This window comes from Cryptomeria japonica, chromosome 9, assembly GCF_030272615.1.
Source record: "Cryptomeria japonica chromosome 9, Sugi_1.0, whole genome shotgun sequence".
Lineage (NCBI taxonomy): Eukaryota > Viridiplantae > Streptophyta > Pinopsida > Cupressales > Cupressaceae > Cryptomeria > Cryptomeria japonica.
The window spans coordinates 521934052-522078230 of NC_081413.1; the positions used below are offsets into that span (position 1 = coordinate 521934052).

Below are 144179 nucleotides of genomic sequence, written 5' to 3' on the forward strand. Positions count from 1 at the left end.
GGGTTAGTTGTTTTGATTGTGATGGTTATGTATCTATCTTTTCTCACAGATGCCTTTGGTTTGAGGTCTATTATGTTTTGTTGGCTCACAATGCATCTGAAATGTTTAGTGGGGCCATGGAAGGCTTAGATATGTAATGTGCAGCGTCCTAATGGCTCTGTGTGCTCCTAGGGTTTGGGAGTTCAGAGCTATTTTTATTCTTTGTTGATTGTTATATTTCCTTGATAAACTTGCGTGGACATAGAAACATCATAGTGAGAAACGTATCCGCAGCGATCCGAAAGCCGCATGGGACTTTGCATGAACCTAGACACGCATCTGGACTTTTGGTGCCAAACCCGGTAACTTAGATTAGGATTGATGTAAGGAGCTTCTTAGGGGTCAAGCAGTTTGCATTAACCAAAAATATTTTTTATAGTGAACAAGGTTCCACCTGCAACAAGATATTTTGTTCTTGTGTTTTTGTTTCAAGTAGTGTGCTTTCATTTTTAGAGATTGATGCAAAAGTATCTCAAGGGTCTAGCCATCATCATCAATCACTCTTTTTTTTGGTTGTAGGTTGTGTTTTTCACGAACTAACCTTGTGTTTCTAGGTGTAGGAGGCAATCACTATTATTTAAAAATTCAAATTCAAATGTTTTCCCTCTCTTTTGTATGTTCACCTTTGGTTGGAATCTTGGAAGGCCCCATTTTATACTACTACACTTGTTTATAACACCCTGTGGAAGTTGAAGAGTCACATTTCTTATGAGGATGCTCAGGATGGTGAGAGCCTCTTGCATGTTTGGCAATCATTTGCATGGTATTTTTCTTGAATGAGGTGCTCACATGTGGAGAAGTTATAAATCATCCTTGAGAATGGTGCCTCACCACGGAGTTACATTGGCTTGGATTCACATTTTCTTTCATGAAGTTTCTCATTTTAGCACTACATTTGGAGAGGTGTATAAAACCCCTCATTCAGATTTGAAAATGTAAGGTTCTAGGAGAGAGCAATATTCTTTGTTTGCAGGTTATTGGGAGCTGATATGAGAGAATTGGGGTGTACCCAGAAGAGGGGAGACTAAAGAGGAATCATATTTGAAGTTGTTTTTGCAGGGTGTTGCTGCATTTGAAGATTTGAGACTCTTGTGTGGTTTTGACATTTTCAAGGGTTGGAAATTGTGTTTTGTGAGGAGAAAATTTGTTCACATTATTTTATAGTGTTGTGAATCTTATTGTAGGATTGGGTTGATTATTGGGCTGTATTTTACATGTAAGGTCCGCAAATAAAGCATTCAAGGATTGCGTATGGGTTGAGAGATTGCCAATTTATGTGTTGTTTGGGCATGTTAAAGCGTGGAACCATTATGGACTGCTTTCAAACTTTGAGTAATAAAGTCCAATGATTTGTATATGTTGTCCTCAAAATCATCAAATATTTGGATGTATTCTGACTTTTATATCAGATTCTGATCTGCAAATTGTTGTGTTTTTGATGTATTCATAAGTGTGTTTATAAATAAACAAATGGGTGTGATTTTTCTGATTGAAATTTTGGTTGTCAGGATGGATGTCGTGATCCATTTAAGGGTTTCATTGATAGGCTGAGTTGGGTCTTGTTTCAGTTATGAGGGTGTGATTTGGAATGGGATTTGTGTGGGCAGCTCATTTCATTCTTTGAGTCTAAGTTTGCGGGGTTGTATGGTCTAGTTGCAAGGAAAAGTCTGCCCTTATTTGGATCCCCCATCCATGGCTACATCAAGGATGATTAAAAGATAGCATGAGATGGTAAACAGTAGGTTCTGGTACAGAATACAGGGTGCACAAAGCTTTGAATATCCTTGGAACGACTTGAGTCTGCTTTGTTCTCTGTGAATTTAATTTAAATTTTCTTTTGAGCTGTTGCATTTCGTTTTATGAAGCAGACTTGTGTTTCTGCATTGCATATGGTTCAGTGCCTAGGGTGTGCCTTAAACAAATTTCTAAAAAATTTGATGTTGCAACTTTTTTTTTGACTTAGTTATTTTTATTTATCTTGGGAAGAAAAGAAAATTTGCTTCACTTGTACACATCGAGGGTACATGGGAAGTAATGAATCTCATCACGGGCTTTGCTCCTAGTGATAGTTCATGTAGAGAATAAATGAAAATGAAGAGACATGATAACTAATCTTATCATTCACTAATAATTAAACACATAAAAAAATTAGTGCTAGGCATTTAAATCATTAATTGTGAAGAAAATAATTAAGTGATGGTAATTGACTCTCTGTCTCTTGTTGTAATCAGATTTCAGTGTCTTATCATTCGTCTGGGACATGAAGTGGTCCGAAATGTTTTATTTCAATTTTCATATGCGATAATTTGCAAAAACATTTCCTCAAGTTTATTAATTATTTATCCATGATGGTCTTTCATAGATTGAAGGCATATTGGAATATGCTCTAAATTTTCTGAAGAATCTAATCCACAGGTTCAGGAGAGTTGTGATTTACGAGGAAAGCAAGAAGATGGCATAAGCAATTTTGTGGAAAAAAACATTTACTGTTTTTTCATGCATGTGTAAAGAACCTTTGCTGTACCTGCCTTGCCTTTCTGATAATTAGGGCCTGATCTATCCACCGAAGGTTGGATTTAGGGCCACAAAAGGAAATTACGGTTTCCTGCAACATTTAGATATTTTATTTTATGTCAGCAGTAATATTAGATCGGTGGCATAATTATTGCAGCACAAAATACTTACACGACCCATTCTAGATTTTGAGGATTTTCCAGGTTGGCTGGGTTACCCATCCAAACCCATCCCGTCTCTTAGCCCGTCTCTTAGGGCTAATAGGGCCACCTGAGGATGGGCCCAGCATACCCCTGGCTTGCACTCATTATCTTGAATGTACCAACAAACAGAGAATATTAGGAAGATAACAAATGCATACATAAAACATAGATTCATGACTATATTACTTGGTTAACATTTATCCATTATATATAAATTTGTAGGGACTAATTCATTATATTTGTGCCTAGTTGCAAAAACATGACTATCATTAATTTGTATTCCTTTTCTCTACATATTAGTTGTGTCTGAGAATGAATGAATTATTTTTATTCTTTTGTCTATCACTAAAGTGTATTTTAATGCAGCATTCTAAACCTGATATTGCAGGTTACCTATCTAGCGTGAAGATTAAGTTCATTTTACCCTTTTGTATATTATAGATGTGCTTAGTTCATTTGGTAAGGCATTTTTAGGCATGGAACCGATTTAGCAATTAATCTGGGTCACTAGTTAAATTATATTAATTACTGTTATATGAGGAATGAAAATAGATTTAATACAACTGGCACAAAACATACTTCAACATTTCGACATTTAAGCAGATTGGCCTAGGGACGTACCAGCCTACTGGTGATGGGAAGGAATGCTTACTAGGCGCTGGTTCTTCATCGCTGGGAAGAACCAGCACCTAGCCCTTGCACATCGTCTGCTGACTGATGCATTCCCAGGGCAGTCCTCATGGTTGTCTAGGCATCATAAATTATGAAAACTGAAATAAATATTATTACTGAGTAATGAAGTTACCTGTTGGATGCTTCTCCTTGTCCTTCTCTCCTTGTCACTCCCTCTCTTGTGTTTCTTTGGGGTGCGGTTTTATACCTCTTTGAAACCACGCGATTCCCTTTGAAACGTGGTGTCTATTCCGGAGGTGGCTTGGGAATGGACGCATCCTTTCATTACTAGTTAAGATAAAATGTATTTTAAGTGGTAAAAATAATTTATGTATTGAATATATATATATTTTTGTACATGCATTGTTTAATGTTTCTAATCATTGCCTGCTGTCTACATGGGAATATGACAGCATGATAGAGAAAGCTTAATGAAATTTCCCAGCAATCTAATTTGTATTTGCACATATCTTGGACATTTTACAGAGAATTACCACAAAGTTGATCACGATAGAAATGCTTTAGATTAATATAAGTTTCATTTCACTGAGCTCTTTTTAGGGCTGAAAGCCTGATAGATTGTATCATCAAGAATTAAATTAACTATTTTAATTTGTATGGCTACCTTTGATTTATTCCTTGTTACCTAAAAGTTTTGTTCAGTTATGAGTTAGTTTTTATGTTTTTCAAGAATTGTCCTGTTATGGTAATCAGTCATGAGTAAATGTTAGCCTTTATGCGAATGATCACTTGTGTTGTTTTATATTTCAGAAAAAAAATATAGCTGGTCTTGTTTACTGAATTGAAAATTATGTTCTTGCTTTCTATTTACAGCCCGGACCAAGAGACTCTCTGATCCAGTGTTATATAAAGCGAAATAGGGCTACATCTACTTATCACTTATATTTGTGCTTGACTCCAAGTAAGCTTTCAATGCTCTGTTTCTAATTAATTTGTTCTAGTGGGTAGTTTCAATCTCTTTATTTTTGGTCAGGCGTGCAACATTATACATACTATTCTGATGTTTGTATTTTCATCTATGGCAGAGAGCTATACATAAAATGGTTAAGCCTAGGTTTGTTGAAGTCACTAGAGTTGATTCTAGTCATCCAAACTTAGGTTGTTTTGAGATCTTAGAGTTGGCTTGGAAGTCATGTGCAATATTTTGTTTTTCCATATGAGCAAAAGTGTAAATGGGTTCGCATTTGATGATGAATTAAGGAAGCAAACATAAGGGAATAAAGTTGGTTTATTAGTTTTATAGGATGATGGGGTCATATCAATCTGAATTGAATTACATAATGACCAATTTATAATTGTTACTTTAAATTGGGTGCAAATACCAGTATTTTCTACTTATTCAAGGAAACAAAACTCTCTATGTCCCAAGTCTCTAAGCATATTTACTTCTCCCAGCAACAAGAAATTCTTTTATTTCTGCAAGGTAATGTGTTCCTTTCTGGCGAAGCCCAAACTTTTGATAATGGTGGCAGCTTTTGAAAGTTTTGCGATGTTGACCAATACCCATTCTCTAACAGAAATCACCTTCTTGCGGCAAAAGTGAATCTGATAATTGCTACATTCTCAAAATTAAACCTATAAAAGCATGCCAAAATTTAATATTTTTATACATTTTAAGTCTAATAAAATAATGATGTGTGCTGACTGTTTCTTGGTCTGTTGTTTCTTTATGTATTTTAGTTCAGGTGCATTTGAACATTAGTATATAGTGGATAATATTGTTCACATTAGTATTTGTGACATGGAGTAAACTGAGTTTAGTTTTCATTCTTCAAATCAATGTTAATGAAACTAATTTACAGTAGTTTGTAGCTTGCTAGGTTTATCTACAGTTGTTACCGTCCTGCTTGGTTTCTTTGTCTCCCTCTAGGCCATGGATAGCTTTTCCAAGAAACTCTATTCTAGTTGAAAATCCATCATTAAATTTGTCACTTTCTGTTATATTGTCGTTTCTATTGCTTATTTCCCTTGGGGATGAATTCACAGAGGACTTGCACCTGGCCTTTTCTATTGGGGCAAATCACACCAGAACTGGCTCTTGTAGTTTACCCAATAAAACATTCAACATTTGTGCATGTAAACTTACGATTTCTCCTGGGATTTGAACATAGGTTTCTGCTATTTAAGAGCCTGGATGATTTACCATTTGAACTTATCTTACTTGACCCTTTCTGCTGTATTATCAAAGAACAAAATCTCTTGAATATTAAGTTGTGATTCAAACTGTACTGTTAAGCCCATTTATTCCATTGGCTTCAGTTGCTTGAAATTTGAATAATTTTCCGTGCTCTTAATTTTCATTATGGGACCTTTAAACATGGAAGAGGGACTTAAAAACCAACAATTTTCATAGATGGTATACATAACATAGAGTTAAAGGTGTACTTTTAAAATGAATGAACCATGAATCTTATTTGCCTGATCTACGATGCTGATGGAGAGTTTAACAGATTAAAATTGATGTAGATTTGATCTCTAACCTTCATGGTCTGTTTTTGCAGCACTTGCTGAGACTGGAAAATTTCTTCTTGCCGCTCGTAAATTCAGGCGTGCTGCCAGTGCAGATTATGTTATCTCCCTTGATGCAGAAGACATGTCAAGGGGAAGCAATACATACATAGGAAAGCTCAGGTGACTGAATATGTTTTTATTCTCTGATTTTAAGGTAGTGGTAAACCTGCATCTTTCTATCTCTAGTTTTGCTTTAATATGTCTTCTTAATTACAGACATCTCAGATGTATAAATAGAAATAGGACTAGTGATATCTCAATCCCAGTCATTGTAGTGAACTAAAATAATTCCTGTTTTCACGAATCATATTTTAGAAGAGAAGATTAGAAGAATAAAGGTTATTATAATCTGTCTGTTTCACCTTTGTGTTGTTATATTGGTAGTAATTACCATTCGGAGGAATGTAAATGGACATTTTGGTATTATAAATTAACTGCACAATCCTGAAAAGCTTTGGTAAATTTGAGAAAGTCCCTTCTATATATCATTTTTTGTTGTCATTTCTTGCAGGTCCAATTTTCTAGGAACAAAGTTCACAATATATGATAGCCAACCTCCTCATAGTGGCGCAGTAGCATCTACAAGTCGTGCAGGGCGACGGGTTGGCTCAAGACAAGTGTCACCTAAGGTTCCAGCTGGGAGCTATGTTGTGGCCCATATTGCATATGAATTGAATGTCTTGGGAACAAGGGGCCCAAGGCGCATGCAGTGTACAATGGATTCCATCCCAAGTTCAGCCATGGAAATAGGAGGCAGTGCTCCCACTCCTAGCGAATGTCCATTATTAAGTTTAGATTCCTTGGCATCCTTTCCTCACTTTGGTTCTAAGTCTGGTGTGATTGACAGTAGTACTTTCTCTGGACCTATAATGAATAGTAGCTTGAAAGAGGGTCCATTGGTCTTGAAAAATAAATCTCCAAGGTGGCATGAACAGCTGCAGTGCTGGTGCTTGAATTTCCGAGGCCGTGTTACAGTTGCTTCTGTTAAGAATTTTCAGCTTGTTTCAGCTACTGAGCCCACTCAGCCTGTGTCTCAAAGTGACCACGACAAGGTTATTCTTCAATTTGGTAAGGTTGGAAGGGACATGTTCACAATGGATTATCGCTACCCATTATCAGCTTTTCAAGCATTTGCTATCTGTCTCAGTAGTTTTGATACAAAGCTGGCTTGTGAATAGTGAGGTAGGCTCCTACTCCAATATTTGTTTCAACTGTAGTGAGGGACAAATCTGGATTGGCTTACCAATGTTGCTTGGCTTGATATGGCTTTGAACATGTATTTTTTGTAAGCAATTACTTTGTTTCGTTCTTGTCCTTGTTCTCACAATATTCTAGTGTTTGCAAGGTTTGTCACCATCAAATAAGGCAGTTAACAGATGGAACTGTAACAAATAGTTGCAGGTAAGTTTTAGACTAATATAAGGTGCTCCTAGGCAAATTGATTTCAAGCTATGGTGTAAATTATTGGGCTGTACATACAATTTCCATTCAGAAAAAGGGGGGTTTATTTCAATAGATATGAATTCTTTTATGTGAACATTACGTTTGTGGAGGCCTGGAATTGTTACCTTGAGGCCTTTGGAACTGCATTGTCAAGTTAGAGGACTTTAATACCATGAATAGCTTTTAGACACATTTTATTCATTTATTCTAATTTGCATGGTATTCAGTTGTCAATTTTTTAGAAAATTTTCTACGTAGGCAAATGTGTGATTATTTCAATATTGTGGATGGTTCAATAGGAAAAGTCATTGCAAACATAATGCTCTAGAGTTTTTTCACTACTTTTGATATCATTTTATTATGCTGTGTTTTTAATGTTAGTACTTGATGTCATTGTGGCATCAACACTTGTATCAGAATGATAAATGGGGCAAGAAACTGTTCAATGGTTTTTGTAATCAGGCCAATGGGTTTCATGTTCTTTGAGTCTCCAAAATATTATTTGATGATATAAGCATATTTTAAGAATGTCTCTTTGTGTGACGGTTTTCTTTTCACAGTTTTTGGAATGGGATGGTTACACTCTGCAGGATATTTTATTTCATCTTTTTTTCATTGCTGGTGCATTTCTTTAGAGATATTATGTTTGAGAATTTTCTAGCATGGACTTTGTAGAGTATTGGAAGAGGTTGGTACTCAAATTTTTGGTAAATTTACTTGGGAAATATATGCAAGATTTTGAAATTAGGTCTCATTTGGGAATGGTTTACCTTTCTTGCATGGGGAAGGAGCAAAAACATCTTCATTTACAATGCCATGGACATCATGGTTTACCTTTCTGTATGTTTTCTAATATTTTGAAATTAGCAATAAGCATTTTTTTGGCACGTTAGATCATCAAATAAGAATGTGAAATGGCATAAAAGAAAATATGCCCCCAAAGTAGTAATAGAGGGAAAAGCAAGTTGAGCGGAACTACTTCACTCTTCGATGCATTGAAAGAGACCGATCGCATGATAAGAATCCGAGGATATCCTATTTGTTTGTAATATAACTGGTTATAAGGCAAACTTGTTTGAACTTGTGTACCTCAATGAAGAAGAAATGAAGCCAAAATGATGTGAGAAGCTCTATTTCACTCCTGATGCTTTCATATTAAGAGAGATACCTCCAAATAATGTCACATTATAATAAAGATGCTCAAATTAATGTCACATTATAATAAAGATACCTCAAATTAATGTCACATTATAATAATCCGAGGATATCTTATTTGTAATTTAACAAATTATAATACAAAGCTGTTTTAAACTTGTGTTACCTTTAATTAAAGAATCAATTAAAAATGATTTGACATACGTGAAAATGAGTCATCTTGAATAGGCTATAATTGGAAATGGTTAGCCGGTAGGCTTTAACTGTGACTTCCAAACCTAATAATTTTCTGGCGCTGTTTTTTTTCAGTGAGTGGAATTGTGGTATGGTAATAATTGTATGCTTGCATTACTTTAATTTACAGATCTTTCACTGTTTTATTGCTTCAAGTCTATAAAGGTCTGCCTGTGTGAATCCATTTGTTTTTGGTCCAACTCATTCATATTCTTTTTAAAAGAACTGTCGAGCCTCCAACATTATTATTATTCAAAAGGGTAACTTGCAATTGCAATTAAAAGAACAAACCGTTTGCATTGTATTGCCGTGAAACTTGAGTTTAAAACAGTCGTAGAACTTGATTTGATGCATTAACTATGCCAAGAGGCATCTACAATGACATCAAATTGTGTGCAAACAAAAATCTATTTTGGAAATAATTTGACATGCAAATGATGGGTAATTGCATGAAATATGTAATGTTTCAGCTTTTGATATACTAGTGGCTGATGTGGTCGCTTTCAATTATCACATTGCCCTTTAAAAATTTGAACAAATTTGCAAACCAAGAAGTGCCTGAAGCTCAACTTCGTTATTAGTGCCCTACTTGAGACATTTGGATGCATTGCAGATAAGATTCCCTTTTCATTCACAAATTATATATCATCCACCCGAAGGCTTAAGGATACCTTATTGATGATTTTTGTCTGAGGCATATAAGATGCAACTTTGACCATATTTTTGCAAATTATGCATCGCACATCCAAAGGGCTAGGATACATTTTTTATGATTTTTGTCTATGCAATATATGTACTTTTTACCATATTTATTAATTAAAAATTAAAATACAATGATTTGTTTTATTATTAATTAATTAATAAATTTTATCAAAGGTGCATCTTGTATGTTGGATGGATGTTACATATTGTTATAAAACCCTTTTTTGGCTTATATGTTTTACAAATCTTTTTGGCAAACCATGATTGTTGTTTTGTTATTGCTCCTCTTGACATCTTGTCTACTTATTTAGAGGTATTGCCAAGATGTCTTTACTATTACAAAAAAATGTTTTTATTCAAGATTAACACTTTTGATCAAAGATATGAATTGGAAATTCGTTTTAAAAGGACTTCAAAACCTTGTCCAACAAGAACATCTACGTGGATCAACGACCAACAAATGAATAACCTTAAAAGACCTTGAAAAACAAATATCAAACCATGGATGGATGCCAAACAAACAATTGAGACAATTTGAATCCAAACTTCTTTGAAGGGCTTTGAAGATGATCATGCTTGAAATGGTTTGACCTACTTTTTTTTTAGTCAATCTTAGTTGAAGAACTCTCGATTATAACTTTAGATTTTATTTTTTCCTTACATGAGGATCCTTTGAGATCACCCATGTGGTCTGCCTTTGTTGTATTTAGCATGTTCTCTTTATACAAAGATTGTAGACACACTACAATGTCCTTAATGGAAGTTTGAGTTTTTAAATCTTTTTCTTATTGTCTCACATTGAAGTGCTCCAATAAGGTAGAATTATATTTTATATATATCATAAAATTAATTTATACAATGTAAATTCTTATTTTAATTCTAATTCTATTTTTTTAATAGATAATGGGCCGAAATCGATGAGGTGTACATACCCTACCCTCTTGTGGGATTTGAACTTGTGACTTCTCTTTTAAGAGCACAAATTCTCCACTACCAAGCCAACTCAGGCTGTACAAAATTTAAATCTTATTTAATTAAATTAAATATATTTTAATTATTTACTATTACCTAGTCTACCTTTAAATTGTTAAAATTTGATATCTTATGTTAAAAGGTGCAATAGAAATAAATTACAAAACAATAATATTTTGGTATATGCAAATAAATTTAATGAAAACATTAATGATTAGAATTTGAGTTAAGGTGTGAGTAAGAATCCATAACAAGTTCACTTAAAATTTGCATAAGTTTATATATATATATATATATATAAACTAATACCCCCACCAAAAAATGGAGATAGATATAAGTAAAATAGGTTTTAATATGTTTTAAAAAGGGGCACAACACTTAATGGGTTGTGGTCCATATAAAGGCCACAACCTAGTCACAAAAATCATTATATTTTTTAAATTTTTTTTTTTTTTTTTTAATTTGTAAAATTATGTTTTTGTGTTTTTGAAACATGTATATTTAATTAATTTTTTATTACTTCAAATTTAATTTTTTTGAGATTATATTTTTAAATTATTTTCTAGTGTATCTATTATTAAAAAATTGAGAGAATCACAAAAAAAAAAGAAAACATTCACAAATTTTATACAAATTCGTATATACATATAAGTGAATAAAATTTTACAATTTGCTCGAGAATGTTGGATTTTCATCATGAATAAATTGGATTTGTCCATGCCACTACCAAAGTCCATATGGGATATGTTTTAGTCTTGGTCTATTCTTTTCAACTCATCACTTTTTTTTCCTGCATTTGGAAGATTATTCCACCCACAGTTTTATGGTCTATCTGGTGGGAAAGTGTTGATGTTTGTAGCTAGGTTGGATTCCTTCTAGGGCTGACCTAGCCTATGGGTGACTAATTGGCCTATCGGCCTTAGTCACATTAATGTGCAAATTGAAGTGTTAATTGTAATTGCCTTATAGGGCCGACCTTATATAGGATTATATTATTGCAAATTATTTTTTTATTCTAAGAGGCCGACCCAACTTGAATGGGTGCCTCTCACATATATAAAGGAGATGTAATTGGGATTTAATACATATTCATTCACTCAAGCATCCAACATTCAATCACCTTCAACAGAGTAGTGAATTCCATCTCCTGATCAGTGAATACATTCTTAAGGCAGCGGACCTATTATTTGATCAGTGAATCCATTTCCAAGGGCAATGCACCATCTCTAAGACAACGAATCACTTTCATGATCAACGACTTGTCTCCATGATCAACGAATGGTCTTTATGTTCAGTGAATTGTCTTCCCTGATTAGCGAATCATCTGCCCTCAAGCATATTTCGGATAAGTTGGTTACACTGTTGTGTACATCAATTTGATGCCCTAGTTTGGATTCATGAATTGCTGGTCATACTGCTTCAAGTGTTGAAGCAAATCTATAAAGATATACACTAATTATTATCTAATATCATCTGAGATTAGTTGCTGGGTTTTTCACCTTCAAGAGGAAGGTTTTCCTCGGGTACTCTTGTGTTCATTGTGTTAGTTGCTATCAGTTTGATCTAAAATTAACAGGAAGAAATAAGCGTATTTTCAAGAAAGTGGTATCTCCTATTCAGAAAGTGTTAGAAGGTATAGAAAAGTCTGCCTCTGAATTGGTTAATGTTTATGTTCAAAACCATCACAATTGCAGTTCTCTTTTCACCTCATGGGATGCTAGTATCTTGAACAAATGGAAGCAGATTTTAGTTCCAGTAGCTAATGGATTCCCAAAGGTAAACAAACAAAAAGTTGATAGAAATTGTATTAAATGGCAACCTTCAAATTCGAATTTTGTGAAGATTAACTTTGACGGATGTTCTCATGGTAATCCAGGTGATTCAGGAATAGGTATTTGCATTAGAGATCATTTGGGAAAGTTGAAAGCTTTTAAATATGCTTTTCTTCCTCCGAGTACAAACAATGTTGCAGAAGCACAAGCTCTTTTGTCTGGTTTAACCATGGCTAAAAGATTAGGTTTTTCAAATATTCATGTTGAGGGAGATTCAACTTTAATAATAAATGCTTGCAAAAACAGGCAATCATTCAACTGGCAGATTAACTACATATTAATTCAAATATGGACTTTTCTTGATTCTTTTGAAAACTACCAAACTTCACATATAAACTACCAAATTTCACATACAAGGAAGGTAATAAATCAGCAGACTACTTAGCTAATATGGGATTTGATAAATTTGAAGTGGACTCGCTAATATCTAGTCCTGATCTAGTCGAGTTGCCAAATTTAGCGTCTCTGGTAAAGGATGATATGATTTCACATTCGCCAAGGGGTACAACTAAATGGATTAAGGCAAGGCCAACACATGCTTTAAAGGAATTTAATCTTATCATTAATTCGAGTGTGGATTTATTTCTAATTGTCAGGTTTTATTTGATGTGAATTGCCTTTGTAATCCTACGATTGCATGTGCGAAATTTCAATTGGCTTTATGCGACGACTTTCATTATGAATATTACATACGGACAAACTCTTCATCATGTGAAAAGTTTTATCAAGCTATCCGCATATCAAGTAATTAAGAAGGTGACACGAGTGACTATTATTATCGCCCAGGCTTTGAAGTTTTTAGGACTTGAAAGGGTTTGTAAGCTTCCACAACAAGATACAATGATCATCATGCAAAACACCTCATCATCTTCTGAAATAGGGGAGCTCCAAATTGCCAACTCTTGTACAACGATGGAGTACTTACCCAGAAATTACAGGGTTTGTATTGCAGTGGAAGAGTGGGAGCAACCATTCGAGGATCACATCATTGATGACCGACTAGGGCAAGTCTTCAATATTCATTGGCTGCAGTTCAAGAGGAGCGTCAAATGAATTACTGGGGAAGAAATACTCTTCCCGTAGGCAAGGAGAATTCTTTATCCTTCCCAACTAATTTCCATTCTCCTTTCTAATGCCTTGGATCTTATGCAATCCCCTTCTTAGTTGGACATTGTTGCAAATAGGGTTATTAGACAAGAATTTATTCCAAGAAACAAATTAAGACTGGTTGTTCAAAAATATGATTTGTTGAAGGGGCATGCTCATATTGGGGGTCTTTCCCCCCGACATTTCCTGTTAAATGGGCATGCTTTTGTTTATGTTTATGATGTTATAAAGCATACGCTTGAAATGCAGAATTGCAGGTATATGCAACAGGTGCTGGGGAGACATGAACGAATTTTAGGACAGGGCTTGAGAGAAAGGATACAAAAAAGAGTGCATGTGTTGTTGGTGATTTTGGGTCATAAGCATATCCTCTTGGTTCACATTCACACTCCCTTATGCGTTGTTGGTGATTTTGGGTCATGAGCATATCATCTTGGTTGACATTCACACTCCCTTAGCACAAGGACAAGCACATCACAATGGTCAGGCTTCTCAGTCTCCCAACGGTTAATCCACAACGATACTGTAATGCAAGCACCACCCCTCCTGCTCAGCTTGTGGATGCTAATGTCGACCTGCAAGAGAATCAAGATGAAAATGAAGTGGACATCCAAGCCATGGAGGAGTAATCTATTACATTTAGCTTTCAATTTTGTCATGTACGAAATTTCCAATCATGCGTCTGGATCTTGCATACATTGTCTCTTCATGTATACAATTGTCTCTTGGATTGGCCAGAATTGTTTTGTATTGGTCATTTAATATATATTGTATACAATTTGTCTCTCCATGTATGCAATTTTATATGCAATTGTCTCATGGGCTGGCTAAAATAATCTTCAATTGGTCATATGACATGTAAATTTGACAAATGTAAATAGGTTAGGTTTAATATTAGGTTAGACATATATGTCAATCTTGGTCTTGTTCAAGATACTGTTCATGTACTTGATGTAATTGAGCTATAACCAAAGGTTTTCTTGCTGGTTCTTTCCTGCCGGTATGCTCTCTGAACTAGTTTTTGTAATATCTTATATTAATATTAATATATAGTGGCTTGCCACCTTTGATTAAAATAAAAATAAAAATTTACAATTGGATAAATTTTTGTTCGAATTCAAGTGCTTATAGAAATTATAAAAAATGTCCATGTATATCAAATTTTATTAGAAAGCTATTTATATATAATTCATTTGATATTTTTCTTATAATAATTTATTTTTAATTACAAAATATGCAATTTACATTAAAAGTTTTTTCATTAAAGAAATGAAATATATAAATAGAAATTTAGTTCTAATAAAATTTAATTTTAAAATTTCATTTGTTATTCATTTAATATAGAATAAAGGAGAAGATTAAAACAAATAAGTAAACCAACTATTTGGTAATAAGGTTGCTCTTGTTAAAGCCTCATTCTTTGATCTCAACACCTTTAAATACATGCTAACCTCCTCCTTCCTCCTCTCAATCGAAAATTACTATCCAACCATCAAGAATGCTTTGAGTTCTCATTGGTCAGAACTATTGTTAAAGTTATTTGATACAATGGTATAGTGAACAGGTTGTAATACACCCTCATCAACCAGAAACCGAGTTATCTCCCTAATTAAACCCTTTAAGTAGTGGAGAACAAATAATTTATAAATAATTAAAAGGAACTCACATAACAACTTAATCAAAGAATATAACACAGTAATTAAATAAAAAATATTGATTTCAATTAAAATTACGAAAATTAGCTTTTATTTAACAATTATTTTTTTAATCCAACGTGAGAGTAAATTTTAGTTAATTATCATTTATTTATTAAGAATAAAAAATGACCACTTAACCATTCATTCTATCTATTGTCCCAATATTATATTGTATAGATAAAATTTATCCAATTTTAATAGTATATCATTATTAATTAATTAATTTATTCTCATTATTATCATTACCTCTATCTAGTTATTGAATAAAGAAATGTTTTCTTAATAATTTTTTATCATCAATTAATTATTTTCCTAGCTTATTAAAAAAATTAATTATTAAGGAAAGGGTCGTGAAAATATTTCATGGATCGTTGTACAAAGAAAAAATAAAATTATTCTCAAATTTGTCTCCCAATCTCATCCTATAGTAAAGGGTGCAAGATTGAATAGGGTTGTGTCTAACATTGTCTAAGTTGAATCTTTACATCAAAGATGTACCCTTTATAAAGTATTTCAATTCATTTTACAAATCAATGGTTCAAATTGTACGAGAGATTGTGCAAGATGATTGAACAAATCATCACCATACTCGTTCATCTGCACTGCTAGTGGACTCCATGTTTTCAACTTGAATTTTTATTAAATACTAATAAATTTATAAAATACCTATGGATTTTCAAAATGTAAGCTTTCAAAGTAAATTCCATTGAAAGCTTCCAAAATAAATTCCAATAATAAAGATAGTAAAGATGGTGCTTAATAGGAATAATTGAAATTTTAAACTTCCAGTTAAAGAATTGTCCTTGTCATCACACTAGGCCGATGCTATTGTTATTTATTTATTTTAAATTATTATTTTAATTAACATTTAGATATTATATATTTTAACTTTGTATTTTTTTTTATTTAGTTCTAAATTTAGATTTTAATCTAAAATTATTTTTATTATTAATGTCTATTTTGTGAAATTAAAATTAAAAAATAAAGTTTACAAATAATTAAATTTATAGTTTTTAATGTTTTATTAAAATTTGAATTATTGAATAACAAGTGCTATTTTTAGATATAATTTATTTAATATTATAAAAAATATTTTTTAAAATTTTATCATTTTTAGTTATATTAAATATTTAGTTCTTATTTTTTACAAGAATTTAATTATGTTTTTATTAATTATTTATAATTATAGAAATACTTGTTCTTTTAGTTAGTAATTAAAATTATAAATAATATTGAGAGAGAATCAAATCTAATGCTAAATCTATCTGCATTTTCATATCGTTCTCGCTGACACAGACAGTCTATTTCTCTATTATTTCTCTAGCACCTTCTCTCTCTTTATATCTATATCGCTCTCTAACTCTCTCTCTCTCTCTCTCTCCCCCAAATTTTATCTATCTCCTTTCTACAACTATTTCTCCTTCTCTCTCTCTCTCTCTCTCTCTCTCTCTCTATACTTCCATCTCATTATATTAATTCCTTCTGACTCTATCTATCCCTCTCTCCTCTCTTTGTTGCTCTCTCCCTCTCTAGCTCCAGATCCATTTCTCTACATATCCCTCTCTCTACCTTTCCCTATATATCACTTCCTATATCTTTATCTTTCGATCTCTCCATCTCCTCTCTTATTTTATCGCTCTTTTATCTCTATTTCTCCCTCTCCTTCGTCCTCTCTCCTTCCATATCTTCCTCTCTCTCTATATGTATCTTTCTCACACCCTCTACCTTTCCCAAGTTATATGTATCTCTCTATCTTTCCTTATCTTGCCCTCTTCTACCCCCATCTCTCTCCCCCCTCTCTCACCTACCAATCATTCTACCTCTCTCCCCTCTTTCTATCTCTCAAAATCATTCCTTGGTTCACTCCCTCCCTATCCACACAACTATCTCCCGATCTCTTCGTCTACCTCCCCCAATATGTCTCTATCTCCGCCTCTCTCCATATCTATTTTTCTATCTATATTCCTCTTTATTCATCTATTTCTCTTACTTTGTCTAATTCCCCCCCTTTCTCTATATCAAATTAAGCTATTGCTTCTTCAATGATACCTTTGTCTCACAAACAACACCATTTTTTAAATGGCCTACCAATTGATCTCATGTGTTAAACAAATGTGCGCAAAAATTAGACCAATTTTTTCCCTAATTGACTTTCGACGTCTATTCAGCATACCCATTGCACACCAAGGTGCGATTACTAGTTAGGTATTGCTATTGTGTTTGGTAGATTAGTTGCAATTGTCTCATCATGTTTTATTTTGATGGATTGATAAGTTTGTCAATATCTCATAGTATTTGTTCTATTTACGTACAAAATGATTTATTATATAAGAGTTTAGGCCTTTTCAAACTTTGTTTTGTCAAATACATATAAAAAAAAAAAATTTATATGTTAAAGGTTAAGGTTGATCAATGTAAACCACCATGCTACCTTTTTCACTAAGAGATCTCATGCTATATTTTTAATAGATGATAGACAAGCCAAGATGGCACATTTTCTAACTACACAAATTAATGTTATGTTTCAAATATGACATATTTGATTATTCCAAGAACTTGGTATTTGATGAAGATCCCAGATTTCCCTTTTCATTTTAGAAGTCTCTTTTCATTGAGCTTGGTAGTGGGCTTGAGTTTTAGTGTTATATATTATGTTGTTTTGGATTGGCAAATCTAGTGAATTGGTACAATCATGAAGACATGTTGCAAATGTATATCATAGTCTCAAGTCCTAGGAGGATTATTTACACAAATTTTTTTGCATATGATCACCTTTTGAAGTAATTTTTATTACGATACCCCAATATCTTGGTCAAATTCCATCCATTGTACTTAGTATAAAAATGAAAAATTACAAATAATGCAAGAAGAAAAAAACATAACATAAAAGCTACCCAAAATATATATAAAAGTTGGATTAATGTGAAATGGCCAGTTCACACATTTGAATTAGGTGAGAGAGTGTTTCTTATATGCATACCTAAGAGGAGTATAATAAAAGTCAGTAAATATGTGAAGTTAGCTCTTTATTTTTGTGAACCCTTTGAAATTTAAATAGACAACATAGTTCATAAATTTGCCCTACTCACAATTACAAATTCATAATATTTTTCATGTTATTTTATTTAATAAATATATATTATTTATATTGAAGGTCAAATTATGAATTAAAAATTGAGAAAAGATCTGAAATTTTGAGAAATATAATTATAAATAAAGTGAAAGTTAAATGGATTTGTCATAATGTTAATAGTACTACATGAAAAAATAATTAATAATTCGTACAAACTTGCTAGAGTTTAATCCTCACAAGGGGATGATTGCCCTTGGAAAGATGATGTAGCATGATCTAAGAAAGTAGAGAAAGACTACAATACTATTTATGACACAAAGTTCCAAGATAGTAAGCACTCAAATTTGGTAGATCTTATGAAGGTTAGTAGGAAGGGGAAAGATGTTAGAGGTGGATCAAAGGGACTTTCCCTCAGATGAAGGGGGGTCATTCTTATTAAGAAGGATATGCACTCACTAATCTCTTTATCAAGATGCGAGTGAAAAAAAGGACAATCAAGCCTTGTAGGTATGCAAAGAAGGGAAACTATTAAGTACAAAAATATGGGCAAAGATGAATTTATCCATTTTTCTTTATTCTAAGAAAGGAGTGCCAGTTGTCACCTTCTCTCTAGTAAGAAACAAATAAGAGGTCAAGTGTATTCTAAGAAAGGAGTGCCAGTTGTCACCTTCTCTCTAGTAAGAAACAAAGAAGAGGTCAAGTGTGTTTGAGGTCCATTATAAACTCCAAGAAATCAACTAATACAAGGGTAAAAATCACAAGGCAGAAAACAAATAAGAAGGAAATAAGCAGGTTGTCTATTTTGTGCATACAATTAGTCATAGTGATGTTCTTTATTGATATCCATTTTTTTTTCAGTTTATTATTGATGGTTTCAACTTTGATACAAGCAGACTCTTAGTTTGGTTATTGACTAGTAGGCTAAAATGTTGAATCATGCTAATCATTATACATGGGTTTGACCCCTTTGAAAAAACCCTTTTATACTACAATAAAAAAATAAAAACTAAATAAAAAAAACATTTACTAATTAGGTTTTTTTGAGCTATGATGCAAATGTATTATGTTACTAAGGGCAACAACTAATTGGGGATAAGTGTTACATGAAATTTCTTAAGTAATTTTTTAAAATTTTATAATGTAAATCCTTTGAAATTAAAAGGGGATCAACATTACTGTTAAATTTGATCCTTTAGTTAAAAGAGATAAAAATAAAAAGGATCCATATTACAAGAAATTTTCTTGCAAATAACCCTTTGGAATTAAAGGGGATCGACATTATTGTTATTTGATCTTTCTGTTAAAAGAGAAATAAAAAAGATGTAATAACCTTAGGTTGAATGTTGGGTAAAAAGAAAATAGACGATTCCAGTATAATTATATTTATATTTAAAACATATTTGTAAAAATAATTGAATTATTATGAAAAAAGAAGATGAATAAATCTGAGTGAAAACAAGACAAAAGACATAAAACATATTTGTAAAAATAATTGAATTATTATGTATAAAGAAGATGAATAAATCTGAGTGAAAACAAGACAAAAGACAAATTAAATTGTAATGATGTTTTGGAAACCACTCTGAAAAATTAGATAAATCAAATGAGAGTTGGAAATGAGGAGAACTTAGGTAGTGATAGATAGATGGGGACATTTGAGAATGCCAACACAAACTTAGTTGAATTCAAAGTACAAAATATTACAATACATGAGTTGTTTATCAAAATGATTGCAATTTGAACATATTGAAAATAAATACGCATCCATGATTTTGGGGTGCCCTAATTTTATCAAAATGATTGCAATTTGAACACATTGAAAATAAATACGCATCCATGATTTTGGGGTGCCCTAATTAAATCTTTTGAAACTATTTTGTGATTCACTAACTATAAATAATTTAATATTAATTAAATATTTTGAAATTATTTTTAATTCACTAATTATAAATAATTTAATATTTATTATATATTAGATTTTATTATATAATTGAAATTGTATGATATAAAAATGAATCCCTAAATCTTTTGAAATATTTATAAAACTACATCGAATAAATAAGAAAAAATGACCTATCACATGATTGAGAGGATTCATAAGCTTCAAAAAAAGCAAAGCAAGAGAGGACAAATATGAAGAATAACCAAGACTTTATTGGACCTATACAACCTAATGTGTTATGGTCCAATCCTGCAAGTTGAAAGGAACCTCAAGGTGCATGCATTATCTAGCATTTGAGCATAAATGTCTTGATACATGCATTCCTTCAATTATGGTAGATAAATCCATTTTTCATAACAAGGGTACTAATACATGCATTCCTTCAACTATGGTGTGATAAATCCATTTTTCATGACACGGGTACTATTTCTTTATAAGATGTTATAGTTAAGCGAATTCAAAAAATTTCTGTGGAGCTACTTCAAAAAAATCAAAAAAATCAACAAGAGTACATATTGCTAATGTTATTTTGCAAGAGCACCACCTTTTATGTTTCAGTCCCAACTCTTACTGTGATATAATAAATTTGACTAAGACATAACGAATAAACAAACTTAATTGGCAAAAAACACTCTTGGTGTTGCACAATAAGTTCAAATAGTGTAGAAGCTAAATTGAATTGCTTCTTGTGAAGACAAGAGACAGTCGAAATAGCCATATAATATGCCCTGCACATTATTCCTACTCTTTCTTAATATAAGAAGTATTCATTTTATTTCTCTGTTTCTCACCATACAATATTTGTACACTTATTTACTACTTAAAACTGATCTTGTAAGAGCCTTGATGTAGAAAATTTATTTCCAATGGTGCCAATCCCTACTCTTTCTAAATATAAGAACTAGAACTATTCATTTTATTTCTCTGTTTCCTCAACATATAATATTAGTAGCTTACAACTTATTTACTACCTAAAACTGCAAGAGCTTTGATGTAAAACTTTTATTTCCGTGGTGCCAATCCCTACTATAGTAATGGGATTTTATTCCATGTCAGTACTCTCCTTCCTTCTGCTAAACACATGGGAAACAAGGTATATACATTCAATAGTAATTGATACTGTAGATGGATTCTCATCTCTCTTTACATTCTGGACAACAGAGGTAATATCTTGGTTAAGGGACTCGTACTCTCTGAGAGTGAAGAATAATGAAATAGTGAAATAGTTGCTGAAGTCACAGATGCCGAAACACCCCTAGTCTCCACATAATTGCCGTGCTTATTAGAATGCTCTGATGAACTTTTTTCTTCTGTTGTTAAAGAATCTCCACTAGGAGCTTCAGACATGTCCAAAACTTCCCTTTCAACATCATCTACAATCTGCACAAAACAATTGCTTTCAGCTCTACGTTGATGACCACATGAAATACAGTCAAAATTATAGCTACCATTTTCATTTGTACATTCTAGTGACCAAAATATGTGCCTCAAAAGTCTGATCCAGCAATCTTCAGATTCTAAAAGAGTTCTTAGAAGCCATTTAAGTAAATTTACAGATTATAAATGTTAGAAAATCTATGAATGCCTAGCTAAAGTAAACATGAACTTCCCCCCAAGTCAAGCCATGACATTGATTGCAGAGGTGTAGTTATGTCCTGTAGTCTGCTGCACTTTCTTTATGAAAAGGGTTTGTGAGTTAGTCCCTTATGAGTACTACCAAATTATTTTAGTTGTTCTCTTGCATGGGAAAAATGTATCTAGAGCCGGCCAGATGGATTTCTTTAACAATTTGAATACAGTTTCCTTAGGGAAAAATATTTCCATCATGGTTATTTTCATATTCTAAGATGAGGCTCAGAATAAAATACCAAAGTACTTTACCCTCTCTTGAACAAAGTCACCTCAGAAGCTAAGGGTAAGATCAACTAAAATGATTCCAAGGTTTCTACAGTCAGGTCTTGACAAGTGGGTACCTCAATGGTCGATGTGAATTGCTGTTTTCACTTGGGGACTTACACAGAATAAAATACCAAAGTACTTTACCCTCTCTTGAACAAAATCACCTCAAATGCTAAGGGTAAGATCAACTAAAATGATTCCAAGGTTTCTACAGTCAGGTCTTGACAAGTCGGTAACTTAGTGGTCGATGTGAATTGTTGTTTTCACTTGGGGACTTACACAACTGTTCAAATCAACTTTGCTTATCATGAATATGGAATGTGTGTGCTGATAACGTAGGATTTGGCAATGTAGTTCTGGACTTAATCTTAACAAGACTTTTTAAAAAAGGACAGAAGAGAGTAGGGATAGGAAATCTATTCTAAACCTAGAATGCAAGACGTGAGGAACAAATTCAATGGAATCAAACTAGGCAAGGTCTCACCATCAAGTCGAACAGATTTTGACACAAGCTTAGTGCAATCATTTAAGGTGTATTTCATAGATTTTCAAATTACTACCATCAAACATTGATACCATCCAAGTTGATGCATAACATTAGATGTATAATAATCGAAGTTAAGTTTGCATAAATTTTCAGTTGACCACGCACGACACACTTACAATCAGCAAGAGGCTAGTGGTATGGATTAATGGATTCCACACAAATACATTCAACAAATCCTTTCATTCAATCTAACAAACATTGAAAGCGAATTCCAATCTAAAATTCTAATCTAACTTGGAGGAATTGAGAACCTTGAATGCAAAACAACACTTAAACAAAAATCACCATCAAGTCGAACAAAGATTTATATTCAAATTTGCAAACAATGATTTATTCAAATTTGCAGCATCTACCAACAATTCTCAAAAATCTCACCCTTACAAATGAGAGGCAATGAGGTATATATAGAGTCTCATACAAAATGGATGGCCAAGATTAAATCAAAATCGATGGCCAAGATCATGCCAACAAACCCTAGAGTTACCCTAATTAGGGTTTACATAAAAAATGGAGCCACCAACATATGGCCCAATAGAAAGACACCTAGTCATCAAATAAAGAATCTTCTAGAAGATTCCATCCTGCATCTCTTTCTCTCACAGCATAATCCAAGAATCTAGCTAATACAGAATCTAATTCCTCCATGGAAATGTTGGGTAAGGTATCCTGTTGTAAATCAATCACGTCCAACGCATCTGAGCAAGCATCCAAGGTGTTCTCCCAATCTGCCATGAGCTTCTGTGGATTGTGAACATGAATCAACAAAGAGACCAAGTCATCTATCTAACTCTTTTTCAAAGAGTCCAACTGATTGAAGTACATGAACTTCATTTTCTCTCAACTCGGCTATGTGTAAACCACTGGCTTTACTGACATCAACTCCCAATAACTCCTCAATCGAGACAAGGATTTTCGACCGAATATCATGAATTAATCCTTCCATCTCTGCACAATTCTTTTGTGTGCTCTCATAAGTTGATTTCTTCATGGCTAATGAACAATACCAGCCATGGAAATCGTATCTATCTCCACTGTGCACAATATTCTCCCTGATCAATGTGGACATAGGAATCCCCTTCAAAGCTCTGAAGCGTGGAATAGTCTTCTCCTGAATAGATCAGAATTCCTCCCAAAGTTCCTCTAGATACTGTATCCTGATTATGAGCCTTGTTGTCCTGTCAAAAGCCTGGACAAAATGAGTAAGGAAATCATCCGCTTGTCTCTTTGTATCCTCAATCCATTTTGTTGATGTGTTTTTTACGCACATGCAAACACATAATAAAATACCATAAATATCTTATCCTCTCTTGAACAAAATCTCTCGAATGCTGAAGATTTGCTTAAGGATCATTCGAGAAGACTCCAAGGTTCTTGAATGTAGGGTCTCTACGTGTGGATGAACTTATTGGTGTGATGTGATTATGCTCGAATCACAAGGGGACTTACATTTGAATGCTTGAATGCTTGATTTGCTGGAACTTAGATCATTTGATGTTACAATATGGTGATGCTTTTGATCCTAAACTAACTTGAGTTTGAAAAAATGGCAAAAGATGAGGGGTTGAGAGAGTCTATTCACTATTCACTATTCACTATTCGCTATTCACTATTCATTATTCACTATTCACTATTAGCCTTTACAAATGAAGAGCTTGAGCTTTTATAGAGAGCTCATTTACAACGAATGGCCAGGATTGATTTTCCATCAATGGCCAAGATTTTACAATGAAAACCCTAATTAGGGTTTGTTACAACAAACTTTTCCTTAGCCAATGAGAAAATTACATTTAGAAAGTGTGGACCAATAGATATCAGGGGTAGGTGCCTCGGAGTTTGTGCCATCACTGGTGAGCTTGATTCATTGAACTTGGATGCATTGATGTGGAACCCCTCTAATTGGTAGAGATAGTGACTGGGACGCGACCTCCAACTTGCCCTTTGTAGGTTTGATCTTCTAACTTTGATTAACTCTTCTGAAACTATCTGCTTCTTCAATCGTGCTCGATGTAGGCTTCAATCATAGATGTGCGGGGTGTAGATCTTAGTTTTGAAGTATTGATGCACTTCTGATGTCACCGTTGTCTTTCTCCTTTGAAACTCCAAACCTTTTCTCTTGTGACTCTCTTCATGTCCTGCAAAACAAACAAGCAAGGATTACACATACTTAATATAGGTTGATTAAAGCATATAAAGAGGATTCGCCATCATGAAGCAACACTTGAAGTTGCTTTTTGCTCGTGAAGAGGAGTTATTGAAGTGTATTCCATCCTTGATGTTCATTAAGTTTCTCCTCGCCTTAATCCTCTTCATTTCCTTGAACTTCGCTCATACCCTTCAAATTGTGATGTTTGCTCATGTCTTAATTCTTGAAGTTCATTTGTATCCCTTGGTTTGTAAAGTTGGAATTTTCCATTGAAGCCCCCCTATATAAAGCTCGCTCATCTCAAACATGAAGTTAAAATTCGCTCATGAAGCTTGATTCATGAAGTTGACATTCGCTCTTATTTCTCAATGTATGAAGTATAACTTCACTTCACTTCTTCAATTCATGAAGTAACATTTCGCTCAAAAACCTTCTAGTATGAAGTTCGCTCCTTCACTTTAATTCATGAAGTTGTATGATTGCTCCAAATTGGTAGTTCGTGAAGTGAAAAATTTCGCTCTAAATTAGTGAAACATGAAATTGCTTCTCTTAATTATTTCTCTTATTTATATCCAACTTCATTCTTAAAAATCACTCCACTTAGCAAGATCATGAACTTCGCTCCTTATCCTAAACACATGAAGTAGCAATTTCGCTCCAAACTCTCAACTCATGAAGTTATCATTTCGCTCCTAGTTGTTTAAACCCGAAGTTCGCTCCTATCTCCTTGAAGTTGAAGTTGTAAAATCACTCTACTTCGCTCCTCTTGGTGAGATCATGAAGTTCATTTGGCATTGAGTCCTCTTTAGGTGATTATCCTTCTCTTATTCAATTTCGCTCATGCTTATGAAATTCACTATCCTTGGTGAAAACATGAAATTCAGTCTCTTTCCCCTATGCATGAAGTTATCTACTTCGCTCACCTCCTTCAATTCATGAAGTTGGGAACTCCACTCACTTTCTTCAATGCACGAAGTAAAAAACAAAAAAACTTCGCTCATCTCCTTTAACTACTGAAGTTGATTTATTTCACCTATTTATATCCAACTTCACTCTCAAGATTCCTTCATTTTGCTAGATCATGAATTCCACTCCAAAGTGATGAAACTCATGAAGAAGAAACTTCGCTCTAAAGTGGTGAAACATGAAGTTCGCTCCTATCATCTCCAACATGAAGTTCGCTTATCTCCCCTCCAACATGAAGTTTGCTCACCTCTCCTTCAACATGAAGTTCGCTCACCTCTCCTCCAACATGAAGTTCACTCCTATCATCTCCAACATGAAGTTAGCTCAACTCTCCTCCAACATGAAGTTCGCTCACCTCTCTTTCAACATGAAGTTTGCTCACCTCTCCTCCAACATGAAGTTCTCTCACCTCTCCTCCAACATGAAGTTCATTTGAAAAGTTAGTCTCCGTCAAGATTCATATATGGAATATAACATTGAAGTATAAGTGTCAATTATACTTTAAGTTATATTCCATATATATTGTCAGGATGTTTGAGAGTGGTTTCGGACCTCCAGGAGTTATAATGCAAAATCTAGTTTTTGGAAAATTCTTCAAATTTCCAGACTTAGTCAAATTTCAGGACACTTCAGGATCAGGATGACATTCCAAACTTTAGTCAAATTTCAGGACACTTCAAGATCAGGATGACATTCCAAACTTTTAAAGCGAGTTCGCTCTGACCTTGATGTAAGGGACGGGACCTAGGAGGACACTATGCATTCAACCAAGGTTTGATTTAGCAACTTGAAGGGTGACCGGGTAGTACACAAAACCCTAGGAATGATCTAAATAACCCCTAATCACTCAACTAACCTGACCTCCTTCACTCCACCTTGAGGAGATCCACCTGGCTTGATGACCTTTGAGAAACTCAATCCCTTCAATGCAAAGGCTAAGACACTAAAACGACCAACAACAAAACTAAAAGAGCTAACCCTAGAAAGCAAAAAGTAGGGGTCCCCATTTGCAATGGGGCGATGTGTGAATACCTCACAACATCTAGCACCACCTCAAATAAATGTTCTTGAAAATTTCAAAGATAAAAACTCAATTGGTACTTAGAACCTCCAGAAATTTCAACCCAAACTTATCAAAAGACTAGAAAGTGTACTCAAAAGTGGAAGAAGAATCGCAAACCGGATCAAGGCACCTCGTCTTCGATTACCTATGTGTGTGCCAACATTCATTCCCCTCAACAAGAACATTATGACTTCCAAGTTCCCTCGTGAATAGCTATGTAGTTTGTTTAAACTTCATAAGCATCCTAGATAGAGCCTCGCTGCCAGTCGGACGTCTATAGCTCCGACAAGGTTATTGTTGTAATCTCACGAATATTGCTCCATTGCCAGTCGGGCGTCTATAGACCCGATGGAGGTACTTGCATGTTCCCATTAGCCAATTTTGATATTTCATTTCATTTTTTCTTCTCTTGATTTCTTCTTTTCTTTTCTCATTTTCTCTCTTTTGACAATTTCTTTCTTTTCTTTTCATCTGTCAATTCCTTTGGTTCGTAAGCAGTGAAGCTCACTTGGGTTTGACATTTACAGTGGCGCTGAAGCTAGACTTTGGATTTTTCACTAATCATGGCTTCGCCTGAAAACCATAATGACTCGGAGTTTTATTAGTGTGTAAAGATATAGTAACCAAAAGATGTCTGTATCAAGACATAGAAAGTGGTTCTCTTCTAGGCAAGTACAAGTCCTAACCAAATGATAAAGCCGGAGAGGAATAACCTTGGATTCAAAGCACTTCATGAATAGATATCTAAGAAATGGACCAAACACGAGATCCAAAATGTTGCCAGTGGGTGAGAAAACAACACAATCGCCTTTCTCACAAATGAAGGTTCCCACTTAGGACACCTAAACTAAGCAAACCAACCGGCTCAAAAGCACAAAAACCCAAAGCAAACTAAGCTAAAGCACACACAAATAAACCAAACTAAGGCAAACCAAAAGCAAACGACCTAAAGAAAGCAAACAACTAACTATTTGAGCCACTTAAGAATCATGAGTCAAATTACTCAAGGCAAATTAAGAATAAGGCTCAAAAGACATCTAATCTAAACACACGAAAAGAAAACCTACTCTAAAGCTATATACAAGACTCCTAGAGTTGACACGACTCATAGAAGCAAAATATGTACATGATTTTACATGATTTCTCAATATGTGTAACATGAGCATGGCAAAAGTGGTAGTTGGTAGGTGAGCAAATTCATCCTTTAATATAGAAAAGCAAGCTCTCACCATGCATCTCTCATATTCAAGTAATTCCTCACGTAAGATAAGCAATTGAGGCAATTCATTAGGATCGTGATCTATCCAAATGCAAGTTGTTTTCCCAAAATCCCCGTAATCAAAATCATAATAACTTTCAAGGCTAGGATTAAGGAAAGGGGCAACTTGGCATATTTCGGGCTCGGATGGAAGTGCTTGATCGAATGAAAGTTTTTGCTCGTCATTCAGTGCATTGTCAAAAGCGAAATCATCAACTGCGTCAAGAGGTCTCCATTGATGATGTACTATTCCACGAGCATTTACAACATGTTGATCCTCACTTGCAAGCTCTTCTTGGAATAAACTTAGCGCTCCTTCAAATAGCTCAACCTTCTTTGCTTTCACAATTACATCTTGTTCATCTCTATGCATAAACCACGCTTCTTCATGAAATTCTGTAAGCATATCTTTGAAAATGAGAGTCTCCTTGAGTGATTGATCCTCAAAGATTTCCTCTAGTTCATCAAATACAATCTCTAGTGGCATTTCATCCTCAAGCATTGTTTCGGGAGGTCGAAGTTGATGATGAATCACATCACTCTCAATAACCTGTTTGTCTTGAAATTTTTTTGATAGTGATTCCATTTGTACTTCTTCCAAGATATCTTTTAGCGCCCCCTCAAATAGTATGATGGTAATGACGTCTTTGAGCGCCCCCTCAAATTGTTCTTCATATTTGGGCTCACTTATGATAATTTGCAATTCTTCATTCAAGATGTCTATATGATTGTCTCCTCCTTCAAGAGTGCTAGTTGAAACTTCTTGTCTCTCTTTCTCAAGGATTTCCTTTTGTAGCAGTAATGGAAATTCTTCAAAGAATGAATCGTCAAGTTTCATTCCATTGTCTTGAGCATTCTCAATTGTTCCTTCAAGTTTCATTCCATTGTCTTCTTCTTCAGGTGCATGGCATGGTGAGCTATCCATTGTAGTACATTGATCATCAGGTGAACTTGTGGCATCGACGTGCAACTGCCTTCCTTCACTTTCATATGGTGTAGCAATGTCTTGTTCATATGTTCTTCTAAATTCAGCTACGAGATGTGCAATCCAGGATTTATTCGCAATACACTCTTCCTCGGATAAGGCCGACATTCCAAACTGATATCTGACTTGGTTGATAGCCATTTCACACAATAAGCAAGTAAATTCGGAGTGGGGTGCATTATGAATTCTACACCACAATGGTAGCAATATGTTTTCTAAACGCATTTCACCATTCGAGACAAGTTGACTTTCAATCATCCACAAGAAGCTTGTAAGAGGATCCTTGCTCTCTGCGACACTGAAATTGCCTTTTTCGGCTTCTGGCCTTGGGACATCCCAAAAGAAGATCTTTCCTTGTATTGCTGATTCCATTCTTGATAAGTATTTCAGGCAATGCATTTCATCATGTTCATTTGTCTCATGGATTCTACACTATCCTGGTCTTGCAAACTCGGACAAGTGGCGTGGATAAAGTTGTGCATTCAATCTCCACCAAAGTTGAGGAATATCAACTTGTTGCTCATCGTAAGACTATTGTTGCTCCATCGAGAAATCTTTCTTTTTTTATTTTTTTATTTTCTGTTTTTTCACTTTTTTGGATTTTTTGGAATAAAAAGAGATCTTACAAATCTCAAATTCAGCTTGAAGACTCAACTGATTCCAGTTGCGTGAACTACTTTTCTTCGCAGGACTACCAAAGGGTGACTTCCAGCATCAACTGCTTCATTCATGTATCCACAATCATGCCTTCCTTGTACTTCAATTTTGTTGAGCGTGAAGATGACTCTCCACTGATCTTCCTTGGATTCACCTATTCAAGAGTTCACATTCTCTATCATGCCCTCTTAATTCTACTGAGCATGGGAGAAGGATGAAAAATTCTTTAAGATTACTTCCGCAAACATGAATTGATAGAATTTGGATATCAGTTGTTCAGGTGTTCATCGCAACCATGCCCTCCTTCTAGCGCCAATTCTGTTGAGCGCGAGAGGAGGGTAAAAAGCTCTAGATAACTCCTCTAAATAAGACTTGACAAGTTCCACTGATCGCGGTTTGACAATGATCAACCCTCCATCTAGCACCAATTTTGTTGATGTGTTTTTTACGCACATGTGAACACAGAATAAAATACCCAAGAGTATCTTATCCTCTCTTGAACAAAATCTCTCGGATGCTAAAGATTAGCTTAAGGATCATTTGAGAAGACTCCAAGATTTAGGCATTCGAATGTAAGTCCCCTTGTGATTCTAGCATAATCACATCAACCAATGAGCTTATCCACACGTAGTGACCCCACATTCATGAACCTTGGAGTCTTCTGGAATGATCCTTAAGCTAATCTTTAGCATCCGAGAGATTTTGTTCAAGAGAGGATAAGATACTCTTGGGTATTTTATTTTGTGTTCGTATGTGCATAAAAAACACATCAACACATTTCTCCATCTCCGAGAGTGTATCTCTTGCTGCTTCATAATGTGTATGTAGTCCACAATCAACTGCAATAGGGGAAATAAGAGTGGGATTCTCATGCCTTATCCCTGCAATGTACTCTCTAAGTCTGATATTCTCTTCTTCGCACTTCTCTCTCTTCTCTATCTCCCGGTCCAATCTCGCATTGATTGCCTTGAGGGTATCACCAACCTCTTGGAATTCCTGCTCTTTTGTAGTAGGGCAATTGAGGTAATTTGGAAATCCATGGGAGTAGCAATGTCCGTCATCGCATCTCCAATAGGAACAACCACCTGCGCAATCCGCATTCTCGTCTCATCTCTAGTTGTGTGTGACAAAATCTCATCTTTCTTAGGTTCTTTCTCCTTGTTGCTCCTAGCTAAGTAGTCATCAATGTCATCGATAGGTTGTGCCTCTACCATCTTCTTACTTTTCTCCATACTCTTTATCAGCCATTCAGGAATAGCAGCCATCTCCTTACCATCATCGAGACATATCTCTCGATCAAGCTCTCTCAATGCCGAGATAAAATCATCATCATCATCATCAGGATTATCCTTGGTCAAATCATATACATTCTTCCCCAAACTAACCTCCAAAAGGACAGTAGGAGATCTCGACTGATCATCATCCTCATTAGGTGGAGCAAATGTAGCTGTGGCATGTAAATCCTGAACATTCTCTAGTAATATCACTGTGTTGGAACAATGCTCAAACTCTTTGTTCTATTCTGGCACTTCAACTTCCTTGATTGATGAGACATAGAGGGGAGGTGAAGGAATGATAGGTGAAGGGATGGTAGTCTTTTGTCTCTTCTTCTTAACCTCCTCAATCTTCTTCCCTCTAGCCTTGACTTCTCCTGGTGTGTTCTTCCTTCGTTTAGGAGCTTGACTCTCCTTATCTGCATAAATCCTTATGTCGCTGATAGTCCTTTGATTATCTTCAGAAGCGGATTCCTCATGTTTCATCCTTTCATAAGCGAAGGCAACACCCATGTCAACTAACTTGTTTATTTGATGGTCTCCCCATCCTCGGAAGAAATTCAAGACCTCTCTCGTTAATACATTCAAATCTGTCACTTCTTGTTTTAACCAACAAGGCCATAGAATCGCCTTCTTCATTTCATTCTCATATAGTGGATGCGTATGATCCTTGTCATCTAATACTTGATCAGGAACGAGGAAAAGTCCACACTTCCTCATAAAATCCACTGACATTCTGGACCACATTCTTCTTTTCACTGCCCACTCATCCATCAGGTTGCCCAATAATCCTTTATGTCTACCTTGTGGATGAACTTATCTCCCCTGATCCTTCCAACTTTCTTATCCGGATCAAATCTTTCTCTTTTCTTATATGTTGCAAATTGATAGAATGCAAGTTCTTCAACTATTGTGCTAGCTGCTACGGCGGATTGACGAACCTCCAATGTCTTCCCTACAAAAATAGGAAATGACATGCCCGTTCTATGTTTGTCCTTCTAGATAGAATCAAACTCCGGAAGCTGTCTCACCACTTCAAGTAATATCATTCTGTCTGTAGGATACCTAGGAAGCCTGTAAGGTTCAAATTGAAATCCATGAGTCCTTAGGTATGTGAAAGTGGGAAACTGTATGTACCATGATCCATATTTCTCTATCAGTTCTGTCGCCTCCTTGGACAACCTCTTGTGGATTCAACCTTGCAACATTCGCGTTATGGACATAGTGAATGCATCATTCACTTTCTTATAATCTTCAATTTGATACATGTTCAGTTGTGGATAACACTCATAACTCCTTAACTCCATTTCTGACTTCACCTCTGCATATCAATCCTTTGTAGCTAACAAATCGTGCAAGCAGGTACACCAAATAGGAAGTTATGACGAATGCCCTGAATCTCTCCATATTCCTTAGCTGAAAATCCAGATTGTCGCTTATGATTTTTTACCAATTGATCAACGTTCCTTCCAGACAATCTTAGATGAAATAGAACATACATCCATCATATATTGCACCCTACGGCATCCCCATCACTCGATTAAGCAGGAATACTAAATCACTATATTCATCTTTGAAATCTGTGCACATGAGTGTCTTGGGAGCCTTGGAATGATGAGTACTAGAATCGATCATCCATTCTTTGTTCACTACGGTTTTGCGTGCATCCATCTTCTTATATCTTTATTCATATTCATCCTTGGTTCTATCTTTCATGTCTGCTCCATGTGGAATTCCAAACACCTCAGCAACCGCATCCTCAGCAAGGTAGGCAATGATGGCACCCTTAGGAGTCTTGATCATTCGGGAGCGAGGATCATAACATCGTGCACACTCCAGGATTAGCTCGCTACATTGTATGGACTACGGAAATCCAGCGGCCTGATAAATGCCACTCTTCATAATGTTCACATAAGTTGGGGAAGGAATTTGGCTTCCAATTCCGAACATCCGCTGCCGCATCTGATGAGTTGAGACATTGGCATATTTTTATCCTTAGAACTCTTGAGCTTTTGTCATATTTTGATTTACATAATAGTAACGATGTATCAGAAGTTTACTATATGTATTTCAAATGTTAGCCTGAATCTATTAAAACATGTTTTGTCTTTGCCAGTTTAATCCTGCAGCCATGTGATTCATTCCTGTTGCCATGTGGATTGTTTAGGGCAATATCATGTGTGAAATTAATAGCTGTCCTGATTAAATAAAATATGTATGTATGTTCTTGTATGTTATTTCTTTTGAAGTGCAGGGAATAAATGATGCTGCGGTGGAAGCTCGCCTATCACGCCAGTTGCAGGAAGAGATATTCAGGAAGATGACTGAAAGATCGAACAACATAAATGTTGAAAAGCATAAGGAACGGCATAGGAGAAGCAATCATGCGATACTACTGATGTCTAACTCAAGTGGACATTGGTGTTGTAAATACCGCCACAATATGTTATGACTGTGGTTCGATTTAGATCCGCATTTTCTGTAGCTTAACTCCAGCAATCTCCTTTCTTGATTAATTATCCGCCTCTTCTCTTCGGCGTGATCTGTGTGTCTAAAGTAGATGATTTCTTTTAAAATAAGCTCTTCATCTCTTCTCAAAGGTTAGATAGAAAAAGAGAGAAAGCAGAGCAGATGATTAATACAAGTGTTTTTGAGTTTCTTTTTATGTGGAATCATGTAATGACTTCCAAAGAACGATGAATAAAAATATGTTATTCTGAGCACTTAAAGTTGTTTTTGGGAAGCCTGGATTCACTCACCCAAGGGGGCCCACTTGGTGAGTGTTCCTGTGCATTTGTTAAGATTAGTTTTCTTTCCTTAGCTGTAGTAGATGTTTTTGCATTGATTGTTCCTGCAGCCACTGGAAATAGATCCACTGACTATTCCTACAGCCACTGGAAATAGATCCACTGACTGTTCCTGCAGCCAAACCAAAACAGAGTAATTTTTGTTTATCAGCATTGAATTTAGCCAGTATTGCTTGAATGAATTTATGTTAATGCAGAAGTTTCAATAGTTTCAATTCTTGCTTATCTTTTCCGCATAATGTTAGTTGCTGCAGTAATGCAGAGTAGTTGTTGCAGGAACTTAGTGCATATATAGTGCAGACCCATTTCAAGTATTACGTCCCTGAGTTGACAATCAAATAAACACTAGCTATAGAAATAGTGACTTTACCAAGTGAATGTCCAAACTTCGGGTTGAGACTTGAATTAGAGTTATTATTCTTATTGTTGGGTTGAATATTTTTGGCGCCGCTGTCGGGGATGGTGTCAAAATAAGAACCTGTTATGGTTATTATATTTTCAGTTTTCAGTTAATAGTTTTTCTGGCATACCTGATTGTTCGAAAAAAAATTCATGAATCTGCATGCTTAGGCGAAGAAGAGATGTTCTAGGTAGATTTCTGCCCAGTCATCCTAATCATGCAGAAATTAATTTTCCAGATATAAATCCTTTTGCTGAACTTTATCAAACCCCAAAGAATTTGAACCACCCTGAATCTGAATTTCCAGAAGGCAGTCTTCAGTTCCTCTTTGGACCCCCAGAAGAAGAATTTCATATAGTAACTACCCCACAAGTCCAATGCAAGGGAACCCACCTCCTGGTGGAAATAATCCACCACCACCACCACCTTTGGACCCAACGTTTGAATTCCCCATATCTGATCAGCATGATAATGCTAATCTCAAGAACATTCCAGCTTCTTCCCTCCCTAAATTCTATGGATTAGTGACAGAGGATCCGGACACATTTCTATTTGAGTTTGATGTTCTCTGTAGGAGTTCTGATTATACTACAGATGCCCGTAGACTCAAAATATTTCCTACCACTTTGAAGGAATCATCTTTAAGATAGTTTATGAGCTTGGGTAGTGTTGACGTGTATTTTGTACACAATCATACACAGAATAAAATACCCAAGGGTACCTTATCCTCTCTTGAATAAAGCCTCTGATTGCTGAAGATGTCGCGAAAAAGGATCAATCAGGATGACTCCAAGGTTCTTTTATGTTGGGTCTCTACGTGTGGATAAGCACCAGTGGTCGTTGTGAATGCTGTTTCATCAAGGGGCCTTACGTCCTCCGAGCTGCAGGAACAAGATTGCCTAAAACTAACAAGTTCTCCAAAAAGATCAAAAGGTAGAGTTTGCAAGGGATAAATTCTAATCTAATCCTAAGAATGACCCAATGTAGGCTAGACTTGGTAAGATTCTACCAATTTCAATATTGCCATGAAATAACAACCCAACTGAAATTGATGCGATCTTCTAAGGTAACAAATGATTTTTCAATTCATCAAGGATCATAGACACTATCACAAAGGCACATCCAAAGCTCAATGACGATTGAAGGTTTAAGCAATTCAAGTCTCTCCAGTTGACCACACAAGGCGTTCCTACAATCAGTAAGAAGCTAGTGGTTTGGAACGTGAATCTCACCAAAGATCAAGCCCAACACTTAATCCTTCAAACTTAAATACTATTTTGACTGAGAATGATTCAAAAAAACAAACAACCATGAAGATAGCCACAAGAATTGCAATAAAACACCATAACTTCAATATTTTATTGATCTCAAAGCCAAAATAGACAACAATTGCTTGAAATTCTTTCTTCAAAACTCAATCTTGCTACAAAATAACTTTCTTCTCTCCAAAAGCTCTAATCTTCTAACTATTTCTTATTGCTAACTATTTCTAATAACAAAATGAAAATGAATGAGGGTATATATAGCATCCTCAATTACAATGAACGACCCAAATCAAAAGAAGATCAACGGCTGAGATTCTGACACCTAAACCCTAATTAGGGTTTTATTACAAAAGTTCCCTTTTTATTGAACAATATTAAATGCATAGCCAAATATTTAATTTGGCACAAAAATCTAGGAAACATAGACCAATGATAATTAAGGTGCCATGTCATCTATAACAACCTCTCTTCTAGAACCTTATTCCCTTTCCAATGCTCCTTTTTAGCATATGCAATGAATCTGGACACGATTCCTTCAATCTCAGCAATAGGAATCTCGGGAAGATTCCTCATTCGTTCCTCCAAGTGAATAATCTGATCAAAGGCCTTGAGAAGAGCTGCGTCCCATTCAGGTTCAAGTTCCTTGATTTTCTCAATCAGAAGCATAGTAGCAAACATTTGATCTCTTTGCTCATCTGTAATAACATTCTCATCTTTGCAAAAGATGACCTTGACCCTTTCTTCCAACTCTTGAAGATCCACATCTGTCTCAACTTCGATTCTTCTGCCAAGAATAGTACATAACACCCCAAACACCTTGTCCTGGATTGGATGGATGACCTCCTCCACTTGATTGCATTTGGCGCTGGTGTCCTCGAAAAGAACTTCCTTCATCTGGAGTAAAGTAGACCACTGGAGTAAATTATGAGCTCCTCCATCCATTATCTTTTCTTGTGCTAAGATCTTCCTTGGTGTCTGCCTGATTACTTGAAGAACGGGAATGATAACATCTTTAGTATGAGCAAAGGCGGCTACTGTTATCGTTAGGTTGTGGATGATCTCAAGGACCTGGATAGCCCGATGAATGGTCTGCATCATTCTTGTTGCAAACTCAATGGCAACTGTATGGAATTTGTCAATCCAAGAGCTCATAAGCTGGACCAAGCTCTTAACTCTCTCTGCCTCACCAACTGATTCAAGGGGAAGTGCTTGCACAGGGGATACTGCTGGATCCTGACGTCCCAAAGGCTGACTGAGGTGGCTAAAGTAGCCTCTCCAAGCACCTCTCTCTCTCTCAAGTTTTCTATTCTTTTCCATTTCTTCCTTAAGCTTGTCTTTAAGTGCCTCAAATGAATCAGTGGCCTCATCCATTGCCTGCTCGGTGGTGAGTGGACCAAGCTCAACGGTTTCTACATCATATTCTTCTGCAAGGATTTCACCCTCGTACTTGTCCACTGCCGGTGTAGCTATCTGCAACTTCCTGGACCCTGTCTCATCTCTGATCATCTTGGACATTTTGGTGGCCTTTTTCTTTTCTGTTACTCCCTGAGAATTTCCAACAAGGCTATCTAAATCAATCACATTATCTTCATCTTCGATCACAATCACCCTTGTTAGTCTCTCCTTCAACCAATCTGGAATGGCGGACCTTGTCTCTCTAACTTGTATTTCTTTAGGTAATGGCTCTTCTTTCCGGAGAGGAGATGTCGCTTCATCATCATTCTTGTCTTCATGTAGCTCATTGACCTGGGGAGATTGACTTGATGAACGTTGAGATGCCTGTCCTTCTTCATGTTTATCATTCTGAACCATTGATTCCATAGATTCCTCCACTTCAAGTGTCCTCTTCTCTTGTCGAGAAGATGTGCCGGATGAGCGATCTCGATTGGCCTCTTGCTTCTTCTTGGAAGATTCTCTTTTCTCAGGTCTTTCCTTCCTCTTCGCACCTCTAGGATGAGGATTGCCTTCACTTACGCTTCTGGGGTGAGGATTGCCTTCGCTTGTGCTTCTAGGATGAGGATGGCCTTCACTTGCGCTTGCTCCTCCTTCTGCCGATCTTTCCTCCAAAGTAAAAGTCATAGGTATGCTCTGCTCTCTCAACTTTTGATGTTGCACATCAACCCATCTGCGAGTACAGTACAAAACTGGGGCCATCAAAGCTTTTAAGTCCACAACCTCAGGTTCATTCCAATCTATCTTTACTGCCTTGTCCTCTCTATCATAGGATGACTGGAGGTGCCTGCCACTGTCCTGAGCTTGATCGGCCACTCTGTAAACTTTGCATTTCCTGATGAAATCCAAAGGCAATCTGGAATGCATCTTTCTTTTCACTTCTAAATCATCTGAGAGATTCATCCAAAAGTCCTCTACCTGACATTCATGCTTGTATTTTCTACCAACTGTCTCTTCTATATACCCATAAGGATCAAAATTCTCCCTCAATGAAAAGAATGAAAATGAATATAAGGCCAACTCTCTTTCTGCATCATCTAAAGCTGGAGCATTAGGACATACCTCTACTGAATTTCCTAGTATGATAGGTACAGGAATTCCATTTCCATGCCTATGTTTGAATGCCTTCGCATAAGTCGCCAATTGCCTAGTCACCTCAAGTGACACTATTCTGTCTGTCGGATATCTTGGCAACATATATGGAGGTGAAGGACACCCATGAACTCTAATATATGTAAACTTCTGGAATTGGATAAACCAAGCACCATACCTCTTTACAAGCTCTTGTGCATCTTGAGATATCCGATTGTGAATCCCACCTTGCAATGTCCTGGTGATGTTCATCGTGAAGGTATCATTAACTAACTTGTAGTTACTTCCAGGTGGATGATGCAAATGAACATAAGATTCACAAACTCTGACTTCCCCGGGTCCTCTTCCAATCACTCCTCTGTGAGGTAGTCCTACATATTCAAAACTCCTGATCAAGGCATATATGATGTATGAGCTCATGTGGAAGGACTTGGTAGCCTTCAGTCTTCTTAACTGCACGTCCAAGCAATGGCTAATAATTCTAGCCCAATGAATTGTTCCTTTTCCTTGAACTATCACTTGGATAAAGAAGAACATCCACTTCTCAAAATAGAAGGCTTGAGGAGCCCCTGTAACTCAATTGAGTAAGGTTATCAAATCTCTGTACTCCTCCTGGAAGTCGATCCTATGTGGTGTGTTGGGAATCTTGCTCAGGCGAGGACGACTTTTGAGTAACCAATTCTTATTCATGATGCTTAAGCAGGTGTTTGGATCATCTTCGTACATGGATCTAGCTCCTTCCAAGCTTTTGTAAATCATATCTTTATGTTCTGGTAGATGAAGAGCCTCACTGATAGCCTCCTCTGAAAGGTACGCCAAAGTGTTTCCTTCCTTGGACACGATCGATCTTGATTGTGGGTTATAATGGCGGGCGCACTCGATCATCAGCTCATGGCACTGGACTGCTGGAGGGAAACCGGCCGCTTTGATAATGCCACTTTCAATTATTCTCCTTGCGACGGGTGATGGCTTTCCAATGTAAGGGACCTCTCGAAACTTCTTCACACTGAAGTTTCCCAAGTTGGTATCTCCAATGTTACTCCATTTTGACACGATCTTGGTCTCCATTTCTTCATTCCTTTAATCTTCCTTCATGAGGGCTGGACGACTGGTGGATGCTCCTGCCTTTGGGGTCGCCATCTTGACACCTACACAACATTTCATAATGAGTAATATACCTTGGAACGCAGAAATATAGACTGGATTTAAGTTTTAAATTTAGGAAACTTCATGATAAGTCTTTGAATTATCATTTCCTAAATATGACGATGCAATTGGAAATTCAAATTTTCAAAATTTGAACAAGGGAGATCTTGCCATACCTCTCTTTGAGAACTAAATCTAAGAAATAATGCAAAATGAAGCAAGTTCGCTAGGCAAAATGTGGATCGAAGTCTTCAAAATGTGCTTTCTTCAACAAAATGGTCTTCCTCTAGACTTCGCAAGCATTAACTTTATCACTTCTAGCCTTCAACGAAATTCGCTCCTCTTAAATCAAACTTCGCACTCCTTCTTGGATGAGATTTCGCTCCTTTATTACTTCTTCAAAATCGCATTTGAACAAATGATTGAATGATGGATTAACATGCTTCAAAATACCTCTCTTATATAGGCGCTCATCCTTGCAATTCCCAATAGGCCGACTTGGAAAATAGGCAAAAATAAATAAAATTTAATTAAAAGAGGAGGCCGACCTTGCAAAAAAAACATTAAAATAATACCCCAAGCACTCTCTTTTTATTTAATTTAATAATAATTAATTTAAATGCCTTTGCAATTAAAAATTTTGATTTTTTAAAGGCTTAAATTAATTATTAAATGCCCATGCGTTCTTATTAAATGCTAATTTAATTAAAATATTTCAAAGTTTTAGCGAATTTAGCATTTAATGCAATTTGAAAAATATTGGCGCCTAAGCATGGGAGGAATAAGGGACATCAACAACATCGCTCTGGTCCCTGGGTGAGGGACAGGAGCGCCCATGCATTTTAGCCTTGTATTTCTCGCTTTTTACGTTCAAAGCTTTATCCTGGACGTCCAAAATGGCCTTTTCGCTTGGAATCTTGAGTTTGATTTATTCCATCTTTGGAAGGAGTGTATCTTAAAACATTTTCGCCCTAGTCCCTTGGTGAGGGACAGGAGCGATCCCACCTTTTGTCCTTGGTCCTTGTCTTTTCCAATCGCCAATTCATGTTGCAGGGCAATCAATGATCTTCCTCGCTTGTTCTATGCATGCCTAACTCGTTTCTCCAAGACAAAATGAGCTCTTCCAAGGATATTCGCCCTGGTCCTTCAGTGAAGGACAGGAGCGATTTTTTGCCTTTGGGCTTAAAATTGTCGACTCTTGAGGTTAATTCCTTGTTCACTATCTTCCTAAAGACATTTCTGATTATGCCTTGACGTGGTTTTGGAAAGGAATGATTGATTCTATAGAAATCGCCGTGGTCCTCCAGTGAAGGATAGGAGCGATCTTTAGTCCATGGCACAAATCCTTAATCATATCAATATCTAATTATCTTCAAGGCGTAAAACGTCATTGCTTACTCCATTTTGAGTGTTGGAAATGAAAGTGGCATTTTAAGATTAGGCATACTTGAATATTTCGCTCTGGTCCCTTGGTGAGGGACAGGAGCGCCTTGGTCATTATAGGCTCCACTTGTGTTTTGCAATCTTTCAAAATTATCTTCAATGGAGCGATTATGCCTTCCTTTACTCATCTCAAACGTAAAACTTGCTTTTCCTTTGCCCAAAACTTGTCCCTTGAGAAAATCGCTCTGGTCCCTTGGAGAGGGACAGGAGCTTCCTTTAAAAATCGCCTTGGTCCCTTGGAGAGGGACAGGAGCGCCTACTGCAACTTGGATCGATTTTCTCCATTGTGGCCCATTCAAGTTATATTCAACAAGCAAAACATACTTCCTTTGTCCTCCTCAAATCGCGAAATCACTTAAATCTTGTGAGGATAATGCAAATTTGGAGTTCAAGCTCCGGTCCTTCAGTGAGGGACAGGAGCGCCTTTTGTCCTCAAGACCAAATCTTCACAATTTTCATCTCAAATTTCCTTTGCTAGGGAAGATACAATCCTTTTGCAATCCGTGAACGAGAGCCTAAGCCCAAAAAATGTCCAAGAAGGTGTGTTTGAAGAAAATCGCTCTGGTCCCTTGGAGAGGGACAGGAGCGAACTTGTCTTTCTAGGCCAAATCTTCAACCTTTCACTGCTTTTTGACTAAGTCAGGATATTCAATTACGTTCACTTCATCTTTCCTTGCGTCCTTGATGCTTTAGTTTGATCAACCAAGATCCAAAATGATCTAAATAAGCCATTTCGCCTTGGTCCTTCAGTGAAGGACAGGAGCGAATTTACCTTAAACTTTTAAAAAACTTGCCATTTTTGAGTTTTCAAAATCTTCAAAATCTTCAATTCACGTTCGATCATATCCCCTGGCGACCCTGCACAAAACAATTAAGACAAGTCAATAACCAAGATGCACAAAATATCAATTTCGCCTTGGTCCCTGGGAGAGGGACAGGAGCGATTTTGCTTTTTCAAGTTAAAATATCCAAAATTTTAGGTTTTTAGTCACTTCACAAGGCATAATTAGGTCATTTCTAAGGCCAGGAATCAGCTATCAAGCCATCAAAAATTTGGTCAAAAATTACCCAGACAAAAAAAATGCACAATTCCATCATTAAAATGCTAACACTTAAACAAAATTTGAATTTGCCCTCAAAATCCTGACTGGACCTATCCTGAGACATACCTGACCTTCCTGACAGGCTCATCCTATTTCAAAATTTGCAACCCTCGGGAGGATGCTCAATAACCTCCAAAAAACTTGACTAGACTGGGCCTGAAAATATCCAATAGAAACCCCTAAGGCTTAACCCTAGTCCAGACAACTCACTCACTTAATCAAAACCCTAAAAGCAGAGAGAAGAACAGGCAAAACAGAAGCAAAAAAGAGGGGGTCCCCATTTGCATGGGGCGATGTGTGAAATGGTCACAACAGGTAGTAGCACAATCAATATATGGGATGAGATATGACGATTGTTTCTTGCAAAGTATAAAGATTATTGTAGAGACATTGATCGTCATGGGAATGATATCTTTAGAATGACACAGAAAGAAGATGAGTCTTGAAGATTATCTGGAAAGGTTTATGTTTAGTGTCAAAAAGTCCAAGCATAGTACTCTAAATGAAGACTCCCTCAAGTTGATATTTTTGAGAGGAATCAGTGATGAATGTACTGATTCTTTGGATCTTATGGGAGGAGGTGACATTACACAGTCCATGTGGAATGAAATAGGACAAATTTGTAAGAAGTATTCCAGATCTGCTTCTAAAAAGAACAGGCGTTTCAAGCCAAGAGCGTCTTCATCAGCATCTGGTACTGGAGTTTCTAGAATGGAACTTAGCCATTTGTTGAAGGACTTTAAGGACATCATAAACAATGTGGCTACTCAGTTGGATACACTCTTAGCTAAGAAGAAGCATGAAGAAGCTGATGCATTTCTTGCAGAATTTTGCCCTCATTGTAGACAGCAGAAAAAGGACTGCAGATGTAAAATGGTTGCAAAACTTGAGGTTCCTGACTTCAAGCCAATACAAGGTGAGGATGAGCAAGTTTTCTATGTTGCTCAAAGAAGGCCAAATTTCCAAAGACAAGGTATGCCTCCGAATCCACTTTCTTTTTCTGGTTATAGTGGAAATTCTTATGTACCAAATAATCAATGGCAATCACTATATGCTCAAAATTTTGGTAATTATCCAAATTGGTATGGTTCTCAAGGCCAAGGGCAGCATTTTGCTAATCAAATGCCACAGTGGCAGCAGCCACAGGGAAATTGGTATCCACCTCAAGGCCAAGGGAGCCAGTTTCAAGGGAATTGGCAACCTACTCCTCAATGGAGGGAGAGTCAGCCATGGACTACCCAATCTTCCGGTTATCAACAGCCACAGCTGCTTGCAATAATGCCTCTCCCTGCAGCCATTGTTGTCCCACCTAAACCAACGCAGTTGCCCACTCAGCCAATGCCAAATCCTAATATTAAATCTCAGCAACAACACCAAGCTTATTCAGCTGACCCTAATCAATACCCAACCTATTCTCTATCTATAAGTGATATTCACCTCCGATCCGGAACAACTCTGCCTAATCCATCTCCTCCAGTTATCACTGAGGTACAAGAAGAACAAGAAATCTCTAATCCAACAGCCACAATACCTCAGAAGCAGAGATTACCACTATTTCCCCAGAGATTGCAAGAAAATGAAGTTCTTACAGAACAAGAGCAAGGTTTTGATATCATAGATCAACTGAAACATGTATGTGTTAAAATTCCATTGTTGCAAGCAATAAAAGATGTTCCTATATACAGTAAAGCACTTAGAGAGGCATGTCTAAAAACACTTGGCAGGAAGAAGAAGGATCCACAAACAGTGCATGTGATGGGTCAACTGGCAAATATAATGTTAGGAAAGGTTTCAATTCCTAAATATTCTGATCTTGGTAGTCCTATTGTGAGTATAGTCATTAATGGCAGCCAGATAAGGAATGTTTTAGTTGATTTAGGGACAGCCACTAATGTGATGACAAGAGAAGTAATGCAGAAGCTTGAAATCAATAGTCTAAGGCCTACACCCATAGTTCTACAGCTTGCTGATAGCTCTACAGTGCAACCTGATGGTATGATTGAAGATGTGGTTGTTATTTTGGATTCCTGGGAATACCCTACAGACTTTATGATTTTGTCTCCAATGGCAACACTGGGAGGATATCCGGTGATTTTGGGAAGACCTCGGCTTGCCACGACTGATGCATATATTGGATGTAGATCAAGGGATATGAATGTTTCAGATGGGAACTCTACAAAAACATTAGCTTTGTATTCTCCTGCACAGCCCCAGTTTGATCAACAACAAGCCGTTTGGCCTACTTTGGGAGAAGAATATGAGGGAGTTGACTCTATTAATCACCTTATGATGATTAATCGAGGGCCATTCATGCAATTACATGATGAAGACTCAATTCTTTATAAAATTCTGACAAATGAGTTGACACAAGAACAACAATTGCAGGAGTTGGTACCAAATATTGCAGATTTAGACTTTCCTGTAGCCACTGATATATTGCATACTCTGTTGCCGCAGGAAGTCTGTACTTCTCATTTTTCTGATATATCCTAGATTGATCTTACTATCAAAATAGAAGTTGATTTGAATAAATATTTGAATATCAATAGTGATCTTGCAGATACTCAAAAGGTAGCACTCATGGACTTGCTTAAATATCATAAACATGTCTTTGCATGGGATTACAAGGACATGCATGGAATAGATCCAACAGTTTGCACCCACCATATCTATATAAAAGAAGAATGTTGCCCACTCAGACAGCCACAAAGAAGAATCAATCCTGCATTAAAAGAAATAGTTAAAGAGGAATTGTAGAAGTTGTTAAAGGCTGGGTTTATCTATCCTATCTCTGATAGCCAATGGGTATCACCTTTGGTAATAGTTCCTAAGAAAGGAGGAAAATGGAGGGTATGTGTTGATTATAGAGCTTTGAACTTAGCAACAAGAAAAGATCATTTTCCATTGCCATTTGTGGATTAGGTATTAGACTCTTTGGCTAGGAAGAGATACTTTTCATTTCTTGATGGATTCAGTGGTTACAATCAGATTCAGATAGCCTTAGAGGACCAAGAAAAGACAACATTTACTTGTCCTTGGGGCACATATGCATATTTTGTTCTTCCTTTTGGATTGTGTAATGCTCCAACCACTTTTCAAAGAGCAGTGATCAGTATATTTTTAGATATTTCTCAAGACATCATGGAAGTTTATATGGATGACTTTACAACTTATGGTTCTGAATTTGAAGAAGCATTGGGGAACCTGAAAAAAGTTTTGCAACGGTGTGAAGACTATAGTTTGTCATTAAACAGTGAAAAGTGCTTCATAATGATGCAGGAAGGAATAGTCCTTGGTCATCATATCTCTATAAAAGGAATACAAGTTGACCCAACAAAGATTGAAGTCATTCAGAATATTAATGCAATCGTGAAGCAAAAAGATGTAAGAAGTTTCCTTGGTCATGCTGATACTATAGAAGGTTTATCAAAGATTTCAGCATAATTGCAAGTCCCTTATATTCTCTACTTACCAAGGATATGGAATTTAAATGGGCTTCTTCATGCAATGAAGCTTTCTTGAAGCTTAAGCACACTTTGACCCAAGCACCAATTCTTAAAGGTCCGAATTGGTCTTTACCATTTCAAATTCATACAGATGCATCTGATTATGCAATAGGAGCAATATTAGGACAAAAGATTGATAACTTGGAAAGTGCAATATATTATATTAGCAAGAACTTGCAGGGGCCTAAGTTAAATTACACAGTCACTGAAAAGGAAATGTTAGCAGTTACATATGCACTCAATAGGCACTATATCACAGGGTATCCCATATTTGTGCATACTGATCATATTGCAATCAGATATCTCATGAATAAGCCTTCAATTACCGGTAGATTAGCTCGCCGGTTATTGTTGATGCAGGAATTTGATATCACAGTTATTGATAAACCAGGGAAGTCCAATGTGGTTGCAGATTATCTTTCAAGACTACAGTTACAGGAAGATTCTACAGCCATCGATGACGCTTTTCCGGATGAACATCTATTCCTTATACAAGCCCACACTCCCTGGTATGTTGATATTGCCAACTATTTAGCTGCTGCTAAAATGCCACTTCATTTCTTTCCTAAGGAAAGAAGGTTGTTAGTAGAGAAAAGCTTTAACTTCTCATGGATTGTTGATTGTTTGTTTTATACTGGACCTAACCAAGTCATGAGAAGATGTGTAAAAGAAGATGAAACATATGATAGCCTGCATGCATGTCATGATGAGCCGTGTGGAGGACATTTTGCTACTAAAAGAACAACACTCAAAATACTGAATACAGGATACTATTGGCCCACATTATATAAGGATGCAACACAGTATACAAGAAAATGTGACAGATGTCAGTGCATGGGGAGACCTACTAAATCTGATGAGATGCCATTGTATCCACAAATATTGGTTGCACCGTTCGATAAATGGGGATTAGATTTTGTTGGCCCAATTGATCCACCTTCTAATGGCAAATCCTACATTTTAGTATGTACAGATTATGTAACCAAATGGGTGGAGGCTCGTGCCATGACACATGCAAGAGATAATAAGGTGGCTGAGTTTCTTTATGAGGAGATAGTTACAAGATATGGAGTACCAAGGGAAATTGTATCAAACCAAGGCCCACAATTTACTTCAACATTGATTGCACCTTTGGTCAATGAATACAATATAAGGCACATAAAATCTACCCCATATCATCCACAAGCTAATGGACAGGTAGAAGTTACAAATAGGGAGCTTAAGGCTATTCTTACCAAGACAGTAGTTGCTCTTTCAAAAGCAATTTGGGCATACCGAACAACTTGGAAGACACCAATTGGTTTTACACTTTTTGAGATGGTGTATGGAAAAGCAGCAATGATGCCTATTGAGTTTGAGCATAAAACTCTGCGGACAACTTTGCAATTAAATATGACACTTTCTGATGCACAAAAGGAACGTATTCAGCAATTGAATGCTTTGGATGAATGGAGAAAAATGGTTGTCCAACAGACAAATGTGATACAAAATCAGAGAGCAAAGTGGCATGATAAATATATCAAAGAAAAAGTTCAAAGTCGGTGACTAGGCAATATTGTATGACTCCAGATATAAAGATACTATGGGAAAGCTGCAAACCAAATGGTTAGGTCCATATGAGATAGAGGAAGTTTTAAAAAATGGAGCTGTTCGTTTGACCATAATTGACTCAGTTCGGTTTAAGCTTTTGGTGAATGGTCACCGATTGCGTCTTTATCATAAGCCGGCCAGCAAAGAGGAGTTCCTGCAGCAATTTGCTAAAAAGGATCAAACAGAAGTTCCTGCAGCAACTGATCAAGTTCCTACAGCCACTGATCAAGTTCCTTCAGCAATTGAGCAAAGTAATGGAGGTAAGGTTCCTATAGCCACTGCAGTGAACAGGCTTGCCACTTCATAATTCTCCTCGCGTCATTTCACAAAAATATTTCCATGTCTTATGGAAATATTATTCTCCATAAATAAAATTTCCATCCACGTCATCCCATCTCATTTTCTTATCTGTCATTTCATTCCATTTCACCTTTCTTTTCGTACGACTGCAGGTATGTACATATTTTATTTTAATTACGCATTTATGATTTCATTATGATTATTGCCTTTCCTAAATCCGCATACACTTCCCTGAATCCTTTCAGCCTGTGTGGACAGGTGCCAAAGTAAGTTGGGGGGGGGGGGGGGGGTGTTTTATGGTTTGGTTTCCAAAATTAGTAATTACTCGTCCTTTTCGATACCTTGATTTGATTGTTTGCCATCATTTCTTTAACAAGATATTCTTTGGCATAAGAAAGTAATAAACTATGCCGCCAATTTTGGAGATAGGTAAGGAAGTTTCAATTTTCAGTCTGTAGAATATTTTGGTTCTCTGTTTCTCAGCTACAGAGTTTGCTAGATTAACAGAGTAAGAAATGGGTGGAGATCCAATCCACCATGAACCAACAGTCCATGATGCGTTGCTACAGGATGCCCTTTGTGAGCATTATTTTAGGCAGCGTGGTTGGATTGTTTACTTTCTGAAAATCAGGGATTATAATGAAGAAATTGCCGCGCAGTTTATGCATTCATTCAACGAAGGAGAAGCTACTGTTAAAGGATTAAGGGTCATTGCTACGAAGCAGCGGATAGCTAAAGTTACAGGGTTGCCGCAGGAAAGAGAATTGTTTCCAGAATCAAAAGACGCCAAAAGCGCTAGAGCAGAGTTTACACTTCCTACAGATGGACCTCTAGCAGTGGACAAGCAAGGAACCAGGAGGGTTTCCCTAGCAGCAGAGTGGCCCCAGGTGGCTTTATATGTAATGAAATACATTACTTGCGAAGGGAGGTATTCAAATTTACATTCACCCCATTTCAAATTGCTTAGTCATTTATGGCATGGTCGGAGAGTGAATGTCCCTAATTTTCTATACCACCTCATTTCCATAAGTGCCAAAGAAACACAGAAGAATGGAAATCGTTCTGTCAGCCATCATGGTTTGATTAAATTGCTTGTAGAACGTTCTCTTAGAGATGTTTCACAGATGGAATGGGGGGTATTTGAAGACATATTGCAGTTTAGGGTTGAAGATGCGCCTATTGCAGATGAGCCAATAGTTGAAAAAGAAAATATTGAAGAACCCTCTTCTCCTATAGTTTCTGTAGAGAATGAATTGCTCATCGTTGAAGGAGCTATGACTATTATAGAGGAAGGGATGGTTGAGACAAATGTGGAGCAGCCCTCCACTTCTCTTCAAAGAGAATCACCATCTTCTAAAAGAAAAGGGAAGGAATTGGAAATAATTGATGCAGATGAAAAACCTATGGTTCAGCCACAAGCAACTTGAGTTTCTCCTGCAGCCAAGAGGCGTAGGTCTAAAAGAAATACTCCTGCAGCAAAGCCACAGGTAGAAACCATTCTTGCAGCCACTCCAAAGGTTTATGTGAGGACTCGGAGTAAAACCCAGAAGGCCCGTCCAGCAAGTGATCCGGCAGAGGTTATTTCAGTGGAAACATCAAAAGAAGGGAGCCCTACAGATGTTGAAACTCAGAAGGAAGATGATGTTGATAGACTCTCAAATCTTGCATATGTGGCAGAGCAGCTTGAGGAACCCGTTGAAGAGATTTCACGGCCTAAGGTAACACCTATTAGACCTCCATCATCCCTAAGCAGTTTATCTATTGCGTTAACATTTTATAGACAATGGGAAATAGAGAGGGCTAGATTGCAGGGGGTTATTGATAAACAACAAAGAGAAATTGAAAAGAGGGATAACAAAACTGAAGAATTAGAGGCTAAAGTTGATACAATCACTAGTATGGTCCCCGAATTGATGCATTGTAGGGCACCGCCAAGGGTTTATGCTTTGCATTTAAGGGAGCGGTATTTAAATTTCAAATTGAACCACATTGTCAGGGACCTTAGCCCCTCTTTAGAAACCCCTAGGGAATTTTATGATGCTTACCAGACTTCTCCAACAACTGTGAAAAAATTGTTATGTGAACTTTATTTACATAACTATGTTGTAGCTTCAGATAGTGAGTGGAATCCTTTGTTATATATTGGTGATATCCATATAAAAGCTTTAATGTCATGGATTCAAAATGAGATCAACATGGGGGCACAAGCCAGAGCACACAAGGATTTCGAATTTGATTGTCCATTGCCATTGAGGAAGGAAGCAAAAGAGCCAAGAGTTCTTTATTATGAATGGCAGAAGTTACTGGTAAGGCAAGATGTTAGAAATCTAGTGCTGCCGATGAGGGAAGAAATATACCAAGCATATGAGCATTTAGTTCAAACTGAAAGTGCAGCTGCAATTGATGGCTTAACTCAGCGTTGGAATAACTTGCCAGAAGAATTGAAGCAAGGAGAACCTCATTCACTGCCAAATTTCCATGCAGCTATGCAAAGAGCCCCTAAATATATACAACTGGGCAGAGAGAAAACCAATAACTGGGTACCTTTGATCTTTCAGCCTCCTATTCTTATGTGGCCACTATTGGGATGTAAGACTACAGATAAGTCCTATGAAGCAATTACAGAAGAAGCCAAATGGTCCAGGTTGGAAAAAATTTAGGATTTTACTGAAATTTAGCTTCAAGAGGAACATGTCAAGGAACCATTGGTGACCTAAGAGTTAGTGCAAGAATCAGAAATTTTCCTCTTGCTGGAGGATCAGCAAGATCTTAAAGTTGGGGGGCATGATGAGTTGAGACATTGGCATATTTTTATCCTTAGAACTCTTGAGCTTTTGTCATATTTTTATTTACATAATAGTAATGATGTATCGAAAGTTTACTATATGTATTTCAGACGTTAGCTTGAACCTATTAAAACATGTTTTGTCTTTGTCAGTTTATTCCTGCAGCCATGTGATTCATTCACGTTGCCATGCGGATTGTTTAGGGCAATATCATGTGTGAAATTAATAGATGTCCTAATTAAATAAAATATGTATGTATGTTATTTCTTTTGAAGCGCAGGGAATAAATGATGCTGCGGTGAAAGATCGCCTATCACGCCAGTTGCAGGAAGAGATATTCAAGAAGATGACTGAAAGATCGAACAACAGAAATGCTGAAAAGCGTAAGAAATGGCATAGGAGAAGCAATCACGCGATACTACTGATGTCTAACTCAAGTGGACATTGGTGTTGTAAATACCGCCACAGTATGTTATGACTGTGGTTCGGTTTAGATCCGCATTTTCTGTAGCTTAACTCCAGCTATCTCCTTTCTTGATTAATTATCCACCTCTTCTTTTCGGCGTGATCTGTGTTGTCTAAAGTAGATGATTTCTTTTAAAATAAGCTCTTCATCTCTTCTCAGAGGTTAGATAGAAAAAGAGAGAAAGCAGAGCAGAGGATTTTTACAAGTGTTTTTGAGTTTCTTTTTATGTTGAATCATGTAATGACTTCCAAAGAACGATGAATAAAAATATGTTATTCTGAGCACTTAGAGTTGTTTTTGGGAAGCCTGGAATCACTCACCCAAGGGGGCCCACTTGGTGAGTGTTCCTGTGCATTTGTTAAGATTAGTTTTCTTTCCTTAGCTGCAATAGACGTTCTTGCATTGACTATTCCTGCAGCCACTGGAAACAAATCCACTGACTATTCCTGCAGCCAAACCAAAACAAAGTAATATCTGTTTATCAGCATTGAACTTAGCCAGTATTGTTTGAATGAATTTATGTTGCTGCAGAAGTTTTCCTGTAGCCTTTCAATAGTTTCAATTCTTGCTTATCTTTTCCGCATAATGTTAGTTGTTGCAGTAATGCAGAGTAGTTGTTGCAGGAACTTAGTGCATATATAGTGGAGACCCATTTCAAGTATTACATCCCTGGGTTGACAATCAAATGAACACTAGCTATAGAAATAGTGACTTTACCAAGTGAATGTCCAAACTTCGGGTTGAGACTTCAACTAGAGTTATTATTCTTATTGTTGGGTTGAACAACATCTAACCCATGTTCAGGAAATGCATGTTCGTGTCTGTAATCTCCTTCCATCTGGATGACATCTTTGATTCTGGATAGAATCTCGTCTCAAACTATCTTCTATTGTTCCCTCTGCATGCTAATTCCCGACTTCGACATTGCACCTGTGTGAAGCTGGACGTTAGACACTTCGGAAAATATATCCTGATAACTACTTTCAGAATTAAATAAGTTCTAATTTCTTAATGATCTAGACAAGTTTATGGATAGAAATCAAGAAGTTTATCCATATTTAAAATGAACTCTGAAAATAGAATTAAAATATGACAAGGTTAGGGTGTGAAACCCATATGAAGTTCATTAAAATCATCAATTTTCAGACTTAGCAAGGTCTGAAGACACCTCCTTATACTTAGAAATTTTATCCAAATTAGAGTGCAAAGGAGTATACCGGATTGGGAATTAAACTAGGAAAGGTGTGAAAAGTAGTGGTTTTTACACAAAAGTTGCCTGAGGACACCTTCCCAATTCAACAATGGCTGCCAGCAAGTCTGAAGGCAACCTGCAACTCTATAAATCAATGATTAAAATAATGTTCCAATCGTGTGTTATGCAAAATTTGATGAAAAACAACTTTCCCATGATGAAAACAATCAATTCCTGGCATATATGTGTGGCTGGTAAAATAAATTCTTTCAGAGGACAAGTCTGAAAATAGTGGTTTCAGACTTACCAGCACCTTGCAAAGTGATAAAAACCCTGAAAATGATCACGAAAAGTCAAAGGAATGAGCTCCAAGCAAAATCGCCAAGGTAGGTAGATGGGTAGAAATGATGTTTATTCTGAGGATAGCCAGCAACAATGGCATCTCAGACCTGCAACAGCTCTTGGAAGCTCTGAAAATGCACTCAAAACTCCTCCAATCAGCCTCTAGACAAAATCGCCTTAGGTGGAAGTCAGCTGGGAATGAAAATGTGAAGTCCGAAAATGAACTTCCAGCCAGCAATGGAGGTCGAATAAGCTCAAATAATGGCGCCAAACTCAGACTTGAAAATTATGACAGCAAGCTTTCAACAATGGTGTCAAATGAATTTTAAAATAAAATTGCCCCCTTCCAACTGTGGCGCCACCCTCCAAAAATTGCACAAGTCTCAAAAACCTGCAAGTAACCTCCTCCAATGGTCTTAAAAATAAATCGCCTACGCTGGGAAATGAAAAAAAATGAGCAATGGAAAATCCTCAACCTCAATGGTGTCAACTTGACACTTGAACAAATTCGCCAACTGGAGGAAAAATCGCCTAAGTAGCACACTTGGCAAATATATTATTATTATAATGCTGGCCACTTTCTTTTAAACTTGCCTTTGCCTTGGGTTTTCACCACACAAGCAATGTGGGATAAAACATTGTTACTTATACTTGCCTGGGGAAAATCGATTTGCTTCTAGAAGGTGAAATTCATTAAATGTTCATTGCAAATCATTTATTAATTGTTTTTATTTTTTAAATAATCGTCATCACTTTTAAAAACAATTAAATTGGGTCACTATTAAAATATTTTAAAATTTGATCCAAAATTGACCCATGGGGAAAATCGATCTCTATTTGGATTTAAAAAATCCAAATAAAAATAAGTAAAATTTTCAAAAATGTACATCTAGGGGAAAATTGACCACTATTAGGATAAAAATCCTAACAAAATTTCATCAAATGAGTGAAAATTCCAATTCAAACTTGCCACTTAGCACAAAAAATCACCTTGGGGGAAAATCGACCCCTGTTTGGACAGTCATCCGGACCCAAAATCATTAAAATCATTACTTGTGGAAATTCGCCTAACGTCTGGAATCACTATCAAGATAACAAAATCCTCAAAATCTCGTCATAAAAGTCCTGGTGGAAAATTGATAGGCATCAAGAATCATCATTTTAGTCCTCATTAAAGTCATCTGCAGTCCTAGTGGAAAATCGTGGGTTGTCAGGCATCTTGGTGGAAAATCGCCCCATGTCTGGACAATGAGTGGGGAAAATTTAGGTCCACCTGGAATCTAGTGGAAACCCACCACCAGTCAGGATTTTGAGTGGGGGAAAATTATGGGTCATCAAGAATGTGGGGGGAAAAGCACCTCCTGTCAGGAATTTTGACATTTTGACCCTTAGAACATGGATTTTCATCCGGAATTTAACAGTTTAACCACTCAAAATCATCTGCACACTTAAAATTTTCAATAGAACGCATCGGGACTTAGGCAAATTTATCAAAATTTGAGCGAAACATAAGGGAACCTATCGGGATAAAGTGCAAAATCAACTTGGATAACTTCCTAGGAGCGAGAAAACAACTCCTAAAGGTCCTGAAACGCTTAGGCACTTAAAAATCACCGACGAGAACATTCAAAAACATGTTAACACTCAAAAGGTCTACACTTAGACAAAAAATTAGGATCATTTAAAATCTCAACTTTACGTTTTTGATTCTATAACTTCAAAAAACCCTAAACGACAATTAGGCATGATCAAAAATCCGAGACTCGAGCACGGAAATCAAAATTGCCCACTATGTTGCCAAAACCCTAAACTAACCAACGTAGAAAGCAGGAAAGAGGGGGGTCCCCGTTTGCAATGGGGCAATGTGTGAAAAGGTCACAACAGGCACCTATAAAATCACTACATCTATATTTGAAGGTGTTGTAACCACATCACACATCGCCCCATCGAGATGGGACCCCCCCTTTTTTTTCGGTTTTGCCTTCTCTAGGAGTAGTCTCTCTATGCTCTCTTCTAGTGAATGGAGTGGAGTAGGTCATCAAGCGTTGCAAGAATGATTCGAAGATGAAAGATTCAAGTGAGATAGCTAAGTGAAAGGTCAGTCATGAAGTTAGTTGTGTACCTTGTCCCAACTTGAGAGCAATTTTTTTTGTTAAGACCCTATCCTTGCTAAGGACCTGCAGCAAATTTCCTACCTTGACCCTGTACCTTGTTGAGGTTCCAGAGAGAACTTGTTCCTTGTCCTTCCTAAGGGTCCGGAGCAAACTTTGTCCTTGGAGCAGTCTTAGAGCGAATGTCCTTGGAGAGGACATGGAGCGAATTTCTCCAAATCATGTACCTTGCCTCAAACTTGGAGCGAATTTTTCATCCTAAGACAACATACCTTGGCTACCACAAATAGCGAAATTTTTCTTATCAAGTCTTGTCCTTAGAAAGAGCCTGGAGCGAATTTTGAGTCATGTCCTTCCAAAGGATCCAGAGCGAAATTTGCTTGTCCTTCCTAAGTGTCCAAAGCGAACTTGAATATGTATACCTTGGAGAAGTCTTAAAGCGAGCTTTGTCTAGAATCATGCGTGTACCTTCCAAAGGACAGAGAGCGAATTGCAATTTAGGTCTAGTCCTTGCCAAGGTCAGAGAGCGAATTTCATCATGTCCTTGCCAAGGTCTTGGAGCAAAATTCTTATCAAGGTCGCGTACCTTAGAAAAGAACATAGAGCAAGTTCTATTTTTCAGGTCTTGTCCTTGCTAAGGACATGAAGCAAACTTTTAAATTGACCTTGTCCTTCCAAAGGACCTAAAGCAAACTTATTTCAAGATGGCATACCTTCCTAAGGTTCAAGAGCGATTTTCATTTTAGGTCTTGTCCTTGCTAAGGACATAGAGCGAAATCTTTACCTTGACTTTGTCCTTCCTAAGGCTCAAGAACGAAAAATTTCACTAAGATCGTGTACCTTCCAAGGGTCACAGAGTGAATTCTATTTTTAGGTCATGTCCTTGCTAAGGACGTAGAGCGAAATTCTTATCAAGAGTCTTGTCCTTGCTAAGGACATGAAGCGAACTTTTAACTTGACCATGTCCTTCCAAAGGACCTAGAGCGAACTTATTTCAAGATGGCGTACCTTACTAAGGTTGAAGAGCGATTTTCATTTTAGGTCCTGTCCTGGAGCGAACTATTTACTGTGACCTTGTCCTTGCTAAGGACATGGAGCAAACTATTTTTCTTGGCCTTGTCCTTCCTAAGGTCCTAGAGCGAATCATGTGTGTACCTTGCAAAGGACCCAAAGCGAAATTCATCAAAGGCAAACATTTTGGCGCCAAGATCAATTCAAAATTCGAATTGCTAAAAGAAGAACTCTAATGTGTTAAGTCGGTCAGCATGAGGAAGACAATTTGTTGTTTTATTTTTGCTAGACTAAGTCGGCCTATTACCCCAAAAGACACACCTTACCCTAAATTGCATATATAAGAGAAGTCAAAAGGATCATTTTAACATCAATTCAAAATACAATTCTTCTCCAAAAGCGAATTTTGTCAGCAGGTCAGAGAATTTCTCCAATTGAACAGCAAACTTCATCAAGCATCAGCAATTATAAAGGGCGAATTTCATCATTGAATGCAGGTCTGGTCTTTTTGAAAAGGAGAATTTATTATTTGAAGATCAAGTTGAATTTATTCAGCTAGGAGCCTACCATACAGTGAATTCACATTGGACAGCCCTGATTTGCCTTAGACATCAGAATTGCATTCCAAACAGTGATTTCATTAAGTAGTGTCAGTCATTTAATTGAAAGGAAATCATCAAAATCAGAAGGAAGGACTGCATTTAGGATTAAAAATCAGGTCTGATTAGAGGCAGAAAATCGCAATTCATTCAAGTTAGGATGCATGTAAAGAGTTAGATCAGTCTTATTAAGCAATTGATTAGAAACATTAGAGTGTAGTACTGGGTTATTTCATCTTCATTCTAAGGTTTTGCTAGCCTAAAGTCTATAATTTTCGTAACCTTATCAATACCCTAACTTGAACATTTTTAATAGGTGAATGATGGCAGCACCCAAGGCAAGTGGATCTACCTCCCGGCGGGCTCTCATCAAAGAAGATCAGAAGAATGATGACTTGGAGACCAAGATTACATCCCGATGGAGCAACATTGGAGATACAAACCTTGGAAATTTCAATGTGAAGAAGTTTTGTGAGGCACCATACATCGGCAAACCATCACCTATAGCCAAGAGGATAATAGAAAGTGGCATCATCAAGGCAGCCGGCTTCCCTTTTGCAGTTAGATGTCATGAACTAATGATTGAGTGCGCCAAACACTATGATTCACACTCAAGGACAATTGTGGTCGAGGATGGAACCGTTCTTGCTTACCTATCAGAAACAACTATAAGTGAAGCTTTCCACCTACCAGAACAAAGGGACATGATCTATAGAAGCTTGGAAGGAGCTAAGTCAATTTATGAAGATGATCCTGATGCATGCCTAGTAGTCATCAATAGGGATTGGTTGCAAAAGAGTAGACCTTACCTAAACAAGATACCTAATGGGCCACACCGAATCGACTTCCAAGAGGAATTCAAGGATTTGATCACCTTGCTTGGTTGAGTTATAGGTGCTCCTCAAGCCTTTTGTTTTGATAAATGGATATTCTTCTTCATACAAATAATCATCCAAGGGAAAGGAATGATCAATTGGGCAAGAATCATTAGTAATAGCCTAGATGTACAATTGAGAAGGTTAGTTCCCACCAAGTCATTCCACATGAGCTCATATGTCATATATTCCCTGGCAAGGAATTATGAATATGCGAGACTACCACATAGAGGCAGAGTTGGAAGGAGGCCCGGAGAGATAAGGTTTTGTGATTCCTATGAAATATTGCATCACCCACCTAAGAAGCACTATAGATTGGTCAATGATACTTTCACAATGCACATCACTAGGATAAGGTGGAATCCATCAGAGATTGTCCCCGGAGGCACAAGCACTTATCAAACAATATGGTGCATGGTTCATTCAATTCCCCAAATTCACATACATAAGGGTACACGGATGTCCTTCTCCTCCTTATATGTTGCCACGTTATCCCACGGACGGGGTAGTACTTCTTGAGGTGGCAAGACAATTGTTATCATGTACCAAGTCATTGAGGTACAAACACAAAGGTGTCATCACTAATTCCATTTCACTTGGGAATTCAATAGAAGTTTGTCCTTCCCTTCAAGCAGCTGAAAATGCCGAGCCAGGGTTATCTCTCTATTTGTTTACACCATTTGCTTCTAGAGATAACTTTGATCCCTATGATAATGTAGAAGAAATTGCCGAAAGAAAGCATAAGCACGTGTTTCAAGTAGAAGACTTTTGGATGAACGCACAAGATGACTTTGAGATAAAGAAGAAGATGCACTCCCGGCTGCCTCTTGATCTCATCAGGAAATGCAAAGTCTATAGAGTGGCTGCCCAAGCACACAATAGTGGTAGATATATCCAATCTACCTATGAGAAGGAAAATAAAAAAGTAAAGATTAATTGGGATGAAAAGGAAGTCACGGATTTGAGGGAATTGATGAATCAAGTCTTAACTTGTACGCGTAGATGGGTAGATATTCAACATCAAAAATTGTGAAGGAGCAAGATGTAACAATGACATTCAATTTGGAGACAAGAACAGAAGAAGAAGAAAGGGCAAGTGTAAGTGAGAGCACTTCTCATTCTAAAGGATCATAGAGGAAGAATGAACAAGGAAAGAAGGAGACATCAAAGAAGAGGCAAAAGACAAATTTTGATCAGCCTCCTAGTGCTTCTTCTAGGCATGAAAGAGAAATAAATTAAGGCAAGGATCAGAGGATAGATCAGAACATGGTCTATGAAGTAGATGAATCAATGGAGTCTACAATACAAAATGACAAAAATGATAGACAAGATAGAGGAAAGATGCCACAAATCATCAAATCTGGCCCTTCATATCCAGATTTGTGATGATGAGTAACAAGGAGATAATAATGGAGCAACTTCCCCTCCCAGAAATGAGCCATTGCCCGAGGAAGTGCAAGTAAAAGAAGGAAGATCTTCTATCCCCGATTGGCTAAAGGAAAGACTTGCCAAGGAAGTAATAGTGGAAGAAGAAGAACAAGTATTTGATTTGGAGAGTCTTCTAAATGGACCTCAAGAAGTCATTGAGAAGAAGAAAGCTTCAAAGATGTCTAAAGTAATAAGAGATGATACAGGCTCCAGGAAGATACAGGTTGCCACTCTAGCAGTAGATAAATATGAGGATGAGATTATGGCAGATGAATATGATTTGGAGACATTTGACTTAGGTCCACTTACTTCTGAACAAGCCATGGAGGAAGCAACCAATTCAGTGAAGGCGGTCAATGAGAAGCTAAAGGCTGAAATAGAAAAGAACAAAAGGTAAATGCATGGAGGAGCTATTTCAATCAATTCAAGGAACCACTAAGGCAGAACGACCCAACAAACACACCTCCACTAATGCTTCCTCATGAATCGGTAAATCATATGGAGAAGATAGCAAACTCAACACAACTTCTAGAGGCATGGGTCAACAAATCCTTCACAATGGCTAGTGAGTTCGTAAGAAATATGATGAAAATACTTGGTAGAGCCATTTGTGTTCTTGAGATAGTTCATAACCTCATGGTGACAGTTGATGCCTTCACTCATACTAAGGACGTCACCATTCTAGTATTGCAAGCAATAAGGAAAGCACCTAGATAGATACTAGCACAAGAGGGGATAATTAGAAAGGAATCAACTCCTAATTTGTTACAGTGGTCGACTTTGCTTCAAATGAAGAAAATCCTTTTTGAAGATGTTAGTAACAGATGTAGTCAAGTTGAAGATACCGTCCATCCTATTCATGACAAGATAATTGAGGTGATGTGCGTTATTCTTGGCAAAAGGGCAGAAATTGAAACAGATGTGGACATTCAAGAATTGGAAGGTAGGATAAAAGTAATCTTTCAGGGAGAAGGTGGACTAATCACAGAAAAACAGTTGGATCATATTTATACCACTATGTTCCTTATTGATAAGACAAGTGAACTTGAGCATGGATGGGAGATAACAATTCTTGCAACCTTTGATGAAGTGATCCACCTAGAAGAGCAAATGAAGAATCTACCTGAGATTCCAATTTCTGAAGTTGAGAGTATGACGTCTAGATTCATTGAATATGCTAGAAAGGAAAAGGAAAAAGGGAACAAAGTTGTAGAAGAAAGTTTGTTATGATCCCACTTGGCGTTCCATTTTCCTATTGGAGGATGCTTCCTCGATTTTTGTGCTAACACATGCTATTTTCTTATTGGTTGTTTCATGATGATGATTATCTAGTTAGGGTTTTAATTTGTATCAAACCGTAACTAGGGTTTAGGTGGCAAAATCTTGGCCCTTGATCTTCATTCGATCTCGGCCCTTCATTGTATTTGGGAGTCTTATATAAGCTCCACTCATTTCATTTGTAATGGTTAATAATGTTAATAATGATAGCAATAGCAATAGAGTAGAAGAGAATAGAAGAGAGTAATAGTGCTAGAATAGAGGCAAGAGGAAGACTTGAAGAATTGTTGTTGTTTGGCTATTGGATCAATAAAAACATTGAAGTTATGGTGTTTTTGCTCAATCCTTGAAGCTTATTGCATGGTTCTTTTACCTTCTCAAGCCAATCTTTTGATAATAGTTTAAGCATTAGATTATATGATGGAATGTTGTACTTGATATATTGTGAAGCTCATTATCCATACCACTAGTTTTCTTGCTGATTGTAAGCAAGCCTTGTGTGGTCAACTGGAACTCTTGAAATTGTTTAGGTTCGATTATTGCTCGATCATTGATATGCATTCAACTAATGGTGTCTATGAAATTGTTTAGGTTCGATTATTGCTCGATCGTTGATATGCATTCAACTAATGGTGTCTATGATTAGTAGTGATTTGAAAATCTCTAAACATCTTTAGAAGATTGCACTAGTTCTAGTGGAGTTGTTCATGTATGGCGATGCTATAACTCGTTGAGTTTCACTTGTGTCATTTCTTCATTCATTCATTTTAGGATAGCTTAAAACTTCTCTAAACCCTCATCTTTTGCCATTTTTTGATAATCATTTAGTAGTCTTAGGAGAAACTTCATTGCATACTATCTGCCAATCTCTTTATGAAATCTTTTCGAACCATAAATGCCCCTTGATGAAACAGCAATCACAACGACCAACTAAGCTTATCCACATGCAGTGATCCTACATACATGAACCTTGGAGTCTACTCGAATGGTCCTTAAGCTAATCTTCAGCATCCGAGAGATTTTGTTCAAGAGAGGATACCTGTGGTATTTTATTTTGTGTTCGCATGTGCCTAAAAAACACATCAACAGAAGGCACATCAAGTGCACCTACAAAGTACAAAATTTATATTTTATGTTTTCTACCAAAGATGGAAGACAAACTTTTCTGAGTTTTATACTATATGGTTTTATGTTGATCTTCCAAACTGTGGTACACACTGAAGTGAAATTAGCTCTCCAAGCTAATTATCAGCGAAGAGTGGTAATAGCAGCACCTGCACATAAAGAGATATTCTAGTCAGACAACACTGCATCGGTTCAATAACTTTGGATGTTGGGAAAAGGAATAATCCAAATCCCAAGGATAGTATCATTCGCTCCCCTTCGCCCCAACCGATCTTCTAGTGAAATTATTTGACTATATCTAGGAGACATTCTTCAAATTGGTGGTGTAGATGCTGCTTCTGATTCTACCGGGAGTGAAGAATAATGAATTGAATCTTTTAGGTAGCTGGTTGTCCATGTTCTGTCAGATTATGTGTGGTCAAGGCTTTTTTTCTTTTTTGAAATTCTTGTATAGTTTCATTGGAGACGTGTTGAGCACCTCTTTTGAGGTTCCTAATTAACTACTGTACTTTTACAGTTCCATTGAATCAGAAGCACAATTTCAAGATTCTAGTCATGTGGACATCAATGTATTTTTTTAATTTCCCCCTTAAATGGAGGAAGAGATAAACAGGTTGTTCACTCAGAGAATTCTTGGAGCAAAACCCTTAGTGGGTTCCTCAAGCTTAATTTCGATGGTCTTTTGTTAGGAAATCCAGGTCTAGCTAGGGCTGACAACTGTCATTAGGGATGAATTGGGCTGTTTTGTCAAAGTTGGCTCTCTCTTTTCCTTGGACGTCCATCTAATACTGAGGCTAAACAGGAAGCAGTTGTGGCTAGAATAGTTTTGGCATCATCACTGAGTTGCGAGCATCTTATAGTGTAAGGAGATTCACTGAATGTTATCCAAGAGCTTGGAAAATCTACTTTTCTTAGTTGAAAATTCCATCCCTTCATTCAGGAGGTTGTGGCTTTGAGAAAAAAATTGATGACTTATTTACTCGATGTTATCGTGAGTTGAACTCAGTGCTGATTTCTTAGCCAACATGGGAGTTGATTAGGAACCTTTTTCAGCTCTCTATAGTGATTGGGTGGAAGCTTGAATGGGATGGGATAAATTCCTTCCCAACTTTTGATTCCCATAGCTGATTGGCATAAATTTTTCACCCCATGGTGGGTTTGTTGGGGTGTATAATTACTACCCAAGTTATGTTCGCTTGCTGCTTGCTTTTTCCTTTATGTCAATACGCTTTGTGGATGGTGGCTTCATTATTTATAATTGCGAGGTCATGTTGATTATGTACTTCTGTGTCAAGCTTATTCGTGCAATTTTCTTTGAATGTTTGGCGAACTTGTCTTGTGGGGGCTTGCTGCACTATTTATGGCTATTATATGATGGAGCTTTTGGCAGTCTCAGTATTCCGCTGCTCTTCATTTCTCTATCAATTCTAGCGTGTTGGTGGTTTGACAGTGTGGCGTGTGTAGGTGGGGTCTCTAGTTTTGTGGCATTGGTGGTTTGTTGGGGATGATGGTTGGCAGGTATTGCTTTGGAAAGATGTGGGACTCTTATGTCAGAGGGGTGGCTGCAGGTTGTGTAACATCTTTCATTGCCTTGATAATGCCTCATTAAATCTGGTGAAGAGTGTGCTAGGGCATTCAAGGGGTTGGCAATTCTGGGATTGTTCAATCTCAATGGGGTGGGTTCCGTCTACAGGTTGTGTAATGTCTTTTATTGTCTTGATAATGTCTCATTAAATTTGGCGAAGAGTGTGTTAGGGCATTCAGCGGTTGGCAATTCTGGGGTTGTTGAACCTAAAGCTTCATCTGTGAGGACTTTTTGGCAAAACTTGTAGTGGTGGTGCCATCAATTGAGGTGTGAGGATGGCTAGTGAGTGTGTTTCTACCAAATCTCAATAGTGTGATAGTGCCACTGGTAGGTGTTGAAAGGGTATCTCCTCAGGGATCTAGTAGTCTTTCAGCTCATACCTCTGTGGGGGATGTGAATGTGTTGAGCAAGGAAATCCTTGTGGTGAATAAGGAATTGCAGGAACCGACAGCGTACTGATTTTAGGATAGTGGTCAAGAATCTATTGGTCACTCATTACCAGAGGTCACCTGGAGGTGGCAAGTGTGTTCACTTTGTCTGCATGGGAGTATGGTTTTGTTGTGACATATTCACACATCGCCCCATTGCAAATGGGGACCCCTGCTTTTTGCTTTTTAGGGTTTTTTTTCTTGGTCTTTTAGGGTTTTGTCTGTTAGCCTTTGCATTTTGAGTGTCGCCAAGGGGATCACCTGGATGGCAGGTTCTGCTTGAGTGAGGTCAAGTTGGTGAGTGATAAAGTCTGGAATGTCCTAAAATTTGGCTAAGTCTGGAAAGTCCTGATCCTGAAATTTGGCTAAGTCTGGAATATCCTGATCCTGAAATTTGACTAAGTTTGGAAACTAAAAATCCTCCAAAAACTAGATTTTGCAACATAACTCCTGGAGGTCTGAAACCACTCTCAAACATCCTGAAAGTATATATGGAATATAACTTAAAGTATAAGAAAGAAGAAGGATAGAGGGAAATGTCACTTATACTTAAAATCGCTCCGGACCCTCAGGGAGGGCCCAAGGCGAGATTTTGATTTACTTCATTTTGCAATGGAAAAGGACTAAGTTTTGAGCATGAAAGGGAAATGAATGACTTTCTCCACCCACCTGAGGAAGTTTTGGCTAGAAATGATGAAGGACCTTGTTGAAAACAGAAAAATCGCTACGGACCCTCAGAGAGGGCCCACAGCGAGAAATCTTGTAGGGGTCATTGCTAGCCATATTTGGTCGACTTAAGAGGTCAAAGGCATGATGAAGGATAAAATGAACATAATGAAGTATCCAGACTTGATCAAAGATGATGAATTGAAGGAGTTTTGCCCAGGAAAGGAAAAATCGCTATGGACCCTCAGAGAGGGCCCACAGCGATTTTCTTTGTGTGCACATTTTTGGACAATTCTTGGACATGAATTTTTATTCATAACAAAGAACAAGACAATATCTCCCTTTGCAAAGTGATTTTTAGATGAAAAGTGAAACATTTTGGTCTAGGTAGCAAAAATCGCTCCTGACCCTCAAAGAGGGTCCACAGCGAGATTTTCTAATATGCATTATTCTTACAAGATCAAAGTGATTTTATGATTGGAAGGGATGAAGGAAAGCATGTTCTATCCGTTGAATATAATTTGGAGGATCAACACAAGAGGAAATCAACCCAAAATGAAAAAATCGCTACGGACCCTCACTGAAGGCCCACAGCGAGAAATCGCTTCGGACCCTCAGAGAGGGCCCACAGCGAGAAACCTAAAATGGGAATTTTTCATCCAAGTTTGAGGAAGGCTAAGGTTAGGCATGGGTTTGAAACGATGTTTGAAAAGCCTTGAAGTGAAAAGAAATCGTTGAGAATCAAAATTTTGAAGACAATTACAAAAATTGCTCCGGACCCTCAGAGAGGGCCCATAGCGATTTTCCACTTTTCTCTCCTTTGTTTGAAGAATTGAGACAAAATCTTGCTTGGACAGGAGAACGTGATGTGTTATGCCTTGGAGGTGATTTGAAGATTAAAAGATAAAGGAATTTGCCTAGAACCAAAAAATCGCTCCTGACCCTCAGTGAAGGCCCACAGCGAGATTTTCAAAAAATGCATGTTTTCTTCAAAATGGTGCTAAGGCAAGGTTAGGACAAGGAGAAGAGACCTCCAAGAACATGATGAATATTATTTTGCCTTTGAAACTTGATGATTTTGGTCAGAAAATGAAAAATCACTCCTGACCCTCAGTGAAGGCCCACAGCGAAAAATCGCTCCGGACCCTCAGAGAGGGCCCATAGCGATATTGTTGAAAACCCTCGTTTTACCTTACAACAACAAAGCGAATTTGGTTGGAGTGGATTAAGGGAAGGCATTGCCAAATGATGAATGAAGTTTGAATGAAAAATGATGAAGAATCGAGCCTAAATTGCAAAAATCGCTACCGACCCTCAGAGAGGGCCCACAGTGAGAAACTTCAAAATCACACCTTTTCTCCAAAATTGGATTGAGCTAAGTTTGCAATTCAGTGAAAGGACCTAATTGAAATGTCTTGAAGAGATTTTGGAGGTGGAAAGGTGCTAAACTTGAGCAAAAAATGAAAAATCGCTCCTGACCCTCAAAGAGGGCCCATAGTGAAATTTGCATTTTCACCTATTTTTCCTCATAAAAAATGTCAAATTTGAAGTGCAACACGTTAACGGGATATCAATTTACCCTCCAGGAGATTTTCAAGTTGAAATGTGGAAAATTAAGATTAAATTGACATTAAATTTTGGCATTTAATAAATTAATTTTAAGCCTTAAAAAATCGAACTTCTATCTTGGAGGCATTTAAAATTAATTTTTATTAAATTAAAATTAAATGTAAAACGCTCAAGGCCTTATTTTGATTTATTTTGCCAAGTCGGCCCCCTTTTTTGGAATTTTATTTATTTTTTAAACCTCTTTTTGCCAAGTCGGCCTAGAGGGAGCAAAGGGGTGAGCGCTCTATATATTGGAAGTGGTTTTTTCACAATTCAAATCATTCAATCATTGCTTCAAGTGCGAATTTGGAAGGCTAATTGAAGGAGCGAAATCTAGCTAGAGTGGGGCAAATTTCTTCTAAGTGTTGAAGGTTAAAGAGGGTGGAGTTGATTCTTATGAAGGCTAAAGGAGGTGCATTTTATCCAAGGGAGAGCTTTGGTCTACATTTTGCTTAGCGAAATTCATCTATTTTTGCATCATTTCTTAGAGTTTAATACTCAAGAGGAGGTATGGCGAAATCATCTTGACACCATTGTTGAAGATTTGAATTTTGAACTTTTGTTTTGAAAATTCTAAGTTTGGCGTAGTTAATTAGGAAATGATAACTCAAGATTTATCATGAAGTTTCCTAATTAAAATCTTAAATCTTCCTTTCTACTCTATATTTCTATGCTTCAAGATATATTACTAATTTTGAAATGTTGTGTAGGTATCAAGATGGCGACTCCAAAGCCCGGAGGATCTACAAGTCGGTAGGCTCTCATCAAAGAAGATCCAATCCAGGACAAAGATGATCTCCTCCAGCTCAGTATCATCAAAGAAGATCAAGCAAGGATAAGGGCGACCTCCTCCAGTCTAGCATCGACAAGGACGGCCTTCCTCGGACAAACATCATCAGGAATAACCTTCTCCAATCCAGCATTCCAAGGCAAGTTACATCAATCATCCTGCACATCAAAGACAAAAGAAGTTAGAGCAAGGGTTCGTTGAAGAAGCAGATAGTTTCAGAAGAGTTAATTAAAGGCTAGCTTCTCAGCAACATCAAATTGGCATCAACCAAGTGTCAGACGAGTTGGCATCCCAGTCATCACTTCTCTAGTCGGATTGGTCCACCCCAGCTATCCATTGGTCGAATTTTCCAGAGAAGACATGTGTCCTTAAAATGTAATTTTATCATTGGTCAAGCATTAAATGTTATGTAATGGTTGTAACAAACCCTAATTAGGGTTTTCATTATTGAATCTTGGCCATTGATCTCAAATTCATCTGAGCCATCGAATTGTATTGTGGGCACTATATAAGCCCCAACTCTTCATTTTGTAAAGGCAGTTGGAAGCAGTTAGAAGGTAGGGAGTGAATAGTTAGAATAGTGAATTGGTCAGTTGATAGAATAGCAATTAGAGTAGAGTAGAGAGAGAAGGCAAAGATTGTTGCCAAGGTGTTGTTGTAAAAGACTTGTAAAACTTCATTGAAGAAATGGTGAAATTCATGGGTCGATTCAACAATTTGCATGGTCTCTATACTTCTCATATTTGATTTCATGTTATTAGATGAGTGGAAGAAATGTGCTTGATTGATGGTGAAATTCGTATATCCATACTACTAGCAGTTTGTTGATTGCAGACTTGCCTTGTGTAGTCAATTGGAGTCATTCAGCTTAAGCTTAACTTCAATTGTCTCTTCTTCATTGATATGCATCAGCCTGATGGTGTCTATGCCCGTAGTGATGATTTGAACATCATAAAGCTTTCCTTCGAAGATCGCACTAACCTTGTGGAGATGGTCCCGGGATGTCAAAACAAGACTTAGTTAGAATTTCATCAAAGATCATTCATTGCTCTTACATTCTTAGTGTTAGGATTAGATCCTTTCCTCACCCTCGTCCTTTTTTCCTTTTTTTCGAATCTAAGGCAGTGAAAGCCTATGTTCCAGCAATATTCAAAGCAAATCAGACGTTCAGTCATCAAGTGTAAGTCCCCTTGTGATTCCAACAAATCACATCATACCACAGAGAGCTTATCCACACATAGAGATCCTACAACAAAGAACCTTGAAGTCACCCTGATTGATCCTTTTCGCGATATCTTCAGCATTCAGAGGCTTTACTCAAGAGAGGATAAGGTACCCTTGGGTATTTTATTCTGTGTTTGATAGTGTACAAAAAACACGTCAACAGGTTTCTATGTCAAAACTTTGCAGCAAGGGGATAATTCATGGCCTCCAATTCCCTGAGTTAAGCAAAGCACCACAGGACTTCGCAACTATGAAGGAGGTGGGCAGTGCCTTGAGTGGCTGTCAAGTGGTGTGGATGGTTGGGGTAACAACCAGCACAATTGAGTAGGTTGGTGGGGTGTTGCTAAGTTGGGGATTCATCCCTCTTCTATGCAATGTTTGTGTAGTTTGTTGTTTCTAGGTGTTGGGGCACTTTGTTGTGTCTTTTGTCTGTTAATGTTGTCTTCTGCCGACCTGCATGCCATTTTGTTTGTTGGACTTCTTGATCTGTATTTTGCACTGTTGGAAGTTTTTATTTTCAGATAAGGCCCATATAGAACCCTTTTTTTCTTTCTCTGTCTCTCTCTTCCAAAGGAGAATGTTGATTCTTGTTGGTCAGCTTAATCTTTCTTTTCGGCAAAGACCATAGATCAACGCAGCTGAAATTAAATTTTGGTTTGTCGTGTGTAATATGCTAATGATGTAATTGATCACAGTTTTTAATATTTTCATTTTGAGCGGACATCACAAGAGTGGCATTTCAATCTATTTTTATAAGTGACCATCTATCATGACATCCAAATTAGGAATTCAATTGAGACTCCTCCCTAAAAATGACTAGTCTAGTGTTGGTGCTTGAATGCTGTTCAAGCAAGGCACTCTTTTTTGTTCACAATAAATAGACAGTTATTCTATGTCTACTATGGGGAAGACATATTGCTTTTGTATCAAGTCAGAGTAATGCTTCTTTTTACACCTTTCCGAATAAAACCTCATGTGCTCATATCCATTACATGGATATATTGTGAACCATTTCTCTCATCATCCAATATTATATACTTATCCCTAGGGACAACAGATGGAATTTAATGCAGCATCTGGCATCAATCAACTTCAATAAGTAACAGAAGCAACTGAAGCGATGGATAGCATATAGTTTGATAAAATACAGGGACAGCAAACAAAATATTTGAATAGGATCTGACCCCTACATTCCCAAGAATTTTTCTCTGCTCTTTAGTTTTTATGAGGCTGCCTAATCTATTCCAGCCTGAAGTCCTTAATTGGAAGCTGCTTTGCATGGACCAGAAAATCCCCACTCTAGACATTATGAGCTAAAATTATCTAATTTTTTTGCTTCTGTATTAGTTAATAATTTATTTGGAGCTTTGGTATGTTGGGAGGTGATTGTCAACTAGTATTGTCACTTAAATGTCATTTGCAAAAGGTATTTTGGAATTTGGAGGCTGATTCTCTATCATAGTCCTTGAGCTAACAGCTATATTGATGCATTATTTGCATCTTTGGCGTAGAATTTTTTGACCAGAACAAATAAATAAAGCTTGTAACATTTACAGTAAATCTAACATAGTGTTACTCATAATAGATCAGGATCTCAAGTTTATGACTCAGAGACTAGCTGAGGATGACCTCTTTGTTAACCAAACAAAGGTCAAGTCTTGTCCTAAGATGGCATGGTTTTAGTCCCTATATTGTGAATGGTTGCAAAAAACTAGAAGTAAATCAACGATAATCCAATTCAAGCCCAAGAAGACAATCAGAGGATAATCCATAGTATATCTAGAAGATGCTGATCATTTGAGCAGGGCCATGAATTATAGAATGCATTAACGAAAGTTGTTAGACAAGATGTGGAAAACCATAACGCATTCAAACATAGATATTAGCAAAATTCCTACTTCCAGTCATATGAGAAAAGGGATAGTTACATGAATATATTCTTACAAAAAAGATTGAAAATGAGAATTCCCATGGTCAAAAAAGGAATTATGCTTCCCTTCCAAGCTGTTTAAACAGCACAAAGCAGAATATAAGATGTGCAGAGCATAGTGATGCAAGGAAGCTAATTTATTGGGCTAGAGTATTGGACTCACTGGCCTGGATAGCAGGAGTGCCAAGTCAGATGCACCAAAGGCTTCTTCTATCCTTCTTCCTTACTGTATACTATATAAAGTGTATAGCAACAGTTTTTATGGTTCAGAATGACTATTGCTTGCTAGGTCTCTGTGGACACAAACATTACCAAGTGTCAAACACATATGGTGTAGAAAACATGTGAGGTGGGGAACCACAATGTGTTTGATGTGTACGGTGTCAAATGTCAAACTTGTGTGGAGCCAAATCCTGCAGCACAAGGCCTGCCAAGTGTCACAAGCATATGGAAGCATAACATATGGATATGTTTTCATGTGTCCAATGCTAAGTTGCAGAGGCAAAGCATGTGCTTGTAGCACACAATGTGGAGGTGCATGTGCTAGGAGTACACAATGTAGAGGAATGAAGCCTGATACTTTGAGGATGCTTTGAGCAAGTTGCACAATCTTGCACTCAAAGATTTCATGAGTGAGTGCTGATTGTATAACTTTGAAGGCTGAATTATTGGATTTGAATCTACGCACAACACATTTTTGTACTGAACTATTCCACGTGTATTTACACAACAATTACAAAGAGTAGTGTTGTTAATTGTTGGAGGCACAAGTTTGTGCTTGGATCATATGCCCTTTATAGAGGAGAAAGTTTGTGCTTGGATCATATGCCCTTTCTCCAGGAGAAAATTTGTGGTTGAATCATATGCCCTTTCTTTAGGAGCAATGGTCCCCACTGCATTCTAGAGTGAACTGAAGAATCTTGTCGGAAAGATGAACATGACCTTATGAACCAGCACATAGCTATTCTCAATTCATTTGCCCTTTCTTGAGGAGTGATGGTTCCCATTGCAATTTGATGTAACTAGCAGTGGCAATGCAAAAACAAAGCAAGGCTAATTGTTTAGTCAACCTTAATTGCATGGTGATGCATAGTTAATGATGTGCACATCTACTAATGTGTTGTATGTATAGATGCATGATAGAATCTATCCCTACCAAGAATTGTTAAGGTTCCTAAGGAAGCACATGTGATTGCTACTTGAATCAATGTCCTTGCTATGGATGCTTGCAAATGTTGAGGGAAGTTGGTACTTGTTGATGTGTTTTTAATGACATCTTACAACATAGAATAAAATACTGAGTATCTTATCCTCTCTTAGACAAAATCTCCTCAAATGCTAAACTTTGTGATGAAACAAAGTGACTCCAAAGTTCCTATAGTCAGGTCTTGACTTCATACGTGGATAGACTCAGTGTATAGATGTGATTGCTGGTAATCCAAGGAGACTAAAGTTATGAACTACAACTGGAACATGAACATCGGATGCATCAATCATGTGATGCTTCTTTTCCTAAACTAATTCAAATTCAAATTAAAAAAAAAGGACAAAAAGGAGAAAGGGTTTAAAGAATCTAAGCAAACTCCTAATTCCTAAGGACAATGACAATAATGAATGATGCTTTGATAGACAAATCTTTCATAAAACTACTTTCTACTTAACCAGAGATAGCTCAAAACGCCATAGAAAGAGTGTGATCTCCTAAGATAGTGAAAGATCTTCATATTGTAAACAATCCATTCAAATACCCAATAATGGCGCAATCCAAATGAAGTATTCACAATCAAACTTAGCCACAGTAATAATTAGGTTCAAACTAACCATGCACTACAACTTGCAATCAACAAGGTGTAAATGGTATGAACCGAAGTATTCATAAAATATCATTGCACTTCTCCATCATAATCAATGAACTTTATCTAAACTTGAGGATATAACAAGGAACCATGTAATATGTAGAAGAAACATCACTATTCACCATAAATTCAATGAAAAGTATGTTTATTTACATGTCTCGGCAACAATTTTTGCTTTCTCCTCCTACTCTACTATAATTGCTATCTACTGGGCTACTAACTATTAAACCTTACAAATGAGGAGATTGAGCCTTATATAGAGAGCTCATTACATTTCAATGGCTCAGATTGATTCTCAAATCAATGGCCAAGATTACAAAATGAAACCCTAATTAGGGTTTGTTACAACAAACTTCCTTTTGGCCAATGAAATAATCACATTAAATCGGACACGCCCTTCATTGAATATAGACCAATGAGAATTGAGGTTAGGTACATAAAATAATATTTAGTAAAGTGCCATGTGTCACTTGCTCCACCTTTGGATGAGTCAAGTTCGATGTATCTGAACATGTTGATGTGACACGATTTGATTGGTTGGTGATGAATAGGATGCCACCTTAGCTTGCCATGCAGATCATCACAAAGTATGTGATTGAGCAATATCTCTTGACACTTAACATTATCTAGTTGCTCAATGGGATGAAGATGGGGCATATTACCAAATTGCATCATCTCAAAGTGATCAAGTTGTTTAGGCTTGATTAACTCTTCTGAAACTATCTCACTTGATCACATTTGCATTTTCATCTCCATACTTAAGAATTTTCTTTCTTCATGATGCATTTGCATCCTTATGTTAAGGAATTCATTGCCTTGAACTCAATCATCTTCTTTGTCACTCTTGGAGTGTGAATCTTGTCCTTCCTTGCATTGTTAAACAGTAAACTTGAAGTCTTCATGTTGTTGAGTCTTGATGCATCATTCTTCATCTTCTTGAACTCCTTGATGTGAATTCACATATTGAACATAGGATAGATGTTGTAATGGTATCCTTCCTCATGTAGATCCTTGCACATGCTTTGTGGCAATGTTCCTCCCTTGGTGGCTCTGATCTCTTGCCTAATGCAATCCCTTGTTATGGTTGAGTCTTCATTTGATTCACCTCCTTCCTGAATGTTATCCCTTTTGAATACTTGAACCTTGGTGTGAAGATGTTCTTCATGTTGTTCATCCTTGGTGTCAGTCTTTGTTTCCACACTTTTGCCTTTTCTTGTTCCTTGTGAAGTTCTTCATTCGTATTGCAATCATACCTGAATGACAAAGAAGATATCACGAAAGTGGATAAAAATGAAATGCAAGATTACAATAAAATAAAAGATTAAACCCCTGCATCACTAAATAGACTTGCTAATCAATTGAAATAATGATTTTCATTAGGAAAATGATGCCTCTAATCCTGCACATATAAGGCTTCGGGTCTGATATTCCTTTGACGAGCTTCTGATTTTGATCAGATTCACCCTGAATTTGCACAAAGTCTTCCTTGACAACCTCGCCCCTAAATCTGATTCTTAATTCTCCCTTTATGCTTGATGAATTTTGCCTTTAGATTAGCCCTTCAATGCTGGAAAAAATCTGATTATATTTCAAATTCTGTCTGACTGCGAATCTGGAAACGTTTCTTGGTGCAAACTTGCTTAGAGAATTTTGAATTTGATTTGTAGTTAATCACACCTTTCTCTTGCTTTATAAACATTGCAACCAAAGGTCGCACTCCTTCCACTCTTCCTTAACAAGCTGACCTCACATTAAAACATTTAATTTTGCCAATCAAAAAAGTTGGCATTCTTTCCTCTTACAACTTTGCAATTTAATCAATGTCAAGCACTCTAATTTGAATTCATTTTTACTTGCAATTCAAGGGTGGAAATTCAAACTCCACTAGGAAGGAGTGGAAAATCGACATGAAGAAGGAAGGTTTGTTTTCTCAAGATCTTTCTTTAATCACCTTTAATCGCCTGAAATGAGGAGTAGAAGAATGCAACCTAGAAGGAAGGTGTGGAAATTTGCCATGCACAAGGAAGATTTACTCTTGAAAAATTCACCAAAAAATGGAGTGGAAATTTGCACCCTACAAGGAAGATTTTGCTTGTTATGCCTTAAAATTTTACTTCCTCTTTCATCATTCAACTTAGCAAGAGTGGAAAAATGCACCTCACAAGGAAGGGGTGGAAAAACAAAAGGAAGATGGAAGATTTCAATTTCCATGTTTTTTGACCTTCTTCGTTCCACCTTTACTTGCATTGCTCAATATTTGCTTAAGAGTGGAAAATCAACCCCTAGAAGGAAGGGTGGAAATTTGCAAGGTAGAAGGAAGATTTGATTTTTCTTGTTTTTCAACCTTCTTTGTTCCAAATTACTAGCAAATTTCGCCTAGAGTGGAAATTCAACCTCTAGAAGGAAGATTTTTACCTTCATTTCTTTTCTTATTGATAACTTACTTGATTGCAATGGGTGGAAAATCGACTAGCACAAGGAAAGGGTGGAAATTCATACCCTAGAAGGAAGACTTTGTTTTCACTTTCATCAAATTTTTTGCCTTGTAAATTTCCTTAGAGTGGAAAATCGATCTCCACAAGAAAGATTCCCAACTTCTCTCATATTTAACACTTAATTTCCAGGAGTGGAAATTCGATAGGTAGAAGGAGATTTCCAATTTTATTGTCAAACAAACTCCATCACTCAATACTAGGTTTTATCAACTCTCCAAAGGGTGCAAAAACAAAATGAAGAAAGAATTTGGGAAATTTGCTCACCTTGACCTCTTTCCTGACGACCCTTCCACGTGACAAATCTTGAAAATTTTGACATTTAAAATAATGCTTTGCATCTTGACAGCTTTACCTCAACCACACACCTCTTCCTCACTAGCAAAGGTTAATGCCCAGGACCATAATAAAAGACAGCTAACCCTAAAGCAGAGAAAAAAGTGGGGGTCCCCATTTGCAATGGGGCGATGTGTGAAAACGTCACAACAGTACCAATACACTAATGCTAACATGAGAGGGTGTAGATGAACATTGTTCCCTTGTACCGGATTATTCAGACACTTCCTATATCTAAAAGAGCGTATCACAGAATAATGATACATAGGTACATGACACATCGAATCAAAAAGAATGTTTACCAATATTGAGGAGACTAATTTTGAGGTGTAATTTACAAAACTACACAAGGTTGACTTCCAAGATGATCCAACTAAAGTAGCAAAGGTGGAGTTCATTGTCCAAAATAGCACAAGTTATTGTGTAGTACTAATAGCTAGGCCATAGCATAATAAAGTTGAGAAACTCAGTATCCTTGTAGTCTTGAAGAGAATCATGAAGCTTCTAATGTATATACAAATGTGATCTACTATAGGCATTGAGTTGCAGAAGTGAGCATGGTTCTTTCTAATGTTTAAGGATGTGTGGATGTATTGGTATCCAACGCATTGTTGACATAAGAGGATATGTGCTTGTAGATTCTATGTAGAGAGGAAGTGATCAATCTTCACTTGGATGAATCAATCCACCAATAGTCTTGCTTCAATGTGTGCACAATTGTTTGCATGTGGATATTTGAGAGCCAACAATTGGATTGCAAATGAGTGCTCTTGTTGTAAAGGCCACATGGATGTAGAATCTAGCATTCTCAAGCTGTATATACCCTACACAAGCAATTGCAACATGTAAACAAGGTGTATGTTGTGCTCCTTTATTGAGGAGGCCTATGCTCATTGTGTGTTTGAAGAGTTAGATGTTCTTGCACGAGATGACGTGCACAATGTTGTCATAGTGCATAAGGTGATTGGAAAGTTAGCTTCTAGGTGCAAGGTTCACTCTACATGGAACATTGAGGATACACATAGGTTGATTGTACATGGAACACTGGGGATACATGCAGTCATTTTCGATATGGAGTTATCATGCAAGTGGAGTCAATCGATCTACTGGATGCAATGTGTGATGTTGACACATCATTGGAGCTAGATTGTGGTGAGAAGAATATTAATCTTTCCCACTTCTTGTCTTCTATATCGATGTTGCACAATGCCATCCCTATTTGAAGAGGAATGATGATGCCTTAGTCATGTTTATTAAGGCCTAGGCCTTAATAACTCATTCGTTTAAGTAGCTTTGCACCAATGCCTTAGGTGTGCTTCTCAAAATTGCTAAACAAGCTGGATGCATTATAAGATTATGAGGAATGACAAAGACTTACCATATCTATCATCTTGCACAGCATAAATCTTGACTAGTGAAAGTGCACTGAGCTATGGTTGTTTAGGCTCTTCGAACCATGACACTCAAATGCAAATCACGTTGGTTCCTTTTCTCCTTTGGAGAGATGTTGTAGACCTTGTATGGCTACTATGTTTCTACCCTTGGCTTGCGCAAGGATGCACAACACAAAGACCGTACACCATGAAATCTGTGAGCCACTTCATAATATTGTTGAAGCCTTTCTCCTGTGAATGTAGAGATTCTTGTAGTTCCTGATACTAGTGTTGGAGATATCAAATCTCCATGTTGCATAGTGTTGCTTGCTTTACCCATTCTTGCAATAGTGCATAAAAGCTTGCATGTGGAACTGATTCTGTGTTGGTGTAGCAGACTTTCAAGCTTTGATACCAATGATCATTCGCCCCCAAGAAGTCAATCATAGGACGATTCATAGTATATCTAGATGATGTGTATCTTTAAAAAATACTACGGATTATTGAATGTGTTAATGCAACTTGTTAAATAAGATGCAGAAAACAATAACAGATTCAAACAAAGATGTGTTATAGTGTAAGGCCTGCCAAGTGTCATTTTCATTATGGAGGCATTAGAAGTGGATGATGTTGTTCCATGCGTCAGCCACATATGTTCCAATGCTAAGTTGCAAAGCCAGAGCATGTGCTTGTAGCACACAATGTGGTGGAATGAAACATGGTGCTTTAAAGATGCTTCAAGGAAGGTGAAAAGGCTTGTGCCCAAAGATCTCACGAGTGAGTTCTGACTACAGAACTTTGAAAGCTGATCTGCTGGATCTACATCTATGTGCAAGGAATTTGTGTGCTAAACTAACACACACATATTTATAGAAGAGCTGCAAAGAGAGTAGTTTTGTTAAAGGTCTGAGATGCAAGGTCGTGCTTGAACCAAGGGACATGTTCCTTGATAGCTGGTCACATTCTCTAGATTATACACGAAGAGGTTATCTCTGGAGGGCAGTGTGCATAGACCAGTAGATTGTGATCAAACGGCGTTTCACTCACATTTTGGAAGCTTGAATTCCTGCCATTGAAGTATGCATGGATGCTTTACCAGACTGCAAAGCTAATCAGGTTTTCTATTTGTTCCTGAATAGACATTTTGGTTTAGCTTTGCTAAATATGTTCTACTGGCTGCAAGGGGTTAATAAACTTAATATGGAACCGCTGCAGGTTTACAAAGGACTCGCTATTTATTTAGTTTGGCTTTAAGGCAACAACCTTTCTTTCTCCTTTTGGTTTGTTTGGACCTTCTATAATATTAAAAAACTCAGTTGAAAATTTGCAAGTATTTTTACACTACTCAATCCAGCCATATCATTGGAAAAAATCAGCAAGCAAGTCTGAACACAGATTGTGCAGAAAATGAAACAAAATCTTGCTGCCATTTACTAGTAACAAGAAATGATCTCCTCCCAACAATCCTATCAGCTAATAACAAACTTGAAAGAGGAACTACAGAACATAGTTTGTGCTGCCAAGCCTGAACCAGATTAGAAGCAAGTTTCTTAGTTGAAAACTTAAAGGATGAGATTAAACAGTTTACTTCCTACAGGCCCAAAAATAAAGATTTCCTTATGAAGGCAAAGCATCAAAGTATTGACAATTGAAACCCTCAGGCAAGTACAACCTTTCCTACCAACAGAATGAGATTTCATCAGAAAGATCTTATATGCTTAAAAATGAAATTGTTTATACATATGTGGCAGGAATACTTGTTATCCAAATATGAAATGACACAGAAACATTCAATACCAACGGTGAAAAGGAGGAGTGCAAACAGCTTGGTATAGTTTCGGGAATTATGGGGGAGTGGTTCTTACAATTAAGTTTTCATTAAGAATACAGTGAAGATGAAAAAAAAAACCCTAGAAACCTCATTAGTTGACAACAATAATTTAACAACCTTAAATCTATCAGAAGTAGTTTAATAAATTAATATCGAGTCCAAAAACAATGTAGTCCATCCTAGAGGCGGCTGAATGGGAGACTCGGCTCTCAGAATAACTTGTCTACAGCGTTTAATCCCATGCATTGAATAAGACAGATAGATGCCCTATGTGGCTTTTATAATTTTAAGCCTTGATGGTGTACACTGCAGACTGAATTCTCCTGAATTAAATAATAGAGACGACAGTACACAACCATAACAACGGTCTCCTTTTATGCTTTTCATTTCAAAGGAGCTGTAAAAAATTTTGTTGTTAACTTTTGTGGGATTTGAATTTTTAGTCATCTCAAGCCACAATTAGTAATTGCACCGATAAAATATTCCTCATTTATTTTGATAATAATTACAAGGCAAAGGGACCAACTACTCAGTCACTAGGTTCCTTGGTTGTAATAATTACAAGGCATAAACAGGAAAAATATCATTAGTGCAATTACAACTCAGGGAGATCATTTTGAGATGACCGAAAACCACGGGTCAAATCCCACAGAAGTACAGATCTAACTCAAAATGCCTGTTAAAACCTTTGTTTAGGTGCCAGTTGTTGAAACCCACCTCCACTTCCTTCCATGAATGTTTAGATGCCAGCTATTCAAACCTCTCTCCACATGCTTCCATGATTATAGATTCAGAACTAGAGAATTCAATATTAGAGATCACTGGTCAAACATCGTGGATAAGATATTGAATTTTAAAAAGTTAAAACAATATACAAATACAAATGATTTGCTGAATAGGCGAGACAGGCATCTCTGCACCTCACTGGTTCATTTCTGAGATGCGGCCAACAATGAAATTCAAGCAAGTTGAGGGAGGAGTTAGAATTGGCTCAAGATTAGGAAACGAAAAACTGTGAGCAGGTGAATTGAGGAACAAGTGGGATTCAAATTTGCTTCCTGCTTCAGAAATTCTAATTTTCTACTTAGAATTCGTTGAAACTTCAGCCCTTAGAGCCAAAATCTTGTACCAAGATGAGCTTGACATAGAGACAGAGTTGCCAGAAACTAGAATTGAAAACGTGATAACAAGAAGTGAGAGAAAACAGAGAAGGGTAAGGAGGTTAAGGTTTCGGCAAAACAATTGTTTGCAAGAATAATGATATGAAATTTACAAGCAAGCAAAAATATTCAGATATTCATTAACCACCCACATTTCTAACACTACAAACGTCAGGTGTCAACTGTCAAGAAGCAAAAGGATGATTAAAACTAGCGACTATACACATCTAAAGTGTCTAAAAACAAACCAGAAACAACACAAACAAATTCCAGTGCAAGAAACAGCGCATCAATATTCTTGCAAACGGGTTATAGGGTACAAACTATGATTTAAAAAACTTATACAAGAAAACCCCTGCAGCATACACACCTTTCCAGTCTGATTGGGAGACAGAAATGGCAGAATTTCTGCAAGCCGAACCTTGATTTTGTGCACAGCATCCTTGGTCAATCCTTGAGCAGCATGAGTGACATCCTTAATGATGGACTCCAATGACTGGCGTGCATTATCCAGAGCATCAGCAGGTACAGGAACAGCAGCCAATTTATCCACAATTCTGTCCTTCACTTGGGACAAGCTCCTCTTGATATCCCCAGCTACTCCCTTTGACGCCTCTAACACGCCCTTCCCCTTATTCCATAGCTGAGAATGATCTGTCCTACCATTCTTATCACCAGAGTATAATTTCCCCTCTTTTTCCTCCTCAATTTTCCCTCTGCTTTGGGTCTTACTATTGTCATCTTTGCGAGGCTTGTTCTGGATTTTAGCGCCTTGTGGAGAATAAAGTTTCCCCTGTCCGACGCTGTTCTCTAATTGGGTATTTGCTGCAGCAGGTCTGCCCTTATTTTGAGGAGCATACAACTTGCCCTGCCCAATTCTTTCATCTTCCTGCTCCGAATCATTATCTGAATACTTAATTTCAGAAGATGATTTGGTAGAAGTTGGTTGCTTAGAAGAGCTCATCTGAGCACCCTTGAAACCAAAGCCTACCATTTTTGTCCCCGTTATGATAAAATCAAGTAAATGGGTCTCACCGATTCACTTCGTTACATAGTGTGGATGAAATTAGTCGTCCATGACTATTGAATTGAGGAGATGAAAAATTTAATTGGATGTAAACAGATATGACTTATCGAACCGTTTGTTGAGGTTATCTGTCAGCATTTCCAATGGAATTTGACAGGATGTGCATGTTAACAGGTGTGAGCAGATTGTGTTTTCTTGTCTGGGTGGCCATCAGCTCCACCGCCAGCTTTGAATTTTAGGATAAAATCTCTAGCTATAGGTATAATCTAAGAACTTTGAAAATGGTATAGAATTTCTATACCATACATGCAGTCGTTCAAAGTTTAAAGACAAAAATGCATGGATAAGCTTGAAATTGTATACATCCTAATGCAAGGAATAGGCTTTAAAATAAATCTGAGCTTTATTGTTTTTTTAATTCACAGATCTAATTAAATAGAAAATATTATTTATTTCTCATGCACATATCACATCACTTTATATTCATAAAAAATATTTTAAAGTAATTTATTTATTAAATATCATTTTGGTGTTATGGAAATTTTTTGTTTGTAGTTATATTTGTGAATATTTGAATCTACTCTTGAAATCCTCACGAAATTGTGTATATGGCAAAACAAAGAACACTAAGATAAATTCTATTTCATAAAAATGAAAAAAAAAGCATGAAGGAAAGCAAAGAGCACAAATATAATTTCTATTTCTAAAAAAAAAAACACAATAAAGCAAAGAGCACTAAATGGGTTGGGGGTTGGCTTGATTGACAAGAGCTTCATGTGGTAAAGCACAAGGTCACGAGATCCAATCTCCCCCCAACTCACGTGGTATCGAAGGGTGTGTTGTGTTAGCGTCACCAGTCATATTAAAAAGTTTACTCGATACACTGTAGTTTGGGGTTCATCCCATAGTGTGTTGGTTGAATGGTGGTATTGTTGGTGCACCCACCAAGTTTCAAACCCTCATTGGGCCATTGTGATTGCAAGCTTGTGGCTTCGTTTATCCAATATGCTCACCAGTCACATTAAAAAGTTTACCTAACACTTCAAAAAAGAAGATGGTGAGCATCTAATGCCAAATAATTTGAAAGCAACAACAACTATCTAAATGATATGGATGATGGATATTGTTTATGTCATGTTGCATCTTGAATGTTGGGTAGATAGTGCCATCATTAACTATTGAGTAAGATTAGCATTTGCCATCATTTTTTTTTGTCATTTATTGTTTAGTACTTTTATGGAGTTATACAATAGGAAGACAAACAAGATAAACATAATGGATAATTGAATTTAGAAATGTCATTTTTTTACTATGGCTGTTATTGCAATTTTGATGTAAGTTGTGTTAATTTTTGTGCCTTGATAAACAGTGCCTCGTGATAGCAACCTATAACAAACTCTACTAAGAACTTGACCCTAAGTCGTAGATAGCAATTATGAGTCTTATATAAATTATAGTGTGCATGATTCCATTTCATTATTATATTAGTCTACAAAATTTAGATTTTTGTTGCTACCACCATGGAATAGATGATAAAAGACTAAATTTCTTGCTTCATACTTTGAAAGAAAATATTGAGATGTTTTGTGGTGAAGCAATTCATTTAACCCAACATATACCAATCAAAATGTTTAAGCATAGTTCTTTGACCCAAAGTAATAATTACAATAATTTCTTTAGTATGTTTCTACCAAACATGGCATTGGATTTGTACATTAGAGTATTGACCCATGTGTCATAAATTGATATATCATAATACATGATTTCCAGCTTTTTAAGTATTTAATACACTAAGATAAAGTACAACAATAAGACATTGGATTGAGTCATAAGCACATCGACAAAAATATTTACAATGATTTGCATTAACATTTAAATGCATTGTAATTTTTTATAAGAAAAAAAGATTTGATTTTACACCCTTTCATGTGGTGATGTTCCTTGCACATTTGAAATTACCAAGAATTCTATAGAAAACAATGCAAAGAAAGATGCTCTAAAATATCAAAGAAAGGTAATATAAGTTTTAAAAAATAGGAGATAGAAAGCAAACATTTGGATCAATAATCATGTTTAAAAAATAGTAGATATAAAACATCTTCAAGTAGTATGAAAGTTCACCTCCAATAACCATGTTAGCTCTTCGATATGTGCTTTTACTTTCATTAGTTATACTTGTAACTAAAATAATGAAGACAATCAAATTAAAACTCCTTTTTAAAATGGAGAAGTAATAGAAAGAAAATCAGAATTGGATGACCATTCATTAAACAATAAAATAAGTCTTTTTAATTTTTGTAAAATTAGCCAGAATTTTTTTTTAAAGATGGAAGGTTAACATTAATTCATTATTCATCTCTTTGATTTTATTTTTCTCATCTAGTAGTCCCACCTCCAACAAAGAACAAAATATAAGTTTACCTTTAAGTTCAATAAGTTCATATTTTTCTCTGTCTTTATTAGTAAAGAAAGCATATTCATTTGCAATTGGCTCCTTAAGTATAACAAAAGACTCTTCAATTGGATTAAACATAGACCCATAAAGCTATGAATTTCTCCAACATTAACTGTCGTGTGTGTGAAGTAGGGTACCAGCAGCTACAACACAAACACTCAATAGATCATTACAAGCATGGTTAGCAAATTGAAATCAAATGAAAGATAAACCATGACAAAGTGACCTATCGCCTCCTACGAGATGCTAGTGTGGATTTGCTCTCAAATCTGGATAAGCAATCCCAATGACTTGACTACACCTAGACTGAGGATTTAAAATGATATGATATGCAAGCTAGATGAGATTGATTATGCTAGATTGATACAAGAGGCTAATTAAGCTAATGATATGCATGATTAAGCTATGATGATGATGCAATTAAGCTAGAAAAGATATTGATTATGCTATATGATTCAACAATTATGCTAGAATATGATCAAATTGAGCTAGATCTAAGATGCAATTGCCTATAATAACATTGCTTAAATGATATACTAGAATGGATATGCCTATAGTAACAATGCCTAAACTGATATGAGATGGGATCTTTTGTGCTCCAAAATGGGGGATATTTATAGGATTTCCAAGGCCAGGGGTGAGGTGGTAGGAATCAACGATCAAGATTGAGTTTGAAGATATCAAGGGTCAAATTGGAAGAGGTTGGAGAAGAGGTTGGAGGGAGGGACACTTGTCATATCTATGGTGACAAGGGTCAAATTGGAAGAGGTTGGAGAAGAGGTTGGAGGGAGGGACACTTGTCATATCTATGGTGACAAGTGTCAAGGAGCCTTGCTCACAAGAGGGCAAGTGTCCAAGGGAGGAGACATGTGGCATAAGTGCCATGTGTCTCAAGAGGAGGATATCCAACCCATAGGAGGTTAGGATGTGCAAGATAGGATAGGGTTAGTTAAACCCAAGATTAGGTGGAATGCGTTAGGTTAGAGGGTGGTTAGAAGTTAGGAGGCATGTGGGTAATTTGAATTTAAAAATTCAAATAATAGGAAAAGGCTAATTAACTTTCAACAACTCATAAATTGATTTCTTTTAATTAATTAGGGGATTAGAAGGAATGATTTAAATGGGGGGAGGATTAATTAATCAAAGGGGAAATCTATTTAATAAATCCTTAGATTTATTAATAAGTAGATGCATGGGAGAATTTAATCAAATTGCTAATGAATTCAATTAAATTGGGAAGGGGGACTAATTAAATAATTACTTATTTAATTAATTATCTTCAGACAATTTTTAAGTGTATACATTTTGCCCCTCTTTGAAGCGAGGTGTGATGATGCGTTGATTCAAATAATAATCTCATTTTGATGATGTTGATGTGATATTGGTTTGATAGGATGCCCCATACATTGATTGATAAATTGCGGTATGATGAAGCCCCCTCGGGAGATCAATTGAGATAATTGACCTTTGGAGTGATTGAATCTTTGCGAAATTGATTTCCCAATTAGAAATGATTTGATTTTTGCAACGTTGATGGATGAAAGTGTGAGTTCTTCGATCACGGTCATGTGGTTTGCAATGTGATGATTGATAGAGCTTGATTGATTTGATAAGAGTGATTAGATTGATAAGATCGAGATTTAGTCTGGTTTTAGGAATGACACCTCCTGTATAAGACAAAGATTATCAAAGTGTCTGGTTTTAGGAACGATATATCCTGTATAAGACATGATCAAAACAGTTGGTTCCAAGAAAGATACATCATGTATAAGACATGATAGAATGGATCAGGTAAGATCGGTGGATAGAATTGATTGGATAAAGAACTGAAATTTTGTTTATATCTTGTTACAGATGTGTTGATGTTGGCATATTTGAGGGAGTAGCATAAGATTTGTGTTGGGTCGACAACATCTAGAGAGAGATTTGAGTCATTGATCTGATTGTGTATACACTTGTGATGATACATTGATGATTCCTGCGATAGATTTGGCCTTGGATAAGATGAGCATGTGGGATCCCATGTAAGAATGAAATGCAAGCTAAATGCAAATGCAAAACACAAAAGAAATGCAAAGCTACGAGCGAACCAGTCATTGGGTTATTGTGTTTTGTCATCATTGAGCTTTTTAAAATGTGGCAAGTGAGTGCAAACATCGATGGTATAATTGAACTATGATGACCTGAGCACGACTTTCCTGGAGTTTGATATTGTAAGTTAGCACAAGCATTGAGGTATAATTGGACTAAGATGACCTAAGTGTTGCTTGTGTAAAACAAGCAATATTAACCATTTCTATATGCAAAGCAGAAATGTCTTCAATGATACTCCTAAGATCATGTCTTGAGACAAATTGGCACATAGTAATGATTAATTTACAAACAACAAACAAGAAAAATATCATGTTTCTTCTTTGTTCCTCTAGTCAAAGACATCCTGGAGTCACTCAGAAATCATGATAGCGAAAATCAAGATATAAAAGTTGAACCAAAGTGATGCCCTGCAAAATGGACAAGGTTAGTCTAAGAGAAACAACACAAAACACACAAGAAAATCGTTAATGTTATTCAATCAAAGACTAATCTAAAAAGGCATATCAAGAGAGACACTAAAAATCATGCTAATATCTCTAACTAATGAAACAAAGATAATGAGGCATCTCCAAATGCCTCTTAGCATGTTCTTAGCTCCTTCTCCCTTGTTCCTCTCCTCTCCAAGTTCCAAAATAGTGTAGCTCTCAGCAGCTTTTTGCACTATGGATGCTTATGGAGGATTGAGATTGAAATATTGCTCTAAATGTAAATAAAGAAGCTAATATTAAGCTATTGATACTAAAATGATTGATTTTATCTGAAATAACAATATATGAGTTAATTATGCTAAAATGCTCTCTTAAAATGCCTATAGCTTAAATGCATACAAGTTTTCAGGATCTGGTTTATGAAGAAATGGGCTCTATTTATAGGAAAAATGGAGCAATGGATGGTTGAGATTGAGCAATCTCAACAAGGGTCGGGATTGAATGATTTCAAATCCATGTGAGGGCTTTCAACCCAATCCCAGGATGACAAGTGTCAATGTGAGATAGGTTGAGAGGGGAGGGAATAAGCATTAAATGCTTGATATGACCTTGGGAGTTAAAGTCAAGGTTGGTTGAATGAATAAACTCTTTATTCAAAGAATAAAGCTTTTATCCAATGGATAAACTCTTGTGCAAATGTGAAATGGATGAATATGGTCAAAACAATAAATGTTTGGGGAGACAAGTTTGAAATAACCATAAATGGTTATGTAAGAGCCATAAATGGTCATGTAAGAGCCATTAGTGGTCTTGGAAAACTTTGGGGGTTAATTTGTTGAACACACAAAGCATCACATGTTTTTCAAAAGACTTTGGAGTCTTTGAGAAGTGACTCCATTTTGCTTAGGAATGTGACAATAATTAGGGGATGGATTAGGCTAATTAAGAAGGGGTTAGAAGAATCTAGAAGGGGATTAGATTTTGCAAGTGGATTTGGTGGGTGAGGGAAAATAGGATTTTATTAAAAATAAAAATTCATTTATTTCAATAAATGTGTGCAAGTTGCATTTGTAGGAAAAAATGCAAGTGGGGGGGGATAATGATTTAAATAAATGTTCTATTTAATTTATTTAAAAGAGGAAAAAGGGGATTTTAATTAAATAAATAGATTTTATTTATTTAATTGATTTGAATTTGATTTAATGAATTAATTAAAATAAATTGAATAATTTATTTAATTAATAGAAGAATGTTTGGGGATGAATTAATTAAATATTTATTTAATTAACTTATGGTTAATGGATTTTTAATCAAATAAATAGCGAATATTTATTTAGTTAAGCTGGATAGATTTGTGTGACTACATTTGCCCCTCTTTGAGACGATGCGGTTTATCGCGTCGTTTCAAAGAAAGAAAAACTAGTGTGAAGAAAATGCCCCATAAAATGTAATTTTAATGGGTGGTATGCCGCCTCGAGAGATGGGCCAAAAAATTTAAAAAAAATCGGGCGATCTCTCGAAAAAGAATGAAAATTGGCAGGGTGGTAGAATAGGAGTTAGCCTTACGGGTGAAAAATAAAAGAAATCGAGGGTAAAATGGAGAAATGGGGGGCTTGGGAAGTTCACGGGGACCACGGCGGTGAGCGAGGGGAAGTTACGGTGACGACGAAGGGTATAAATGGGGTGAAAGTGATGAAAACAGGATCATTTGTGACCGCAACCAGTGGAAAACCAGAGCTCTAACAGTGACATTTGGAGGAGCGAGCAGCAGTTGGGATGCCGATATTGATTGCAGAGCACAGATTTGAGCGAGTCCGACGGTTTCAGCGCCTAGACGACTACAAACCAGCGGTACGCAAATTCGAAATTTTAATTTGTATGCATTTTTGATACGTTTTTAGCTGAGTCCAAGTCGAGTCGGAGCAAGAGCATTGGAACTACGGTTTTGGTGCTTTTGCTCCATGAACTAGCTCTACTACGCCGCAATGGCGCTATTGCCTCATTGTTTGAGCGCTTTTGTTTTGTTGTAGCGCTATTGTATGCAAGTTTATGCGCTTTTGATTAATAAGCGCTATTGAGGGCATGTTTGAGGGCTTTTGAACTTTATTAGCGCTACTGTGTAGTTGTTTGAGCGCATTTGTAGTTTGAGCGCTATGGGATAGTTGATTGAGCACTTTTGTTAGGGTTGCAATGCTATTGTTGGGAAACTAGCGCTTTTGATGGTAAAATAGTGCTTTTGCTTTAGGATAAAGAGATGCCCCAGTTTGGATGAAGAAAATCTCCCGATGCCAATGATTGATGGATGGCGAGGTGAAGTGGGAGTTGTTTTGAACCATAGCAGCCTGATGAGACTTAGGTCATTTGTTAGGATAAATGTTCGTTGAAGTCTAGGTGGCCATGATTGCTTACCTGTTGAGACCCGAAGATACTTGATCAAAGTATCTGTTGATAGTCTAGGTTTAAACTTAAGAAAGTTTGAAAACAAAACAACTGATAGTGATTGATGAATGTCCATGTGCAGAAGGAGCTGGACGTGTTGCAGTTACGTGAGCGACATCCTGCGACACAGGGGTTGCGGGATCGATTGACACAGGCGGAGATAGATTGCATTGCAGCAACGGGACTATATGAGGTGATGCACATGCCCGTGATTCGTATAAATCACGGATTGATCACAGTGTTAGTCGAGCGGTGGCACAGCGAGACGTGCACCTTCCATCTGGCACAGGGGGAGATGACAGTGACCCTAGAGGATGTGTGGCGCATCCTACGGATTCCGATTCGAGGGGAGCTAGTCACATATGACAGATCCTGGGGGACTCTTGCAGTGCAGAGGATTTTTTATGAGGATGTTTTCATTGATGATGGCTCCATTGCCTGGGAGGAGATAGCGGCATTATATGAGCCTCTTCCAGCAGTTTTGTCTGGCATTGTGGGAGGATTACTGTGTCCTGATAGGCGCTCACATGGTTTGGCTATGGGGTGGGGACAGGTGATAGAGATGATGATGACCGAGGGGACCCGATTTGCATGGGGGTCGTGCGTGCTGGCGCACTTGTATCAGGAGCTCCATGAGGTGGTGTACCAGGAGAGGGGTTCCTTAGCAGTGGGCATGACGCTGCTGCATATTTGGGCCTGGGAGCATCTACCAGTGACTCGACCGGTGAGTCTGAGATTCCACGCAGTAGACCAGCCGTACATGTTTATGTATAGCGGCATGATGAGTCAGCCCCACCTGGGGAAGTTAGAGTGGTGGCAGCGGGCATTAGATGATCTGGATGCAGTTATATGGCGGCCATACTTGGAGTGTGAGTCATGGGATGATGATGCAGAGGCACTGCCTTACGTTTTTATGACCCGATTCCTCATTGGGAGGACCGCATACCATGTGGAGAGACAGGTGTCTGGGAGAGTGCTGAGACAGTTTGGGCGGCAGCAGGGACTGGCCAGTGGATCAGGAGAGTATGCACGAGTTATTCGGGAGAGGTACGCATGGGGGCTAGTGCTACCATATGATCAGGCATTGACAGAGTTTCGGACACTACAGGTGAGACCATGGGACATACGACCGAGGGTCGTGGATGCAGGTGTTACAGATGAGTACACACAGTACTGGGCAGCACACCCGATCTTACGGATCTCTGATCCAGCAGAGCCGATCCCAGATTTTGAGGATGAGAGGGGACGGAGATGGAGGAGGGCAGGAGGTCGAGGACCGAGGGCAGGAGGAGGTGGAGGAGGTGGAGGAGGGGGATTAGGGATGCGGAGTCAGCGGAGAGGGAGAGGTGGACTGCCGCTACAAATATCACAGGGACCATTGATACAGGGAGGAGTTTAGCTAAGTGGGAGGGGGATGGAGAGGGAGATCCCGATGGATAGAGGGGAGGGGACTACTAGAGAGGGTGGTGTAGGTGAGGCGGCTATGGATACCGGGGAGGGAGCCACTGGTGATCTGCGAGATCATATGATAGTATGTTTGCAGACTCGGATAGAGGATTTGGAGGCGGAGGTGGCAGCTAGAGATGTGCAGCTATTTGCACGGGAGTCAGAGCTGGCGGTGGTGCTGTGGGAGAGGGATAGTGCAGTGGAGAGATTGGCAGAGTTGCAGGAGAGATTGCGGGTTGGAGTAGGAGCACAAGGGCCTACGGGGGAGGTGATGAGGGAGATGCGACGAGCACAGGCGGAGATAGACTACTGGCAAGGTTTATATGAGCAGGTGGTGCCAGTTAGTCAGCAAGCTCTTAGCTATTCGCAGATGCGGCAGGCTAGATCAGAGCGATCGCAGAGGGTGCAGAGCAGTGGGGGTGTGATGGGTCCACTGCGGAGGGAGAGATCAGGGGATGCAGGAGTGAGTGGTGGTTCGATGAGGCCTCCACGGAGAGATGGAGCAAGTGGTGCGGGCACCAATGGTGGAGCAGGTGGAGGTGGTGGTGGTGGTACAGCATCTGGCCAGAGTGGCATTTGAGAGAGCATTTTTTGCATGCATAAATGTATTGTATCATTGTTTATTTTTTGGACTGTATCTTGGATGGCTCTTGGTAGCCGATTTTATAGACTTCATTGTACTCTGATATATGAGATGATATATATGAGGAGATCCCATATTTGGATGATATGCAGTTGATTATGTATGGATGTTTATGCAGGATGATGAGTGATTGCTTAGATGGATGTGTGTATATGTATGCATTGATGAGATGTTTCTTGTATGCATGTGTTTTTATGATGATTTATGATGTGGGATACTGACATATGAAATGTAGGTATAGATATGTATGATTTGTTTTGATTGATGTAATGCTTTATATATGTGATGCCATGATGATAATGTATGCTTATGATGATTGATGAACAGGATTTTGGTGTTTCCTATTGCAATATAATGATGAGATGATTTATGTGATGATGTTAATGCAATGGTTGAATGAATGATATTTATGTATGGATATGCATTTAGATGTTTTTGTTAAATGAATGCAATATAAATAAACAAAATGTAAAGTACAAATGTTTATATGATAATGCCTAAATGAAAAATGGATATATATAAAATGGTATGAACCAATGTGTTTTGGAAACAAATGGATTTATGATTTTAAATGCTTAAATACGTTTTAAGTAAGAATGATAGTGTGATGATATTATAACTTTATGGTTTTAATAACTGCACCTTAATGCAATTAAAAAGAGGATAATGAATGTAATGTGAATGAATCCTAAAATGAGCATAATAAGGTACTTTAATAAATGGGTGAATGAATGCACTTTTTCACTAAATGAATGGATAAATGAATGTATACAATAATAAATGATAAAGGATAATAAAATGATAATGGATAATTGACACTAAATGAATGTCTAGTAAATGATTTTTAAAACAATCAAAGATAATTTGATTCCATGAATGAATCTAATTATTTATGATTGATGCAATGATGCAAATGATTTAATGAAAACTAATGTCAAAAATGAACTATATGCAATGTTAAGTTAAAAATGACATGAATGTTCTTAATGCGAGATGCAACTAAATGCGATGATGATATGACCATGAGGAATGCAAGGTTTGTAAGACTTTGCATGATGCATTGATGATGTATCAGAGTACTCGGTCATGATTGTATCCAAGACCAGTTTTAATGGTCACTTTTGCATATAAAACCTACATATGAATGAATGAATGGGTGATATGCAACGGAATGCAAGATATAAACAGATGAGATGAAATGACGATCCATGGTGCTCTATTTTCATCATTGAGCTTTTTAAATGTTGGAAGAGAATACAAGCATCTGGACATAATGATTCAAGATGACCTGAGTATTCCTTACATGGATTTTATATAGCAAGTTAATACAAATGACTTGATATAAGGGTCAAGTCGACCAGAGTATTGCTTGCGGAATAGACAAGGATTATCTCCGTTTATGCATGACTTGGATCATCCTCCTTGATCTTAGGCTGATCATATCCTGAGACAAGTGCATACCGTACTAAGAGATAAAACCTTTATCCAGTTTGGATGAGGTAGGAGGAACCAAAGAATGAGCATTGTACCTGCAAACAAACAGTATATACATAAAGAATAAAGAATAAGGATCCTTGGTAATGGTTCATGCCCATATGGTCGAGGTATATGTTGTAGTCAGCAAGCCGTAATGATCCATGACTGCATGTGGCATAAGATCACGTAGCTTGGTGAACTTCCCACGTAGACACCATTAGTACATGCCCCAGAACTTCATCGGAAATAATGCGCAAATGATACAAAACAATGCTGAAAGATCCTGATACAGATAAACGAATGATTGTACTCACAAATCAACCAAGTATTTGATAGCTTAACATAATTTTCTTGTCAAAGAAAACATCACTTTTGTCTTTGTTTTGGTAAGGAAGGATGCATCCTTGTTGAAGACAGTTTTGAGTCTTGATGGTGATTGTGTGGTTGATTGGTAAATGGTCATCGTGTGAGTATTTTGTCAATGTTTGTTTTGGTATCTGCATGGATGAGTATGTACAAGGTGTTGCCATGTTTTTGTGTGATTTTCGATGTTTTCTGATGTTTTTTGGATTTTGTGAGACATTTTCCAATGTTTTTGGTATTTTGATGATTGTTTGGAATGAAGACCTTAATGAATCATAAGACAATGTAGAATCCACTTCCATTAATAGGTTAAGGGCATTGCCCCCAGTTTAGACATGACTATGAAAAAGCAGGATGCAAGACGCATGGAGTACTATCTTAATTGCAGATGAATAACAAGCCATGGTTTCGGGTGGATGGATGTGTGTATAAAGTAGATGTGATCGCAACAAGTCTGAAAGACAATGGAGCCATAGCCTTTACGAGTGGCGCCTATTTGCCAGGTTTTCACCATCGTACTTATCCAAGGTGCCATCGGAGTGGTTGTTCACCGTTTGGATGCATGATTTTTCTCTTACTCTTTTTGGTGTTTTTGTATTTTCTTCAGGATATTTTTTCTGCATGTTTTTGGTATTTTCTGGTATGTAGGGGAGCCTGGTGCTCTGTTCAGCTTAGGTATAAAACCGTTTGAGGTGCATGCTGTTGATTGGATCTGCGAGCGGTTCTCCTTCGGATGTAGCCAACTAATATGCCCCAGACCCGAATACAGCAGTGACAACATATGGGCCTAGCCAGTTTGATTCAAACTTGCCCTGATGTTCTCTGTTTGGTTGGTTGCGAGGATTCTCTCGTAGAACAAGATCACCTACCTCAAATGTACGAGATCTAACTCGTTGATTGTAGCTTCTGCTCATGCGCTGCTGATAGGCTTTGAGATGGTTGTATGCAGCTTGTCGCTTCTCATCAAGTAACTCTAAGTCCTGAAAGTGTGAGACTCTGTAAGCTTCATCATCTATCAGATTATGCAAGGAAACCTGTAGTGATGGTATCTCGACCTCAATAGGTAGAATAACTTGGGCACCATAGACCAATGAGTAGGGAGTTGCGCCTGTAGGGGTTCGAATGCTAGTTCGATATGCCCATAGTGCTGGATTCAATTGAACATGCCAATCACGGCCGGCATCATTGACTGTCTTCTTGAGGATTCTTAATATGTTTTTATTTGATGCTTCGGCCCGACCATTGCCTTGTGGGTAATAGGGGGTGGAAAAGCGGTGTTGGATGTGAAATTTCTCACAAAGTTCACGAACATCCTGATTTTTGAAAGGAAGACCGTTATCTGTGATGATGGACATGGGTACACCATACCAGCAGATGATGTAGTTGAGGATGAATGAGGCGTGAAACTAATCCTAACTCTGATCTTCTCCATGTTCAACCAGAAAGACTTGACTGCTTCCTATGTACTTGACCCATAGATTCCTAGTTCCCAGTCATGATCAGGATTAACCACTTTATTATCTTTGACAATACTGCTCTGCAAATCCTGGAGTTCATAGACGAAGGTTTTCGCATCCGTAATTACCGACTGAAAGGTGAGCACTCGCCACATGATAGTTTTCTTTAGCACGAAAAATTGGTATTCATCAGATACCAGCTTAATTGAATGTTCTGTCAGAAATCTGGTAGTTCCGTACTCTTCGATTTTGGTAAACAGAGGCAGGACATTTTGCCATTTGTGCTCTTCTTTCTCCCATGGTACAAGCTGATTTTGGATTTTGGAAATCAGGCCCTATACCTCATCACACAACTTCTGAGAGTCGGTAATGTATTTTTCACCATTTTTGATTACTTGTTCAATCCATTTTTCAACCGCTTCAGCGATGCTCTTAGCCCGTTGAACTTGATTCATCAACTTCTTGTTTTTCAGAGAAGTTGGGTCAAAATTCTCAGTGGCATGGGATATTGGAATTGGTCCAAGGCAACCGATGCTACTGATGAACTGAGCCAAAACACTTATATGTCTTTTAAGTTCTCTTTTCTCCCGTCCATCCTTCTCTGACTGGGTAAGCATCTTCTTCGCTGACACTTGGAAAAAATGGTTATCTGTATCCCTGCTCATCTTTCCCAACTCTACTTTTGTGATTTCAAAATCATCAGAACTGGCCTCCTTGTTATCATCTTTCGGTTTGTAAGAGGCAATTTCCGTCGTCCATTTACCAATTTCCTCGTCATTGTCTAGGTGCGCAGTGGTCTTGAACCTCTTTGGCTTTGGATTCTTCTCAGAGTACTTGGCAACCATCTCCTGAATTGGAATGGTCACAGGAAGAAAGCTCCTTTTCTTGTTCACTGAGGTTGTTAACCATTTAGGAGTCGCAGCAGAATGAGAAGTTCCTTCAATCATCTTCGGGGGTGGCGTCATAGCCATAGTCACCGTTTGGGAGTCTAGAGCACAAGCAACTTCACCATCCAAATCTTCAATTTCAAAGATCTGAGCTTCAAGCACAACATCTTTGACTCCCATATCCTTGACCTGGTCCATCCTCCTCTAGGTGACACTACGTGATCGAGTATGCCGAGGGGTACTGAAATCCAGAGTTGGGCTAGGTCTGCGTCTAGGCTAAGCCGACTTGATTTCCTTACCTGCACGAACAGGAGCACTATTAGAAGGACGTTTTGGTGAAGACATACTTCTCGTAGAAAGAGACTTGGTGTCTGGCTTCATGGCTTTCTTCTTGACCACCCATGCCACGGTTTTGTCCAGAACTCGTTTAGTTCTCAATTGAATGTCATCATTTTCCTCCTCATCCCAATTAATTGGGGACATTTCAGTCTCTGCGTGGGCTAAATACCCTGGTTCAAATAGTTTGAGATAATCTTCTTCAAGCCCTTTAATATCTATCTTTATTTGTAGAGAAATAACCTGTTCCAGCACCAATCTCATATTTTCTCTTTTGAAGACTTCAAGTTCATCTGAACAGTCTTCCCAGAAATCTTCTAACTGTGGCATGGGAAGATAAGGCATTAAGCCAAGGCTCCGAGAAAATCCTTTGTTGTCAAACCCTTTTCTTTCAGCATACAGAGAGAAATTAAAATTTCTAAGATCTGCTCCTATACTTAGTGCATCAGACATTGAATTACAGGATAGCACTCTCAATTGTATTGGAAAATGACCTTCCCACTTGTCCTTAGGCTATGCCTTCTTGACCACGGAAGTCAGTTGTCTACATACTTCTGCTAGGACAAAACAATCAAAACAGAAATGCGGAAGCTTGAAGGGTTCCTCTTCAAAGCCTCCCACTCGTATATAGCAAAAGCATGGGAACTGGATGCAAAAGCTTCTGAACTTCTTAATCAAGGACTGTGCATCATCTGAAATTCGCTTAGCTTTTGTACCTTTCAGTTCATGACACATATCGCCCAGGAATGCATCATGTACCCTTTTGAAATCTTGGAGAGCATTGTCTTTTTGTAGCATTGGATAAAACTCATACACCGAAACATCTTCCTCAGTGGGCTGCTTGGGTATACCCATTAACTCCTTAACATAGGCCAGACAATACAAAAGATACAAAGACATGAAGAAGTTTTGTTGAAATTGCTTGGCTAAACTCAACTGCTCCCTCATCGAATCAGCAATTAACTCCGCCCAATCCAAATATTGTTTTCCTTCCAGAACTAATTGTACATAGCAATATATCCAATCATCAAAGCTATAAGCTTCGGCAGAACCTCTAGCTCGATGCAATAGAAGCATTACATTGTGGATATGTGGCAACATGTGGTTCTTGTTAGGATTTTTAGGTAGTCTAGAACCACCTCTTTGAGGGACCTTCAACCAGAACTTCGCCACATTATTCCTATGTCCGGCTCTATCTACATTGAACTCACTAATTGATTGAGCAGGGGAGAAATTAGAAAACTGATAATCCGGTATCTTGAACACTGAAGCAATCACTTCGCGGTTAATGGCAAGAAGGGTTTTGCCATTATCTCTTTTAATAGTCTCAGATACAGGGTCATATCTGGCAATACACTCCCGAACCAGCTCTGGACAAGGAATTGCTAGAGGAAAAGCTGCGGCTTCTAAAAGGCCACTACTCAAAATTTCTATACAAAAAGACTTATCAACACCCCTGAACACCCTTTCTTTCAAATCTTCAAGGTTCTCACCCTTTAGGTCAGTATCACTAACTATGGCTTCTGTGGACGCCATGCTAAAGACGTTTCCAAACAAGTGCAGGGTGGACTTCATGATTTCAAAACAAGAAACCTAAACTTGATTGCAGTGAAACCTTTTGTATGAGAGAAAATGCAAGGGAAAACACTGGAGAAAATAAGGAAAGACTCACCTTCACAGCTGTATAATTGGACAACGGCTAGCAGCAAGAAAGACTCCTATCCAGGGATAATATAAACACAAATCCAGCAGCAAGTAGCAAACGCAGAACACAAATGATTTTCATACCTTATAGAGAAAGGTAATAATACAGACACATTAAATGCAATGATTTCACAATTTCATTCCGAACGCGGCAAATTGGTAGATTAGACCCTCGCACGCATGCATTGAATGCATGGTGGCATACTTTAAGAAACTGCCAGTTCCTGAAACGTTCACTTACTTCAAAAAAGCCAAAGAACGACATCACTTTACAATATGGTTCTGCCTCTCCGTATTTAGCAATAAATGCACTTCTCGAAACATTAGAAACCGCAGGACCCACCAGAATTGAACCTGTGTGAACATCTTGAACTAACTTCTTGAGTGTTCAAGTAGTTCACGATGTATGTCGCATCAAACTATTGACCACTTTTCTGTGTTGAACACGTTGAACATATTTGAACCCTTTGAACTTAGTTCAACAAGTTCAACACAAATGTTATATCACCGAACAAGAAAAACTTTATTAAAGAGCTGCTGCAAAAACTTAGAGAAAATGTTAGTACGAAGAACCTTTTCTGAACACCTCGGAACCTATTGAACCTAAATGAACATCTTGAACCTAGTTCAGAACGGTTCGACGCGTTCAAGGAGTACAATGAATTGTCCGAACTTGAACGAAAGTGACTAGAGGAAGGACTTGAGGCCGCATTTAAGGACTTGAACCAAGGTAATATGGTATGAACTAGGACTCCAACATAAAAAAGAAAAAAAGAAAAAAAGAAAATATGACCCACTCTCAGCATGAAAAATAAATGACGCGGTAACAAATCTCATGTTCAGCGTTGGATGTGTCTCAATTTCGCTTAATAAGAGTTGCCTAGCTATTGTTCTACCTATTTGAATAAACTCAAAACGAGCGAAATTTTTTCCCCCAGCTAGGTGCAAGATTTTTTTGCCCCAAGCCGAGAAACAAACTCATTATGATATACCCAATGATCCAAACCATGGTGAGAAATCACCTGTGATGCCTGCGTATGTACAAAGGCTTATTATGGATATGAACAACGCTGATGGAAAATGAATGCAAGCGGAAGGATGCATGAACTAATAGATGGAAGAGCTAGCTGACAGGTAGCGCATGTTGCCAGGTTTTCATGATCTGTTTTTATTGCACTTTTTCTCATATTTGATTTTTTTCTCTATTTTCACTATTTTCGTTGTTTTTGTATTTTATGATTTTCCATTGTTTTTGGGTTTTGCTCCTTTTTCACTATTTTTGGATTTTATGCTTTTTCATTGTTTTTGAATTTTTCTGCTTTTTCATTGTTTTTGGATTTTTTTGCTTGTTCACTGTTTGTTTTGTTTTTTTGCTTTTTCACTGTTTTTGGATTTTTCTATTTTTTACTGTTTTTTATTTTTCTTCTTTCTTAGACATAAAACTTTTTCAAATGCATGCTATTGATGGGTTCCTCGAGATGATCCCCATCCTATGTTGATAGCTGATAGGCTTCTGATCCAAATACTGTTGTGACCACAAACAAACCAATTTGGTTCAAACTTCCCTTTCTTTTCTCGATCTTCCTGGTTTCATGGATTTTCCTTTAGTATTAGTTCTCCAACTTGAAAGGCTCGTGGTTTGACCTTGTGATTATAACTTCGACACATTCTTTGTTGATATACCTTTAAATGATCAAAGGCATTTTGTCTTCATTCATGGATCATTTCTAACTCTTGCAATCTAGATACTCGTTGTTCTTCATCTGGGATAAGCCCTTTAATGATACTCGTAGAGAAGGTATCTCTACTTCTATTGGCAGTATTGCTTCTGAGCCATAGACAAGAGAGAAAGGTGTGGCACCTGTTGGTGTGTGGATATTGGTACGGTAAGCCCATAGAGAAGGGTTCAATTGAATATGCCAATCTTTGCTAGCATCATTTACTGTCTTTTTGAGGATTTTAAGAATAGTTTTATTTGATGTTTATGCTTTCCCATTCCTTGTGGATAGTAGGGTGTGGAGAATCTGTGTTGGATCTTGAATTTCTCACATAGCTCTTGTACATCTTGGTTCTTGAATGGTCGCCCATTATCAGTGATAATGGTCATGGGTATGCCATAGCGACATATGATGTAGTTTAAGATAAATGCAACAATTTGTTTTCCTATGATATTGATGAAAGGTACTGTCTCAATCCATTTTGTGAAATATTTTGTAGCTACAAGGATGAAATTGTGACCATTGGATGAAGGAGGAGTTATTTTTCCTACTAGATCAAGACCCCATTGGTAGAAAGGACAAGATGTTACCAAAGCATGAAGTTCTTGTGCTAGTGCATGAATCAAATTTCCATGGATTTGACATTGTTTGCATGTTGTAGCTATCTGAAAAGAATCACATTCCATAGTTGGCCAATAATAGCCCAAGCGTATGAGTTTTTTTGAAAGGGTAAGACCACTTGAATGAGTGTCACAAATGTCATCATGGAGTTCATTTAAGGCCTTCTCAAATTCTTCTTGCTTGAGACATCTTAAGAGAGTACCGTCCAGACCTTGTATAAAAAGTGTATCTGTGACAAGAGTATAATGGGAAGACTGGCGAATAAAGTTTCTCTTTTGGTTCTTTGACAAGTCAGGAGGGAGGATATTATCTTTCAGGTATGTATCAGTTTGGTCATAGCGGGAGGAATCATGCCCAACAAGGGGATAGATAATTTGGGAATCAGGATAATTATGAGTAGGGTAAAACAACTCTTCCACCAGGAATTTGTAACGCTCTTGATTTTCCTGTGTTTGAAGTAGAGAAGCAAGTGTTGCCATGGAATCTGTTGCTTTGTTGTCATTCCTTGGAATCTGTTGAAAAGTGATTTCAACAAAGCATTTCTTGACATCATCAACCATCTTCTTATAAGGCATTAGCTTTTCATCCTTTGTTTGATAATCGTCATTGATTTGATTGATGACGAGCTGAGAGTCTCCAAAGACATGTAGTTGTATAATGTTCCACTCTATGGCCATCTTTATTCATGTGACCAAAGCTTCATATTTTGTTGTGTTATTTGTACATGGAAATCTTAATTTGTATGCTTTTGGAATTGTATGACCTTGTGGTGTGATGAATAGAATGCCTGCTCCCGATCCATGTTGCGTATATGAACCATCAAAATATAATTGTCATGTCTTTGTGGTGACTGTTAGGATATCAACATCTGGAAATTCAATGTGTAAAGGACGATCATCTAGAAGTAGTGCCTTTGCTAGTTGGTTGACAATGACTTGCCCCTTGATAGATTTTATGTCTACATACTCAATGTCAAACTCGCTCAAGATCATGATCCATTTTGCTAGTCTTCCTGTTAGTGTCGCCTTGCTGAGAAAATGCTTCAATGGATCGATTTTAGCAATCAACTTGATGGAGTTAGATAGTAGATAGTGTCTCAATTTTTGAGAAGCAAACACTACCGCCAAGCATGCTTTTTCTGTTGGTGAATAGTTGAGCTCGTATCCCACCAATGTTTTGCTGATGTAGTAGATGGCTTGTTCTTTTCCTTCATTATCTTGTTGTGCAAGCAGAACTCCTAATGATACTTCGATGGTTGATACATAAATTAACAACGACTTTCCTAGATTTGGTGACATTAGGACAGGTGGTTGCATGAGATAGACCTTGATCTTGTTGAATGCATCCTCACATTGATGGTCCCACTTGAAATTAACATTTTTGTGCAATAGATGAGTAAATGGTTGGCATTTATCTGCTAGTTGAGCAACAAATCTTATGATTGACAGTAGTCTTCCTTGGAGTGATTTGAGTTGACTGATATTCCAGGGAGATGCCATTTCTATGATTGCTTTGACCTTGGCGGGATCTACTTCGATACCCCTAGCTGAAACAATGTATCCCAATAGCTTGCTTGAAGTAACACCAAAGGTACATTTCTTGGGATTGAGTCGTAGCTTATACTGTTGTAACCGGTCAAAGGTCTTGTCCAGTATTCCTATATGGTCTTCTCTATTGTATGATTTGGCCAATATGTCATCCACATAGGCTTCCATGAATGTATGCATCATGTCATGAAATATCATTGTCATAGTTCTCTGATATGTAGTGCATGTGTTCTTTAGTCCAAAAGACATGACGTTCCAGCAGAAAGTACCCCATGGACATGTGAAAGTTGTCTTTTCTTGATCTTTAGGTGCTATTTTAATCTGATTGTATCTGAAGAAAGCATCCATTAGAGAAAACATGGAGTGTCCAGCAGTTAAATCCACAATGATGTCAATGTTAGGCAAAGGAAAGTCATCCTTTGGACATGCATTATTACAATCTCTGAAGTCTGTGCATACTCTGATACTTTTATCTGGTTTAGAAACATGAACAATGTTTGATACCCATAGAGGATATGCTACAAGTTTGATGAATCCTACATCCAGTAATTTCTTTAGTTTGGCTTTGACAAGAAGAGCGATATGAGGATGCATCTTCATTAATTTCCATTTAACTGGTTTGGCTCTTGGACTGATATTTAAGTGATGCATAATAAGATATGGATCCAACCCTGTCATGTCTACATATGACTAGGCAAAATTGATTTGGCATCGTTTGAAGAATTCCATTTATTGTTGCATTTCTTGCTTTGATAAAGAAGTTGTTGGATGTAGAATCTTTGGTTGCTCTGTTGTCCCAATGTTAACTTCCTATGTTGGTTCGATCAAAATGGATGGCCTTTCTTGATAGTGCTCAGGTAAAGTGTCAAATATCCCATCTTCCAACACCTCGAGGAGGTTTTCACCATTAGAAGCATCCTTTCTTTTTACCTTTTTCACGGTCTAATGTTGCCAATAATGATTTTTAGCATTAGACCTGATATTGTTTTCTTTATTTTCACTTTTGCAACTGGGAGATTTGGCACCCACTTGACTGGAAGATGCGTTGTTGAAATTCCTGGTGAAAGTTGTTGCGGGTTCGATTGCATTAAGATATAAGGATATGGCATGGTCATTAGGAAAGGTATCAATGGCAGTATGTCTTTCATTTTCCTAGTCAAATAGTTCAAGATGGATGAGAGGTAAGGGATCCTCAGATTGAGATGCTTCGAGGGTATTTAGGGTCATGATAGAGATGTCAAAGTTTTCAATATGTATTTCAATGTCTAGAACAGTACTCCCATCAGAATGATCTCTCGCAAGTAGCTCCTAATCGTCCTCGATTAAGTCCAAGTCAACCGAATGTGATCCTGATTCAAGTGAGCTAGTTCCTAAAGTTTGCCCCACATAGGTATGAACTACATTGACATCTACATCTTCATCTTCCCTTTCAATTTCAAGTTGCTCTTGTTTGTTTCCATGATAGTGAATATTATATGTTCCCTCAATCTTTTAGCTGCATTTGTTTTTTCATGCTTGACAAAATTGAGGCAAATGCTTTTTCTTTGGATTGTGTGCTGGAAGAGGATGCCTATATGTTATGTGGAACAATAACCTTTTGGGCCGATTTTAGATTACTATAGCACTGGAATGGATTTGAATCTATTGAGAGCGTGATTTCCTGCCCATTATATGGAAATTTTAGGCACTGATGATATGTTGATGAAATATCATGTATGTCATGTATCCATGGTCTCCCCAAGAGTATGTTGTATGATAAATCCAAGTCTAGAACTTGGCATGTTGTGTCTTTCTATAAAGGTCCCACTCTAATGGGTAATATCACAATTCCTTTGGAGGAACACTCTTCTTCACCATATGCTTTGATTGTTATCTTTTTTCGGGGATCAACTGCATCTTCAAAATAACCTAGAGCACAGACAAGACTCAATGAGCAAATGTTTAAGCCAACTCCCCCATCTATTAGGACACATTTAACGCATGTCTTATGAATGAGGAATTCAATATGCATGGGAGCATTATGGGGATGTTGCAATGAATCAATGCTTGGATATAAAGGAGATGAGCTTTGAATATGATCCCCTAAAATAGGTTTGATGGCCATTATGGATATCCCTTGGGGAACTTAATCCTTGGGTGTATTGTTTGGTGAGGATGTTATGGAAGGTTCTTGCAAGTTTTCAAGAGGTGTAGGAATAGATGCCTTTGGAGAGTCAATTTGCTTATGGGGGGATGAGTCGTTGCTAGACATAGTTGCATGATTTTGATCTTCCTCAGCAAAATCCCTCAGGGATCTCTTTAAGAGTTGCATAAAAGAGCCACCTTTCTTTGGAGATGCATTTGAATCCTTGTGAGGTTTTGACATAGTTGGCTTTTGATTTTGGACTTGTTTGATTTCTCTAATATATTGACATATTATTTCTTCTTCTTGTATTTTGCTTTGGTATGCCATGTTGCTATGATCTTCAACTTTTTTGAATGTTTCTATTTCCATTTCTTCGATCTTATGCCTTTGTGCTCTAGTTAAAACGGGCATACGTGTGTGTTGAATATTGTGCAAGGATTCAATTGTCTAAAAGGTGTTTCGATAAGTGACCAACTGTCAACATAGATATGATAGAGTAATATGACACAAAAATATAATTCAAGTATTTGAAAGTTTGCAAGTTTTTCGATCTTCAATTTTGGAGTGCAATGATGATGATTTTAATAAAACCAAGTCCAATAGGAATGATATATCTTACAATGCGGGACAAGGTTATCCTGAGAAAACGTTGTAGTTTTGTGATAGAGGATGATAGATCCTGATGAGAAACTATGTTTTGAGTGATCAATTTATCAAAGAGGGTGATAATGCACTTTGAGATGGTTAGATCTTGAACTTGTTGAAGGTGAATACTTGAAAATCTTGAGGTGTCTAGTTCTAGAATCTGATTTGACAGAAGATAACTTGACCAAGTGAACCAAGAAGACAACCTAAGCACAAAATGACAGATATCAGGTGTTTATTCTCACTGTAAATTGACCAAGTAGACGTGACAGATCTGAAAAAGACATGCAAGAAGACAACTCTGGACTAACAGAGACATAAATTCGTACAATAGTTTACACAGTCCCAGACGACAATTTAGACAAATCCATACGATAAACTAGGAATATTGTATGACAAAGGCATAACCTCATATGACACTTCCCTCAGAACTAGATGATAAATGATAACACAAAATATTCTACTAATTTGACTCATACGACAATTCCCACAGAACCAGACGATAAACTAGCTTTCTCATACGAAAAACTAGAAAGCTCGTACGACTAAGGACATAGCAGAGACAAAAAATTTACTTGGACATATTTTTTATCAATGAAGTTTGATGTTTTGATTCTGTTTTCCAGTTTTAGATGTCTAAGTTTCTATTTCAGGGATGAAAACACAACAAACACGTGATATGATAAGTGACCTCAAGCACAACATGCAAAATCCAGGAAGTTGGCTGAGAGAAAAAAAATTTTCTTGCAAACTTAGGTACACACCCAATAGCTAATCAAAATACGATCATTGAGTCTCATGCAATGGATTCTCAACGTTGTATTATCTGACTCCAAATGCTAATGTGGGCATGATATGGCAAGTGTCTTGGGAGAGTTACTATCTCTGTTGCACAAAGATTATCCCCCTTTTGGAGGTGAATCAGGTAGCTTCTATCTTAGGGTTCATAGTAAGGATTTTCGTTTGGAATTACCCCTTGCAGTCGCGCAAGTGCAATTGAGGCCTATAGCCCAACAAGGTGCCGAAACAAGAAGTAGTCACGCAAGCGTGATTGAGACTGTGAGGCCCTACTAAATGTATGATATGAGAGATCTCAAAAGAGAAAACTCAAATAATCCCATCCTCTGAGACATAAATCCCGAGAGGCCTATTTTTTAGAGTGAGTCGGAAAGCTTAGGTCTATTTGTACTCACTTGGGTCATTCTCATAGGGTGATTACTTTTTCCTACCGTGACAGGCCCGCTAAAGGTATTCAAATCTCAAACATAGAAGTGCTTCAAGGGTTGGGATTTCTGATTGTCCAAATGGACAAGAGCATACTCTTCTACCTTTTAAACAACTTCTCAGACATAAAAAAAAAGATGTTCATTTACCATTAGCAAAATAAGTGTGTCTGGAAAACTTAAGAATACACAAAGTCTTGTTGATTTTCCTTTAGGCAACCTGCAAAACAAATACATTAGTAATCATGTTGTTTTGAAGAAATGAAGCTTTGGCAAGCGTAATATTCGATAATTGTCCTGCAAAAACTAGTTAGGTTGCTAGAAAACTCACAAACAGACCAGGGTTAGCATTAGTAATAGCCAAATTGAAGCATAAAAAACCCTAAAATGCAATCTGTTTTGAAAACACAGTAGCAGAAACTCGTACAAGTATTCTCACCTACTCGTACAAGTATTCTCACATACCTATACGAGTGCACAAATAAACTCATACGGTACTGCAAAGGTACTCGTACGAGATTCTGGAATAGGCCCGACCAGAAACCCATGAGATTGAAGATTTGATGATGAGAGAGGCCAAGAAATTAGATTTCCTGCCCCACGGTGGGCGCCAAAATGTCGTATGTGTGAAGTAGGGTACCTGCAACTGCAACAAAACACTCATTATATCATTACAAGCATGGTTAGAAAATTGAAATCAAACGAAAAATAAACCATGACAAAGCAACCTATCACCTCCTAAGAGATGCTAGTGTGGATTTGCTCTCAGATCTAGATAAGCAATCTTAGTGACTTGACTACACTTAGATGGAGGATTTAAAATGATATGATATGCAAGCTAGGTGAGATTGATTATGCTAGATTTATCCAAGAGGCTAATTAAGCTAATGATATGCATTATTAAGCTATGATGATGATGTAATTAAGCTAGAAAAGAGATTGATTATGCTATATGATTCAAGAATTATGCTAGAATATGATCAAATTAAGCTAGATCTAAGATGCAATTGCCTATAATAACATTCCTTAAATGATATACTAAAATGGATATGCCTATAGTAACATTGCCTAAACTTATATGAGATAGGATCCTTTGTGCTCCAAAATGGGGGATATTTATAGGATTTCCAAGGCCAGGGTTGAGGTGGCAAGAATCAACGGCCAAGGTTGAGTTTGAAGATATCATGGGTCAAATTGGAGGAGGTTGGAGGGAGGGACACTTTTCATCTTTGTGGTGACAAGTGTCAAGGAGCCTTGCTCACAAGAGGGCAAGTGCCCAAGGGAGGAGACATGTGGCATAAGTGTCATGTGTCTCAAGGGGAGGATATCCAACCCATAAAAGGTTAGGATAAGGAGGTTCGGATGTGCAAGATAGAATAGGGTTAGTTAAACCCAAGATTAGGTGGAATGGGTTAGGTTAGAGGGTGGTTAGGTTAGGTGGTTAGAAGTTAGGAGGTATGTGGGTAATTTGAATTTTAAAATTCAAATAATAGGACAAGGCTAATTAACTTTCAACAACTCGTAAATTGATTTGTTTTAATTAATTAGGGGATTAGAAGGAATGAATTAAATGGAGGGAGGATTAATTAATTCAGATTAATTAATCAAAGGGGACTATTGAAATGAACCTATTTAATAAATCCTTAGATTTATTAATAAGTAGATGAATGGGAGAATTTAATCAAATTGCTAATGAATTCAATTAAATTGGGAAGGGGGATTAATCAAATAATTGCTTATTTAATTAATTATCTTCAGACCATTTTTAGGTGTATACATTAACTATTTTTGTTTGAACTCTAGTGTAGAAATAGAAGTGATAATTTGTTCCAAAACATAACAATTCTTCTCCATTTGTTCCAAAACTTAGAAGAACCTACTCAACTTCATCATCTACAACTACTAAATTACTCAAATATATTGGACTAGAAAACCATTATACTTCACCAATGTCATTAATGTGCTACTTCTTTTTCTTGGAAATTATTGATCTAGACGTATCTACTGATCACTATGATGTTAAACAAAAGGACCTCATTCTATATGCTTTAGAACTATAAAATAAGCATGTTTCAATAGAGATAATATCCTCCCAAGTATATTTATAATATTTTTATTTAAATATGTTTTTTTCCTAAGAAAATATGGCTTGATTCCAATGTTTGATGTACTATCAAGTGTAAAAGATCATTCAAATCATTTTTGTATTATTTTGAAGCCCAAAGGAAGTGTTGAAACCAAGATAAAGTGGGTTAAAAATCAATCAAATGATTCTATTTATTTGTACTTTCATTTAAAAAATGTGTGATGATTATGTCAATTAGAATTTCATATACATGAAAAAGAACTATATATTGAAGTCACTAAAAAAATCCTAACAAAGTTAGTATCAAGATCCCACTTAGGTTCATCGTCTACAACCATTGAATCACTTAAATTATTGGATTAGAAAACTATTCTACTTCACTAATGTCATTGGCATTCTACTTCTTTTTCTTGAAAATTATTGTTCTATACTATCTATTCCACTGTGATGTTAAATAAGAGGACCTCATTCTATATGCTCTAAAACTATAAAGAAAAACGAGTCAGTAAAGATAATTCCCACTACGTACATTTATCATATTTTACTTTTAATACATTAATTTATTGTAATGAAAGCATGATTTGATTTTAATGTTTGATATGCTCTCCTATAATTTTCAAATCAATTTATAGTAATTATTTTGAAGCTCTAAGGAAAGTGTGAGCACCAAGGTAAAGTGAGTTAAAATCAATTGATTATTGTTTTTTACTAACAGTTGCATTTTAAAAACGTTGCAATCAATATGTTAATCACAAATTATATTTATATATACATGAAAGAGAACTATGTCATCAAACCATTAGAAAAATATTATAGAATTGAGAAGATCCCACGAGTAGCTTCATCATCTACAATCACTAAATAACTAAAAAATATTGGACTAGAAAACCATTCTACTTCACCAATGTCATTGGTGTGTTCCTTCTTTTTCTCAAACATTAATTATCTAGAAGTCTATTGTTCACTATGATGTTAAATAAGAGGATCACATTCTATATGTTGCTGTAAAAAATAACTTTATCAAACTAGTTAGCGTATAGCATATCTATAGATAGTCCAATTCACATTACTTAAGTCTCCACTCAACAACTTTTAAATTTTTGTCTCAACTCATGTGGTTGAGACATGTGTTGGAATTATGGTGTCTCAACCTTTGAGCCTTAACATAGATAATTAATTTAATTAATTATTTGGATGTATATTTATTTATCCTAAGTTGATTATTTCCTGAGTTTGTCATTCACTTTGTGGGTCTCCTAGAGAGGTGACATCCTACATGGTGGCTAAGTCTTTGGCATATTTCATATATTGTAGGAAAGAAGATATGGAACAATCCCTATCTTTTAGGAAATGAATGCCTATTTTGGAGGTCCTATGATTTAGAGAATTGAAGTCAATGTTTCCATGTTGAAGACAAAAATAGATTTGACAATCTCCTAAGTTGAGAAGAGATAATTGTGAAATTACTATTTTAGAACGAGAAAAGCAAAAAGAGTAGTCTTTTGCTTTTTTCTTTCATTGGCACCCAAGTAATGGATGAGGATGCTTTTCTCAAGGGTGTATACCTAGGAATAATTTTTTCTTTGTTTTTATTAGAAAGATGAAGTTGGAGTTGTCCAAGGGGTTGTGTTCTATTGGTTAAAGCATTGAGTTCTCATTGTGGAGATCAAAGATCAAATCCCAAAGGGACATCTAATATGGAATTCAAAGTTGTGATTCTTAGTCTTCCACAGTTGGGTTCTAAGTGGATTCTAATTTGTCTCTTGGTCTTCCATAGGTTGATTCTAGTGTGGTTGATTGAAATGAGCTAATGGTGGTTTCTAATAAGTGGATTCTAATTTGTGACTCTTGGTCTTCCATAGGTTTATTCTAGTGTGGTTGCTCAAAATGAGCTAGTTTTAGTGTCATGGTTGTGGTTGCTAGATATGAGCAAATATTAGTGTCATGTAATGGTCTCAAGTTGATGCTTGTATGAGAAAAATATCTGTAAACGATCTAGAATATAAAAAAAAAAGAAGAAGATGAAGTTAGAGCTATAGATGTTGATCTTTTTTCATCTTTTTCCTTTGTTGAAGTTGGAGAATGCTTTTTTGGGTGCCTGGCTTGTATATCTTGGAATACTTATTATATTATTCATTGTAGGAGGATAAGGTGATAATTTTAGAGCTATTGTTATGTCATATGTATTTCTTCAAAGAAGAAAAAGATATAACTCTCCATGTTAAGGTTATGAGACTATAAATGTATTGTAAGTTTTGTTGCAGATGAATACATTGGTTGGATGCTTTGGAGTGTATGGTTTTTAACCTAAAAAGGTTATCCCCATATATATTGGGGATTCTTCTCTTCTATCTAATTCTTCTTTATTTTTGTAATAGACTGCCCTGGTTACCTGGTTCTATCCAAACTCCCTTAAGAGATTTTATCAAACAATTGATGCTTTGATTTTTCTATCAATGGTTTCTTGTTGTTTAGCTAACACCTGGTGCGTTTTGTGTTTTGTTGGAATATTTTATCTCTAAACAATAACACATTCAAGAAACTATACACATTCATTCAAGACAGATTTCAAACTTCCAATACTGAGAACTTAATTGTACTACTACTATTGTAGTTTAGAATAATAATTTGCTTTCAGCATACAATACATCCAATGTGTTGATCACTATGTTTGAAATAAAAAAAAATCTTCCCATAGGCTTGAAAACTAAAAGATTATCGGCCAAGATATTGTATCGAGCATCTCAAAGGGAGTTTCACCGAAAGGATACTTTCATCGAAATAGAGCATGATGTGTAAAGCACTACGCAGAAATGTTTTCGGCAAAATATCACTGTCGATAAATAAAGGAAGCCGCTCATCAATACTCCGGTTTCATCGAAAAATGAAAAGCAAAAAGTAAAAAGTGATTTCGAAGAAATATAACTGCCGAAGAAATTCATAAAGCATTCATCAAAATGCAAATCCCATCGACAACATTATATCGAACAAGAACAGAGGTGTTTTATCGATAAAGGGGATATCGAAGGAAAAAGACTTTCGAGGAGCTTGCATGAACTTTCACCGAAGAACAGAACTCATCGAAATATGATTTCGATGAAACTTGCGAATAACTTATCGAAAGAAAGCTCATCGAGGAAAAGATGATTTCGATGAGTCTTGAAAATGGTTTTTCGATGTGGGCTATTCACCGAAAAAGTGATATCGAGGAAAGTGAGCTTTCGATGAAAGATCAAAACATTCGGCTGAAGACAAGGGTTTCATCGAAAACTTTACTTACGATCATTTTGGTCGAACTGTACTTCCCGCGAAAGAGTTAAAGGCCCAAGTGAAGAATGTCACATTTGCAATTAAGTTTAAATATTTGAATAGCCGTTGTAGACGCAAAGACATTAACTGTGCACAAGTTGCCCATGCAATTACAGCCGAACTGATCAAATCTTCATAAGAACCAGATTGATGCCAAAAGACTGACAATTGCGAGGAATTTTCTGAGGTTTGTGAACGACAATCTGAAGAGCTAGACATTTCTCCAAGTAAGTGTGATTTCTCGTATTTACTGAAACTATGGAATCTTCTTCTTCTTCTAAAAAGAGTAGAAAAGGGAAAGAATTAAATCCTGAGGAGAAGCCCAAAAGACAGAAAAAGGAAGGTAGAGCTTTGACTCAGGATTTGCTAGACCAGTGCCCAACATCCAGCGTGAGGTCTAAAAAGATCAAGAGTGAAGAAGAAGGATTGGAGGATAGATTTGAAAATCTGGGAGACATATGGACCGAAATCAGGGGACATGAATTGTTCCTATTTAGTTACAAAAGAAGGGATGCTCCTGAGCCCATAAATAATCTATGGAAGAAAAACTTAGGGAAATTGGTAGTCCCAAATGTGTTTGTGGATGTTGAACTAATGAAAGCCCTGGTAGATTGCTATAATCCGAGAACCAAAACCATATGCGACTACCGAGGGAATCCCTTGGTGGTGATTAACAAACAGACTATTGATATGGTGTTTGATCTAGACTGGGAAGTAGAGGAGAAAATCGATATGCAGAAGCTGTCGCAAGAATTCTTTAGCTTGGAAAACATCTACAGGACATGGAGATTACCTATTCATCGGCCGAAAGTGGGTGGGTCCTTTGTTCCGTTCAGCAAAGATGACAAGGTGCCATTTGATGTCAACCATTTCCATCCCTATTTTAAGTATACATATTATGCTGCAGCTCAAGTATTAGGTTTAGAAGCTCATCCTCTCATGGATATTGGGGTTATGGTTATGTGTGCTGATTTACAATCAAAAGACCCTAGGTCATTTGATTATGCCACTTACATTGCAGATGCCCTAAATCATGGGTTGGAGAAGTTAAAAGGGGACCTTGTGAATATCCATTTTTCATTGTAATCTTTATTGATGCATATTATTCTTTATTGTGGACAAGAAATCAATTTCTAGTCAGATGATTTCTACATCAGAGCTTATGATAAGAATGGTTTGAGAAAACCAGTTCAGTTGTGGGTTTCTGCATGGGATCAGAGATTCATGAACAACCAGTACTGGCACTTTCAGGAATATTTTGTGAAACCCCTTAGTGCGGCCTTTGGGCAACATAGAGATTATACTCTGTCCCCTGAAATTAAGAGATTTCTCAGGCCAAAAGATTTCTCTCCGGAGTCACAGATTGATCACAATTGGGGTGATTGGTATTGCCACAATAACCATACAGAAATCAGGGTATTTGGGTATGAAGGAAAGCCATACATGCTTCCAATTATAGTACCAAACAGGGTGGCTAGCCTGGAGATTGTGAGACAACTATCTACTGTCAGTGCCAAACATCTTACGGATTTCGGTAAACAGTCCATCGTTCTAGGTTTATTGGTTTTTTCTGATTTTATTGTTAAAAGTTCAAAAAGTTATCATCTACTTCAAAATAAATTAGACTACTATGGCATGACTCTGGGTGAACCTAGAGAGAACTTTGATCCTGAGGGATATATAAGAGCTGCCAGGACATCACAAAAACTAAAGGCTGGAATACATGTGGCTAAAATGCTAGATGATTTGATCAAGAACCTTGAAAGAGAGGAAGCCAGGGTTTTGAGAGAAAGAAGTGAAATGACTTGGGAGGCTTTCAAATGGAAAAGGGAAAGGGGGATGGTGGATGGAGATTTACTTGGAAACCTCCAAGATCCTCTGGAAATAGCCAAAAGGCTACTCCAACATGAAGTAGAAATCATGCAGAGAGTGCCCCCACAATTCCTTCATTTTATCAACACTGAAAAAGATAGTCAACCATTGGCTCACATGTCACCAAAATCAACTGCTAGTAGTATCCCTGTTGATTCTCCTAGAGAAGATTATCCTCCTGGTTTTGAAGCAGAGATGAATATGGACACTGGTGAAATTAACATTAAAGATGTTGTTGATATAAGAATGACAGAGCATGAAGATTTTGTTGTTGACGACGGATTCGCCTCTTCGAGGGAATTCCTTTCATTCTTGTACTAGTATAAAGGGGCACATGTGAAACGAAGCATGGCTGGAAGACCAGAAGAGGAACAGATGAAAAGACTAGGGGAAGAAATTGATACCCTCATGAAAGATATGACCCCTGAGAAAGGGAGAAGATTATTAAAAGAGGCTGGTATTATCATCTTTTCTGGTTGGGACATAAATTCAGCACTTCTGTTTGACGGATTCTTGAAGAAGCAAGACTTGAATCAACAGGTGTTGCCTCAGGAGATAGACAAATTATTCTTAGGCTCCGGATATGATCCTAATAAAAAGGCTCTCCTGCAGTGGGCGTTATATCCAAACGGAAAAAGACCTATTATTGTGGATATCGAAGAAACCTTTGGACACCTCATGGTTCATCAGGTTGGAAAGACTGACCCTAGGGTCACTGCTAAATTGAACTTGGATGTTGCCAGATTAAATTTGGACCAGACAGAATTTTTGGTCAGGGAAAACATCACTTATAAGGGATTGTATGAAAAATCTAAAGAGGAGAATCAAAAGTTACATGCAAAAATATTGCAACTTGAGACAGGGACTCCCATAAATGAATATACCTCATATCCCACAGGATGTAGCTTGGATGATGTTTCTGATGCTCTGTACTAGAAGTATCAAGCAGATAAGGCTACCAAACAGGCAAATAGTATCCAGCAAAAGATGGATAAAATGGTTAATGATATCATCGGACACCGATTCAACACCATGCTTTCACATATTGAACAATATTGGAAGGTGTACACTGGAACTATAAAGGCATTAAGAGAGCATGAGAGATTAAAAGCACGATTGCACGAAGTACTAAACAGTGTTGATACGATGACGCCAGAGGAGAAGGCTGAAGGGACTATGCACATGGAAAATCATATCAAACTCAAAGATGCGCTAAGGAGAGATCTTAAGGAATTGGATGATGGGAGACCTATTGGAATGCCCTCGGTCTATAAAGAAGGAGATGTAATATCTCTACAGGATTTGCGGAATGAGCTTGTCAGCGTCAAGGATTGGGCTCTATCAAAAATGGATCGAAGCAAAGACATGGCCCCTACCGTCAACCAGATGATATTCGAATACCTGTCACAAGGAGAAGAATTGAAGAAACAAAGTGCTACAATCAAAACCTTCAAAGATGATGATTATATTCATCATTTAGGAATTCTTAATCTCTTTTTGCTTAAATTTGTTAAGAACATTCAAACTAACGATTAGCATTTTGAAAAGACATGTCTTTTCATGAATAACTTTCGTTCTCATATATATATGAGAATGGTTTTTGTAATAAAAAAAAAACAGAAGAAGAAGATAGCAATGTATGATAACCTGTAAGTTATTTTTGTACAAACTTCGATGGAATACATGCTATGAACTGTTGTTTTTCTTTGCGTATGTGTTGTGGATTATTTCACTTTGTTCTGGCAATCGTCTGTGATATTATCTAAAGTGATAAGGTTATTCATATTCTTGAAATCAAATTTGTGCTTCATGTTATAAGGTTGAAACAGGAGTTTTTGCTTGCGAATTGTAATTGTTCCTCGCAGTACTTCATTGATTGGTCCCTTAAAGGTAGGGTTAAATTCATTCAATCAACGTATGATATAAGCATTCAATTGATCCCAAAAGAAATAATAACCGTCAGGTCCATAAAGGGGTGGATTAAAAAACTGTCTCACAGGCTCGCATGATAAGTCCTAAAGAAAGTATAATGACTCTGTAGCCCAAACAACAAAGAAGGCACTGGTTAATTTCAGATTACACTTATCACTATATTCATCATATGTTATTTTAAAGCAACAGAAATAATTAGGAAACATAGATCGAATAGCTTCTACAACAACAATCTTGAACTCATCTGCTATATCTCCATTCTAGGAACCTATGCCATTCTGAGACTAGGAGATAACAGATTAATACAATAAATCTGCTATAAAAAGCACTGGTTATTAGAAACAGCCGGTGAATAGGTATACCCGCCTAGGTCCTGCAGAGCTTGAAGTGAGAGAGTTAACATCTAAACAGGTTTGCTCTATAAGTTGGCCAAGTCAATTGGAGGGTTTGATCATAGGAGTTGGCATTTCCTTAGAACCTATCCAATCTGTTGATTTGAGACCCAACACAATGTACAGGAGATTAAGTTACTACAACTTTCAAAATTCAAGAATTAAGTTCACAACCAAAGAACTTGGAAGCATCAATTTAATTTTCCAATGTATTGGTTATAATGATATTCTGCAACAACCCATGAAAATTCCAATCTCTTTGCCCCATGTGCAGCTAGAAGGATTCATGAACCCAGTCCAAAACACTTCCCACACCCAACACACAAACATTGTCAATCACCATACTCATGAAAGAGTTATCGCAATTAGCAAGGGAGGTGCTACGCCCAACAAACAACTTCAAGAGTCTTAACACTAATAATATTTTCCAACAGACTTGTAGTACTTGTCCCAGTTCATAACAACCAACACGATACCCAGAAATGTGGCTCCAATACCCAACAAGTAGGAATTATCAAGTACATTAGATGGTACAAAGTTGCACCCAATAGAAAGTTGTGTATACGCCCTAGCTAATGAAAGAAGTCCACAACTTGCAGAGAGAGTTTAATAATCCATGCTAAGACTATCAACAAACTCCACGAACCCCAAAATCCACTACATATCATGTTGTTGCTACATATTGTAATTCATTTGCAGTTATGGTGTTGCTCAGTTCCCATGATTTGCTGTGGAATTCTATTCTTTTCCTGTGAACTAAGGGATTTCCTAAACTGGAACCTTCAATACCAAAGCACTATATTTGATAATAGAAATTTCCTTACCACTTCAGTGTACCTTGCAACATAAACCATCCCAGACTGATAGTTTTGAACTTCCCTTCATTGCTTAATTCATTTTAATGATTTCCCAAACATGGTCTCTCACAGGAAAGAGAAATGTCACATATGAGGGATTTCGTCCCCAAATGCCAATAAATATTTCCATATTTCTCTAGAAACTCAGCTTCCCAATTTCCAAGAACTCAAATTCTAAGATTAGTTTCCAGCATTCAATGCTTCTATTTATCACTTTCTTTTGGTGCGCATCTTAAAGCACTATCAATGTGGGATAAAAGTGAAATAGAATAAAATAACATTATCCGCTTTTGTCTCCACAAAGAAGGGGTACTTTTAAATATTTCCTTTTTAAACATTAGCTTCAACATTAAATAACCCCTTAAGTTAAATAATTAAATTTAACTTTAGAAACTATTGATTTTTTCCTGAATAATTAATTCCTTTATAAAAAATACAATCCATGAGAATGAATAAATGATGTTGACCAAAATCGCACCAAAAATTTCTTGACATTGTGTCCGAGTTGACTTACTATAAATAGTAAGTTCCTGGAAACTTTGACAAATCAACTCCGTTTGGCCCGAAACTGAATTTGCCTAGGCCAAATCCATCATAGATCCCTGGAAAGTCCTAGTTAGCCCTCAGAACCATGGCAAAAAGGTTTAATGACAAATCGCAAAATAACTACTAAAAAGGGGACATTACAGTCTGCCCACCTTGAAATTGCTTGTCCTCAAGCAATCTTAGCTTTGGATGTTGTAAGACCCACTCACCCTCCCAAGTAGCATCCTCTATCGGCAAGTTCCTCCACTTCACCAAATACTCCCAATGACTCATCTCCGCAAGGTGCGCTCCCTAGTCTCCAAAATGGCCTCAGGAACCAAAGTAAGTTTTCACTCATCATCAAGAGGAGGTAACTCTGCTGAAGCTACTACATTATGACCCAACGCCTTTTTGAGGTGTGACACATGAAAAGCATTGTGTACCTTACTATCTGCCAACAACTCAAGCTCATAAGCCACCTCTCCAACCCTCCTGATAATTCTAAATGGGTCGTAATAACATGGCTTCAACTTCTCTGCACCACTCCTTTTGAGAGTGGATTGTCGGTAGGGCTACATCATGAGATAAACCATGTCACCCACCTCAAAAGATCTCTCTACCCTATGTTGATCTGAATATGGTTTCTGTTGGATTTGAGCCTTCTGTATGTTTTCCTTCATTGATCTCATGATATCTTTACTCTCCTGTAAGAGATCCTTAGCCTTGAGTACTCGATTGTCTCCAAAAAGAAAATCCAAGAAGCTCAGAGCCTCATAACCATATAGGGCCATAAAGGGTGACATCTGAATGGACATATGATAAGTGGTGTTATACAAATACTCTCCTAAATGCAACCACTTTACCCACGCCTTTTGCTGCCCGATGATATAATTACAAAGGTATCCTTCCACCCACTTATTCACAATTTATGATTGACCATATGTCTACGAGTGATAACTTGTTCTCGGAGTAAGCTTTGTCCCAGACAACCTAAAGAGATCCTGCCAAAAATTACTCATGAACTTGTTGTCCCTATCACTCACAATGCTTTGTGGCAATCCATGCAACCTAAATACCTCTCTGAGAAATAATTTTGTCATCTGCACTACTATAGAGGTGGATGAAATAGCGAAGAAATGAGCAAACTTTGTCAATCGATCCACCATAACATATATGCAATCCCTGCCTTGGACCTTAGGTAGGCCTGTAATGAAATCCATCAACACATTGTCTCACTTCCTCTCATGAATGGGTAGGGGTTGCAATAAACCACCAGGGAAAGAGTGCTCGTACTTATTTTACTGACACACTGGGCATTCCCTCACATATTGTAATACTTCTGACTTGATCCCTTTCCAAGTAAAGCACTCTCTCACCTGCTTGTAGGTTTTGAAATACCCTAGATGTCCTACTAATGGTGATTCATGGAAGGCTCTCAAAATCTTTTGCTTCATAGCAGATCTTGGCACTAAATAAATCCTCTCCTTGTAAATGATCAAATCATTTTCCACTGTATACATGTCATCCTAGATAGTGCCATCAACGATACCAGTAGCCCACTTGTCTTTCACGCACTTTGCTGAAATCAATTCCCTTCAGACATCCTCCAACACTCCCAAAGAACACAAATGTGGTATCCTGAATAAGGCATCAACAACTATTTTTTTCTTGCCTTTGACAAAAACTATATCAAATTCATAAGCATGTAGTTTGCTGACCCATTTTTGTTGCCTTTCATTCAAATCCTTTTGCCCAAGGAAATGCCTCAAACCGTTATGATCTATCTTGATGATAAACTTACTGCCCACCGAATATTGTCTAAATTTCACCAAGGCGAGCATAATTGCTAACATTTCCTTGTCTTCTCAAGCCCCCTCAATTTCTTGCTCTCAAAAGTGATGGGGTGTCTATCCTGCATCAATACCACACCAAGGCCTTCACCCAAGGCATCACAATGCAACTCAAAAGGCCTACTGAAATCTAGAATGACCAACATTGGACATGTTTTCATCAATTCCTTAAACCTATCAAAACACTGTTGAGCTTTGTCTAACCACTCAAAAGCATCTTTCCTAGTCAAATTAGTAAGGGGTGCAACAGTATGAGAAAAACCCCTCACAAAGCGATGGTAAAATCCACACAACCCAAGGAATCCCTTCAGCTAAGATATATTCTTCGATGGTGACCAATCTATAATATCCCCGATCTTATCTAGATCCACACGAACACCCTCGACATTGATGATGTGCCCCAAATACAACAACTCTATCATCCCAAAAGCACATTTAGACATCTTCGCATACATGGATTCACACTCAATAATACTCAACACAATATCTATGTGTTTCAAGTGCTCCTCCCAATCCTACTGTAAATCAGTATGTCGTCAAAGAATATCAACATAAACCTCCTCAACTATTCTCTGAATGTCCTGTTCATTAGGGACTGGAAGGTAGTTGGCACATTAGTCAAGCCAAAGGACATGACCAAGAACTCAAAGTGTCCATAGTGACACTTGAAATTTGTCTTCTCTACATCATCCTCCCTGACCCATATCTGGTGATAACCGGATCTCAAATTTGTTTTGGAGAAGTAACAGGCACCATGTAACTCATCAATGAGTTCATCAATATGGGGAATCCGATATCTATTTTTATCGTTTTCTTGTTCAATTCCCCGTAACCAATGCACATCCTGAAAGTACCGTCCTTCTTTTTAACTAGCATCATTGAAGAAGCAAACAACCTCTTACTAGGTCCGATGTGCCGCATCTCGAGAAGCTCTTTAATAGCCTTCTTGATCTCATCCTTATACCTCTTTGGATGCCTGTAGGGTGTAGTGATAAAAGGTTTTTCCCCCTCCTCTAATTCTATAACATGCTCAATGCCCTTGTTAGGAGGTCTACCTGGAGGTATATCACCAAACACTTTGGAATGTTTGGTCAACAATGACTGAACTTGTGTAGGATAATCCTGCTTATGTTGTCCCGTTCCCTCTGACATCACTAAAATATCATCTCCCTACTACACTTGATCATGACAAGTCAACCTCTCCATTCGTCTAAGTGATATTGTTCTAAGACCACCATCTGACAACCCACAAAGTACCACTTTCCTGCCCTGATGCTCAAATCTCATTTCAACTCTCTCCAAATTAAATGTAAGCTCAACCAGAGAAGTCATCCAAGTCATGCCAAGTATGACATCATAGTATCCCATGTCTACAACATATAAATCATCAACCAACTCATAATCACCAATCCTCATGTACAAATTAGAAATTTTTTGCGTACATAGGATCTTATGCCCACTAGCCACTACAACTCTGAATCCGTCACACTCCTTTGTCTATAATCCCCATTTCTCCACAACCTGAGCATCAATAAAATTATGAGTAGCACCAATGTCGATCAATGATATCACTTGCTGCCCTTGAATCACACCACACACCTTAAAGGTAATTAATTTACGATTCCCTGACAAGCGTGCAATCACTCCCTCATCACTACTATCCAAACCGGTTGCTGATTTACTATCATTGTCCCCTGAAGATGATGAACTATCTAAACTCTCAAAGGTTGTCTCCTCAGCTAGAAAGTACTCAATCTGCTGAGCCTTAGCCTTAAGGGGACATTTGTGAGAAGGATCCCAAGGATCCCTACAATGGAAACATAATTTCTTCCTCCCAAGTTCATTCAATTGGTCACTATCAAGTTTCTTATTACCCCCATGTGGCTGATGTGAATACTTATAAAACACTTTATTATCTCTGTCCTTCTTGTAGTGGGATTCCTTAGACTTGAATTTTCTCTTGTAAGATGAAGGTGCTAAATCCTTTGCCTTTTTCATGGCCTCCTGAAATGTCAAAGGATCATGACCCTTGACCCAACCTCGTAAAGGATCTGAAAGTCCATCCATAAATAAGACAACAAGTTTCCTCTTTGAAAAATTTGTCACTAGCATTGCTAACCACTAAAATTTTGAAATATAAACATCAACTGATCCCCATTGTCTGAGTTGTGCTATCTCTTTGAAATGCAACTCAGGATCTTTGGTGTCAAACCTCTTAATCAACCGTTCTGTGAACTCGACATAAGAAGTGATCTGCCCATGTCCCATAGTTACCATAGCGTGGTGCCACCACTCATGAGCAACTCCATCAAGGTGTATAGTAGCATACTTAATAGCTTCCTCCTTAGTCATAAGATTCAACTATAGGTAAGTGTCCACCTTTTGGACCCAAACTTGTGTTGTAGTCTTACCAAAAGCATCAAAATAAGGTAAAGACAATTTACCCACTTTCTTCCTTAGCTCATAATTTTGGTTCTTGTCACTTGCACGAGGCATGTGTCTCATCCTCACATCAATATAGTCCCGAAGAGTTATAGCTGCCTAAAAGTCCTGTCCACCACTCTCCCAATCTCTCCAAAACAGATCTTGTAAGTCTACAATCTACGATTCAACAACTGACTAAACTAGAACTCTAGGTGTAAAGGTGGGTATGAGAGGTCTAGAACTCGCTGTCCTAGTGGGCTGTGTTACGTGACCAAAATTATCTGCCATCTGTCCTCCCCTATTTCTGTTGTTCCCACCATTTTGTCCATTATTCCCACCTTGTTGATTATTGATTCCACCTTGTTGATTATTGATTCCACCTTGTTGATTATTAATTCCACTTGGTTGATTGTTTCCAATATTACCACCACCAAGGTTATTCACATTTGTGCCCATTTGTCTAGCTATCATATGTGTCAATAAATCCAACAATTGATTCTGTTGTTGTGCCCTTTGTTTTGCTAATTGTTGCCCTTGTACCAGCGTGTCTAATAAATGAATAAACCTTTCCTCTCCCAGATCTCTTCTTTCACCCATATTTTTAGTTGAGAATGAATCACTTACTTCTTCAAAAACAAGAAGTTTGTTTGGGTAAGTGATTATGGGTATAGAATTTCCCTATTGTGAAGAGGACCCTCGATTAATACCCAAAATACCCGATGTTGGTTGACCTCCAGGAACTAATGGTGGCTGCCACTCTTTTCTCAGTTCTTGTTGATAATATCTCCTTTCTCTTTCACTCATTAACCCTCACAGGTTGGCAGGACTTAAAGCACTGATACCATTGTAATAGACTGCCTTGGTTACCTAGTTCTATCCAAACTCCCTTTAGAGATTTTGTCAAACAGTTGATGCTCAAACTTTGATTTTTCTATCAATGGTTTCTTGTTGTTTAGCTGATACCTGGTGCATTTTGTGCTTCAGTTTATTTCTAAACAATACCACATTCAAGGAACTATACACATTCATTCAAGACAGATTTCAAAACTTCCAATATTGAGAACTTAATTATATTTCTACTATTGTAGTTTAGAATTATAATTTCCTTTCAACATACAATACATCTAATGTACATGAGATTAAGTTACTACAAGTTTCAAAATTCAAGAATTAAGTTCACAACCAAAGAACCTGGAAGCATCAATTTAATTTTCCAATGCATTGGCTGTAATGATCTTCTGGAACAGCCCACGAACAGTCCAATCTCTTTGGCTGTAATGATCTTCTGGAACAGCCCACGAACAGTCCAATCTCTTTTCCCCACGTGCAACTACAAGGAATCACGCAACCAGTCCAAAACACTTCCCACGCCTAGCACACAACCATTGTCAATCACCATACTCAGGAAAGAGTTATCACAGTCGGCAAGGGAGGTGTTATGCCCAACAAACTTCAAAAGTCTTAACGCTAATAATATTTTCCAACAGATTTGTAGTATTTGTCCCAGTTCATAACAACCAATATGATACCCAAAAATGTGGCTCCAACACCCAACAAGTAGGAATTATCATGTACAATAGATGGTACAAAGTCTCTCCCAACAAAAAGTTGTGTATACGCCCCAACTAATGAAAGAAGTCCACAAATTGTAGAGAGAGTAATAATCTATGCTAAGACTATCAGCAAACTCCACGAACCCCAAATTCCACTACATACCACGTTGCTGCTACATATTGTAATTCATTTGCAGTTATGGTGTTTCTCAATTCCCATGATTTGATGTGGAATTCTATTCTTTCCCTATGAACTAAGGGATTTCCTAAACCGGAACCTTCAATACCAAAGCACTGCATTTGATAATAGAATTTTCCTTACCACTTCAGTGTACCCTGCAACATAAACCGTCCCAGACTGATAGTTTCAAACTTCCCTTCATTGCTTAATTCATTTTAATGATTTCCCAAACCTGGTCTCTTATAGGAAAGAGAAATGTCACATCTGAGGGATTTCATCCCTAAATGCCAAGAAAGATTTCCAGATTTCTCTAGAAACTCAGCTTCCCAATTTCCAAGAACTCAAATTCCAAGATGAGTTTCCAACATTAAATGCTTCTATTTATCACTTCCTTTTGGCACACATCCCAAAGCACTATTAATGTGGGATAAAAGTGAAATAGAATTTAAAATAACATTATCCCCAAGTATGTCTCCACAAAGAAGGGGTACTTTTAATAATTCCTTTTTAAACATTAGCTTCAACATTAAATAACCCCTTAAGTTAAATAATTAAATTTAACTTTAGAAACTATTGATTTTTGCCTGAATAATGAATTCCTTTTTATAAAAAATGCAATCCAGGAGAATGAATAAATGCACCAAAATGACGTTGACCAAAATCGCACCAAAAATTTCCCGACACTCCGAGCTGACTTACTATAAATAGTAAGTTCCTGGAAACTTTGACAAATCAACTCCGTTTGGCTCGAAATTGAATTTGCCTAGGCCAAATCCATCACAGATCCCTACAAAGTCCTAGTTAGCCCTTGGGACCATGGCAAAAAGGGATAACAACAAATCGCCAGATAACTACTAAAAAGAGGACATTGCAATTTCACATTCTTAAAATATTAATTTACATGTTGTTATGTTGCTAAAATTTATGTTGATCTATGAGCTGAATTATCTTTCCTCTAAGGATTAATGCATTGGGAAATTAATTATGTATGTTTCCTCTTTCAAGGCATATTAGTATATTCTTGTATCAAGATTGTAATGGTGAAAAATTAGGGCTTCCACCATTAGAGAGATGAAAACCACTAATTTACCATTACATTCAAAGGAGGGTAAAATCCAATAGATCCAATCCCAAATGAAGAGTGAAAGGGGTTGGATATTGAATGGATTTAAGGGGTGTGTGAATTGATTGACCCTCTTTTGTGACTTGAAATGTTGAATTAAGGTAAAATGCTAAAAAATGAAGGTAAAATTGAGAAAACAACGAGCTAAATCCCAAATGAAGAGTGACAGAGGTTGAATACTTAATGGATTTAAGGGGTGTGTGAATTGATTGACCCTCTTCTGTGACTTGAAATGTTGAATTAAGGTAAAATCCTAAAAAATGAAGGTAAAACTAAGAAAACAACGAGCTACAGATGCAAGATTTTTGCATGCACCTGGATTTGAGAAATATATGCAAATTTGGACCCGATCCCTGAAAAAGCTCCAAAAATGTCGAGACCATGGTGGTGGGCACCCTAGTCCTCCTACTTTTTCACACGTTGAAAAGGGTTGATTCATCTTTGCAAATAAAGCTTATTCTGAAGATCGTAGCTCCATACCTATTTCCTACACATAGAAAGAAGGGGAAACCCCGGTTTGCAATCAACCTTGAATGAAATATTGCAAATACTAAAACTAAATGATGGAAAGGTATACCTCAGATCTGCAATGAATGATGATGATGCTTTGCTTCTTGAATGTAATCACATATGTTTTATGAAAATGGCATGGACATGACAAAACCCTAATCACACACACATGCTTGCAAATGAATGATGTAAAGTTGCTCCACAATAGACAGGTGAAGAATATGCAGCCATGAAGACCTCTAGAAATGCTTGATGATGAATATTTCAATGCTTGAATGCTTGATTGTAGTGCTCCCAATATCTCTCTTGTTATGAATGCATATATCCAAATGAGAAGGGGAAGCCTGCTTATATACTTTCCCATCATCAAACATATTAATTTTCTAACACAAGCTGACATGAAGCAAGGTTTCCCACTTAAAATTTAGATAGGGCAAAGGGTTTAAATTGGGGCTCAATTAGGGAGGACCATGGCATGGTGCCATGGTCCCAGTGAGGACCAAGGCACTGCCTTGGTCCTACCCCATATTTGGGCTAGGGTTAAGGGTCCTAGCAAGGTATAATGTGAAAATATGGCCATTATTGCATGGTAGAGGCATAAATAGGTCCTGATCAAGCATGAGGATGCAAACAGTAAGGTGAGGGCCCCAAATGCAGTCAAAATTGCAAAAGGGTGCAATTTTAGGATGCTACAAAGATATTAAAAATTTAATTAAAAAAGAAGTAGATTGGGTTGCTTAGATTTCTTTGACTTCTTCCTATTTCACCAAAAGAAGTAGATTGACTTGTGAAACTCACAAGAGTGATAGAACTCTTAATCCTGTAGCTTCTAAATGAAAAGAGAAGAAGCAAATAGATTCAAGTGTTTTGAGGTGTTTTTACTATTTGTAATGGAATATAATTGATAATAGAGAGAATGGGCATGACAAGTGATGTGACAAGATGATTATTGTTACTATATGTTACACTTGATAATTCAGATGGCCATGACACCTCAAAACACTCGTGAATTGATCATTCTCACTATATGTTACTACATATAGAGAGAATGGGTATGACAAGTGATGTGACGAGATGATAAAAAAATAGAATTAGTTGGTTAATAGATAATAATAAAATATATTAATTGTAATGATAGAGATAGTTGACTAGGATGATGGTTGATTTTATTGGCAAGGTGGCAAAATTGAGGTGTTTGCATACACAACCAATTTTCCAAAATGCGCTTCTATGGAGGCTGAAAAATACCAAGTAGGGACACAAACAAGGTAATCTCATCAACACAAAATCCTTTTCCCTTTATTTATAAGTTTGATCTCAAGATATTTTACCATTTTGAGGTAATACAAGGGTTCTACAAATAAAACTAGAGTCAACAAACAAACACAAAACACTCCAAAAAGTTGCAAAATTGTAGCAACTGTAGTCAAGAGCATTCAAGAAGGAAAAGAGCACCTCCACATTGTAGTAGTGCTCTTATAGGTCAATAGTTCCTATATACTATAATGATTCTCTTACATGTTAGTAGTGTCTTCTTACACTACAACAATTGCCCAATTACATTGCAACAATGCCTAGATTCCAAAAAAGTCACTTGGTGAAGCCTAGATTCACATCAAAGAACTTCTCAGGCTTTCAAAGCCTATTTTCTATCTTAATTCATCCAATAACAGGTTTTTATGCTCCTTTATCTTGTTATATTCCTTTTTTCTTCTCTATTTAAATTTAGTGATTTTGTGATGCATTCATCATTTTCTAGCTCATTAACCTAGCCACTTATAGATTAGATGAATAACTTCTTTATGTTAAAAATGTATATAGGCTTAATATCTAACTCCAATACATACAAAGATTCAACATGTTTTTCCATCACCTTTTTCAATGAATAACACTATATAGATTTCCCCCTTTCAAAATTCTATATTAATGATCAAAACTACATTTGATCCACTTCATCATTCTTATATTTTTGTACAATTCAAATTGTTAAATACATATTGTAGTCACACAAATCTGTCCGACTTAATTAAATAAATATTCGCTATTTATTTGATTAAAAATCCACTAGCCATCAGTTAATTAAATTAATATTTAATTAATTTATTCCCAAATATTCTTCTATTAATTAAATAAATTATTCGATTTATTTTAATTAATTCATTAAATCAAATTCACAATCAATTAAATAAATAAAATCTATTTATTTAATTAAAATCCCCTTTTCCTCTTTTAAATAAATTAAATAAAAACATTTATTTAAATCATTATCCCCCCACTTGCATTTTCCTACAAATGCAACTTGCACACATTTATTGAAATAAATGAATTTTTATTTTTAATAAAATCCTATTTTCCCTCACCCACCAAATCCACTTGCAAAATCTAATCCCCTTCTAGATTCTTATAACCCTTTCCTAATTAGCCTAATCCATCCCCTAATTATTGTCACATTTATAAGCAAAATGGAGTCACTTCTCAAAGACTTCAAAAGTCTTTGAAAAGCATTTAATGCTTTGTGTGTTCAACAAATTAACCCCCAAAGTCTTCTAAGACCACTAATGGCTCTTACATGACCATTTATGGCTCTTACATAACCATTTATGGTTATTTCAAACTTGTCTCCCAAACATTTATTGTTTTGACCATATTCATCCTTTTCACATTTGCACAAGAGTTTATCCATTGGATAAAAACTTTATTCTTTGAATAAAGAGTTTATTTATTCAACTAACCTTGACTTTAACTCTCAAAGTCATGTCAAGCATTTAATGCTTATTCCCTCCCCTCTCAACCTATCTCACATTGACACTTGTCATCTTGGGATTGGGTTGAAAGCCCTTACATGGATTTGAAATCATTCAATCCTGACCCTTGTTGAGATTACTCAATCTCAACCATCCATTGCTCCATTTTCCTTATAAATAAAGCTCATTTCTTCATAATCCAGATCCTGAAAATTTGTATGCATTTAACCTATATGCATTTTAGAGAGCATTTAGCATAGCAAACTCCTATATTGTCATTTTGGTTAAAATAAATCATTCTAGTATCAATAGCTTAATATTAGCTTCTTTATTTACATTTAGAGCAATATTTCAATCTCAAACCTCCATAAGTATCCATAGTGCAAAAAACTGTTGAGAGCTACACTATTTTGGAACTTGGAGAGGAGAGGAACAAGGGAGAAGGAGCTAAGAATATCCAGATCCTGAAAACTTGTATGCATTTAACCTATAGGCATTTTAGAGAGCATTTAGCATAGCAAACTAAAATTTTGTTGTTTTGGGTTAAAATCAATTATTTTATTATCATCTAGTATTTTAGCTTTTCATTTTACATTTAGAGCAAAAATACTCAAATCTCAATCCTCCATAAGCATCCATAGTGCAAAAAACTACTGAGAGCTACACTATTTTGGAACTTGGAGAGGAGAGGAACAAGGGAGAAGGAGCTAAGGGCATGTTAGGAGGTATTTGGAGATGCCTCATCATATTTGCTTCTTTAGTTAAATATGCTTTCATGTTTTCAGTATCTCTTTTGATATGCCTGTTTAGATTAGTTTTTGATTGACTAACACTAACGGTTTCTTGTGTTGTTTGTCATTTGCTAACCTTGTCCATTTTGCAGAGCATCATTTGGTGAACCCGACGTGAATCCAAACACCAAAAATATCATTTTTTTAAACCAATAACATGTTTGAATGTTGAAATTGTCACATAGGTTGCGCTTTAGCGCTATTGAACTCGTTCTAGCGCTATCGATATTTATGGTTTTAGCGCTATTGTTCTTACAATAGCGCTATTGTATCAAGTTCAACGCTTTTGACATTGTTTTGGCGCTATTAACTCGGTTTCAACGCTTTTGCCTTCTTTGTTTTTCTTTTCTTTTAGCGCGTTTGTGTTGAATAGCACTTCTGTTCAGACACAGACTAGCGCTATTGTAACAGAATGTTGTAAAAAAGATCTTGTAACCGAAAAAGTGAAAAATTTTAGGCTTGTGGAAGCCCCCCTTAGATATGGATTTCACTAACCAGTTGTTGTTTGTGCAGGTTTAAAACTCACCATTAAAAATCACAAACTTTCTTTTGGTGTTTTAAAAACTTGAACAAAAAAAATTTCCTTGCTTTCTAGTTAGGGTCACTCGTCTTTTGGTGCATTAAAACTGAACAAAACAAACATTTGTTTTTTTGCAAGTTAGGAAACACACTTCATTTGGGGATTAAAATCAATAATTCTATTTTTCTTGCATCAAAAGAATTTACAAGCCACACTTCAAATTTTGGTGCAATTAAAACTTACAATCCACTTGTTTCAATTCTTGCAAGCGATTTACTTCAGGCAAACATGCTTTTTATTAAGTTGATCAGGATTTCATTTTCCTAGTTACTTAAACATATTGCTTTTGAAGTTAAAAAGAACACCATGACTGTTGGAGCAACATCTCCAAATAGCTAGATCACATTGCAATGGCAGATTAAAAAGAACAAGTGTTTTTCGTGCTTGGCACACTTGTGCAAAAAAGTCAGTTGAGTGGTCCTACTTCTAACACACGCTATCCTCTCCCTTGGCTTTTGTGGTCTTAGGTGCAAGAGAAAAGTGTTAGTAACACTCAAATTTTTTATCTTTTTAAGAGAGGCCTGCCAAGAGACACATCACTCTTGGGAACGACCTCGCGCGGTAAATTCTTCGAGCCGCTATAGAAATCAGGTGAGAGCGAAAGCTGTAGCCTTGGGTATAGCTATTCCTATAGTGTAACTGGCCGAAAGGACAAATGGGCCCCACCACCAATTACAAGGCTCTTAAGTGAGTCACTGCAGAATGAACTTATGTCCAAAAACATCGAACATGACTAAACACCTTTAAGTAGTAGCCCACCCGTTCTATTGATTGAGGATATTTGCGATATAATTTAGTGTGAGAACATAGATGGTTTTGCTCCCAAGATACTCACCATACATATTTCCTTGAGTAGAAACATAGCTTTTTGAAAAGTCACTTGTGACTTGATAAAAGTGGTGACTCCCCCATCATAGGGATCATCTATTTGTTATGCTCGTGCAAGACTTAGTATATCACATCCTTACCTACCATGACGGGATTCATAAGGTATGTAGTACCAAAGTTGAAGAAATATCAAGATGTGGGCTAAATTTATCACAACTGGCCATTTGACCTTAGGGATAAAAAGTGTTTGAAGTGTGTTCGTTTTAAAGACCAAGTGTAAATTGAGCCGACTTCAGGCTTTGGAAATACACCTTAAAAATACATCTAAAGGAAGGGTCATATACAAGTCCAAGGATTGGGTTGATCTAGACCCATACTCATTTGTGCCTTTTGGGCAACATTCTTGTGTTTGTGTGCTTGCTTTGTTTTCTTGTCAAATAAAAATGAGAAAATCACTTCCAAAAACAAAGTATTCATCCAACCAAACACATAAAAAACAAAGTGCAAACAACAAAAGAGTCAAATTTTATGACCATTCTTCACATCTTGCGAAAGAAGAAGCGTCATTAGAATATCAACTTGAAAAGAAGACCATTAAGCTCAAAGGCTTTGATCAAAAGGAGAAGATTCTTCTATATAAATAGACAAATCTTTGTCTCACATAGAGTCTTTTTGCGTCACATGCGCCTCTACCTTCAAGGCAAAACAAATGAATTTGATTCAGAATCATTGAACCGCAGAGCTTTTATGCAATATAGAGCTCTGAGTTATCACAAAAACCAAGGAGGTAAGATTAATCCCAACTTTTTCCCAAACGTCTGTATCACCTACAACACAACTCGAGAAATACCACCAACACCCGAAAGAGAAGAGGTAGAGTTTGTCCCATTTGTGACACAAAGTTTTTATTGAAGTTGAAAACATTTTTCATCCATTTCATACATCATCACTTCATCATCAATCTGTCCCAACTCTTAAAACATTAAGAGGTTCTTGTCCCAAGTTCTCTTTTAGATATTGTTTGAAATCAAAAACATCACATCACTTTTTAGATTGTTTCTACATCTAAGATAAGCTCATCCTAAGAGACACATCTACGCAGGTTAAAACTAGTTCATGAGTGAATCCTCTCATTACTAGGTAGTTCAATTTGTAACACATCTCAGATTTCTCTACACCTTATCACATCAAAACTTATCAAACAAACAAGCAATTCAAAGAAAGAATTTCGGTTACATCCACCTTAAAAGTGCTAGAGATCCACGTGCAACACAATTCACAAATCATCAATCTTTCATTTCATCAAACAACTCATCATCATTTTCACACAACTTCAACAAAAGTTTGTAAAACAAAATGGCCCAAACCCAATCACAATCAAGGCAACGAGAAATAGAAATGGAAGAAGAAGAAGAGGAAAATATCAATGAGTTTCAAGAAGCACCTGGAGGAAATGCGAATGACAAAAACCTAAGTACTCCTACTCCTGCAACAATAGAAAGGGCTCAACATAACCCTCTCTTTAATAGACTTTTTGACGAAATACTCAAGAGCAATGCGGATGCTCACTTTTTAAAGCTCGCTCAAGAAGGAGCAAAACTCCCCTCTGACTTTGATCTTTCCCAATTAAGACAAGCATCCGAAAGACAAAGCCGCCATGAAGAGGAAAGAGGTAGAGATCCCATCATATATAACATTCCTCGAGGTAACCCACCACCTCCTCCTCCAACTGAAATGGAGATGTTGCGGCAACAAGTCGAGAATCTCGCCCAACAACTTCATAGTGGTGTCAAGACCAACCAATTCTCACTCAATGACATTTGTCCCTATCCTTTTGATCGGAATCTTTATATGCCACCCTTTCCACGAGGATTCAAAACACCCAAATTCGAAAAATATAGAGGAAAGGGGGATCCCTGCGATCATGTCAGAGAATTTCATTCCGCTTGTCTCGAAGTGGCATATGAAGACATATACCTAATGCGCCTTTTCCCCCAAAGCTTGGGAGGAACAACCACATCATGGTTTTCCCGACTATTAGGTGGCATTAGAACATTTGAGGAACTTATCCAGAAATTCCTCGCTCATTACTCCCATACTATTGAACGCGACATCACCATGGCTGATCTGTGTAACACCAAACAAAAACCAGGTGAACTATTCTCGATATTCTTGCAACGATGGCGCCAAATGTCTAGCAGACGTTCTCTTCAGTTACCTGAACGAGAACTAGTGGAAATATTCATTTCCAACTTAAACGAAGAAATGGAATTTCACCTGGATGTCAAAGACACAGACTCTTTTAATGATATGATCACCAAGGGTTTGAAATGTGAGTGGGCCCTCATCAAGAAAGGACTCATCAAAATCTATAATGAACCAAAGGATGGTCCTCGCCCACGCTTCAATAGCGATAAACCAAGCTTCTGGAACAAAAACAAGAATATCGTCAACGATGGGGTTGTGGATGCCAGGACTATACAAACTGCACAACCTGTGGTTCGGTTTGCAGGACAGAATCCTCCACCTCAGAATAACACAAATGTTCCTTCCAATCAAGGTCGCATCACATCTCACGATGAACCAAGACCTCGTCAACGATGGGGTTGTGGATGCCAGGACTATACAAACTGCACAACCTGTGGTTCGGTTTGCAGGACAGAATCCTCCACCTCAGAATAACACAAATGTTCCTTCCAATCAAGGTCGCATCACATCTCACGATGAACCAAGACCTCATCAACAAAAGCAAAAATGCACATACACTCCCTTAGGGGAACCCATTGAAACAGTATTGCGACAACTCATTTCTCAAAATTTGGTCACCCTACCAAAAACATCAAACTATGAACCTCAGGTCAAGCCTGCATGGTGGAGAGATACTGAACACTGTGATTTCCACCAAGGGAGAGGACACAAGACAAGTAATTGTCACCGATTGAAAGATCTTATTCAGGATCTTATTGATCGAGGAGAAATTGAAATAGAAGGACATGACCCGAAAACAACAAATAATGATCATCTGATGTTCAAAAATCCACTTCCATCACAAGATCAAAGGGGTCCTTCCACTTCCAGGCGAGGCACTGATACCACTGATTATACACAGGCTGCGTATAATTACACTGTAAATCATCTGTATGATGCCAGTGAACAAGTTGCAACTATAACCTTCAAGAATCCCAACTCAAATTGCAATGTTGTTACACGTCGTGGTAAGGTCACCATAAAGGCAGCTCCATAAGGCACCACCTCCATCCCAAAGCAGTACAATCTTGTGGAACAATTAGACAAAACCCCTGCGCTTATATCCATTTTAGAGCTTTTGTGCCTATCGCCATCTCATAAAACTATCTTGGATCAAGCACTCCAAGAGACGTCAGTCCCTGCAAATCTGAATACAGACCAATTTCAAGCCATGGTTGGAAGTCTAAAGTCATCACCTTGTCTCACTTTTTCCGAAAGTGACAACTCTTCCTTCCAACAACCTCATAACGCTTCGCTACACATTGAAGGCTTTATCAACCAGCATAGGATCAAGCGAGTCTTGATCGATAATGGAGCAGGCCTGAATATTTGTACACTCCAGTTGGTCACAGCATTGGGATATGGAATAGAATCAGTGGATCCCCGTAAAAAGATCACAATCAAAGCCTATGACGATGCATAGCGTTCCTCAAAAGGAGTTGTGGTTCTACTAATCCGAGTGGGCCCTGTGGTAAAACACATCATCTGTCAGGTTCTGGACCTTCCTCTGCCATACAATCTATTATTAGGGAGACCTTGGATACATGCCATGCAAGTCGTTCCATCTACCTACCATCAATGCATCAAGTTCCCACATAACGGTGTAGAGATCACAATCTTGGGCGATGCAAATCCCTTTGCGTATTGCCATAATATCAGCCATCAACTAGAGATTACCGTTCCTAATAATAGAGAAGTCATTTCCTCCACATCATATATAAGTCCCGCCTCTCTTGCCAGTTCAAACACCATTATACCCAAGCAAGAAAAGCTTAAGATGAAGATAGTAGAGGAAGGTCCTGGGGAATACAACTTAAGTCAACTCTTTTGTGTGGGACAGATGCCCGCTTCTCCTAGAACACATGGTAAACCACAACAGGTACTCCAGCAACCACTAAACATGCCTGCATGTGTTTTGATGCCTTTCATCCTTGGAAAGAGTCAAGAAGAAGAAACCCAAGATGAGGACTTGGCGGACTGGATCTATAAAGATCCCATCACCACTGATATACCGCAAGTTAAACTTCCTACGGATTAGTATGGCAAAGGTCTCCTCATTATGCAAAGAATGGGGTATGATGGTCAAAGTGCTTTGGGATATTGCAAACAAGGACGACATGAACCTCTGCTGCCGGAATTAAAACCCAAAGGTAATACAGGCTTAGGCTTTGAAAAAGAGATCTTTCCTAAACTCAAATTCAAAGGAAAACCCAGCAAATCATTATGTCAACCTACTGCAAAAAGGACACCTTTCATTATTAAAGCAAAATCAAGCACCATCACAACTGCCCCGCCAAGGCTCGGAATCCCAACACCACCATCTACAATACCAATCATCCCACCAATCAAACCCGTAATCCCATCTGCAACAACCATCACATCCATAGCACCATTAGCAGTAGCAACTATATCAGAACCCGCAACAGCCATCACATCAATAGTACCATTAGCAGCCACAATTGTATCAGAACCCGCAGCAGCATCCATGGCACCAGCAGTTCCAGCAAAAGCCACTGGGTCAACACTGCCGATACTCCCTGTACCATATTCTTTTATCCCCATTGACCTTCCTACAACACCAATCACTACAAAGGTACATCAACCAATCACACCTGCAGTATTTAACTCAAAAGACATCCCAGTATGGTATAATAATCGGATGCTGGAAAGTGACTCAGAGACCAACTCACATGAGTGGGAATTTGATTCTGTACAACTTAATACTTCAGATGAGGAAGACACATCACTACCTCCACCACACGAAGACATCCCTGTTTATGGAGAAGCATAGATAAAGACCACTTGGGTTCCTGAACTGGAAACATCTTCCACAGACCCTACGTCTCATCCTACGCCCGATTTTGACAGGGAGAGTACCATCAACGACCTTCACCACACTGTTTTAACCCTCATTGATACATCTAACGCACTTAACCTAATCGATGAAGCAATGCCCATTATCCACCCTGAACTCATCGAATGGAACCAACCAAATCCCCCATGTCTTGACTTCTTCCAAAATGATGAGGCCATCATTGACTTTTTGGAATTAAGGGATAACCTACCAAGCGGGGATCACAAAGATGGATTCGCCATTAAACTTAATAGCGTAGCATACTTTGGGGCGGATGCCAAACCTTTTAGCTGCAAAAATATAACAATAAAACATGGATCTTCCAGTGAAAACCACACTGTGGCACTGTTTGATCCGACAAAAGTAAAAAGAAAGAGCGTATCCAATGGTGAAAACCTCTCTGAGGCCCTTGAGGATGAAGGGTTTGACATTCTCCCTGCTAATGCACAACAGGAACGATCAACGATTCTCATCGAGGAAACCAAAGAATACAATGTTGGGACTCCTGAAAATCCTCATCTCACTCCAGAGGAACAACCTAAATTTATAGAATTCTTTCAACAACGTCAGATCAACTTTGCATGGTCATATGCAGACATGCCCGGGCTTGATCCTGATTTAGTCATGCATCACCTAACCGTAGCAGAAGGAGCCAAACCTGTCAAGCAGAAGCTTCGTAATATGCATCCTCGAATTGCAGTGCTAGTCAAAACAGAACTCAAGAAACTCCTAGATGTTGGTTTCATTAGACCAATTGATTATGCAGAATGGATCTCCAACATTGTTCCTGTTGGCAAACCAAAAGGGGGCATCCACATTTGTACTGACTTCAGAGATCTGAATAAAGCCTATCCTAAGGATGACTTGCCCCTTCCAAATATTGACATCATAGTGGATCTGATAGTAGGACATGCCATGCTTTCACTCATGGATGGCTTTTCAAGATACAATCAGATAAAGATCGCACCAGAAGATCAACATAAGACAACCTTCACCTGTCCATGGGGTACATATTGCTGGAATGTGATGCCTTTTGGTCTAAAGAATGTAGGAGCGACCTATCAAAGAGCAATGACCACCATCTTCCATGACATGATGCATACTATGATGGAAGATTATGTGGATGACTTACTAGCAAAATCACTCACCAGAGAAGGGCATCTCCACGTCTTAGATAAAATCTTTGATAGATTGGAACAATACCATGTTCAACTCAACCCAAAGAAATGTGTCTTTGGAGTGACCTCCAGGAAACTTCTAGGATATGTTGTCTCAAGCAAAGGTATTGAGGTCAACCCAGCAAAGGTAAAAGAAATCATGGACATGCCACCACCAAAGAATATCAGTCAGCTAAGGACATTACAAGGACGACTTCAATCCATCCGAAGATTCATTGCACAACTGGCTGATAAGTGTCACCCATTTACACACCTGCTACACAAGAACATCCGCTTTCAGTGGGATGCCCGATGCCAGCAAGCATTTCAGACACTTAAAGACTATCTCATGAATCCACCATTGCTGATGCCACCAGATCTAAGTAGACCGTTGTTACTCTATATCTCAACAACAAGTACAACACTGGGTGTACTACTAGCACAACATAATGCAGAAGGAAAAGAGTGTGTTGTTTACTACATCTCTCGCACACTGGTGGGCTATGAACTCAATTACACGCCTATTGAGCGAGCTTGCCTAGCAGTAATCTTAGCAGCCACTAAACTGAGGCACTATCTGTTAACACACAAAGTACAACTCATTGCAAAGATTTATCCACTCAAGTATTTACTCAGCAAAGCAGCATTGACAAGTCGCTTGGCCAAATGGGTGATGATTCTAAGTGAATTTGACATCGAGTATGTAGACCGTAAAGCTATCAAAGGGCAGGTTATTGCAGATCAGTTGGCCGATGCGCCTCTCATAGGCGATCATCCTCTCATTTCCAATTTTCCAGACGAAGAGATATTCATGATCAGAACAACACAACCATGAAAATTATACTTTGATGGTTCGTACACTAGGCATGGCTCGGGGGCAGGCATTCTGTTTATCACACCTCAAGGCGATAGCATCCCGAAGTCTTATAGGCTCACATTTCCATGCGCCAACAACATCGCAGAGTATGAGGCCTTGATCACAGGACTCAGGCTAGCCGTACAATGGAAATTACAAGAACTGCAAGTATATGGCGACTCCCAACTGGTCATTCGACAAGCAACAGATGAATATCAGACCAAGGATGATAAGCTCATGCCATATAAGCAAATGGTGGACAAACTAAAGACATCATTTACTACTATCACTTTTGAGCAGATACCAAGAGATCAGAATCGAGCTACTAACGCTATGGCTACCATCGCATCTCTCCTAGATCTTCCACAGAATTCAACACGCTACGAGTTCTTGGTAGAACAACTTTGGATTCCCGCTTATGATATCCCTGAATCCGAAATGATATGTCGCCTTGTCGGTTTTGAATCCCCATGGTACAGTGAATTCTACACCTATCTCCGCGATCACACCCTTCCTCCCAACCAATCAAATAACCAACGTAAAACCTTCATTCGCCAAACTGCTCGATATACCATTATTGTCGAAACCCTATACCGACGCGGTCTTGATGGTACTCTCCTTCGATGTCTGGAACAAGATGATATAACAAAGGCCTTAGAAGAAGTACATGAAGGAATTTGTGGAACCCATGCAAGTGGTCCGTCACTAGCCAAGAAACTCCTGCGCAATGGATACTATTGGCCATCTATGGAAAAAGATTCCTACTACTTTGTTAGAAAATGCAAGAAATGTCAAGTTCATGGCAACCTGATACATGCACCAGCCTAGGAACTGCAACCAATCACAACACCATGGCCTTTCTGTCAATGGGGCCTTGACCTTGTGGGTAAGATTCACCCATCTTCATCCAATGGCCATAAATTCATTATTACTGCCACCGAATATTTCACAAAGTGGATCGAAGCTGTTCCACTTACCCAAGTCACCGGCAAATAGATCGCCTCATTCATCCTCAACTACATCATCTGCCGGTATGGTGTGCCCATGTCCATCATCACAGATAACGGTCTTCATTTCAAAAATCAGGATGTCCGTGAACTTTGTGAGAAATTTCATATCCAACACCGCTTTTCCACTCCCTACTACCCACAAGGCAATGGTCAAGCCGAAGCATCCAATAAAAACATATTGAGGATCCTAAAGACGACAGTCAATGATGTCGGTCGTGATTGGCATGTTTAATTGAATCCAACACTATGGGCATATCGAACTAGCATTCGAACCCCTACAGGTGCAACTCCCTACTCATTGGTCTATGGTGCAGAAGCTATCTTACCTATTGAAGTCGAGATCCCATCACTATGGGTTTCCTTGCACAATCTAATAGATGATGAAGCGTACAGAGTCTCATGCCTCCAAGACTTAGAGTTACTCGATGAGAAGCGACAAGTTGCATACAATCACCTCAAAGCCTATCAGCAGCGCATGAGTAGAAGCTACAATCACCGAGTTAGATTTCGTACATTTGAGGTAGGTGATCTTGTTCTCCGAGAGAATCCTCGCAACCAACCAAACAAAGAACATTAGGGCAAGTTTGAATCAAACTGGCTGGGCCCATATGTTGTCACTACTGTATTCGGGTCCGGGGCATATCAGTTGGCTACATCAGAAGGAGAACTACTCGCAGATCCAATCAACAACATGCACCTCAAACGGTTTTATACCTAAGCTATACAGAGCATCAGGCTCCCCTGCATACCAGAAAATACCAAAAACATTCAGAAAAATGTCCTGAAGAAATAAAAAAAAATTCAAAAAGAAAAGAAAAATCATGCATCCAAACGGTGAACAACCACTCCAGTGGCACCTTGGGTAAGTGCGATGGTGAAAACCTAGTAAACAGGCACCACTCGTAAAAACTATGGCTCCAATATCTTTCAGGCTCGTTGCGATCACATTCATGCATCCACACATCCATCCATCTAAACCATGGCTTGTTATTTGATTTGTAATCAAAGAAAGTACTTCATGCGTCTTGCATCCCACTTTGTCATAGTCATGTCTACACTTGGGGGCAATGCCCTTAAATCTAGTTGGTGGAAGTGGATTCTACATTACTGGTGATTCATTGGGTAAAAACATTCAAAAACGACTCACAAAATCCAAAAAAATTAAAAAATGACTCACAAAATCCAAAAAACATTCATTAATGACTCACAAAATCCAAAAACATTCAAAACAATTCAAAATCCAAAAAACATCAGAAAACATCAAAAATCAAACAAAAACACGGCAACACCTTGTACATACTCATCAGTGCAGATACAAAACAAACGTTGACATAATACTCACACGATGACCATTTACCAATGAAACCACACAATCAACATCAACAAATCGGAAATTGTCTTTAAAGGATGCATCCTTCCTTACCAAAACAAAGACAAAAAGTGACGTTTTCTTTGACAAAGAAAATTATGTTAAGCTATCAAATACTTGGTTGTTTTGTGAGTACAATCATTCGTTTATCTGTATCAGGATCTTTCAGCATTATTTTGTATCGTTTGCACATTATTTCTGATGAAGTTCTGGGGCATGTACTAATGGTGTCTACGTGGGAAGTTCACTAAGCTACGTGATCTTATGCCAAATGCAGTCATAGATCATTACGACTTGCTGACTACAGCGTATACCTCGACCATATGAGCATGAACCATTACCAAGGATCCTTATTCTTTATTCTTTATGTATATATTGTTTGTTTGCAGGTACAATGCTCTTCCTTTGGTTCCTCCTACCTCATCCAACTGGATAAAGGTTTTTATCTCTTAGTACGGTATGCACTTGTCTCAGGATATGATCAGCATAAGATCAAGGAGGACGATCCAAGTCATGCATAAACGGAGATAATCCTTGTCTGTTCCACAAGCAATACTCTGGTCGACTTGACCCTTATATCAAGTCGCTTGTATTAACTTGCTATATAAAATCCATGTAAAGAATACTCAGGTCATCTTGAATCATTATGTCAAGATGCTTGTATTCTCTTCCAACATTTTAAAGCTCAATGATGAAAATAGAGCACTATGGATCGTCATTTCATCTCATCTGTTTATATCTTGCATTCTGTTGCATATCACCCATCCATTCATTTATTCATATGTAGGCTTTATATGCAAAAGTGACCATTAAAGCTGGTCTTGGATACAATCACGACTGAGTACTCTGATACATCATCAATGCATCATGCAAAGTCTTACAAACCTTGCATTCCTCATGGTCATATCATCATCACATTTAGTTGCATCTTGCATTAAGTACATTCATGTCATTTTTAACTTCACATTGCATATAGTTCATTTTTGACATTAGTTTTCATTAAACATTTGCATCATTACATCAATCATAAATAATTAGATTCATTAGTGGGATCAAATTGTCTTTAATTGTTTTAAATCATTTACTAGGCATTCGTTTAGTGTCAATTATCCATCATCATTTCATCATCCTTTATCATTTCTTATTGCATACATTCATTTATAGTTAAAAGGTGCATTCATCCATTTATTAAAAGTATCTTATTATGCTCATTTTAGGATTCGTTCACATTGCATTTATTATCCTCTTTTTAAAAAAATTGCATTAAGGTGCAGTTATTAAAAACCATAAGTTATAGTATCATCACATTATCATTTTTACTTAAATCATATTTAAGCGTTTAGAATCATAAATCCATTTGTTTCCGAACATTGGTTCATACCATTTTATATATATCCATTCTACATATGCATTCATTTAGGCATTATCATATAAACATTTGTACTTTACATTTTGTTTATCCATATTACATTCATCTAAAAACATCTAGATGCATATCCATACATAAACATCATTCATTCGACCATTGCATTGACATCATCACATAAATCATCTCATCATTATATTACAATAGGAAACACCAAAAACCTGTTCATAAATCATCATAAACATACATCATTATCATGGCATCACATACATAAAGCATTACATCAAAAATCAAACAAATCATACATATATAAACCTGCATTCATATGTCAGTATCCCAGCATCATACATCATCATAAAAACATGCATATAAGAAACATCTCATCAAATGCATACATGTACACACATCCATCTAAGCAATAACTCATCATCCTGCATAAACATCCATACATATCAACTGCATATCATCAAAATATGGGATCTCCTCATATATATCATCTCATATATCAGAGTACAATGAAGTCTACAAAATCGGCTACCAAGAGCCATCCAAGATACAGTCCAAAAAATAAACAATGATACAATACATATATGCAAAAATGCTCTCTCAAATGCCACTCTGGCCAGATGCTATCCCACCACCTCCTCCACCTCCACCTGCTCCACCACTGGTGCCCGCACCACCTGATCCATCTCTCCGTGGAGGCCTCATCAAACCACCACTCACTCTTGCATCCCCTGATCTCTCCCTCCGCAGAGGACCCATCACACCCCCACTGCTCTGCACCCTCTGTGATTGCTCTGATCTGGCCTGCTGCATCTGAGAATAGCTAAGAGCTCGTTGACTAACTGGCACCACCTGCTCATATAAACCCCGCCAGTAGTCTATCTCCACCTATGCTTACCGCATCTCCCTCATCACCTCCCTCGTAGGCCCCTGTTCTCCTACTCCAACCCGGACTCTCTCCTGCAGCTCTACCAATCTCTCCACTGCACTATCCCTCTCCCGCAGCACCACCACCAGCTCTGACTCCCATGCAAATAGCTGCACATCCCTAGCTGCCACCTCCGCCTCCAAATCCTCTACCTGGGTCTACAAGTGTGCTATCATATGATCTCGAAGATCTCTAGTGGCTCCCTCCCTAGTATCCATCGCCGCCTCACCTGTACCACCCTCTCTAGTAGCTCCCTCCCCTTTGTCCATCGGGATCTCTCTCTCCATCCCCCTCCCACTCAGCTGAACTCCTCCCTGTATCAATGGTCCCTGTGATATCTGTAGAGGCAGTCCACCTCTCCCTCTCCGTTGACTCCGCATTCCCAACCCACCACCCCCTCCACCTCCTCCTCCACCTCCACCTCCTTCTCCCCCTGCCCTCGGTCCTCGACCTCCTGCCTTCCTCCGTCTCCGTCCCCTCTCATCCTCAAAATTTGGGATCAGCTCTGCTGGATCAGATATCCGTAAGATCGGGTGCGCTACTCGGTACTGCGTGTACTCATTTGACACTCCTGCATCCATGACCCTCGGTCGTATATCCCATGGTCTCGCTTGCAGTGTCCGGAACTCTGCTAGTGCCTGATCATACGGTTGCACTGGCCCCCATGCGTACCTCTCCCAAATAACCCGAGCATACTCTCCTAATCCACTGGGCAGTCCCTGCTGCCGTCCAAACTGTCTCAGCACTCTCCCGGGCACCTGTCTCTCCACATGGTACGAGGTCCTCCCAATGAGGAATCAAGTCATAAACACATACGGCAGTGCCTCTGCATCGTCATCCCATGGCTCACACTCCAAGTATGGTCGCCATATAACTACATCCAGATCGTCTAATGCTCGCCGCCACCACTCTAACTTCCCCAGGTGGGGCTGACTCATCATGCCGCTATACATGAACATGTACGACTGATCTATTGCACGGAACCTCAGACTCACCGGCCGAGTCAATGGTAGGTGCTCCCAGGCCCAAATATGCAGCAACGTCACTCCCACTGCTAAAGAACCCCTCCCCCGATAAACCACCTCATGGAGCTCCTGGTACAGGTGCGCCAGCACGCACGACCCCCACGCAAATCGAGTCCCCTCGGTAATCATCATCTCGATCACCTGTCCCCACCTCACGGCCAAACCATGTGATCGCCTGTCTGGACAAAGAAGTCCTCCCACAATACTTGATAAGATTGCTGGAAGAGGCTCATATAACGCCGCTATCTCCTCCCAGGCAATCGAGCCATCATCAATAAACACGTCCTCATCAAAAATCCTCTGAACTGCAAGGGTCCCCCAAGATCTGTCATATGTGACCAGCTCCCCCTGAATCAGAATCCGTAGGATGCGCCACACATCCTCTAGGATCATTGTCATCTCCCCTTGTGCCAGATGGAAGGTGCACGTCTCGCTATGCCACCGCTCGGCTAATGCTGTGATCAAACCATGATTCATTCGAATCACGGGCATGTGCATCACCTCATACAATCTAGTGGCAGCAATGCAATCTATCTCTGCCTCTGTCAATCGATCTTGCAACCCTTATGTTGCAGGATGTCGCTCACGTAACTGCAACACGCCTAGCTCCTCCTGCACATGGACATTCATCAATTATCATCAGTTGTTTTGTTTTCAAACTTTCTTAAAGTTTCAACCTAGACTATCAACAGATACTTTGATCAAGTATCTTCGGGTCTCAACAGGTAAGCAATCATGGCCACCTAGACTTCAACAAGCATTTATCCTAATGACCTAAGTCTCATCAGGCTGCTATGGTTCAAAATAACTCCCACTTCACATTGCCATCCATCCATCATTGGCATCGGAAGACTTTCTTCATCCAAACTGGGGCATCTCTTTATCCTAAAACAAAAGCACTATTTTACCAACAAAAGCACTAGTTTCTCAACAATAGCGCTACAACCCTGACAAAAGCGCTCAATCAGCTATCCAATAGCGGTCAAACTACAAATGCGTTAAAACCACTACGCAGTAGCGCTAATTAAGATCAATAGCGCTCAAATCAAGCCCTCAATAGCGCTTCTTTATTAATAGCGCCTAAACTTCATACAATAGCGCTAAAACATTTCAAAAGCGCTCAAACAATGGGGCAATAGCGCCATTGCGACACAGTAGCGCTAGTTCATGGAGCAAAAGCGCCAAAACCATAGTTCCAGCGCTCTTGCTCCGACTCAACTTAGACTCAGTAAAAAGCCTATCAAAAATGCGTAAAAATTCAAATTTCCAATTTACGTACCGCTGGTCCATAGTCGTCTGGCCGCTGGAACCGTCGGACTCGCTCAAATCTGTGCTCGGTATTCGGTATCGGCATCCTGACTGCTGCTCGCTCCTCCAAAAGGTCACTATCAGAGCTCTGGTTTCACACTGGTTGCGGTCGCAAATGATCCTGTTTTCACCCCTTTCACCCCATTTATACCCTTCGCCATCACCATAACTTCCCCCCGCTCACCGCCATGGTCCCCGTGAACTTCCCGAGCCCCCCATTTCTCCATTTTACCCCAATTTTTTCTATTTTTCATCCGTCTTGCTCACTTCTTCTTTTCTAACACCCTGCCAATTTTCATTATTTTTCGAGAGATCGCCCGATTTTTCAAAAATTTTCGGTCCATCTCTTGAGGGGGCATACCACCCATTAAATTTACATTTTATGGAACATTTCTTCACACCAGTTTTTCTTTCTTTGAAATGACGCGATAAATTGCATCATCTCAAAGAGGGGCAAATGTAGTCACACAAATCTGTCCGGCTTAATTAAATAAATATTCGCTATTTATTTGATTAAAAATCCACTAGCCATCAGTTAATTAAATTAATATTTAATTAATTTATTCCCAAATATTTTTCTATTAATTAAATAAATTATTCAATTTATTTTAATTAATTCATTAAATCAAATTCACAATCAATTAAATAAATAAAATCTATTTATTTAATTAAAATCTATTTATTTAATTAAAATCCCCTTTTCCTCTTTTAAATAAATTAAATAAAAATATTTATTTAAATCATTATCCCCCCCACTTGCATTTTCCTACAAAAGCAACTTGCACACATTTATTGAAATAAATTAATTTTTATTTTTAATAAAATCCTATTTTCCCTCACCCACCAAATCCACTTGCAAAATCTAATCCCCTTCTAGATTCTTCTAACTCCTTCATAATTAGCCTAATCCATCCCCTAATTATTGTCACATTCCTAAGCAAAATAGAGTCACTTCTTAAAGACTTGAAAAACATTTAATGTTTTGTGTGTTCAACAAATTAACCCCCAAAGTCTTCGAAGACCACTAATGGCTCTTACATAACCATTTATGGTTATTTCAAACTTGTCTCCCCAAACATTTATTGCTTTGACCATATTCATCCTTTTCACATTTGCATAAGAGTTTATCCATTGGATAAAAACTTTATTCTTTGAATAAAGAGTTTATTTATTCAACTAACCTTGACTTTAACTCCCAAAGTCATGTAAAGCATTTAATGTTTATTCCCTCCCCTCTCAACCTATCTCACATTGACACTTGTCATCCTGAGATTGGGTTGAAAGCCCTCACATGGATTTGAAATCATTCAATCCTGACCCTTGTTGAGATTACTCAATCTCAACCATCCATTGCTCCATTTTCTCTATAAATAGAGCCTATTTCTTCATAATCCAGATCCTGAAAACTTGTATGCATTTAACCTATAGGCATTTTAGAGAGCATTTAGCATAGCAAACTAAAATCTTGTTGTTTTGGGTTAAAATCAATCATTTTATTATCATCTAGTATTTTAGCTTTTCATTTTACATTTAGAGCAAAAATACTCAAATATCAATCCTCCATAAGCATCCATAGTGCAAAAAGCTACTGAGAGCTACACTATTTTGGAACTTGGAGAGGAGAGGAACAAGGGAGAAGGAGCTAAGGGCATGTTAGGAGGTATTTGGAGATGCCTCATCATATTTGCTTCTTTAGTTAAATACGCTTTCATGTTTTTAGTATATCTTTTGATATGCCTGTTTAGATTAGTTTTTGATTGACTAACACTAACAGTTTCTTGTGTTTGTCATTTGCTGACCTTGTCCATTTTGGAGAGCATCACATATAATTTCTACTCTCATTTCATTAGGGCTAATTTTATATTTAAAAATATACATTTGCTTAAGTTAAAAATATAAGTATTTTAAGCATGAACAAATGACATAGTTGATTAAAGGCTTTGGGTTCATTCATGTAAGTCCCAAGATTGATTCTCTCTTTAGAGGTGGTGGGCTTGTTCAAATTCAATCCATCACCTCGAAAGATTATAAAAGGACTTGTCCTGTTTATAACTAAATTTGGACTTGTTTAAATCCGATCCATCACCTTGAAAGATTATAAATTATAACTAAGTTTCGGATCACTAAACTAACCTACAAATTTTCCTCGAAAAAATAAAAATAAAAATATAAGTACTTCTCCCCTTAGAAGAGAACTTGACACAATGCATCTTTTTCTCCAAGGAATCAATTTGTTGTTCCCTCTTTATGGAAAGGTCTTCGCGGTTCTGAACCCACCCAGTATATGGGTGGTGGTACTAGAAATCTACAAAGCATACCCTAATACAAGAAACCGGGTTTTCAAAACCGCTATCATGGCAAGACTAGTGCAAAACCCTTATCTTTACCGTTCTCAGATTCGTTTTGTGCTTCCGTTGGCCGAGACTATGGCGGATGATCAAGTCCTGCTATATCCTCACCACTTTTCTTCCTTTTCATTTGGAAGTTGAAGCGTTGGAATCACAGTAAAGATCGGCAGCTCAATTTTGAGCTCCATTTCGGGTGTATTCGGTTCGCGAAACAACTCCTAGGGTTTGTATTTTTTTCCCTTCAAATGTAATGTTTTTCATATTTTTTTGACGTAATATCAGTTGTCTGCACTTTTTTTGATATCTAGAAATAGGTCGTTGATGGTAGAAGTGAATCATTTAAATTTGAGTGAGTATTGTAGCTTGGTTTTTGTTAATTAACCCTTATTATGTTTGATAGCTCTATCAGCGAGTATGAATGATCCGTGTCTCATTTTTTATGCAGAAAGTGAAGGTTAGGGTTTTGGCCTTCAAAAACCTTTTTTGAGGTACATACGTAGTGCAATTTTTAATTTAAAATACATATTTTTAGGTGATTTGTCAATATTCAAAGGATTTTTAGACTCTATAAATAAATACTCTTGTAAGTACGAATTTCTCTGTAAAATAATGTTAATTCTATAGTAGTTATAGGCATGGAACCTTTCACAAGGTTACGCTCTACATTCCTCCTCTCGGTCGAAGTTAACAGGTTTATTTCAAATACATTCTGATTGCATTTCCTTTATGATACGGTTTTCTTTTGTTCGTATCCACCGGCAATTTGCTTTCTTTGAGCTATTTTTTTGGGATCGACCTTGTTTAGCCATTATGGATTCTTTAAGGTGGGGTTTGTTCGTCCGTTTTCTCTAGTAGTTATTTGCCTTCTTTGTTTTTAACACTTTTTGGGGCGCTTTTCGTCTGGTTTAACACCCTTACCCTGGAAGGCTAGGGCTTGACCTGAGATTGGGTTCTGATGTTTTATAAGGATTTAACTGCAGAGTTCGAGTCAATTTCATTGAACACAAATTTTATGAGTAGGGGTCAATGAGATTGATTAAAAAACTACGCAGTTAAGTCCTGATAAAACATACCATAATTTGATACGGGGTGAAAAACCACCAACCTAATCCTTATGCCTTTTTTCCCTTTTTTTCAAGGCCATAGTGTGTTAGCTGGTATTTTGGGTGACATTAATTGACCCCGGAGACTTGTGTGCCTTTTGTATGGAATTTAAACAGTTATGTAAATCTGCCTTGTGACTTTTAGTTAAAAAAATGAATCATGTACTCTTGGCTTTTCAGGTTTTAGAGCTGTGTAACCATGTCAGAAGACCGGAAAAAAATGTTGGAAGCTTTGGTGGCCAAGAGAAAGGCCGAAGCTGAGAGTGGGGAGAAGAACAAGAGGCACAAAGCTCCTTCTCTGCCTGCTGCAAAGCCTGCCAAGAAACCTGTGAATAAGCCTGTAGAAAAACTTGGCAGCAAGGCTAAGCCAGGCCCTACTTCTTTAAAGAGTAAGCACAAGGAGCACAAAGAAGTTGTAAAGCCAAAGCGATCAACTAAGCTTGATAGGTATGAGACAGATGAAGATGAAGAAGAAGAAGAGGAAGATTTCACCTCTGAATCTGGTGGAGAAGATGAACTATCTGATGAGGATTCTGAAGGTGATAGGAAAGCCAAGTCTGTGAAAAAGCCTTCATTTGAGTCGAAGGGAAAGTCTCTGGCAAAAGGGAGTTCGAATGGCAAGGGCAAGGATGACAAGGGAAAGGGTATAATGAATGATAAAGGGAAGAATGCACTAAAAACGATTAGTAGCAGCAGTGAAGATGGTGGTAGTGATGATGATGATGGAGGGGATTTGTCTGATGATCCTCTAAATGAGGTTGATCCTTCAAATATTCTTCCCAGTAGAACACGAAGACAATCTTCCCAGCCTGGGGCGTACCAATTTACCAATGTGAATGATGACGAGGACGACGACGATGACGACGATGACAGTGATTAGAATGCTAATATGTTTAAGGATCTCTT

At 37.5% G+C, this 144179-nt stretch overlaps 3 protein-coding genes across 7 annotated transcripts in view; 2 read left to right on the forward strand and 1 right to left on the reverse strand.

Annotated features, from left to right (window-relative positions):
• Positions 1-7595, forward strand: part of LOC131066890 (tubby-like F-box protein 6) — a 15683-nt gene extending 8088 nt beyond the window's left edge. The window contains exons 2-5 of one of the 3 annotated variants that reach the window (XM_058001761.2): positions 4263-4350; positions 5951-6080; positions 6472-7142; positions 7296-7595. In XM_058001761.2, the coding sequence (XP_057857744.1) occupies positions 4263-4350; positions 5951-6080; positions 6472-7138 (885 nt within the window). In that variant the 3' untranslated portion in view covers positions 7139-7142; positions 7296-7595. Of the gene's footprint in view, positions 1-4262; positions 4351-5950; positions 6081-6471 lie in introns of all 3 variants that reach the window. The other 2 variants (XM_058001762.2, XM_058001760.2) reach the window with 2 other exon arrangements.
• Positions 7596-21010: 13415 nt separating this feature from the next.
• On the reverse strand, positions 21011-78888 carry LOC131066889 (uncharacterized). Of its 2 annotated transcripts, XR_009111741.2 has the most exons (3): positions 77876-78888; positions 50983-51195; positions 21385-21497 (listed from the first exon to the last, which is right to left on the reverse strand). XR_009111741.2 is itself a non-coding variant. In XM_058001759.2 (2 exons), exons 1-2 carry the CDS (start codon positions 78497-78499, stop codon positions 21261-21263), a joined length of 861 nt encoding a protein of 286 aa, XP_057857742.2. In that variant the 5' UTR covers positions 78500-78888; the 3' UTR covers positions 21011-21260. The 2 variants fall into 2 exon arrangements, 1 of the variants encoding a protein (XP_057857742.2); XM_058001759.2 differs by lacking the exon at positions 50983-51195 and having other exon boundaries at positions 21011-21497.
• Positions 78889-142025: 63137 nt separating this feature from the next.
• LOC131051321 (uncharacterized) overlaps positions 142026-144179 on the forward strand; it is a 2338-nt gene continuing 184 nt past the window's right edge. Inside the window, exons 1-3 of one of the 2 annotated variants that reach the window (XM_057985782.2) lie at positions 142026-142393; positions 142616-142658; positions 143454-144179. The exon at positions 143454-144179 is cut by the window's right edge and continues 184 nt beyond it. In XM_057985782.2, coding sequence (XP_057841765.1) covers positions 143473-144153 — 681 coding nt within the window. In that variant the 5' untranslated portion in view covers positions 142026-142393; positions 142616-142658; positions 143454-143472 and the 3' untranslated portion in view covers positions 144154-144179. The remainder of the gene's footprint in view (positions 142394-142615; positions 142659-143453) is intronic. The other variant, XM_057985783.2, reaches the window with a different exon arrangement.

Excerpts from the sequence above, each read along its gene's own strand:
- LOC131066889 (XM_058001759.2), bottom strand. The coding sequence starts at position 78,499 with ATGGTAGGCTTTGGTTTCAAGGGTGCTCAGATGAGCTCTTCTAAGCAA. Across the intron at positions 21,498-77,875 it reads CTCCCAATCAGACTGGAAAG|ATTGTAGATGATGTTGAAAG; the intron begins GTGTGTATGCTG and ends TGTTTTGTGCAG.